The sequence below is a fragment of the Phycodurus eques genome, chromosome 19, assembly GCF_024500275.1.
Source record: "Phycodurus eques isolate BA_2022a chromosome 19, UOR_Pequ_1.1, whole genome shotgun sequence".
Lineage (NCBI taxonomy): Eukaryota > Metazoa > Chordata > Actinopteri > Syngnathiformes > Syngnathidae > Phycodurus > Phycodurus eques.
Window position 1 is genome coordinate 5,384,627 of NC_084543.1, and position 121,896 is coordinate 5,506,522.

At 41.2% G+C, this 121,896-nt stretch overlaps 8 protein-coding genes across 16 annotated transcripts; 4 read left to right on the forward strand and 4 right to left on the reverse strand.

Moving 5' to 3' along the window:
- The first annotated feature begins 5,191 nt into the window (after positions 1 to 5,191).
- LOC133395252 (gap junction gamma-1 protein-like) lies at positions 5,192 to 8,135 on the forward strand. Its single transcript, XM_061664012.1, has 2 exons — positions 5,192 to 5,242; positions 6,819 to 8,135. The coding sequence occupies exon 2, from the start codon at positions 6,831 to 6,833 to the stop codon at positions 8,133 to 8,135; it is 1,305 nt and encodes a 434-aa protein (XP_061519996.1). The 5' UTR covers positions 5,192 to 5,242; positions 6,819 to 6,830.
- Positions 8,136 to 11,470: 3,335 nt separating this feature from the next.
- On the forward strand, positions 11,471 to 17,171 carry dbf4b (DBF4B-CDC7 kinase regulatory subunit). Of its 2 annotated transcripts, XR_009770413.1 has the most exons (13): positions 11,471 to 11,561; positions 12,724 to 12,889; positions 12,981 to 13,157; positions 13,434 to 13,484; positions 13,560 to 13,629; positions 13,840 to 13,904; positions 14,108 to 14,147; positions 14,241 to 14,286; positions 15,060 to 15,188; positions 15,277 to 15,400; positions 15,477 to 15,610; positions 15,719 to 16,944; positions 17,018 to 17,171. XR_009770413.1 is itself a non-coding variant. In XM_061706331.1 (12 exons), the coding sequence occupies exons 2-12, from the start codon at positions 12,731 to 12,733 to the stop codon at positions 16,281 to 16,283; spliced, it is 1,560 nt and encodes a 519-aa protein (XP_061562315.1). In that variant the 5' UTR covers positions 11,471 to 11,561; positions 12,724 to 12,730; the 3' UTR covers positions 16,284 to 17,171. The 2 variants fall into 2 exon arrangements, 1 of the variants encoding a protein (XP_061562315.1); XM_061706331.1 differs by having other exon boundaries at positions 15,719 to 17,171.
- A 1,932-nt stretch (positions 17,172 to 19,103) lies between these two features.
- On the forward strand, positions 19,104 to 34,211 carry LOC133417806 (disintegrin and metalloproteinase domain-containing protein 11-like). 2 transcript variants are annotated; one of them, XM_061705928.1, is made up of 26 exons: positions 19,104 to 19,161; positions 19,596 to 19,732; positions 20,672 to 20,748; positions 20,912 to 20,978; positions 23,214 to 23,296; positions 23,451 to 23,508; positions 24,039 to 24,090; positions 24,780 to 24,922; positions 25,284 to 25,358; positions 25,478 to 25,549; positions 26,261 to 26,427; positions 26,532 to 26,616; positions 26,695 to 26,785; positions 27,934 to 27,985; positions 28,069 to 28,168; positions 29,055 to 29,126; positions 29,211 to 29,303; positions 29,375 to 29,455; positions 30,571 to 30,621; positions 30,690 to 30,753; positions 30,866 to 30,971; positions 31,142 to 31,261; positions 32,075 to 32,243; positions 32,338 to 32,452; positions 33,104 to 33,194; positions 34,144 to 34,211. In XM_061705928.1, the coding sequence occupies exons 1-26, from the start codon at positions 19,104 to 19,106 to the stop codon at positions 34,184 to 34,186; spliced, it is 2,322 nt and encodes a 773-aa protein (XP_061561912.1). In that variant the 3' UTR covers positions 34,187 to 34,211. The 2 variants fall into 2 exon arrangements, with proteins under 2 accessions (XP_061561912.1, XP_061561913.1); XM_061705929.1 differs by lacking the exon at positions 24,780 to 24,922 and having other exon boundaries at positions 23,451 to 23,514; positions 24,039 to 24,100; positions 25,187 to 25,358.
- A 3,133-nt stretch (positions 34,212 to 37,344) lies between these two features.
- Positions 37,345 to 44,808, forward strand: fkbp10b (FKBP prolyl isomerase 10b). Its single transcript, XM_061706547.1, has 10 exons — positions 37,345 to 37,749; positions 37,962 to 38,107; positions 38,762 to 38,951; positions 39,129 to 39,274; positions 40,291 to 40,480; positions 40,620 to 40,765; positions 41,924 to 42,113; positions 42,697 to 42,839; positions 43,195 to 43,358; positions 44,098 to 44,808. The coding sequence occupies exons 1-10, from the start codon at positions 37,559 to 37,561 to the stop codon at positions 44,284 to 44,286; spliced, it is 1,695 nt and encodes a 564-aa protein (XP_061562531.1). The 5' UTR covers positions 37,345 to 37,558; the 3' UTR covers positions 44,287 to 44,808.
- Positions 44,453 to 49,538, reverse strand: LOC133418139 (7-methylguanosine phosphate-specific 5'-nucleotidase-like). Its single transcript, XM_061706548.1, has 10 exons — positions 49,351 to 49,538; positions 49,137 to 49,211; positions 48,658 to 48,759; positions 48,503 to 48,572; positions 48,343 to 48,389; positions 47,547 to 47,632; positions 47,356 to 47,454; positions 47,099 to 47,261; positions 46,251 to 46,451; positions 44,453 to 46,042 (listed from the first exon to the last, which is right to left on the reverse strand). The coding sequence occupies exons 1-10, from the start codon at positions 49,408 to 49,410 to the stop codon at positions 45,914 to 45,916; spliced, it is 1,032 nt and encodes a 343-aa protein (XP_061562532.1). The 5' UTR covers positions 49,411 to 49,538; the 3' UTR covers positions 44,453 to 45,913.
- A 377-nt stretch (positions 49,539 to 49,915) lies between these two features.
- LOC133418099 (ATP-citrate synthase-like) lies at positions 49,916 to 67,817 on the reverse strand. 2 transcript variants are annotated; one of them, XM_061706465.1, is made up of 29 exons: positions 67,676 to 67,817; positions 64,142 to 64,323; positions 63,867 to 63,989; positions 63,049 to 63,111; positions 62,512 to 62,702; positions 62,326 to 62,405; positions 62,037 to 62,167; positions 61,432 to 61,550; positions 60,727 to 60,863; positions 60,563 to 60,624; positions 60,283 to 60,400; positions 58,956 to 59,110; positions 58,766 to 58,859; positions 58,116 to 58,145; positions 56,839 to 56,980; positions 56,589 to 56,757; positions 56,410 to 56,514; positions 55,887 to 56,083; positions 55,711 to 55,792; positions 55,406 to 55,516; positions 54,721 to 54,848; positions 54,147 to 54,240; positions 53,935 to 54,089; positions 52,540 to 52,690; positions 52,322 to 52,465; positions 52,031 to 52,144; positions 51,629 to 51,711; positions 51,420 to 51,496; positions 49,916 to 50,774 (listed from the first exon to the last, which is right to left on the reverse strand). In XM_061706465.1, the coding sequence occupies exons 2-29, from the start codon at positions 64,298 to 64,300 to the stop codon at positions 50,680 to 50,682; spliced, it is 3,309 nt and encodes a 1,102-aa protein (XP_061562449.1). In that variant the 5' UTR covers positions 64,301 to 64,323; positions 67,676 to 67,817; the 3' UTR covers positions 49,916 to 50,679. The 2 variants fall into 2 exon arrangements, with proteins under 2 accessions (XP_061562449.1, XP_061562450.1); XM_061706466.1 differs by lacking the exon at positions 58,116 to 58,145.
- A 2,689-nt stretch (positions 67,818 to 70,506) lies between these two features.
- On the reverse strand, positions 70,507 to 78,534 carry LOC133395155 (dnaJ homolog subfamily C member 7-like). The gene is made up of 14 exons (XM_061663856.1): positions 78,446 to 78,534; positions 76,954 to 77,042; positions 76,074 to 76,195; positions 75,872 to 75,985; positions 75,714 to 75,788; positions 75,354 to 75,472; positions 75,121 to 75,274; positions 74,470 to 74,634; positions 73,509 to 73,600; positions 72,817 to 72,890; positions 72,599 to 72,745; positions 72,282 to 72,437; positions 71,836 to 71,910; positions 70,507 to 71,039 (listed from the first exon to the last, which is right to left on the reverse strand). The coding sequence occupies exons 1-14, from the start codon at positions 78,514 to 78,516 to the stop codon at positions 71,002 to 71,004; spliced, it is 1,491 nt and encodes a 496-aa protein (XP_061519840.1). The 5' UTR covers positions 78,517 to 78,534; the 3' UTR covers positions 70,507 to 71,001.
- A 1,514-nt stretch (positions 78,535 to 80,048) lies between these two features.
- On the reverse strand, positions 80,049 to 117,549 carry LOC133395202 (zinc finger protein 385C-like). Of its 6 annotated transcripts, none has more exons than XM_061663947.1 (9): positions 117,489 to 117,549; positions 103,617 to 103,853; positions 90,691 to 90,842; positions 89,868 to 89,975; positions 86,341 to 86,509; positions 84,324 to 84,650; positions 83,290 to 83,498; positions 82,878 to 82,982; positions 80,049 to 82,131 (listed from the first exon to the last, which is right to left on the reverse strand). In XM_061663947.1, exons 1-9 carry the CDS (start codon positions 117,529 to 117,531, stop codon positions 81,901 to 81,903), a joined length of 1,581 nt encoding a protein of 526 aa, XP_061519931.1. In that variant the 5' UTR covers positions 117,532 to 117,549; the 3' UTR covers positions 80,049 to 81,900. The 6 variants fall into 6 exon arrangements, with proteins under 6 accessions (XP_061519931.1, XP_061519932.1, XP_061519934.1 ...); XM_061663948.1 differs by lacking the exon at positions 117,489 to 117,549 and adding an exon at positions 105,570 to 105,609; XM_061663950.1 differs by lacking the exon at positions 89,868 to 89,975.
- Between the last annotated feature and the right edge of the window lie 4,347 nt (positions 117,550 to 121,896).

A 121,896-nucleotide genomic window follows, 5' to 3' on the forward strand; every position in this document is an offset into this window, starting at 1 on the left:
CAACTTACTACTGACGTTTTTCCACTATTGCCTTGTACTACTGAATTGCTGCCCACTAGTAAGACAACTTTGGCATACTAGCAGTGCAAAACTGCAATAATTGACATCTACTACTCGTGAAGCAGTACATAGCTTTACCTCACCTTAGTTGTAGGGCGCCACTAGTAGAATGTATTTTCCACTCCTGTAACAAATTTCTGTCCACTAGTAAACACATTTAGCACACTAGCAGGAGAACGACATCATGTTACCATTGAGGCAAAACTACTAGTGTGGATTTTCAGGCTACTAGTGCATGACACATGCCTACGATTGGACCTAATAGTGTCACTAGCGCAGCACAGTCAGGTTTAATTGCGCACTAGTAGCGCAAAACTCGTAAATGCTCCAACGGCTTGCCATAGACGTGTAACGTCGCGGGGTCACGCGGGGCAGACGCGGCGTATCGGGCGGCTCCGGTGATAAAGAGGCGATACCTCATATGGGCCTCGGCGATACGGCGGCTGTAATCTCCACCGGCATGTAAACAACACCGCCTGCCGTGTGTGCACTCTGGCCCCGCAATGCAACATTCACATAAACACATTCTTGGTCAGTTTCCAAAGTGAGAGTCGGGGGACGAAGCGGTGCAATAACTCCGTCACACATGTCTTACCATACAGTGATTACATGTATTCTTATTGAGTGTCCGTTTTGGTATGCACATTGCATATTTCAACGCACTTTTAGAGGACTAGTGCAGTATTTGTAATTATTTCATCAGTTTTCCCCAACACATATTTTATTGACATTAGATTAGATGGAATAGGCTCAATTCGCGGCACATTAGCCGGGAGTCACTTATTTATTATATCACTCACGTGAGCCAGCGCACGACACGCTAATTGCATTCTTGTCATTCACACAAGTGACGTGGTACATTAGTGTCGTTTGCGGGGTGTGCCTAATAATTTGCACCAGTCGTAGTTTTCACTGCAGTGCTAGCACCTTTTATCATATTGCACTTTAAACAAACAAATCTGACAGTGTTCAACAAAATCCTTGTATTTGTTGTGAATGCGGAATACATAGGAGAGTCCGAATGAATAATAAACCAGCAAACATGTTTTAAATTATTTCGTTATACTGTACTGAAAACTGTAAGCCGCTATTGTCCGTTTCAGAAGCTTCTCAGGTGGAAGAGTATATTTGTTGCTCTATAGGAAGAATGTTTTAAAGATTACAATGAAGTCATCAAAATGGCATCACTCATTTACATAAGTCTTGACGTACAGTGTTTTTATATGTGTGTGTGTAATTTAAAAAATGTGCAATAATAAAACACTTGATACTGCAATATGATCTAACAGAGGTATGGATACATAAGGGAAACGTCAGATTTTTCACTACTTTTACTTTGATTCAGGAGCATGTGTCCCAGCTCGACTTTTCCTTTTATTTGACATGCTGTATTTGTGATACAAAAACGTATGTAACGCGCGACATTGTAACGGGAATATAAAGCCATCGTGTCATCAGTCACTCCTTCTTGAGTGGTTATTCCAATTGCATTCCCAACAAACCACTGTAATTCACGTGTGTATATACAAGTGATACACACACACACACACACACGTGTATATATATATATATATATATATATATATATGTAATAGAATTGTTTTGTTTGAAAATCACATTTTTCACAAAGGTTCATGTCTGTGTTTACGTCATACATTTCTGTGTTTAAGCACCTTCACTTAATATTTGTCCAACATAAAAATACTAAAAGAATAAACTTTTTTTGTTCAACAAAATAGGCAAATTAATTTCACTTCATATTTTTACTATAACACAAAAATATTGATTGCATTTTTTTTAATGTTATATTTTTAAAAAAGCACATTCAGATTTTTGTGCACTAACCTAACATTGTTGTGTTTAATTTTAACACAATAGGCAAATTAACTTAGTTAAACGCAAAAATATGAAATGCATCAAACTAATATTTTTGTGTAAAATTGTTTTTGTTTAATTCACAAGAAATAATACATGAACTCAATCTTATTAATGCGCAAAAATATGAAAACCATTAAGCTAATATTTTTGTTGGACTTTTTTTTTTTTTCTTTTTCTTATTTTGTCAATTTTTCTCTGGTCGTGGGGTTTGTTTGTATTGTCCAAATGTCCACATATGAGCACGAAAAACGTTAATGCTCCATAATGACTGTGGGAGATGCGAACAAAAGCGCGAAAAATAGCGTCTTAAAAAAAAGGACACGTGGATGAGAAGATCCTCAAGGTCAAGGAAGGACAGTTGGACAGTGTTGTGATGAAGTGGACGGGACAACCGATGACTCTTTTAGTCTTCAAAGTCGATGACATGTTGCCTCAGTTGCCCCAGATGGAAAGAGAATACGAAAAGAGGGGTGGATGACAGAAAGAAGGGAGCAGGGAGGAGTCTTTACTGTGTGTTTTTATAAAATACATTATAGAGTACATCTTTTTTTGAATCAAAAGCATGGCATGTCAATCAATTTCAATGGGGAAAGATGATTTGAGGTTTGTGCGAGTGTTTTGAGTCGCGAGCATGGACATTCAACTCGTATCTCAAGGCACCGCTGTGAGGTGCAAGAAGTTGCGCGTAAATGCTGGAGAGCTGATGCCAATCGGAAATGCTGTCAAATGAAATTGAAAAGTCAGAACTGGAGAGTGTGAGACAAAAAATATATAGGAAAAAAAAAGAAAACATTAATTTGGGATTTTGTTTTCACCGAAAATGATGACTTTTTAAAATTCTGAACATGTTGACGTTGAAAATTATCAATTAGATGTAATTAAACAAAAAAAAAAATAATATCTCCATTTATTTTTTTAAAACAAATTCTTGTGGAATTATTATGAATTATTGTTTGAATGTGAAAATCAGTTGCCCGGGTGGATATTCCTAACAAGAGGATTTTGACTTTGTAATGGTCGAATCGAATCTTGTAATATTTCAAAAATATTTTCAAACGAAGGCGTTTTCCCCTCCAGGCAGCACAAATCCTCTCCGTGATGGCAATCACATATATTGAATATATGACTGAAGTCTCAATTTTAAAAGACAGCAAAGGCTTTAGGCTGCGCTATTGTTGTCTTTGCTGACGTCAGAGTTTGAATCAGTCACTTTCGTCATGCGTAACAAGGTTTGAAATGCTTAAGTCAGCCAAAAAGTGTTCCTGTTGACGTGTGCACATCTGTTAACCACAACATCACAGTCGCTCTCGTGTGCATTTAACACTTCATTTCAAGAGGGGAAGGAAAAATAAACAAGTCGAATAATGCGGTTGCACAAGTATGCACACCCTCTTATAACTGGGATATGGCTGTGCGCCGAATGAACCCATCTCATAGTCAGCACACACCTGCCACCATTAATTGAAAGTGCTTTTGATGAACCCAAAATATAGTTCACATGTTCAAGTAGGCTTTTCTTGGCATTTATGGCGAATCATGGCCAAAAGGTTCAACCTCGGTTTAATTGGACCATACCAAAATCTCCCAATCACACATGGGAAAATGTGTTGTGGTCGGTCGGGGACTGTTTTCCTTCCGCCTTAGATATAGTGGTAGGAATTTTGAGCAGTTCAAAAGAGCAGTTGGTGTTAGCGTAAAACCTTCAGGCTTCTGCTGGAAAGCAAAAAAAAAAAAAAAAAAAAAAAAAAAATCCTAATAATATTTGGAGGTGTTGCGGCTTGTATAAATGGGACTCATGACTTCTCTTCATTCCGCCCCTCTGATGAACTCGGTCGCATCGTCCTTGTCAGTAACCAGAAGCTGAGTGAGCAAAACAAGGAACGCGTCACCCTCCCCTCACTTCCGTTGCTCTTTAGCGGCATGTCGCTCATATTAGAGGGAGCAGAAGCAACACAAAATGAAAAGTATTGATCCTTTCATTTGGTCACATTGACCGGTGCTGTGTGTATTAGGGCTAAATAGGCTCAAGATAGAACAATTGTCAGCGACCTCCAGCGGGAAGTGAATGCAGAGGAGATCCGATGAAACCGATCAATCCAATTTGACTCGCTTTCATTCAATTTCCGCCTTGAAAGGTGAACGATAACTCACTTGCAGGATTTGAGCCCTGTAGGGGGTCACGCTGAGTTGTAAGGAGCCAAAACGCCATCAGGCTGATGACTTTGTTTGTGGCCATCTTGCGATATCATCTCACGTGTGCACAAATAGCCGCTGGGCTTCTTTCTGTTAGCGATTCTCAAAATGTTGCATATGTTTTCCACTAGTGGGACGCTCGCTCCCTCTCGTGATATGTGAAAGAATCACTGCCTAAAAGTACAGTTCAGTTGTATTTAACTTTTTTTAAGTGCACTACATTTCATCTAGAAATAGAGAACTACTTACTTTTGAAACTTTTACTCGGGTAACAGTACTTCTACTGCTACTAGTTCAACGACTACTACTACATAAAATATATATTTGTGCAGTGTTCAAGCTGTTGTTAGTGTTACAGTGGCTTACAATAATATTACATTTACTTACAACACTTACCACTTAGGTCTACTATGCTACTGTATTTTCAAGTGGGTCATTATGGAAGTACTTGGAGAGTATTTTTTTTTAGGTGGTAAAAAAAAAAAAATCAAACCACATCACTCCCTTTCTGTCGACCTTGCACTTAAGGTTCAGATACAACCTTAAAAAAAAAAAAAAATACAAAGGTGTTACAGCCTTGCAGTCCCCCAAATTGTTGAATTCACTTTCTTTTAAACAAAGCCACCGCTTCGGGCACCATTTTTTTAAAAAGGCAGTTCAAAACAAATTTGTTTCTGCAGGCCTGCCAATACAAGCACGACTGTATTATGTCAAGCAATTTGCGTGAGTCCTCTCTAGGGAAATTGCCATACAAACAAAGTGCTTACTAGTGACAATGTGGAATTTGTCCTCTCTCTCTCTCTCTCTCTCTCTCTCTCTCTCTCTCCCTCTCTCTCTTTCTCCCTCTCTCTCTCTCTCTCTCTCTCTCTCTGGATGCTAATTGAAGTCTCTTTCACCACTGCCATTTGCTTCCTTGACGACTGCTCTTTGCTGCTCTCTCTTCGCTTCAGCTCACTCGCCACCGTTTCCAACCCTTACAATTAACCAGGCCTTATTATTAGAATAATTTTTTTGATACTTTTGTTTTTGTGTGTGCGTGAAGCTGTTCAACGTGTGAAGTCCCAACTTCAGCCCAAATGTGGGCTATTTAGAGGAGGACTGGGCAACAAATGTAAGTTGGTCTTCTATAAAAAAATTAATAAAAATACGTTAAGCGTAAAACCAAATGCGAAATTTTTGAAAGTGTTGTGTTTGCAAGACGACCTTTAACTTGTGATTTAAAGTTGAATAAGGGCGAAGTCTGCCCCAAAGCTATCGAGCTAGGTTTGCTAATTGGCTAATAGCTACATGTGTAAAATTTGCAAGCATGTTTTTTTTTTTTTTTTTTGCCCGATTGTAAATGCTCATTTCTTTATTTTTTTCCCCCCTCATTTGAAATAATGTTTGTATAAACTTAAAACATATAGTATCTTGTATAGGTTTAATTATTGGTAATGACATCATTGTATAACTTAACCCACATTACAATTAGAAAAGTGCTATATAAGTGTAATGCATTATTATTTAAAACAATGAATTACAAATTTAATGTACATACACATCGTCGCTATCGGATGACCAATTTCATTTTTTTTCCACAAATCAATACTAATGGTCAGTCACCATGTGGTCAGTTATTATTATTGTTATTATTACTTTACAAATTATTAACCAATCTAATGTCAAAAAAAATAGCTTGAGAGAAAATCTATTGACTCCCTTGGACGCTGCGGGAGCCTCGCAGCATGATGTCACCTCAAGATTGAAAGTCTTTATGTTCTTAATTATCCGGTTCTTTTATTGATAACATTTGTGGAAGGTGTCAATAATCCAACCAGTAAACCAGACCAGAATTACAGTAAAAAAGAATATACATACAGCAAGTGAAGTGGACGGTCTACCGTCCAGCAGAATGAGCTGCAAACGTCCTTATTCAGTCCTACGAAGAGTTTTGATGAGATGTCAAACTTGAATTAAATAATAAATGCAAATTCATGAGACGCTGAGTGGATTAATATTCCACCTGAAACATGTCAACACAGAACGCGGAATTGCTGGTGGATACAGCGTAGACAGGTTCCACTCGTCTATCGGCAATGGCCAGGACAGGAATTTCCATTTTCTGAGCCGCTTCTCCTCACTAGGGTCGCGGGCGTGCTGGCGTGCTGGAGCCCATCCCAGCTGTCATCGGGCAGGAGGCGGGGTACACCCTGAACTGGTTGCCAGCCAATCGCAGGGCACATACAAACAGACGACCATTCGCACTCACATGCACACCTACGGGCAATTTAGAGTCTCCAATTGATGCATGTTTTTTGGGATGTGCGAGGAAACCGGAGTGCCCGGAGAAAACCCACGCAGGCACGGGGAGAACATGCAAACTCCACACAGTCGGGGCCGGGGATTGAACCCGGGTCCTCAGAACTGTGAGGCTGACGCTCTAACCAGTCTCCACCGTGCCGCCCATGCCGCCCATGCCGCAACAAGAAGGGAAATTACAACTTCTGAAGCAGTTTTTGCGGGTGCTTATCAGTCAGGATTTGTGTGTGTTTGCTGACTGATTGAGAGAATGAAGAATGAAGAGGCCTTCATTCTCCATAAAGGCAGACTGATTATGTGTAGGAAAAAGTGATCAACTTTGGCGCCCGTTTTTTTTATGTCAATGCTGCTAACAGAACTCCAGCTAAGCAATGCTTCTCTCCCCACAGGACCGTGTAACAATGAGCTGGAGTTTCCTGACTCGGCTGCTGGATGAAATCTATAACCATTCCACGTTTGTGGGCAAGCTGTGGCTCACCGTCCTCATCATTTTCCGCATCGTCCTGACCGCCGTCGGGGGAGAGTCCATCTACTACGACGAGCAGAGCAAGTTCGTTTGCAACACGGGTCAGCCGGGCTGCGAGAACATCTGTTACGACGCCTTTGCGCCGCTCTCGCACGTGCGCTTCTGGGTCTTCCAAATCATTTTGGTGGCCACGCCCTCTGTCATGTACCTGGGCTACGCCCTCAACAGGATCGACCTTGTGGAGGAGCGGGCGGACTGCGGGGGAGCGAGCGGTTTGTCCCGCAAGACAGCCAAAAAGCGCTATCTCGCCGATAGGAAGCAGCGCAGCGCAGTGCAAGTGCCGCAGGACGATGAAGAAGCTGAGGCTAGGATCTATGAGAAGGCAAAATCGGAGGGCAAGGGCGGCGGCGCGACCAAAGGAGGCGTCGGACAAGCGGACGTCAAGGCGCGCCACGATGGGAGGCAGCGCATCAAACAGGATGGTCTGATGCGTATGTATGTCTTTCAGCTGCTAGCGCGCACCATCCTGGAGGTGACCTTCTTGGCCTTACAGTACTACCTGTATGGCTTCACCATGCCCGCCACCTACGTGTGCTCAAAAAAGCCCTGCCCCCACAAAGTGGACTGCTTCGTGTCGCGGCCCACGGAGAAGACCATCTTCCTCCTCATCATGTACAGCATCTCCTTTCTCTGTCTGGCCCTCAACATTTGGGAGATGCTCCATCTTGGCGTCGGTACCATCTATGACATTCTAAGAACCCGTGACTGGCGCCTCTCAGACGAAGATCCCCTCGGTGTGTCAAGGGGGTCGGAGAGCGAGGAATACGACAGCTACCCCTCCCCTTGGAACACGCCATCCGCCCCACCGGAGTACAACATCGCCGTCAAGCCCCTCATGGTGTACACGCGATCCCCCGGCCAGACACTCCCTGCCCTCGAGTTGGCCAAAATTAAAACGGCGGGCCAGCAGAACCGCGCCAACGCAGCCCACGAGGACCGCCAGCGTTACGCCGATGGTAAAAACAACCTAAAGGTCGCTGCCCCTCACGATACCCACGAAAAGGAGTCTTTGCCCCAGCCCCAAAAGGAGGCTGACACTCAGCAGAACCTCCGGAGCAACAAGCGCAAAGCCCCCCGTGAGCATACACACGCCAAGCAGACCTGCAGCAAGGCAAACCATGGCAGCAGCAGCAGCAGAAGCGTCAAATACGGAGAGATAAAGGATTCTGATTGGATCTGAAAATGCATAGAATGTGGAAAATCTATTAATTAGCATTTAAATACCAATGCGGTGACCTGAAGTGCCTTGTTTTCAAAGAGGAGTGACGGTACATTTTTTTGGAGTCAATCTAATGCCACCAACACCAGGATACGCATTAAGAAGCTGCTGTTTTTTTTTCCTTTTTTCCTCTCCTTTTACATTCACAATTTTCTCCGGGTACTCTGGCTTTCTCCCACATTCCAAAAACATGCATGTTAGGTTAATTGAACACTCTAATTTGTCGACTGTTGTGAATGTGATTGTGAATGGTCTATATGACAAATGGAAATAAGCAGGGAGAAATTGAAAGGTCATAAGGGTTGACAGCTTTCCGTTAAAACACAAAACACACAAGAGGAAAATCCATCGGGATACTCGACCCCCGAACCTACGACCGAGTCAATGTGGTGGAAGAAGAAGTGGTCTGTCGCGGATTGGTGGAGATGGCCGCAACGTCCGACACTACTGCCCAAGACGAGGCCGAATGCGCTGACCTAAAAGTGAATTCAGGAACCAAACAGGTAATGAAATTTGACCGTTCATGAGCGGCGTCAACACTGATTGAAAATACAGATCCTTTCTTTAGTTCATATTGACAGACGCTGGTTCTATTACAACTAAATAGGCTCAATATCAAACAATTGTCAGTGACCTCCAGCAGGAAGACAATGGAGAGGAAATCCAATTAGCATCAATGTAGAACAATGACAAAATTGGGAATTCCCCTCCCAATTCCGAAACAGATTTGCAATGTTTTCTTGTTGTTGTTTTTTTTAACCTTGTACGTGAATACTGCTGTTTGATAAGATACAATACTGTATCCGCAAATTTTAACAGATCTGATGATTAAAAAGAGTACTTTACAAATAGTCCTTATTGGTCTTTATGTAGGTTGATTATTGACGACAATGACTTCTTGTAGTTCCCCCAAACCTCAGCACAGTATTTTAACTACGGTAGAACTAGGGAGCAGTACATACATTCATGCTAACATGCTTCAAGTTATTAGTGCTGAGAAATCAAAGCGATCAAATATCTATGACATGAAATGTATCCTCTTTGAAAACTACAGTGCATGAAAGCTAAATATTTGTATGGCTTCATATTTTTTTTAGGCTCACTTGATGCGCAAACTAAGGCAGTGACCACAGAGGTAAATATGTTTAACTTTATCACACTATCAGTAAATATAGTCACTGAATATGTGCCTTTACAAAGATAATAATGCTGAGTTTGGTTGACGCTGTCACCTTTTTATTTTACTAATGTGGCTGTAATGTTTTTAATATTTTGTTTACCACATTTCGCTCCAGGAAAGAGGCAATCATTATTAATCATGGTCAAAACTGAATTTTTGATGTCACTTGTATTGCCTCTTACTGTGCAGCTGCAGCTCATGAATAACCTGGGTGTCTTCCATGGTAGTGTTTTATTTATTTATTTATTTTTAAATCGCTAGCTAAACTTTTGATGTCCTTAATTAAAAAAAAAAATAAATCAAAATCAAAATCAAAACCACTGTGGCGTGAGCATACTTCATGCCTTCAAGTTGAAAGTCGTGGCACGTTTGATGCTTTGGAATTCAAGACAAAAGACAAAAAAATGTTTTGTAACAGGATTGTTTTCGTAATTCATCACGCCCGTCAGTGAGGTGTTTAGCTCGTAGCAAGTCGCTTTAGAACAAGGCCGGCAGACATGTCCCTGCCTGTCGCCCACGAAGGCAAAACAGATCCAGACTGATGCGTCTTGCTTCTTCACGAGGATGTCTGCAAGAGCGCGAGGGTTTGCAGCCACTTCTGTCTTTAGTGCGTCATTTATTTATAATACTGTTTTCAGTCATTTGTATATCGGCCAGCAGCTGGCTGGGCGGACAGGAACTGGTCGTCGCGGCCTTGGTCTATTAGGATGTCCAGTTGCGGGCCCGAGTACCCCGACGCCATTGTTGCGGCGTCGTACGCCTCTCAGGTGGTACCCCAAAAATCCTGATTGTGTAAAGCCTCAGTGCTGCTAACAAACCTCAGGTTCATCAATGCGTCTCTTTCCACAGGTGACAAAAAGCTGTTCCTCGGCTGTGGAACAATGAGCTGGAGTTTAATGGATGAACTATACAATCATTCGATGTTTGTGGGCAAGTTGTGGCTCACCGCCCTCATCATTCTCCGCATCACGCTGACCGCTCTCGTCGGAGTGCCGTCTACTACGAGCGAAGCATTTTGGATGCCTACAATGCCTTTGCGCCGCTTTCGCATGTGTGCTTGTGGGTCTTGCGGATCATTTTGGTGGCCATTCCCTCAAACATTTACCTGGGCTATGTCCTCAACAGTTCAGGTTCAATAGCCTTTATTGTCATTATGAGAACATAACGAGCTGGGCGACAATAAGACGGCGTGCCAGTGACCCATCTATTTTATTTGTAAATATTACCTTATACAATCTGAATGTCATCTGTTTGAATTTAATGACATACTATAACCTTTAAGTGTTTCCAAATACAATGTAAGTTTCGAGACTGCTGTTTCACTATTACACCAACAGGGGATAATCAACATTTGTTAGTCCTGGCACGCACTCTGGGCGGCACGGGTGGACGACTGGTTAGAGCGTCTGCCTCACAGTTCTGAGGACTGGGGTTCAATCCCTGGCCCTGCCTGTGTGGAGTTTGCATGTTCTCCCCATGCCTGCGTGGGTTTTCTCCGGGCACTCCGGTTTCCTCCCACATCCCAAAAACACGCATGAATTGGATAGTCTAAATTGCCCGTAGGTGTGAATGTGAGTACGAATGGTTGTTTGTTTGTATGTGCCCTGCAATTGGCTGGCAACCAGTTCTGGGTGTACCCCGGCTCCTTCCCGACGATAGCTGGGATAGGCTCCAGCATGCCCGCGACCCAAGTGAGGAGAAGCGGCTTAAAAAATGGATGGATGGATGGCACGCACTCTGAGTAGAAAAATAAATCCTATTGCTGTGTTGTAACAAATAAAGAAAAACAGCTTTTTTGTTTGTTTAATGCATAACTGTAACAATAAACATTGCATACCTGTAACAATAATAAAAAATTAAAAAAACAATAAACATTCATTTAGACACACACACGTTAATATACTGTTATTCATTAACTTCCAAAACCAAACCAGTTGTTTTTTTTGTTTTGTTTTTTGGTCCGTCTCGGTCTGTCCAAGCGACGCACACTGTAAACCAAAGCAGTAATCATTACCGACCACTTGGTGGCGGTAACTGACTACCATAATTTGCAAACCGCCGTTACACATAACGAAGAAGACGACTAATGTCCCGGATGTGTCTTTTGCTGTTTTTTAAAAAATCGGCGGTAGCTACTAGCTTGCCTGTCCGTCATCCTTTTGGAGTCCTTATTAAATTAGAAACCATCAAATACAAACTTCACGCAGGTAAGTAGCATGGATTCGATTTCTTCTGTAGGCTTGGGAGATATCTGAGTTCCAAAGCGACCGTTTCCACCGAGCAAACGTGACGGACGCGGGTTGTTTAGTTGAAGGACAGCTAACAAGCTTATCCGCTCTGTGAGCTCGCAGTTGGCTGGCTTTGTTGCTTGCCATTGCCTATATTTGTAGCGTTATTTAAAAAAAATATATATTACATGGACAGTTTTGAGATCCCGTATCAGATTGCAGTAATGTACAATACGCGAATATATATACATAATTTATTTTTAAAAAACGAGTTTAAAATGATAACAATCATATTGTTGCTCTTGGATCTCTTTGGTTTGCGTGTGCTTAATATAATATTCACCGGGTGTGCTCTACTGTATGTTAACCCTAATTTTATTACTTTTTTTATGGGTAACAAATGTTCATATTAGTGTTTTTTTCCCTTCTAAAAATAGTCTTTTATACTCAATGTTTCCCATTTGCCAAAAATGAAATGAGAAATTAAATCATCATACGTCAGTATTTTTCTGCTTTTCTTCACTAACACAACTTCAGACTTGCTCGAAATCCCAAACTTTTCAAATTGTAAACCCTTTTAAATGTCAGTTTTATTATCCATACACATACCACCCATACAATCTAAATTATTTTCCATATAATAAGTAGTATGGTGCAGCGGTGATTACAGTTTTGGATATGTCAAAGACTGTGAAACTGATATGACTAAATAAGTACATTATATGTACAGTAGTTCCAAATATTCCCCCTTTCGTTCCCAAATGCCTCATTGGCTTCCATTAAAAGCACCATTTTAATCTTTGTCTTTGCAGAATGAAACCATGCATTCAGTCAGGTCAGCATTTCATGTAGAAGATCAATGATATTTGACATTTTTAGTGTATTTTGTTTTTGTTGGCTGACTCGTAAAATTATTTATTTTTTTGTTAGAAATTGAATCCTAAAAATGGTTGACTATTTGATCAAAATGATGTTAATTCAAGATGAAAAAGATTGCTTTTTTATAGCAGTTTATATTTGTATGTCTAAATTTTTGCTGTGCAGACATTCAAAGGATAATAAATGTGAGGAGGGCACAAGGGTTCAGAAGCGGCCCTACGGGACATGTTTAATGCTTTCTAACTTGACCTTGCTGTACCAGGAATATCATGCTGCGACAGCAGCAGCAGCAGTGTGAAGAGGAGCCAGGACTTTTAGGAAAACTTTGTCCTGGGGAGAAGAAGCTACAGGGGAAGACCTTCTATTTGGACAATGTAAAGAAACGTGCTACAGCCCTGCTTTTGGAAGCCATATCTCTCCTCGGAGGGGTACGTCATACGTCTTATTTGCTATGTTAATAAACACACGAAGGACTCTGTACTCCAGAAACCAATAAACATTTTCTTCTGCTTTCCAAAGGGGGTGGAGAGCTTCCTCCACAGAGATGTGAGCTTTGTGGTTACGGGAAGTCAAGAGAGGCTGGAGGAGAAAAGGCCTGCAGGAAGCAAGAGTTGCGATGAGTCTCACCAGCCTTTGAAGCAGCGAGAAAGCGTCCCCGACAACAACAAACAGCGACCAGTCACTCCGCGCCCGGTGGTACTACACAGATTATTTATTCATGTGCCTGGCAGAAATGCAATAAATGAGTGATTCCCAACCATTGTGCTGCGGCATGTTAGCTTGCTATGAGAAATTATCAGGTGTGCCAGTGTAAATGATCCAATTTCACTTAACTGAAAGTTGGGGGGCCAAGGGAGTGAGCCTTGCCACAAATAGCAAAAAAATAAAAATGAAAGTGATAATCCCCCCCCAAAAAACAAAAATTATAATTGCGTATTACTACAACTTCTACAATCCAACTATCTTCTGCAGGCTTGTGGCAGCCGAGGAAAAGCCCTGCTCGAAAAAGCGATTCGGAACAATGTAAGTCGCTTGTCTGCAGCATTTGCGACACCTTTTGCTGTTTGTTCTGAACAGAAATGGATTTTTATTTCGTAGGAGCGGTTGCAGGGGAGCAACGTGTTGGCAAATGCCCGTTCGTGGGGAGTGAGCATTGTGCATGCGGATGGTATCCTTTGCACTAGTCCAAATCGGTGTCTGCAATTTTCAGTTAAACCTGACTTGTGTGCGCTGACATCCGTGGTGCAGTGAACCTTTGCCGACAGCAGGTGGCGCCATGCGAGTGCGCCTCTTCCAGGTTGAGACCTCAAAGTAGACTCTGATTCATCTTTGAAATGTTTGTCTTTTAACGTTGTAGTGCTCCTTAATGTTGCCACAGATGTTCTTTTATACTTGAAGGAGCTGAGCAGTGAGCGGGTTGTTGCGAAACCCAGCAGGCATGAGGTAAGAGAACAATACCGTAAGAAAAGAAACAGTGAAAAAATACAGCGCAACCTCCAAAAGTTGAAGTATTTGGAATTCAAGCAACATTTCATCCATCCATTCCACTTTGCAGGTTCCCCTGTAGTTAAACGTAAATAAGAAACATGTAAGCCTTTCATTGTTAAGAAGTGTTATGTAATTAAGTGGAGCTGTCTCTTTCACAGAGGACTTCCACCAAGCAGCCGTCTTGTCATGTTGTCAAAGGTTAGTGAAGTTGACATAAATCGTCTAATACTGTAATGCCTTCGCTGACGAACGGGATCCTAATCTCGTAATTATGTTCTTTATATTTGACAGCTGCGCCTCTGAGATCTCCTTTTCTCAAAATTGAGGACATCAGCAGGTGAGTGTGACGCGAGTGTACAATGAGTGCATCGAAAAACTCGACTCACACTGTGGTCTCATTTTATTTATGTCACAAAAGCATTTGAACAGTATAAGTAAATTTATATCCACCGGTGCATGTCTGAATCCAAATGCCATCCAAAGAACATGTTTAAGTCAGCGTCGATGCAGCCAGCGTGACAATTTTTGATTAAGGTAGCTTGTGGTTTTTAGCTTTCGTACCCTCATATCCTATTGTGAAATTATACCTCACATGGCTGTAGTGGAGAGGTTTTGACTTTCCTAATCGCAGCCCGTTAACAAATGGCACCCTGTAACATGACGAGCTTGCGTCCCCCCCCCCCAGGGAGCCCCGAACTCGGACGGATAGCGTTTCTAGTTGTGCTCCTGCAGGGAACGTGTACACGAACAACTCTTTTCATTTCTCCTCTCATTTGTGCTAATTGAAGTATTTTGCCGAATGCTTGCATTACATTACTGAAGCAAATGGAGGAAATTGTTAAGCATTTTTGCTGGTGTTGGTTTGAAATAAGAGGAAGAAATGGAATGTTGTTGTCGTAGTTGTTTCCAGCATCGTTATAAATATTTCGGTATTTTTCATTTATTTGAATTGACACTATACCGCTGTATTTAACTGTGGTTATTTTCGTAGCTGCGGTTTTCTATTGTGTGTAGTTGCACTGCGCGTTTTGAGAGGGATTTCTCCATTTTTCGTTCGCCTGGCAAGTGTCACAATATGAAAGTCTACTGGTAATTGTTTGATGTAACCAGGAAGTACAAGCCCTTGCACGTGCAGTCCATGAGCTTCCCCTCGCTGTGCTACGTCGGCCGATTCAGTCCCTTCGAGTCTCCTCCTCCTCCTCGCTTTGAGAAGACTGCGCAAAGAGAAAATAAATCCAGGTTGGTCCAGCGAATGACTTCATGATTTCACGATTTCACTGTGAATATTTCATGATAATTGTGTTTTCGATTGTTGTGTCCTGATCAGGGCGAAGAGCAAAGTTCAAAGCCGCAATAGGGACAAATCTCAAACCCTGTCACCTTGGCCGCCGCGCAAGAAGGGCATCTCTTACTGCGAATGTTGCCTTCAATCCTTCACTAACCTAGACGAGGTGAGAATCTTTTCCTCGACTCTTTGTGGCTTCTTCTGAGCCGAGTGTTTGATTTGTGTTTATTTGCCTATTGCAGCACTGGCAGTCTGATCAACATCGGGCCTTTGCGCTGGAGACCTCAAATTATAGCGCCTTGGAGTGTCTTGTGGTCAAAATGGTTCCCAGCTTCAACCTCCATCCTTCGGGAGAAGGTGAAGAAGTCCTAAATAGGTGAGCTATGGTCACTTGTGTTGGCCCAACATCCCAAACGTACGTATTCTTACTCCTGAAGCTTGTTATGAAATGAGTTACTAAACTGTCCAAATGTTTTGTTTGTAGACTGCCCATCCCAGACATCTGTGAACTGGAGCCTCTGACTGATGCCGAGATCGAACATGAAGTTCAGGCCTTGCGAGGACAATCCTCCTGCCGCAAACCTGCGCTGGATCTTCCAGAATCACCAGAAGAACCGGATCATGTCCCATCTCCGGCCACAATATCAAGTGACATGCAGTGCCCCGAACCTGACAGCCTCCCCTACACTTCGACTGCGCCCTTGCGTATATTGGACAATTTGCCGCAAGTCCATTTTCCAGCCAGCCTGCAGCCTCCACCGCTCACCCTCCGCCCCACTACACAAGATGTATCTTCTGACCTATACGCCCTGCCTCCAGTCCTCAGCCCGAAAGTCTTCATTCCCGATGACATGGAGGCCCTTAGTCTGTACTCAGAACCTCCTGTCCTCAGTCCACAGAACTACATCACTGAGGATTATGATTATGACATGGAAACTAGAGCAAGTGTGTCAGAAGCTCTTCCCCTCTCTTTTCTCACTTCGTCCTTCCATGGCTGTGTCCAATGCGGAAGAAGAGAAGGTCCCCCGCCCAGAGGTAGTTTCAAGTGAGGCCTCGATTCCTATTAAGCAAGCTCGCCCGGCAACTCCAAACCTCAAAAAACGCCGTCGCCATTCCGGCTGCGAGCACAACCGCGAGAAAAGGAAAAGGACAGCACCCGACGACCTTGCAGAATCAGAAAGTCGCATTATTACAACGGATGAGTGTTGTTGTATTTCGGGGAGAACCTCTATTCAAATAGTGCAATCTAAAGAAAATAGCTCTCGAATAGACAGAATGTGTCCTCCTGCGGGAGATAGACTAGACTTTTCTCCATTTAACAGGTTGGCTCATTTTGTTGAAACAACATGGTCGCCTGCCTCAAAGTTCCCTTCACATCAGTGTCACGGCCTCTCCAGCCAAGACTCCCAACAATCCGCCTCGTTGTGCATCGACCCGGCGCTGATCCCGGACGTAGCCCGGCTCTCCCCGTCCTCGTCCGACTCTGACTGGGACCGCGAACTGCTGTCTCGCCTGGGTCCCGCGCGGACCGGGTCGGCGTCGGGCCCGGGCGACGCGGCGTCGGGCGAGCTGGACAAGGAGTTCCTCCGCAGGCCGTGCGCGTGGATGAGCGACACCAGCTACGAGTCGCGGCTGCACACCGCCCTGCAGCCGTCCACCGCCGCCGGGGAGCCCTCGGCTTTCTCCAGGACGGTGGTACAAATTGTTGAGGTACTTCACTGACTGCACTTTTTCCGGACTATCATTGTGAGGAACTCACTCGACCCTGTGCATTCTCTTGTAGAAAGTGTTTACAGCTTTGCATCTCCTCTCAATAGACAGACTTCCAAACAGGCAAGTGGGAACAAATAGTGGTGCCAACTTTTTATTTTGTCTGAGCTGCCAACTCATAAAAAGCCAGTGGGCTGTAAGATTGCTCGGCCTGCTAAAAACAAACGCTCCTCCCAAAAAATGAACCCACAAATTAGTGTAAGACTGATTGATAGTCGATATTTCTTTAATACCTGACAGTGTCACTTAAAACTAAGCATTATCTTTGTTAATGTATTATTTTTATGTTCAGCTAAATGTTGCCAATGTTGTGGCAGGTAATTATAAAGGCTGGCCCGAAAAATGCTTATTTTCAAGAAATGATGTTTTCAACATTTTGTTAAATTGGTATATTAACAAATAACATCAATTTGTTTTCCAACATTTGTGGTGAAAATTTTGCTGTACTTTGCAACATTCGTGTGAACTCGATGCAGTAACTCCACATTGTTGTCATAACCTGTGTCCCTTTTTCTTTTTTCATCCATTAAACTGCTGCCAGTGTTGTTGTGCTGACATCAGTCTTTCAGCAGCTGTCTGGAAATACACACTGGGACTTTAATGAGGTTTTTCTGAAAGGCGCATTATTGAATTACTGTAAGTGCTGTGGTGCAGATGCCAATTCTGCTCATGTTGATGATCCCACATGCAAAGCGCTTGGAAAAGTGGAGCCCTCGCACTTCTCGGATAGAATCGGTATGAAAAAAAAAAAAATGACATTTTGGAGGTGGACCCATATGTTCCGACTGAATGTGAAATTCTATATTGTTTTTAAATAAATATTTTTAAACTAAATATCTCCCTGCTGCTTGTAGAATCAATGACTGCTCAGCATAGAAATTATTTCCCTGCATTCTTATAAAGGCTGATTAAGTTTGAGAGTTAATGGAAGCCTACAATGGTGGGGGCAAGGTGTGCATGAGTAGGTCAGCTGATGTAAACATTCCTTAATGATCACTTCTAAATACTGCATTTAACCTTTATATCTGATACAGTGGTTGGGAAAGTACACTATGGGATTCAAGTGTCGATTTTAAGCTGGGGGGTTTTGCAAAATATGGGGTTTTAGCATTGACTTTGGGACAGAGGCAGCGTACAGCCTTGAATGGTCAGCAGCTGATTGGAGGGCAAATATAGACCAATTCACAGTCACACCAATCGAAACCTGCGACCTTCTGACAATAATTAGGGAGACGCATGAACGACTCAATCAGTGTTCTGCCAACCTTTTTGAAACAAGGCACATATTAGCCAAATCTCACAGCACACCACCAAAGAAAAATGTCACAAAATGTATGTAGGTTACAGTTAACTAAAATACTCATCTCATCTCAATTTAATTAATTAGAAATTAACTTCATCTGCAAAATGGGCCGGTTTAGTTCAACACAAAACAACACGTGGAAAGGTGAATTGTATATTCTGCCATCTAGTGGAAGATTATTTAATTGTTCTGCTTGTCACTATACATCAATGGCATAGATCGGTGGTTCTCAAAATCATTTTCAGACCAATTAAGTGTTAAGAACGCATAAATATTTTGAATGGGAATCACGGCAGCGGACCACCATGTCTTTTTATTTTTTTCTAATTAAAAAAAAAACATTCACCACCATGTCTTTTTATTTTTTTTATAATAATAAAAAAAAATTCCTCGACATTAAACAGTAAGGATTAAAAAAAAAAAAAAGCAAATCTGATATCGCATCAATGTGCCAAGTCGCGTTAGACTCACTACCGCCCCCGTGAGGCGGGAGTACTGAAACGCAGCGATCGCTCTTGCGGGGGCACCAAACGCACACCCGGTCCAAGGAACTTCCTCCGCTCACGTTGTCCCTCCTAAGCACGACAACAGACATGGACGAAGACGAAATAAACGTTTGAATCTAATTGCCCCCACCCTCCCCTGACTCCACGAGTCTCGACGCTCCAAACGGTATCCACGGGGGACCGCGTCGGTTCATTCAGGCTCGCCGGCGTCCACTGCGCTCCGGCCGCCCGCCTACCGCTCTCTTCTCTTCGCTTGACGGCGCTTGCACCGGCGGGACTATGTGAGCACCATGCGGGCCGTGGGGTGCCTGCTGTTCGCCGCAGTGTTCGCGAGGTGCTCCGTGACGGGTGAGCGTGGCTTGGAAATCGCATTTTTTGCAAACCGTGTGCTCGTTGCATTGCATGGGCATTTTATATTAGCACGCAATATTTGCATTTACACATGGTGGGTGCCCAGTTCTTACGCTGGTTGTTACATAATACTCCACTTATTTTTTGGACTAGTTAGAACGTTTTCCATTGCCCCAATTTTTTTTATTTGTTATTATTATTTGGGTTTTTTTTGGTGCCCATTTAAGGTTAGAGAAAAAGTTTTTGAACAGAGACAGGAGCCAAGTGAGAATCAGCGGTATAGAAAATGGATGGATGACTTTGAGCATTTGTGAGGTTTTTGAGGGAGATTTTTTCGTTTGTTTTATTTTCAGAATTGCACTGGTCCCTGGGCTGCTGTTTGTCCATTTTCCCCCATTGAACAAATGAAGTATACACTAATGTGCTTGCAGGTCTGAGGGAGGGCTGGCATCCCCCCACTGTGGATCTCGTGCAGCCCAAGAGGCTCCTGCAGCAGATCCACTCCCGGGACGAGCTGCTCCACGGCCGCCTGGACACCCGCATCCACAACTCCTCGACGGGGGCCCAGGTGGGTGCCCTTTAAAATTCTCCTCACGCAGCGCAATGGAACATATCATCATCTGTCTCAGCTTCTACTTGCCGTGATGTGACGGTCCTCTGTAGGAGCGATCACGTAACTGATCTTTAAAGATCAATATTATGAGGGGAGACAACAGTCACCGAGGACACCGTGTTGTTAGGACACAGTGACTTTCCTGCAATACTACACCACGAGGTGACCCTCATTATTCACTCTTCTCCCTTCAACATCCGTCAGTGCTGAAAATCCTCGGACATTGTTTTACCTTTATCCAGTCCGGATTCGAGTTTTTCAAAGGCTTCAACCGGAAATCTGTACGCATATAGCTTTCACACGCTGTGAAACATCTGCGGAATTGAGCTTTTTGTTAATGCTGAGTTCCAAGTGCAGCCCTCACGATAGACTTTGCGCGAATGCCTGCTCTAAGAGTTCGGTTTTCACCTTGGTTGTAGAAGCAGCCTTTCCGCTGCATGGTTTTTTTTCTCTCCAAGAACAGATCCTTTTACAAGAAAATGGCCATGCTTAGTGTTAATTGTACAACACGTTGGTGCAGTTTGACAGGCGTAAATCTTCTCAAACTGGCGCTGAACTGCAGTCATGGGACAGAAAAACGAGCCATGGGCAAGGGGACGATATGCCTCCAAAAACGGCAAAGCCTAAGCTGTCGAATGCTGACGGCCTCACGTCTGTCCAAATGATACCTGAAATGAAAATTAAATGTATAGTGACTTTTTTGCGACCTCCTATATTTTCCATGGCTTCCCAATTCAAACATTTGCAGACCGACAAAGAAATATCCACTCCTTACAATATAATACAGTATGTATCTATTCATTTTCTTTTATAATGCATTTATTCAATTGAGAGATTTTATTAACAGCCTGTATTTTATTGCTGCTTACCTTCTTTCTCTCGCTTTCCCATCAGCCCGTGCATCTGGCCCATAGCAGCTTCCTGGTGGAGGCCTTCGGCCGCTCGTTTATCCTCGACCTGGAACTCAACCAGTAAGTAAACCCACTCCACCGACTCTACAGCGTGCGCCACTGTGTGAACATTATTAAACATTATTTTGCACAGAGGCTAAGACTGTGTCAAGTGACACTCGATAATCAAATGAAACAGCCCCTCATTTATTTTTATTTTTTTCCGTCCTTCTCTCATCTTCAGTCACCTCCTGTCGACAGACTATGTGGAAAGACACTTTGAAGAGGACGGGCATCCGTCACAGATTAAGGTAACGCCGACAAGAACGAGAACATTAAGACGCATGTGCTAAATGTCCCCCAAAAAAAAAACACAGATTCCTAGTCGTATTCTGGAGGAGAAATAAACAATAGCGGCGTGCGGGAAGACGCTATCGCATGCAATCAGTGCACGGTTGTCATGGTAATCATCAGCAGTGAGCAACAGTGGGTCGACTTTGTGGTGGTGTGAGGGGAATTCAAATAGCTTCCATTTTCCGTAGCTAAACCAAATCTTACAGCACCTCTGGAGCTGTGGGGTTTATAAAAAAGCATTCAAATTAGTATAATGACAATGAAGAAAGATGAGTACATAAAATGAATATAACGTGGGAAGAGGATGGGAGGGGAAGTCTCAGATATTTTTATTTAAGAATTTTCATCCCCCCCCCAAAAGAACAGACTGCACACACATATACTGTACAGTGCTGTTGTATTCTGCATTCCATTTTATCTGTATTTTTTTAAATGTTATGCCTTGTCAAAGACCAGTTAGCACATCTGCCTCACAGTTCTGCGGACCCGGGCTCAAATCCGGCCTCCCCTGTGTAGAGTTTGCATGTTCTCCCCGTGCCAGCGTGGGTTTTTTCCGGGTACTCCGGTTTCCTCCCACATCCCAAAAACATGTATGCTCGGTTAATTGAAGGCTCTAAATTGCCCGTAGGTGTGAATGTGAGTCCAAATGGTTCATTTTTTTTTTTTATAAGTGCCCTGCGATTGGCTGGCGTCCTGTTCAGGGTGTACCCAGCTTCTCCCCCAAAGAGAGCTGGGATAGGCTCCAGCAGGCCCGCGACCCGAGTGAGAACAAGCGGTACGGAAAATGGATGGATAGATGGATGTCTTGTCACTTAATGTATCATATTCAAGTTTATTAATGATTTAACCAATCAGTGAAAGGATTTTTAAAATCATATGGTATATCAAGATCAGGTTCTAATATGTAAATAATCATTGCTCTAGAACAGATCTCTGTGGAACGCCATGTTGATTTGCAAACTGGCACCATGTAAGAATGGCGGCCCTTATTGTATCACGAATTGAGGTCTGATGTCACATTTGTCGACGTTTACCTTTGCAGAGCCCACATTTCACGTAGTACAAATACAATATACTGTACAACACAATGCAATGTGCAAACTCACTGACATTTCCGGCAACGTTAAGTATGCAAGCTTTTCTCTTTCCTGCCATCACCAGCTTGATTTACGTCATCTTAAATGACCTCCCAATGAAATTCCTCCTGGCTTAATGTTCTTTATTGATCCCCGCGGACCGCCACCATTCCATTGAGCTGGTGACCAACTCTCGCTCTCCCATTGAATCGCCGTGACACCCAAGTGAAAGTAATTGAATAAGGAGCGAGGGTTTGTCTTGGGTTGATTAAATGTGTCAATGTCAGGTTGAAGACACTTTGGCAAATCACAGCATCACAGATAGCTCTTACATCTGGGAAACAATGAAGGACATATTCCAGATTGGATACAAGCACGGTCACATTGCTTTGCTCTTTGCGCTAGAGGCTAATGCACTTGTAATAAATGTCCTCTCCGCTGGCAATGTCTTCTGACTGATTCATGAGGGCTTACTGTACATCCCAATGGAATGTTTTTCTAGCCTGGCCAGGGTCCGTTATATGAGGCACGTGCATCTCCTCCTCCATGTTCAACGAGAAGTGCTGCGTCAGGCAATTTGCCGACCTCCTTTTAAGCCTTGTAATCCCACCTTTTTATTTATTAGCCCTCTCCGGCTAAGTGCTGCAGGCGGTCGCTTCCGTCCCACCCCCACCCCCAACCCCTTTGCCCCCATTTTCACTCTGTGTGATGAAAATCATTTTTGTCCTCAACAAACGGAACAGGCAGGGAATCTAAATGAGAAAAAATAGGATTGAATCAATTTTTTAAATTTGTTTTATTTATTTTTAATTTTTGTTGGTAAATTAATAAATTAGGCGTTAGTCTGTTAATCTAAGCCTCTATTTTATATTATGGCATTGAGGAAATTATTATTTATGACTGTTATCGTTTTACCTTATGTTAAAAGTTTACAAAGAGTTGTGTTCTTCGTCTGGTTATATAAATATTTATGGCCTTCTTCATGCAAATCAGTTCACTCAAGCCGGTCCGTACATTTTTTTTAATGTGATGGCCAAAATTCAACTTCCCAAAAAACGGAAACTTCATAGACGTCCCATTTATATTTTTCTCCGATTTTGTTGCTTCTTTGCCCAGGGAGGAGAGCACTGTTACTACCACGGACACGTGCGAGGGCTGCCACTATCCTGGGTGGCTGTGTCCACCTGCCACGGCCTCTGGTGAGAGAACTGGTGAAAACTTTATCGCTTGCACAGTTCTCCAAATAGGAGGCGAAGTGTGCTTGCATAAGAGAGCCCGCTCTCTTCTCACTGTACCTAATGTTGCGACGCCCTCCTACAAGCTGCTGTGTTGTTTGGCTTTGAATGATTTCAGGGGGATGTTCTCCGACGGGAACGTCTCGTACGGGATCCAACCTGCGGGCAGTGGCGTGGTGAGTGTCGGTTGAATTAGCATTGAATCCCTTTCAGGCGGCGCAGATGTCTTTCAGTCTTTCAAAGCCGTATAAATGGTTGTTGGAATTTCCACTGGAAATGGGCCGGTGGGTTTTTAAGGTGCTTTTCAGTACTTTGGCAAGGTGCGATTGATTGCGCACTAGTGAAAAGTGGAAGAAAGCGGTGGGAGAGAGTGGAAGAGCTCATGTTCCGTTCGTAATGGAGCTCAATTACATAGACGAGGGAGGCGGATCGATAGCGGCGCCTTTCTTCACAATCACCCCCCACTAATTGTTGTGTCCTTGGCTTTATATGTCAGATTTTCATAAAGTATTCATCCCCAGCTCCAGTGTGCGAGTGTCGGCCATTACGACCGCCCGCTGAGTGATTGATTGATAAATTATGCATCAGCTGAGCTCTCATCACAGAAAAAAAAAAAATCTTTTGAAAGACTCGTTGTTATATAGCATCTTTAATATTTCCATAAAACCCAATCTAACGCTTGCTTTTGTCGTATTTTGTGGGGCAGGTGGACCACGTTGTGTATCGAATGCCTCACATCGACCTCCTCCCGCCTTCGTGTCCAGGTAGGCCTACTACTTCCAATTGTGGATGTAAATTACTCCCCTTGATTAGGGATTAGCGTTTTGTTTATTTATCAACCATGGGTAAAATTAGCCATGCCGGTGTTATATTGAACAGAATAATGCTGCCTGGAGGAGTTGCTACAGCGGCGATGCCGACAGCTGTTGCGCTGCTTCAAGAGAATTACGCTTTGTGTCTATAAAGCAACCACGTAGCCTCCGCTCCCTGAATGCTAACATCCAATGGGAAACTCTATAGGCACACTGCTAACAATTAGCATCTTTGTGGCAGTGTTGTTACCCTTGAAGCAATGGATATGTGAACACCATCAGTGCTGCAACACACGTAGACAGACCAAATAACAAAACTCAAAGGCATACTGTATATTCTTTATCCTCTAAGAAGAACGACTAAGTTGTGCCTCCAGTACAGTATATCCGTATGTCGGTCTTATAATACCCACAGATGGCCAAGACGCTCACATAGAATTGATCATCCAGATATGTCCTCACATTCCCTTTGTGTTACCCCGCCCACCCCCCCACCTCCACTAGATTTATCTTCGTCCACGGCCCATGTGCTATTGATTTCTCCAGAAGATGAGAGCACCAAAAATACACGGCTGATGATGACTAAGCCCGCTCTTTTTTTCTCCCTCTCCCGCCGTCCCGTCTGCGTTTCCCAGCATGCAGCGTGAACGGCACCCGGCCTGAAGCACAGTTGGGCGGCGGGGCCAAAGGAGACGGGAAGAGGCGGGATGGAGACGACTGGTCTGCGCAGAAGGCCAAGGAGAGGCTCCCCAACAGCTTGAGACGATCAAAAAGACAAGTCAGTCAGTCATAAATACTCCATCCTGAGTTTTCTCTTTTCATACATATGCCAAATTTCTTTTGGGTCCAGTGCAACAAATTCAAACCTGATCTGATGAAATTCTCAGGGATTTTCCATGGTTAGTTTTTATTTTCATCTATTCCAATAGATAAAATAGGTCACATCATCTGTAAAAAGACAGAAGTGGCGTGAAAATAAATGAACAAATAAACAACAAACCAAACATCACGATGGACGTAGTAAACTCCTTAAAATTATGAGCTACAATTCTAAAAAAAAATTTCTCATTGTATATGACTTTGGGGCCACTCACATGATTTGTTTGGTGCAGTTTTTATGCCATTTGTATCCCCTGCAGGTGCGTCAGGGTCAACGCACAGTGCAGACAGAGACCAAATACATCGAGCTGATGGTCGTAAATGACTACGAACTGGTGAGCTGAAAAAGCGTCTCATGTGAAGGATGACTCCTTTTTTTTTTTTTTTTTTTTTTTTAAAAACAAAGGACATTTAACAATTCAGCACTTTGTAAAGAGCAGTTTTTTCTCTCCAGTTTGCCCAACAGCGCCGGTTGACCTCTCAGACGAAGAACTTTGCCAAAGCGGTGGTGAACATGGCAGACGCGGTGAGTTGTCGTGCGTCTGCACTCACACTTATTCACACGCATGGAAAATGCTTCTTGTTTTAAAAATAGTATATCATAATAAAGATGGGATAAAGTCTTGTTGACAGCTGATGAAAGTTTGGTGATGCTAGCAGAAAATACCTTGGCAAGCTCATTGGATATTGACAGACAATACAACATTACTCACAGGCAAATATTATTTATTCTCTACGAAGAACAGCTAATATTACTGCAGCTTGCCGAGAAGTGACAGTCTCCATATTCGCGTGTCTGTATTATAGTATACCGCCCCCATGTGGCCAATACGCGCACACCAGAAGGATCAGCACGATGTCCATTGAATTGAAGCAAAAAAAAAAATGTGGCATTAACTGTTTCAATCATTCAATTTGATTAAATTATGTCATGACTATATGTTTTTATAAAGTACAGTATTATAGAGTGCTAGTTTCCTTATTATAAAACATTTTCATTCATTTTTTTGGGAGGGTGGATCACTTGCATTTCCATTTATTTTAATGGGGAATGAATCCCCACTATTCCATTAAGGGCGCCCCTCGAAAAAAAAAATGTAATTGCCTGTATATGCCACCAGATGGCGGCAAAGCACGACTTATGTCCAAGTGAAACTCCTCAAGTCACTTCAATATACTTCTTTGACACCATGATGCCAAGTTGTTGCTTTGACGTGAGCACAAAAACGCTCTTCAGATCTACAAGGAGCAGCTCAACACGCGCATCGTCCTGGTCGCCATGGAAACCTGGTCATCGGACAACCGCATCTCCGTGGGCGACGACGCGCTGCTCACCCTGCGCGACTTCATGAAGTACCGGAAGGCGAACATCCGCGAGCGCTGCGACGCCGTGCACCTCCTCTCGTGGGTTCCCACGCTCCCGCCTCACCTCGGCCGCCGTTTTGCCCCTCCCCCGTCCCGTCCCGCCGCGTCCGCTCAAGCCCGGCTCTCCTCGTGTCTCTTTGCAGCGGTAGGACGTTCATGAGCAGCCGCAGCGAGGCCGCCTACATCGGCGGAGTCTGCTCGCTTAACAGGGGCGGCGGCATCAATGAGGTGAGGCTCCCAAACGAGCCCTTCACAAATGTCTTTCTTTTTTCCACAGCAGCTAACTAACTTGCTTTGTGTGTTCAGTATGGCGCCGTTGGTCCGGTGGCCATCACGCTGTGCCAGAGCCTGGGCCAGAACATCGGAATGCTGAGGAAAAAGGACAGACCCGCTGCAGGTTGGCTAAGTGACCTTGCACGACATTTTGTGAGATTGCTTTTTTTTTTTTTCTCCCCCCCTTCCCAGAGCTGTTTTTATTAATCATTTTCTTCTTTTTCAAGGTGTTGCATGATTATCATTATAGTTGCTTTATGTGAACATTTTAGAAGGACTGACGAACAGAGTCGCGCTCATGTTATTATGACCCTTTAAGCAACAAATATTTGAACACAACAGATGTAGACAGACAATGTAGCAATACACACAAGCATATTCTTTATCCTGGACAAAAAAAAAAACGATTAATATTGCTGAAACTTTCTGACGAGTTGGGACAGAAACTTCCATCTCCATTTACAGGGCGATTGAAAAGTAACTCCATTATTTTAAAATACTTATAATTTATTCATATGTTGTAATATTTTTCACAGTTGTTTTTGTGTATGTTCCATGATGAAAGGAGCAAATCTAGTCTACCAAACCAACGACTTTGGGAGAACTTGAAGGGCGACTACGAGAAGTTATGTCTTCCATCCCACAAGTGTTCCTCGTGAAATCAGTTCAGAAATCAGAGAAACTGGTGGTTAATGCTGGCGCCCGTATCCAATTTGAAATAAAACTCCATGCAATACACTTTCTAATCATGTTCATTTCTTGTAAGAATTATAGTTCAGAAATAATTTTAAAATAGGGAGTTACTTTTCAATCACCCGGGAAATGCGAAAGTCTGTATTATACGGCCCCCAGTTGGCCATGGCGTGCACACCAGAAGGAGCCACACATACAAAAGCTGTTTAATTCTTTACATTCTATTTAATTGAATTATTACTATATTTGTATGAGTTAGCATAGTCACGGAACCAATTCAACTTGTATCTCAAAGCTCACTGTATTAGTTATTTCAATGTCTTGTTTTATATGCGCCTGAAAAAAGGAATTATTCTGATTGTTATTAGTCGTATTTAAATAATGAAATAAAATTGTGTTTAATATTAGTATTTTTTTATTTTGGATTGAATAGGTGATTTATATTATGCAGTATGTTCTTTTATGTATCTTTCCCCCCCGCTTTTTCCTGAATTACTCTGTAAATAATGCACGAATCTTGGAGGAGGTCTGACTCACTGCTCTGGTTTTAAGCAATGTGGCTTTGATTTCTGTGGCCAGGAGACTGCAGGTGTCCCGACCCGTGGTTGGGGTGCATCATGGAGGACACCGGGTAAGTACAAATGCAAAAGTAGTCTTTTTCTGACAGACAAATTTAACTGAGGCATTTCTTCTTTTTTTTTTTCGTCTTATCAGCTACTACCTGCCCAGGAAGTTCTCTCGCTGCAGTATCGACGAATATCTTCGTTTCCTGCAGCTGGGCGGTGGCAGCTGCTTGTTCAACAAGCCCAGCAAGGTGAGGGAGAGCGCTAATGAAAAGAATCCTAATAATTCTAATCAGTAGAGCGCAGAATAATCCTACAATCCTAAACATGTCATCTGGCTTGCTTGATTGGAAACAGTCCTGATGCGCTGGGGGGTGAGGTTCCACTCCAGTCCTGTAGGTGGTGCAATACACATTATAAAGTGGGTGCCAACTGCCATATACAGTATTTTCACAGCTCCAGCCGATGGTACATCGGTGCCACAATGTTGAAAAGTGGAAGAAAAATATCCTCATCCTGGTCTGCACTAACATTTAACTTTTGTGCTCAAGGGCCACATTTGATTTTTAAACCAGACAGGTGGGCATGGGTTTAAATGTATGCATGTAAAATTTGCTTCACCATAGTTGCTTGGCACTATGATGCCACAAGATGGCGCCAAAGCAATGGTTTTATATTAGACAAGGCTTTTGGCGTGAGCACAAAAATGGTGAATAGGAGTTTTTCTTTTTTTGCTTTTTGCAAATAATGGAGGATAAGTTCCAAAACAAATCCATGAGTATGTGAGTATGCAAATAAGCAGGTAACACTTTTTTTAAATTATTATTTTATGAAATAATCAAATGAAATTTTTACTTAAAATTGCTTATTTTACTAATATTTTCCCATTATTATTTACAAAAGGAATTATTTAATGCGATAAATGGTTTTAGGAGGGAAAAAAACAGAAAAGACTCAGTAGGCCGGATTAAAGAAGGAAGTGTGCCGTATGGGGCCCCAAAGCTGTAATAATCTACTGAGCATTATTATATAAGTAAAGGACTTTTTTTTTTTTTTTTTTTTACAGTTCTTATATTGGCTTTCATTCGATTGAGCAGGGTGTACCTAATGGAAAGTCTTTTAAATGACATGCTGTAGCTGCTGGACCCGCCCGAGTGCGGCAACGGCTACGCGGAGCTGGGAGAGGAGTGCGACTGCGGCACACTCGTGGTAACCACTCGTTCGTTCGTTCCCCATTCGCGTGGACGGCTGTGTTCGTGATCACACGGTAAAGTTCCCTCTCCGGTCTGGTAGGAGTGCGCCCGCAGCGGAGCCAACTGCTGCAAGAAGTGCACGCTTACCCACAATGCAATGTGCAGCAACGGCCTCTGCTGCAGGGACTGCAAGGTATTATACGTGAGTAGCTTACGTGTGCTGTTTGTTTCGTTTACCCGCTACGTTGTCCAATGCGGTCGCAGTATGAGCTGAGAGGCGTGACGTGTCGAGAGGCCGTCAATGACTGTGACGTTCCGGAAACCTGCGCGGGGGACTCCAGCCAGGTATGACAACATCCCACCACATCTATAGTAGGATCCAAGCATCCATTTTATATGCATTATTATTAGTATTATGATTTTGGGCAAGCCAGTCTGCAGGACACACAGGGATGAACAACCATACACACTCACGTTAACACCTATGGAAACTTTTGTCCTCAATAAAGCTATCATGCATCCTTTTGGAATGTAATCGAGAAAAAGAAAAAAAAAGCACGGGAGAACGTAAACAAACACAGGAAGGCTGGAGATGACATTTGAACCCTGAACCTCAGAAATGTGAGACAGACCACCACTCAGCTACCGGACTGACTAGTTATGATTGATTTGATTATAGTTAATCAAATATTTAATAAAGGAAATCACAAAAATGATAAATGTATACAGACATTTGTATGTATTTACTCCTTTTTTTTTTAATTTACAATAAATCAATCCGCTAATTATTTAATTAGATAAATGAATAAAAAAAATATATGAATAATAAAAATAAACTTAAAAAATGCACAAGGTGAGGCAGACCTCCCATTTGTCAAACACAGGCAATTGAAAATAGAAATTTGCAGGGGCACCCAAACATCTCATAAAAACAGATTCATCTTTTTCTTCGATTTAAAGCAATTATTGTTTTAGTCTTAATTCACGTGCTTAAAAACTAATCAAAAGGTTTCATCCATCACAACTGTTTTGAGCGCTCCCCCTCCCTTCATATGCAATGGACTATTCCATCTTCTTACAGCACACGCGAAGACTTGATTCAGGAAACAAACTTATTGTTACGGTTTTAAGGAAAATTGAAGTGGTAGCTGCAATCTGTGCACTCTAAAAATGTGCTCCAAATAAAAGCCCAAGATGGAAAATATTATATCTAACCTTCAAAATTTCTCTAAACTGAACGACCAATAGAAGTGGGAGCTAACTGATAATGGAAGCGTCAACACCGCTTAAAGATCTACTTCAAACACCACTTGAGAAAATACCCGTTTTTAATGTCAGGCTGCAAAATATATTGGCAAATACATCACTTTTATTTGGCTCGTAAATGTGTAAAACGGACGCTGACGTCACATTGGCAACGGACGAACTGACATATTCCGCTTACGCTCTCTGTCCCGCAGTGTCCTCACAACGTCCACAAACTGGACGGCTACACGTGTGAGGCCGGCCAGGTAAGGTCGCCTCCGCTCAATGGGCGTGCCCTTTCCTCCACCGTGACCCTTAACCTCTCACTCCTCAGGGTCGCTGCTACGGAGGCCGCTGCAAGACCAGAGACGGCCAGTGCAGGAGCCTGTGGGGCCACAGTAAGGATGGGACAGGAAATGCACAACATTCAGCTTTGCAAGAGACATTTTTCAGCAATCTTTTTTTTTTTTTTTTTTTTTTTTTTTTTTTTTTTTTTTTTCCCCCTCTCAGACTCCGCTGACAGGTTCTGCTATGAAAAGCTCAATTCCGAGGGCACGGAGAAAGGAAACTGTGGCCCCGAGCCCGGCGGCCAGGGATGGATGCATTGTAACAAGCAGTGAGTGAGACTGTGACCAATTATTGGAGGAACTCGTGTGTAGAATTGGGGAAAAATGCATTCCATCAATTTTGGAATAAGGCTGTAACAGAACAAAATGTGGAACAAGTGAAGCGCTGGAAATAATTTACACATCCCGCCCTCCAGTGTTCTTTTATTTTTTTGTGCAGGGATGTTCTGTGTGGTCTGCTGCTGTGCACCAACGTGAGTGACAAGCCGAGCTTTGGCGAGCTGCAGGGTAAACTCACCAGTCTGACCGTCTATCATCACAACAGATACCTGGACTGCAGGTGAGCATTACAATCACATATGCACACACAACATTTCAATCCCCATTTACCCTGCCTGTAAAAGTCAGCAGGTTCTGGGAAAAACAGCACCATTTTCTGGTCTTGTTGCTAGGCAGACTTTGTGGAGCTTTTGAAAAAACAGGCAAAAACATTACGTTTGAAGATAATTGCAGAAAACATGCGAAGACTGAGAACCCATGTACTAGTCGCTTGGTGAGATGCTGTATAGCGTTAAACTGTTTCTCACCATTTCTCTCGTGCGAGTTGGAATTACTTGGTTATTACTAGGCCGATTCCTACCACTGCAGCACGCAGTTAGCTAGCTAGCTAGCTGGCGATGGCTACACACTGAAATGCATCTTCCTTTGCCGAAACAATTTATAGAACAGCTCAGTTTTGTTATTTAAATCGCTACCGAGGAGGGAGTGCCTCGGAGTAGCCCAACGCCCGTCCGCCGTCTGAGACGAGCACCGCTAGCCTGTGAGCTCGCAAGCTAGCTGGTGACTCGGGCCGCTGGCATTTATTCCAGCCACCGGAGGCTTTTCGCAGATATAGTTTAGTCGCTCAAACAAGGCATAAGAAAGATGCTAGAGGACGTAGCATCCTTTTTTCAGCGGGCTGTGGTTTCACACATTCAGCGGACATGCCCATAGCATTTGAAAGCAGAGACAACGGTTGGATTTTTTCACAATTTTGCAGCCTCATTTTAATACTTGGTAATTTGTTTTAATCATTCAAATTTGGCAGACACTCTTCTGTGTGGTGTGACAAAAAAAAAATGTAATGACTTTATTTTGAAAATAAAAATAACAGGGGTGGTCACGCAGTGCTGGACGACGGCTTGGACCTGGGCTACGTGGAGGACGGAACGCCGTGCGGGCCCAACATGATGTGCCTGGAACGCCGCTGCCTCCCGGTCACCACCTTCAACCTCAGCATGTGCCCCGGCTCGTCTATCGCGCGCATCTGCTCCCATCACGGCGTGAGACTGACGCGCCCTCCAAAGTCCTTTCCTGTGTTGTTTTATTTTACTTTGTAGCCGCCAGTGATGCCGTTTGACCTTTGAACGCCTCCAGACGTGCAGCAACGAGGTGAAGTGTATCTGCGATCCGGACTACACCGGGAAGGACTGCAGCGTGTTTGACCCCATTCCCATTCCAACGCCGCCGGAGGGCCCCGAGAAGTACAAAGGTAACTAATCCGTTAAAAGAAATAGCAAAGTATAAACTGATTCATTGGAGGGCAACGTGATATGACTGTAATAAAATCCTCAATTTTTTCACAAAAACTATTTCAATCGATTTTCCCCCTTCGCTTATAGAAATTCCAAATGTCATACTGTACTGTCTTTTTTTTTTTTTTTTTTTTTTTTGTGCGCCTTGTGGGATTTACTTTATTTCTCCTGATAGCAAGCAAGCTTTGAAATATTATTTTCCATGATAAAATGGATTCATCTCCCAGCCTTAATTTACTATTATATATAAACTAACAACAATAAGTACCTTTCCCCCAAATGACTATAAATGAAAAGAGCACATTTTGTATGTTTGTTTTTTAAAAAATGTATATATATATATTTTTTTTTATCTGGCAATGAGATTTGTCATCTCTTGAAATGGAAATGTAAAAAAATGTTGTCTTTTTGACTTGGTGAAGCAGCATGTGCCTCATTACCCAAGATCGTTCGCATTCGTTCCAAGTAACTCTCCGTATCACAATAATATAGCATTTTCCACAAGATGGCAACAACTATAACAAAGGCTGCAGGGAATTGTATTTCTACAAAAATGTAATTGAAGTGTCACGGCAGTGTGTACATATTTGTATTGATGATATCTGCAGGTCCGAGCGGTACCAACATCATAATTGGCTCGGTGGCCGGCGCCATCCTGCTAGGGGCCATCGTCCTGGGAGGCACCGGATGGGGATTCAAGTAAGTACACGCCTGGCGCCATCTCGTGAATGCTAACAGTCATCAAAATGTTCTTTCCGAGCGAAAGCTTGCAAATGCTGGAATACTTTTTCTTGCCATTGATACTGTTAGAACGGAGTCTGAAAACAGTCATCCCCCGCATATTCGTGGTTCGCTAGTCTTTCTTTTCTGTGGGACCTACAAGCTTCGTACAGTATGTCGGGGAGGAGCTAAGTTTAGCATGGGTTGTTACAGAGAGACTTTGCCACATGTACACACTTCCGGTGCGTTATTATTATGAAGGGTAATGTAAGATGTGTTTGAAATGATATTAAACTGTTTTGCGATCATAGTTTATGGTATACAGAGAACCCTCACATTTTTTAATGAATTTTTTTCCCCATGTGTTTGGTGTTTTTTTTCTCCCTTGGGGGGAACCAACCTTGAAAACGTTTATTGATGGTTTATCCCCACTTATTCAAGAATTTTAGGGGTTTAAAAAAGAAATAAAATCAGCGATTTTTGGCTATTCACAGTCCAACCCGGTCCTGATCCCTCGCGAATAGTGGGGGCCGCTGTATTTACGGCTTAATATGAATAGCAAAAATGCTACTTTTCCATTAGACAGGGCTTTGGCATCATCTTGTGGGATCTTAGGGCATTTCAGGAAGAGCACTATGATAGGGAATAGGTGAGTTTCTCAGCGAATAATGGAGAATTTAAAAATTCAAACTCGGGGGAAACCTTATACTTCTATTGTTGTTGAGGCAGCCCTCAATGCTAACCTTTTACGCTATGCTAAGCTTCTTGAGATTTTTGAGGCTGTCCAAAAGATGCTTGAGGCGTGTTTCGGTTCCACGGCACGATCGCGCCTCTCGGTCAAGACGTCATCCAATTGTTTTGGGCCTCACCGCTGACCCGTTTGTGTGTCTGTCTCTCCCTCTTGTTGCCTTCCGCCTTGCTCATCCAGAAACATCCGGAGAGGAAGGTACGACCCTGCCTTTGAGTCCTGAACTTCCAAATAACTCAATATTCCAGCTCTCTTTGTGGTCATTTTTGTTACTTACATCAGTTTACACCACCCCCCCCCCCCCCCACCCCATCGCTATTCAGTTTTTTTTTTAGAGACCTCATTAATAACTCTATGAAAAATATGATGCAAGAAATGTTTATCATACAGTGGATGTAAAAAGTCTACAAACCCCTTTTCAAATGACAGGTATTTGTAAAAAGCCTACTAGAACATCTGAACTTTATTTGGGGTTAATCAGAGGCACTTGAAATGGTGGCAGATGTGCGCTGACTCCCATTTAACATGAGTTTGAATGAGATCGGTTATTTTTTTTAACGTCCCCAGTTGTCAGAGGGTGTGCACACTTGTGCAAACACATTATTTCAGTTGCTTATATTTTATTTTTCCTCTGGAAATGATTTTTAGAAATGCAATTGAGTTAGACAGGGAACAAGTCACGTTAATAGTGGAAAAAGTTTTGAAATGATTCATCTTGTCATTTTTTTTTTTTATCCCACAAAAATTTGGTATTTGACCAGGCGTGTGTAAGCAAAGCAAAGCCCATTTATTTATATAGCACATTTCATACACAAGGTAACTCAATGTGCTTTACATGATTAAAAGCATTTAAAAACAAAGGGGAAAAAACAGCTTATAAACATTTAAAACAAAATAAAAGTACAATTAAAACAGCGTACAGTGGAAGAAATATCATTTAAAAGTGGAAATACTAATAAAAGAAAAATGTTTAACTCGGACTTAAAAACATGCACACTTGGGGCAGACGTCCCTTCTGTAGACTTTTTATATCCACTGTAAGAAAGTATATGTTGAGCCTTTGTGGGTTGAAATGTTTTGGGGTTTAAAAAAAACCAAAAAAAAAAAACGGATAAAATGCAAGGTTGCCCATGTTTGTACTTCTGCCATTTTGTGGATATCGTAAGAAAAAATAATAAAGCACCTCTTTTCTCGTTTGAGTTTTTGTTTGTTGTTGATGATCACTTCTCCTCCTTCCCCTTGTCTCCCTTCTTGCCCTCATCTTCTTTCTCCGTCACCTCCCGCTCTCTTCCTCCTCTGCTCCTCAGATCTTCCGGAGTTTGACCCTCATCCCCAGCGACGACGTCTTTCCCTCTGCATGCCGAATATTTCGAGGCGCCTTCCCGCCTTTCGGGGGCGCGTGGGAGCTTTCGCCTTTCACCATCTTCCCCCCCTTTTTTCCCTTTTCCTTTCTTCTTTCTCTGACGGCCTTACCAGCCTCTTCTGCTCCCGTACGTAATATGCATCGATGTATGAATGTATCGTTTGGCGTCAGTATGTAACCGTATGTAACACTACAATCATGACTGGGGAGAGATTTTCTTTTTCTTCCAAGAACCCCCCCCTCATAATCATAATGCCAATTAAACATTGGAAAACTGGAAAATGACTCAAAAGCTCCAAACTGTGCATTCAGCTGTATGTTTTTTTTTTTTAACCTAATAGGTGTTCCTAATGAAGTGTCCAGTGAGTTTTAAGATGGTGCAATAGCTGACTGCATATTTAAAGCCACGTCCATATTTAAAGCCATCACAGATGAATGACATTTCTCCGTCCAAATCGTATTCGCAGAGTGGTTTCGACTAAACGCATGTATATTTGTGACCATAATCTTCATTGACCTGTTTATTCAGCAAAATAAAATACACTGAATGGCAGACTTTAACATCCGGTATCCCAAAAATGATGTGTGACTCGAACACAAAGGTAGCAATAGAGTTTGTTTTCATTGTAAATATTCGCAGAAGTGCATATGGAACCATTACCGTTATTATCATTAAAACTATTCAGACATATCTAATTACACTTTATTCTTAAAAGGCTCCTTTTTGATTGAACGCATGCTGATTGTCTTCATTTTTATTTTATATCGCTAGACCAGTGATTCCCACCTACTGTAAAATGAATATTTATTTACGACCAACAATGTATCTTTGTTAATCTATCTATGCTGCTGCTTATAGTGACAGTCTGAACAATTAAAGGCTCTTTCCGCCAGATAGCGAGAAGGTTTAAATTAGGTGCTTTGGCTCAGTAAAGCTTGTGAAATCCTGCAGTAGAAAATTACCTTTAAAGGACTCCATCAAGTTGTTAACGACAGTGGTGCAAAAAAAGAGCATCAACTGACATTTGCAGGTCTTGGTTTTTTTTTTGTGTGTGTGAAAAGTTGTCGCTCGTTTTCACGCGGTGAGAGATGCGATTTTCAAAATAAAAGTCGATCCTCTTCATACGAGTGAGGCCGCTTGCTCGAAAGTCCATTTGGCCCACATCGAAAATAATCACTCAATGAGGTGTGCTGCGTATTCGCCACTGGTGGAAAGTAATCAAGTACAAATACTTTGTCAGTGTATTCAAGTAGATTTTTTTTTTCCAGGTATCTGTACTTTAGTATAAGGTTTTCTGATGACTTGACTTTCACGCAAGATATTCCCCATCCGGAGAGTAGTTTAATGTTGTCGGAAACACTTTTTTTTGTTTTGTTTTGTCCCCCCCCCCCCCCCCCCCCCCCCCCTGATAGAATAGCAGAAAAAACAAAATACGTCATAAATGTGTTTTTTTCCCCCTCTTCTTCTCAGTATGAGCACTATGCAAGTTGATAAAAGAGGGAAACTATTTTGTGTTCAAAGATGTTGCCCCCCCCCCCCCACCCTTCCCGTATTGTGCCATGTTATCAAAATGGATATTTATACAGCAGCAGCTTGATGAATGCGTTTCATTCAAATAATTTGTTTTCACTAAAAGAATTTGTTTGGTCCAACAACCTGCGGCGGTGCTGCAGGAGTTTGCTTTTATAGAAAATATATTTCAATTAGAAAAGAATGTTTTTTACGTTATCGTATTTGTTTTTTTTTATGAATATATATACTTTTTTTTAATGTTCGATCTTTATTATGTACAGCACTTTATTACAGTTGCCAGGTTTTTTTTGAAGTGTTCAGTGAATAAAGTTGAGTATATCTCAAATCAAGCTTTTTTTTTTTTCTAGTTTCAATGAGTCTGTGACGTTTTTTTTTTTTTTATTTTAAATTTTTTTTTTGCCGTGTACTTCACACTCCAGCACTTTATCGTGATGCCGGAAGTTGTATACCGGAAGCGCGGTGCGTTCCCCGCGGCGGGCGCCCCCGCCCCCCCACTCTCCCCAAAAGTGCGACATTCCTCCCTTCCTTCTTCCCTCGGAGCAGCTGCGGGCTTCCGAGTCAACCGGAGCGCGTCCACGTTTGCAGCTCACACATCCGTGCGCCGATCCGAGCTGCGAGGCCTCCATTTTCAATTAACAGCCCGATTATTATTATTCTAATTATTGTCTTCAAGTGTTGCTGCTGTTGTTGTAAGAAGAATGTTTTCCTGTTGCATCGTGCCCGTGCTGCTGCTGGTGCGTTGGGCGGGTTGCAACCCGAGCCCGCTCGGAGATGTAGTCGTGGTCAGACACTTTCTCCCCCCGACGTGCACGCGGCGAGCCCAAGACGGAGATCAGGTTCGCTATCACTACAACGCCACTTTCGTCGACGGCAAAACTTTCGATTCCAGGTAAAAGAGCCTCTGTAACATTTTGATTTCAGGAATAGTGTTTATTCCTTGAAATGAGTTGGTCTTAAAGTTCCAACTTTGTGCTGTAGATGGCGTCGTTGCTTGCAATTTTCTGCAGGGACTTGACACGTATGATGGTTTTTTTTCCCTTTTTTTTTCCTTCTCTCTCGCTCTCTCTCTTTTTTTTTTTTTCTTCCACTCCTGCTTTTTAGCCACCAGCGAGGGGCCGCCAAGGTGGGCCTCCTCGGGGAGGGTCGCCTGATCGCCGGCATCGAGAAAGGTTTGCTGGGCATGTGCGTGAACGAGCGCCGCACCGTCACCGTCCCGCCGCACCTGGCCTACGGCAGCAGCGGGGCAGGTAACTTTGCCAAAGTCACGCACACTAAATCATCATAGACAATAAATTAAAATGGAACGTGTGTATACGGTTGCATAGCAATAAATGAGAATACAAAGGTCATTTATTGCAGTTGTGCAATTCTAAAAGTGGCACTTATTACACTATTCCAGATTCATCAAACAGGTTGGAAAATACTTTTCTGAAAGTCCTGTGATTAAAAATCATTTTTGATTCCTTATATAATGAATTAATTTATATTTGATTTAGATTTATGTTTGACAATTTTTTTATTTTTTTTTTAAATAAATGATTGTACCATAGAACCAAATTCCTTATTGGGTTTGTTCCTGTTCCAGTTCCTAATCTGGGATTTGCGTTAGCTGTGAGCCACAATCAGCCAAATAATTTTTTTTTTAAAAATCTGAAAATATTTCACCATGTGTCTTTCTATTTGTCCATCAGTCTTGTCTGTCCGTCTACTAGACCAATTGCCAGTTGTCTACAGTATCTATAGTGTATCTAATAATCTACATGATCTATTTACTGCATCTAAATCTGCATCTGTCCATCGATCCACAGATATCGACAGTATTTCTGTTATGTTATGATCGCGACTATGCGGGGGTTCACTGTGTATAGCATTACAAGAAAACCCAAAAAAAATGATTGCAGGTGACGTCATCCCTCCGGACGCCACGCTGGTCTTCGACGTCCTTCTGCTGGATTTGTGGAACAAAGCGGACCTGGTGGTCACCAACACCATCAGCACCCCCAAAGACTGCAAGCGCTCGGTGATGCGCGGCGACTTCGTGCGTTACCACTACAACGGCAGCCTGCTGGACGGCGCCGCCTTTGATTCCAGGTGAAGCCGCCGGGCAGGTGGGGGCGGGGGGCCGACACGCCGTGTTGTCACGCGTACGCCGCAGTTGGGAATGACGTTGCTGTTCTTTTGTGTGTGTGTGTGCTGTCTGTACTCTGTCACGCAGGGGTGTTGTCTGTTCTGTGTTTGACTTTTTTGGCTTGTATGAGCCCCACGCAGCTACGTGCGGAAGCAGACGCGCGACTCCTTGGTGGGCGAGGGCTGGCTGGTCAAGGGCATGGATGAGGGCCTGCTGGGCATGTGCGTGGGGGAAATCCGGAATATCGTCATCCCGCCATTTAAAGGCTACGGCGAAAAAGGCTCAGGTAGACGATGAAGATGATGGTGATGATTGTAGTGTATAGACCAGCTACGCGCTCTGTGAAAACATCTGTGAAACCAAAACCTCATCATATTATTACATGTACACAACAAAATGATGGATAACTTGTTTTGAAATCAGAGGTCAGGGATAATATTTGTTCAACTGCTGTTCAAGTTACCATAAAAGGTGTTTGGTAACAAAAAGCGTTTGCAATATCTCAATGTTATTATTTATTAAATATGACAATAAAAAATGTTGGTCCAGATTTGAGCAAGAATCATGGAAGTTGACTCCCATGATTTGCTTTCGCGGGCCACATAAAATGATGTGGCGGGCCAGATCTGACCCCCGGGCCTTGAGTTTCACACATCTGGTCTGCCCCTGCTCAGGAAGCCGTTATGACTGGAACATTAAAAAAAAAAAGATCATATCCTAAGCATATTATTACATACACGTGAATCAAATTGTTGGCACCCCTCTGTTTAATGAATGAAAAGCCCACAGTGGTCACAGAAATGACTGGAAAGTAATAATAAAGAAAAATGGAATGAAAATGAACCAGTGAAAATCAGACATTGCTTTTCAAATGTGGCTCAACAGAATTATTTATTTAAAAAAACTAATCATGAAAGTGTATACACAACAAATTGATGAATAAATTGTTTTTAAATTTGAAGTCAAGGAAAGGAGTTAGTTCAAATTGGTAAATTAAGTTTGGGGGTGGGGTGGGGGGGGGGGGGGTGTGTTTAGCGACACACCCAAAAAAATAAAAAAGCAATATCTCAACGTTATCAAAAGTGAAGACAATTTGCAATTTTGTTACAGATTTATGCAAGAACCATGAAGTGGGTGTGCATAATTTGCCTCATCAGGCCAGATCTGCCTTGAGTTTGACTTGAATAGATTTTTAGGTGGTACTTGTTGCAAAAAGTTTGAGAACCATTGTTCGATACACAACAGTAACGATAAAGGAAGGAATGTTTCACTCGGGTATGTTTTTTTTTCCTCCCCCACCAGGCGTGGAGGTCCCCCCCCACGCCACTCTGGTGTTCGATGTCCTGTTGGTGGACGTCCACAACCCCAAAGACAACATCACCGTTGAGGAGCAGGTAGTGCCCGAGTCGTGCAGTCGCAAGTCCGTGGCGGGAGATTACGTCCGCTACCACTACAACGGAACCTTCCTGAACGGCGTCACCTTCGACACCAGGTCAGCTCGCGTTTACCATCTTCCACTGCCCCCACCTTTAGTGAGCCAGCTCCGTTTACTCTGTAGGGAACCACTGTTCTCCTGATTGTGATTTTTTTGTTTTTTTTGTTTGTGTTATTGAATTCATGCGTGCGGACAGTTACCAGAGGAACAGCACGTACAACACTTACATCGGGATGGGCTACGTGATCGCAGGGATGGACCAGGCCCTGCTGGGGGTCTGCATGGGCGAGCGAAGGAGGGTCATCATCCCGCCGCATCTGGCGTACGGACAAGGCGGAGCAGGTACGGTTACCTGGGATTGGCGAGCGGGTCAAATTGGTCCGGTTCTCGATTTAAAAAAAAAAAAAAAAAAAAAAAAAAAAGTACGATAATCCTTGTAAAATGGGGGTGAGGAAACCAAAATTGGACCTCAGCGAGCTCAGCCTGCTTATTGGTGCAACATAAACAACTATGAGCTTTCCGGACATAGTCAAAAATGTTTATGATAAATAATCAATAATACTGACAGGAGGACAGACTTGCCTTAAAAGTAAATCCATCTTTTTAATGTTATTTTAAAAAAAATGAATTTAAAATAATTGAATGCATCCAAAATATATATTCAAAAATATATGATAAATGCACTATGTACTGAATAAAAACTTAATGTAAAAATGGATGAAAAATGTAATTAAAAAAAAAATGCTTAAATAAAATAGCAGTTTCCATCCATCCATTTTCTGAGCCGCTTCTCCTCACTAGGGTCGCGGGCGTGCTGGAGCCTATCCCAGCTGTCATCGGGCAGGAGGCGGGGTACACCCTCAACTGGTTGGCAGCCAATCGCAGGGCACAAACAAACAAACAACCATTCGCACTCACAGGCACACCTACGGGCAATTTAGAGTCTCCAATGAATGCATGTTGTTTGGGATGTGGGAGGAAACCGGAGTGCCCGGAGAAAACCCACGCAGGCACGGGGAGAACATGCAAACTCCACCCAGGCGGGGCTGGGATTTGAACCCCGGGGTCCTCAGAACTGTGAAGCAGACACTCTCACCAGTCCTGCCGCCTATTTGCACTATATGTAAAAAAGGAATAAAATCGCATCAGAAAATACACTTTAAAAAATAAAGAAAGGCGTGAAATGTTTAAAATAATTAAATATGAAAATATAATAATACATGTATGTAAATGCACTGTATATTAAATACCAATGTTTAAAAAACCCTAGTAAAACTAAATCTTAACAGAAGTAAAACTATTGGAAAAAAATCTATCAAAATGAATGAATTTGTCAAACATAATCAATACTAACATAGAATATAGTAATAAAAATGTCCATGTCTAAATGGATATTATATCTAATCAATTTATTTACAATACTAACAAAAGAACCAAATAAATGATATATTTTAAAATCAGAATGGAAAAGTAAACAATCGCGACCCATCTTTTCCTCAGGCAACGTGATCCCGCCGTCCGCCGTGCTCGTCTTTGACATCCACGTCATCGACTTCCACAACCCGAGCGACAAAGTGGACGTACAGATCCTCCACCGGCCGCAAGCGTGCAACGAGACCACCGAGGAGGACGATCTGGTCCACTACCACTACAACTGCACCCTGGTGGACGGGACGCGCCTCTTCTCCTCGTGAGTCGCCGCCAAATACCAGATTTTTTCCCTGTTTACCTCTGCCAAGGAGAATGCGAGTTGTGTTTATTGATGCAAGTGGATAACGGTAAAGATGTTTGCACAAAAAAAAAACATTAAAAATTCCAATTTAGCAATTTTATTTTTTTATGCTGCATTGGTTTTATATGGGTAAATGTTTCTAATCCTCAAACAGCCAAGCTTTAAGTCCTATTTTCAAGAAGTTATTGATTTAAATTTTTAGGTATTCAGAGTAAAAACGACAGCAAACGGTGGTGGAGCATTGAAAATACACTTCTTACGTCACGGTTAAAACAAAGAGCTTCATAAAAATTGCGTGAGTCATTATTGATCAAATGATATTAAAAAAAAGATCCATACGCAGCAAGGATTTTGAGTAAAACTTTTTAGTAAACTACTCTGGATAGTGTACCATATAAAAATCCCTACAGTGATTAGTTGTGTGAAAAAAGAAACCCACAGAAATAAAAAGCTCAAGAAAAAGCAAAATCACTGCACTTTGTAGGTTACAACGGCGATTAAATCTAAAATGATTTTTTTGGGGGTGCTTTATGCGCGACAGACACGACTACGAGAACCTCCAGGACGCGGTGCTGGGCTCGGACAAGGTGATCGACGGGCTGGACCGGGCCTTGCGGGGCATGTGCGAGGGCGAGATGCGGCTGGTCACCATACCGCCTCACTTGGGTCACGGAGAAAAAGGAGGTGAGCGCTCACCGCCCCAATAGCCGAGTGACAAAAACACCACATCAGACTCAACCGTAGGTGGTAAAAGTACTCGCACTCTAAGTAAATGTACAGATACTTGTGTTAAAAAAAAGACTGGTACAAGTCCTTAAAAAGAACAAAAGTAAATGCTCTGGAATGTAATAGTACAAAAAGTAATATGGAAAACTGTCAAATATATATTTACGCGTTTACCCATTTTGAGAATGTGGCACAGTGGGGAAAAAAATGGCTTCCCTGCACACAAAGCTTTCCCTCTCGTACTGAGAAGAAGGGAAGGGGGGAAATAAAGAAATCACTCGACTGACGTGCCTTCTTTTTTTGCACGTTTGAGCCCCGGGCGTGCCGAGCAGCGCCGTGCTGGTGTTCGACATCGAGATGGTGCGCTTGCAAAAGGGCGTGCCGCCGGGTTACCTGTTCGTGTGGCTGCAGGACACGCCCGAAGATCTGTTCCAGGCCATGGACGTCAACAAGGACGCGGTCGTGCCCGAGGAAGAGGTAACCAGACCTTCACTACTACTTTTTGGTTAATAATTAATAATTATAATAGAACAGTGGTGGGTAGGACGCAATACATTTACTCTGTTACATTAAGTAACATTTTGGATGAATTTTACTTGTCAAAGAAGTTTTAATGCAACGTACTTATTATTACTTGTGTATTTTTTGTTAAGAAATGCTCCTTTTACAGTTACATTGCGCTACATTCTTTTCATACAATTTCTTGAGGCTGAATTTGTCTACATTTTTGTAATTTTATAAAGATTTAATTGTTTTAGTTAAATCGTTTTTTTTTTTTTTTTTTACTTAAGCAATTGTTTGGTACATTACTCAAACTTTTTAAAAAAACAATGTTTTATTTTTGGATCCTCTGCCCACCAATTCGACACCTTTCATATTCATATCTCCGTCTGTCACCCTGCATTTGGTATAGAATAGAATAATGTTTTCCAACCTTTTATTGAGCCAAGGCAAGTTTTATATTCGAAAAGAATTTCACCGCACGGCACCAAATGAAAATGTCACAAATGTTATACACTGAAAAATGGATCTTGTCTCAACTTACAAATTTACTTACTGAGTGTGAAATCTGGTCCATACAAAGATTCTATTCTGTTGTATGAACGGCAACAGATGGATAAACAGGTTAATTGTACCGACTGCGGCGGTACAATTAACTTTAAAATTCACAGTTCTGAGGGCCGGGGTTCAAATCCTCATTGTGATATTTCCGCAGTTCGCCGACTTTATCAAGCTTCAGGTGTCTGAGGGCAAAGGTCGCCTGAGGCCCGGGACGGCCGCGGATCAGGTGATCGCCGACATGTTCGCCAACCAGGACCGCAACAAGGACGGACGCATCACGGCCGAAGAGCTCAAGCTGAAGGTGGACGAGGACAAGGAGCGGGCGGAGCACGACGAGCTGTGATCGATCGGTCGGTCGGCCGCCGTCGTCGCCTTTCCTGTTGTTGTTGTCTCAGGGACAAACGTCAACACTTTAAGGACACATTCACAATAGACTGTTTTTTCTTGTTTTTGTAATGTTTGTCTTATTCTGTGTTTGTACGGCTTCTTTTTTTGGGGGGCGGAAGGGGGACGAGACAAACAAGCACCCTGAAAGTCACGTGATTTGAAATGTCATTTTACAGCCACACTTTAAACTTCAAATAATACTGCAATGTCTCATTGGTATTAAACATAACACACACAAAAAAGTGTCCATCTCAATGTGGCATTACAATCAATAAGGTTGCACTGACCAAAGCAACACGCTTTTGTTTTTGTGTTAGAAGTGTTTAAAAATATATATATAGATATATATATATTTTTTTTTAGATGCATAGTTTTAAATTATGAACATGAGACTACAAGACTCCTTAGTGCTCTGTTTTCCATAGTTGTTTTTTTTAAAATACAAATGAAATTCAAGTTTGCAATAAATGGCAACTGTTAAACAGATGGAGTGGCGTGTAATGTAGCATTTACCACTTTATTAGGTACACTCACACTGTAATGGCAATTTGTCATTTGGCAGTCAAGATTTGTTAATCTTCAATTTGTGTTATTGCGCTTGTGAATTCATAATGATTCAACTTTGATTTCATTCTTACTCGGTACAGATCAAATTGATTCGATTCAATTTTCCATTCTTGACACCCGCCTCCATTTCTGATTCAATTTCCCATTTTATTCAACTTTCAATTGCAACTGTGTTTGATTCTCATTTGTAGAACAGATCAATTCGATTCAATTCAACTCTATATAATCATTTACTTATATGTAGTTTTAGTATTGGAGATAAGTAACAGTGCAAGTGTACCTAATCTAGTGTGTCCAGTGCTCGAATCGAAACACAATGAGTAAGAAATTGAAAACTGCCAGTCAGGAGGCGTCGACAACACAACAGCATTGAAGATTCTACATAAACATAACACAAATAAAAACATTTAGCACCGGTTGATGCTTGTACATTAACATTGATATACAACTAATGTAGGACTTTCAGAAGCAAAATTGTACTTTAGTCTGACATATTTTACTGTCTACTTATTACAGGGGTGGCCAATAATTAAAGAAATATGAAACCGGCCTACAGTGCATGCCGAAAGTATTCACCACGCTTCTCTTTTTCCACATTTTGTTATGTTACAGCCTTCATCCAAAACGGATTGAATGGATGTTTTTCCTCAAAATTCTACACAGACACAAGGCAGCTCTGGGGCACTTATGTTGCCCCCCGACAGAGTCGAATGAAGAATCGGCGTCCCGTCCTTCTGCGTTGTCTCATGACCATCTGGCTACCAGGAACGTAGTTTTTTTTTAATTTTGAAGCTACATTTACTCTTAAGAAATCGCATTCCCAGCCTTTGTCATGGAGCTCAGCAGAAGGCTGTAACGTAACTAAATGTGGGAAAAGTGAAGCGCTGTGAATGGTTTGCAAATGCACTGTATATTTATGAAAAACTCCCTGTCAGCCATGCTGATGAAGGAATTCCATAAAAAGATCCAATGGGTCATCATTGAGTTTGAGGAAATATTGCAATAAAGCGTCCGTCTCAGTTCCCGTTGTTGTCTCCCGATGACATCACAAACCTGAGGATGGCGTTGGGCACGTCCATCGTGTCGTCCTGCGCCAGCACGACGATGTCAAAAGAGTTGACGTACGACTCTCTCCTTGCGTCCACCTGACGGAAACACACGCACACCGATAAGTCGACATCAGGGGTGGGCAAAATATGATCTACGGGTCACAGGCGGCCCGCTCCATTCTTGTACCCGGCTCACCCATAATCGAGAGTCCTGTAACAACTAAAACAAGCCATTTTATTTCCTTAAAATAGGTTTTGCTTATTGATGCCACAAGGGTGGAGCAAAGTACCACTCTGTTCGGACCTGGTCGTTGAGGAAGCCCACAGTGAGGAGGCGGCGAGGCTCGGGCACGCCGGCCGCCATGTTGAGGTCACCGAGAGAGTCTCCCAGCAGCAGCACGCTGCGTCGAGCCTGGAGTTCGGGGAAGCGGGCGACGTGCGACAGAGCGCCCTTGCGCTTGTTGAACGTGTGGATCAGGTCCCCCTTGAAGGCCCGCAGGACGCCCTGGAGGAGGTATCGTGTTGAAATTGTCTTCATCATTGGGCCAAATTAGCAACACAATTAGCAGGGATTCATGGACGACATGGAGACGCGAATCCAACTCCATAAATCCCTGATAATTGTACACCTCGAAAACAATTTATGAAATTACCAAATCCTAATTTCATACGATTTGTAGTAAAATAGAAAGCTGTAATAAAACAATTTCTTTTCCCTTACAACGCCCAAGGGCTTGACTATGAAGAGTCATTCCAAACCCAAAACCTTCAAAGGGAATGTAAACTCTATTGAATACTCCAGTAAATAGATTTTCAAGTTTGACAATGTTAAATAGCAACCACAGGTATGACAATAAAATCTGTTTGTATTATTACAATTTGAAACCAGAACCCTATTTTGAAACCCTACTTTCAAAAAAAAGTTGAAAGTTTGTTTGTTTTGTCCATTGTCGTCCATAGAGAAATCATGCCAATCGGATTTACTTTTTTGTACGCAAGTACATTTATAAGTGTGTACTTTTGTACTTTGTACTCAGGCCCTACATTTGATTTTTACTTGAGTCCTATTATTGTAAAGTAACGGTACTGTTACTCGAGTACAATTGGTGGCTACTCTACCCACCTCAACTGTTACAGAAGGTGACAACTCACAGCGTGGTCAAAGTCCATGTAGTTGGCGATGACGTGAACGCTGGGACGAAAGACGCCGTGCTGTCGGATCACTTCCTCCAGCACGTCTCCGACGCCACCAGAGAAGATGAGAAGAGGAACGTCACGCTGGGCCAGATGGTCGAAGAACACCCTGTAGCCATCCCTGGGCACACGTGTGTATGACAAGGGCTGACCGATATGCGTGACATCCTCATCAGCGATTCGAAAAGCGCCTCGGGTATATCCTCGCCTTCTACCTGAGCATGGAGGTGGCAGCGTTGGACTCCCTGACAGCCGGAGCCAGAAGATCCTTCCGGATCTTCTGCTCCACCAGCAGATGGTGAACCTTTGTCCACCTACACAAACACAAACAAAGTCTTTCTTGACCCTTGGAAGAAGACATTATCATTATTAATTATGGATGTTTTAAATGCCGTTTGCTTCGTACCACTCCACCATGAATGGCAGCTTCTCTTCAACAGTCCGGCTAGCATCTATCTCGATGGGATAGTACGTATTCAGCAGCTCTCTCATCTGAAAGCAAATGATAGTACATCAATGACTGTTTTATTTTTAATAAATTTGGGTTTTCAAGGCTATTGGTCAATGCACATCCAGGGATTTAGATTTTTTACATTTTTTATACATCCACAAATTTGTACAGTATATTTTTTTGTTCTGAATGAAAGACAAAATACTTTCATGTTCATGTTTTAAATACTGAAACAAAAAAGTAACTCCAATAAATAAAAGTATTTTTATGTTTATTTTTCAATGACTGTCATGTATTTAAGATAGAGGTGCAACAATTAATCGACAACTGATCGATAACCAAATTAATCAACAACTATCTTGATAACCGATTAATCGTTTAGAGACATTCTTTCTCTTAAAATGATCCAAATCCAAGGAATTTCAGGAATTCCAATAGTAACTTTTCCCAGCCATCTGTAGTCCTTTGTGAAAGCAGACTGATTAGATTTGCTTCATCAAAATACGACATTTGCAAACATCTCCTTTTAACTTTGGAAAACAGTGAACGACATTTTTGCCCATTTTATGACATGTTACAGACCAAACCGTAATGAAACGAATCTACTTTTTCTTTAATATATAAAGGAATATAATCTAAAAATCATTTATGATAAAAAATAGAATAATTAAAAATAATAGATGTATATGTTTTATGCTAAAGACCCACAAAAAGAAAAACTACTACTACACCTGCAAACTACAACGAGTACCTTTTTGCCACACTCTTCATCAACCAACAACCTGCTATCCAGAATGTCTGCAGGAGTAAAATAACAACAACAATACTGTCACGAAAGACAAACTATCATGCAGAATGTCATATTAATACAGTATTGTGTTCAACACAATCGATTAGCCAGTAAGTCTTACTGTGAGTTGTCGGAACTCTTTTGCCATTGTGGGCGAATCTGGTCAGCGTCATGTCAAAGTCAGAAATTACCTGAAGGAACACAACCAGTGTTTTGTTTTTTTTTGCTCACCCTCAACTCTAGTGAAATATCGTTACACTGAAGGACTTTACGTACATGCAGGCTCGCGGCGCCCGCTTGTTGCATGGCATCCAACGTTTCCTCCACTCTGTCGCGCTGTCTCATCAGCACCGAGCTCCTACTCAGTACTGACATCACCTGAATCAAAGAAAACACAACTGTACATCTTTTTGTTTTTTCAGAATATTATTCATTATATTATATATATATTTTTAATATGTCATTATAAAAGATGCAACACAGAAAGTCATCTTTTAAATGAATGTTATTTGATACAAAGTCCACCCTGGTTTTGCGACGTGGGACTGATGGATGTTAAAAACAACCACAATTGCCTTATAATGACAAGACTTTTTCAATTTTCCTTTTTCCATCAGCCTTTTTCTGCAATGCATTAGAATTATTTCCCTACCCCCTTCAAATCTATACACACAACATCGTGAAAATCTTTCAATAAAAATAAAAGTGAATTTTAAAAAGCTCTATTTAAAATCCAATTGTATCCAAATCCTCACCTCTGGTTTTGCGAGCTGGGGCCATACATCCACTAGAGTTCGCAAAGCTGTATATATCCAAGGAATTTTATACACCTGCAAGGACATTTCCTATTGAATTTCACGAAGTGTCAAAGCTCGTGACGTCTTTTGTGGCACATATAAAAGGATGAATGATAAATGATAAATATTTGAATGACAGCTTAACACACAAACTAGCACAGACGTTACTTACCAGTTTTAAAAGCAGCACAGAGCTGTCGACGGCGTGTTTACTACTTTTTAGTCCGAACATCGCGTTGACATAGTTTACAAACGACCTTTGTGCATTTAGACGTATCACAAAAAATAAATAAAATTAAAATTATATACGATGAATTCGTTTACGTTCACCGAGTGTAACTCTCTTTGGTTCCCGACTGATGTGCGTGCGGTACATTAATAGTTCCGGCTTACAATTGTTCCGGTATCACGTGGTCTTAATGTCCCTGGTTGGTCGTCCGGCCGCCGATATATTTGCGAAATTCAGTTTCCGAATAAAAGAAAGTTAAATTAAGAGAAAGAATTCAACGAATAAATGTTTTTTTTTTTAGATAAACAGTTTGGTTTATCTTAAAAACTTACATTGATAAAAATACATCATTGTAAATGACATTGGTAGAGAGGTATTAATATGTATCAAGAGCTGTTAATACTTTGTTACCTACAATAAGCATTATCGTCAATAATAGTATTATATCATTTGGAAGCCTATGAAACATTAGCTAAATCTGATTAATAATACAACACAGTAGCCCAAATGAAAATTAAAACAAGGTCTTTATTAAACTAAAATAACCGCTTCTTACAAAAAAAAGAGCATATTTTCACAGTTTAATAAAAGCAACACAAGGATCAAACAAAGCATTGTCGTGAGTGGGGAAATGATAAAATCTCCAGGTTATGTCAAGTTTATAAAGTAATTGATGGAAATTTAGTTCAGAAATCATTTCCCAACATTGCACTTCATGGGTTTTCTTCATTTTTGAGTGATTACAGTGCAGATTCTACTCCGTCTTGACTGGGCTACGCAACGGTTTTCGTCAACCGACTTTCTTCATCACAAACTGACGAGGGAGTGAAACTCAAGGCATTTTGAAGAGTTTGGATGAACCCGAACTTAAATAAAAAGGTAGAAAACATATAGGCGTACCATAAAGGTAGAAAACACGGAGGCGTATCTTCTGACTGAAGGCCTAAACCTTGACTAGAATAAATAAGGAGTCATGATAAATATAAACCAGACAAGGTATTGCATTTCACCTGATTCCATGCGGTCCAAATACAGAAGCAATCCAAATCCCTTTTCTTTGTGCTCTGGCCACAAAGTCACTGATTTACTGTTGCTGTCAAAAACTAAATCTAAAAATATACTTCCCCTTTTCATCCATTAAAAAATAGATTGAATGCTTCTACTGAGAACTGTCAACCAGGATATACTGGTACTACTTCTTCTGTCGACATTTTCCAAGGCAGAGGGGCGAGACAGAGCGTAAACGTTAGGCGGGCGAGAGGTGGTAACGCGTCACATGGACATGTGTTCAGGAAGCACGTAGGAGATGTCATCCCAGGGGTGACGGTACAAACCCTGCTTGAGTCTCTTCTGGTCCAGGTAGTGGCCTGGAAGTGTGACAACAGAATGAGAGAGGTGAGGCTTTATATAAATACAGTGGTACCTTGACTTAGGAGTGGCGCAACTTACAACTTTTTCAAGTTACAACCCATCGCTTGGTTGATTTTTTTTGCTGTGTTGCGTGCCAAAATGTCATCTATGAGCAAGTTTTAGGTACGTCGCCACTAGAGTGTAGATTAGTGTAAAGAACACATGCCTGTCATGGGTATTTGTCTGTCTACATGTGTTGCTGCACCATTTGTTTACATATCCATTGTTTCAAGGTCTATCACATTATTTGTTAGCCCGTCTATGGCGTTTTGCCTTGCGCATTGGCATTAAGCTAGCAGACTTTCTAAGGCAGTTATGTGGTCGTTTTAAATAAACGTGAAATCATCTTATTTTTATTTAGTTTAACAGTAAAGCCCAACTGGGAGTGGCAATAAACAAGTTGAAGTCTCTTTTGGGAAACAAATTCTTTATCTGCCAAACTGCTGCTTGTTGTGCAGTGAATGAAATTGAGGTCACTCCCAGCATCTGGCGGTCATTTCTTAAAATTCTAGCTCGCAAGCCAAAGCGGTGGAATCTCAGGAAAACAAGCAAGTAATCCATAAAAAGGTACCACTGTATTACACTCCTGTATTCTTACTCACCGATGAAACCCATACTCCGGCCGAGGACAAAGATGCCATTCAGCGCGCCGATCTCCACAAACTCGTCAGCCTCGTCGCTGGAGGTCACACACCAAACAATACTTGATAGTGTGCATACAATGCTCCCATTTGGCGTGAACGTTACAATTCCTCCACCATCACTTCACATTCATTCCAGTGTTGCTTTCCCTTCTCCAATCTGTTCTTACCGTGTGAAGCCACCACACGTCCTGAGCAGGTCCACGAAGGCGACGCCGATAAAACCATCTACGTTGAGGATGAGATTGGGTTTCTACGATGGTGGGGGGGGGGAAGGATTAAGGATTGTGAAGTAGCTTTCATCACTGTTTGCTTATTAACATCACAGCACGTAAAGGGTCCTCTGTTTATAATGGTCCCAACAGTTTTTCGTTTGTTTTATACTTATGGCCTAGATGTGTTTTTCATACAAACATTTACTGAAATGAACACTTTACAACTGCATTAGGGTCAGTTAGCAATAGACTACGGCACGTCCCGACTTGTGTATAAATTCGGGTTACATTGGAAATGTCAACTGTCAGAAACCGATGACCACCTGTAACTAATTACTTAGTGGCAGCCGGTCGTACCTTGGAGGTGGTGATCTTCTCTACATCTAAGGCGTAGTCGAGGAGCTGAGTGGAAGGAAAATGCTGCTTCACAAAGTCCTTCAGAATCTGCACCCGCATGTCCGGGTTGTTGATCTGGAACGACAGGCAAACTTTGATGAATGCTACTTCTCATTCATCCTGCTTTCATGTTGGGATTTTATTTTAATATTGACCTTTTCATTTAATCTTGTCCTTAATCAGTATAGTTTTGAAATGATTCATCTTGGTCTCATTTTTTAAAAGTCGCTTTTTTAGATCCACTGTACTTACTGATTTGACACGGTGTCCGATGCCCATAATGAGCTTGCCGTCCTTCTTCATCTTGTTGACAAACTCCATGGGCAGCATGCCGCTGTCGAAGGCTTTGCTGAACTGCTTGGCGGCTGCGTCGAGGGCGCCGCCAAAACGGTCCCCCTGGAACGCACGAGTAACGCCTTCAAACGGCAGCTTCCATCTATTGACAAAGGAGACGCACGACAGGTACTGACGATGGTGAGAAGGCCCGACGTGAGGCTGGAGATGAGGTCTTTGCCGGCTCGCGCGCAGACGATGGTGTTGTGCGCGCCGGAGACAGCGGGCCCGTGGTCGGCCGTCACCATCAGGCACATCTCAATGAACTGGCAGGCGTAGCGAGGCAACCTGAAGGCAAACAAAACAACACATAAGATGCTATCCTTCACAAGTGTCAAGTCAAGGTCTGCGTACCAGATTCGCCCCTCCGTGTCATTTCACGCGAACCGTGAAAGCTTGCTACAATCTTTCTATTAGCCGTAAAAATCATAATAAGTAGGGGTGTAATGATTCGTTTTAACAACAATTTGACTCGCATCACGACTCGTGGTTGCCGATTAGAATCGAGGACCATATTGGAATATATTTAGAACGACACGAAACTATTTAGTGGCTTCAAATCAATTCAGCAACTTTTTAGCCAAAAATCCAACCAATGTGACTGTGAAATAAATACCGATACTGGACAGTGCAGTTGTTTCTTGTAAAAGAATCAAGTAAATATTTATTATAGCTATAATTATTTTTTTTTTCCCCCCTCAAGTAGCAAAATGAACCTCCAGTAGACATTTAAACAGCCGACTAAGCCAGCATAATTATTCACACTGTACTGTACACTGTATACTTAATATACCCAAAAGACAAACTATTGTTGATACTTTCCGAAAATGAAAATATTGTACCCGTTGGTTGATGTTTCGTTTTAAATGTCATTGAATCTGTTCCTGTTTACACAAAACACATGAAGTTTGTTTTGCATTGTGTTAACTTATTGTAACCAATGTGAGCCAAAGTGTAAACTTAAAACAAAGGTACTGCACATACCACTGTGATTTTGGGCGTACCGCTTCACCCCTTATCACAGAGGTCACCAACTTTTTTTTTTTAAACTAAGAGCTACTTCTTGGGTCGTGATTAATGTGAAGGGCTACCAGTTTGATACACACCTCTGAAATAACAAATTTGCTCAAAATTACCTTGAATATGTTATTACAATTAATGATATTCATTTATGTGAAAACCCAGATCATGTTAATGACTTCTCAATAACTATCATTGATTGAACAAGGTATGAAACAGATAAATATCAATATGCAACACTTTTTCTATAAAGCTCTGCAAATGTTTACATTTTAAAATGTTCCCTTCTACAACATTCCTAGGAAACCTCAACGTCCCATCACTGGGACATGGCCTATTTTTATTTCCCTGGTGTCTGCAGGCACCCTGTTAGTGACCCCTACATTAGCGGTTATACATTTAAATAGCTTCACTTTTAAAGCAGGCATCCATGGACTCCGATATGGCCAGCTACGGAAACATATTTGATACCCTGTTCGTGATCTTTCAACGTCAACAAAACATTGACAAACCTGCGTTGGAACCAGAGAAGGCCCAGCACTCCTCCTAAGCCCATCTCCTCTTTGAAGACCTCGGTGATGGGCATGCCGGCGTAGATGAGCTCCTGGCCTCGCTCGTCGCAGATGCTGGTCATGAAGGAGGCCGGTTTACGGATCAGGCCCAACTCCTGGAGAAATCGGCTTCAGATCTCAAACTAGGTCACAATATAAGATTAAGTTCTTACCCTGGCCCACGAGTAATCCATCGGTACTGTTGGGGGTGGCACCTCTTGAGCAGGAACAATGGTACCACTGGCCACCAGTTCATCATAAACCGTTCTATTTTACAGGAACAGAGGGGGGAAATTCCAATTACTCACTGATAAGATCTCTAGATCAGTGTTTCCCAACCATTACTAAGCCAAGGCACATATTTTAAATGAGAAAATTCTCACAATGCACAAAACAAAGTATATGTACCTAAATAATGACAATCTTCTCGAAATTTACTCACAAATGTACTCAAGTGTGAAATCTGTGCTTGTTTAGTCGAACACAAAGCTATTCTGTTTTATGTATGGAAACATGTTGATACAGATACATAGGTTAATTGTACCTTCTGCCATCTAGTGATGATAGATAAAAAAAAAGGCAGAATTGTAAGGGGGGGGGGGGGGGGAAACGACGACGACCATCTTTAGGGGATCAACTCAGTGAAATTGAATAATTTCCCGCAGCACACCTAACGTTCTCTCACAACACACTAATGTGCCCCCGGCACAGTGGTTGGAATCACTGCTGTGGAGAGGACCTTCTCACCTGATGACCTCACCCAGCTCATCAAAGCTCTTGGGTACATACGCTCCGGCGTCCCTCAGGGCTTGGTTCTTGGCCACCGCCGTCTCAGACGCCTGATTGGCACATGCCCCGGCATGGCCGAACTGGACCTAATAAGGAAGCGCAAAGGCCGACTGATCTTAAAAAACAGGATATAGAATAGGAAGGCAGATTTTAATTACGATGAGACTGAGGGAAACAAGATAACTGAGCATTGCAGCAAAGTGGAGAATGATAATGCTACATAAAGAACAAAGACACAGTTAATGGATGTTCTGTCACCATGTCATCGGCACGCTTGGACCAGGTGTAAGGTTTTGTCGCTGGAAAAGTGTCGATAGCAAATACCGTCTTGTGGAAGGGGGTATAAATTCGGACCAAGTAAAACCAAGGAAGCCTTAAGCCCTGCTTAAATAGGCTATAAAAGTTTTTTTTCCGCATTTTCCATTTGTTGCTATTCTGCATAAAGGTGGAATGGGTGGGATTAGGTCGACCCACCAGTTTTATGCCTTCAAAGGGAGTATCAGAGATGACAAGCAGCTTGTGTATGAATAAATTCCAGGTGCGACGTTTAACATGCACTTCTCCTACCCTGTTGTGTTGAAAGCAATTGTCCGAAAAATACTTCTGTGAACTAAGCCTTTGTTTACAAATAAAGTCAACAGACCTCTGATGCAAACATGGTGGCGCAGGTTCCGATACACCAGCACACAACCGGTTTGGTGATCCTGCCCTCCTTGATGCCCTGACAGATGTTGTACTCCTCTGTGCCACCAATCTGAATGAAGACAGGAAACAGTTAAACCAATTTATACATGCACAGTAATCTGTAAGCAATTCACAAATTCTTTAGATGGGCTTTGCATTTTTCGACCTTCACGTCAGTGCCCAAAGCAGAGAACATAACACACTATTCGCAGGGGATGATTCTAATCACACAACACATAGAGCAAATTTGAACATTCCTCCCACCTCTCCCAGCACCACAATCATTTGAATGCCTGGAGTGTCCTGGTACCGAAGGACATGGTCAATAAAGGTGGAGCCAGGGTATCTAGACGTAGAAGACATCGTATTAAGGAGCTGTACATCTGGGGGGTGCGAGTACGAAAAAAGTTCGACGGTGCCAAGCACGTTGCCGGCCGGACCTGTCTCCTCCGATGGCCACGCCCTCGTAGACGCCGTCGGTTGTGCGGGAGATGATATTGTTGAGCTCGTTGGACATGCCCCCTGAACGCGACACGTACGCCACGCTGCCGGGGCGATAGAGCTTGGAGGCTAGGATGTTGTCCAGCATGCCACCAGTGTTGCCGATCTTGAAACAGCCCGGCTTGATGCCGCCGACCTGGAGGTGAGAGATTAAAATGTTTAAGTCATTCTTGACTTCGTAGTGGGCGATAGGGACTCATCTCTCTTAATTTTTTTCCCCTCACAAAAATAAACTTGATCGTAATCGCTTTTTTCCCCTGTTTGCTTATTTAAATTTTTTTTTTTTTTTACAAAAACATTATTAAAACAAGTCCAAGTCTTAGCAATGTTCAGCCCGCATGACTCCCAAGATTGCCTTCTCCCGGGCTCATTTCTTATCATACAGAAAATTATTCAACACGTTGTCTGTTGCCCACCGCTGGCCTAGCGTTAGTCAATCTGCGGACGACGGAAGTTGATTACCGTGGCGGGCCCGATGATGGTGACACCATTCTCATCCGCTGTCTTGATCAGCCTCCTGGTCTGAGCTTCGGGGATGCCCTCTGCGATGATGGCAATGGTGTGGATCTGATCACAGCAAACGGGAAACAGATTTGACGCGCGTCCCCTGACGGAGGCGGCCGTCAAACAAACATCTCTACCTGCGGGTGCTGCATGGTCTCCATTGTGCTGTCGAAGGCCGAGCGTAGTGATGCAAAGCTGATCAGCACGTCCACCTCAGGGTGCTTCTTCATAGCGTCGGCCATGCTCTTGTAGACCGGCAACAGGATCTCCTTGTGGCCCCAGTAGAACTTTTGCATGTGATCGCCACTATCCAGTCAATAACCACTCATTTTAGTCAAACTGGACAGGTGGCATTAACAACTTACAAAATCAGTGTGAGAAACCTACGTGAAGGGGTAAACCATGGCGGCCACTGAAGGTTCGTCCCGGGAGCACACGTAGTCAAAGTCCAGCATCCCTTGCACGGCTCGCGTCTGCATGCCCCACACCACGGCCTTGGTGTGCCTGCTGAACAGTGTGGTGGCTTTGGCTGAAAGGCACACAAGTTGTTTTTCTACAGTCAGTAAAAGAAAGGATTTGATAAGAGGGGAGCTAGTTAGAAGCCAACACAGCACAGAGGAAAGGAACTCTGCACACACTTTTGAGACACAGGAGGCAGACAAAATAATTCATCACAAGAGCAAAACAGAGCAGATGTAAGAAGGGGCTTATTATGTACATTACATGAATGTCTGCAAAAAAAAACAACAACCTCAAACTTACTCAGAGATTTCATTATTTTGTCCACCCCCTTTTATTGCACTCTGTTAGAAATGAGATTTCATTATTTTGTCCACCCCCTTTTATTGCACTCTGTTAGAAATGATTAATACAGACTCTTACTGCGTTACAGTTTGGTATACAAATCACTTTGTACTGCACTGTGGTGTAAAATAAACACACTTCCCTCACGTTATCTGTGCAGCAACATTTTGCCTTCCGTGCAATACCATGGACATTTTAACACTGCACGTAAGAGGAAGAACCACCAGATGGCAGACACTTCTTCTCACGTGTCAGACCATCTATCAGGAGGTACAGCAGTTTTAACTTGATCCACTTGTGAATGAAGTATTTCAAAAATATAAATAGCAGTAACTCACTTAGTTTTCACAATTTTCTCAAAATGCAAATGTATTGCAATGAATTTGATTTTTGTATTTGTATAACCAACTACAAATTGCAAAACAAGTCTGCAGCGATCTGCACACATACATTTAATAATCAGCGTATCTGATGAGCATGATGTAGTTTATGAACAGTTTTTTATGTCTTTGTCCTGTTATTTGAATAATATTGATTGTTGATTGATTGAACTGCTCCTGATAATGTACGTGGCACAATTGCGGGCTGTTATATTGCGTTTCAGAATAATAATGTTGATTTCTCAAGTTGCAACTTAATAGTGGTGGTATTAAGAGGTGAATTAAGTTTCCCACTCAAGGCCCAGGAACCAAATGCAGCGCCCACCACTGGCTAAAAGAAACACTGGTGCACCACATTAGTAATACAAAGCAACAACGTCAGAAGCCACAAGGGGAGCAGACTGTGGACAAAAAAATGAGACAAGGCAGACTGGGAGAAAGCGCAAAGAATATAAAAAGGAGTGTCAGACCCTTTCATACCTCCGCTGCAGCCTGACGAGGCCTGCACTTCTGCGAGCCCACAGGACCCGACAATAAGACCGAGCACAAAACAAGGAAACAAACAATGAGTGCCATCTTTCTCAGACTTGCTAGAATACTTCCTCAATGTTTGACAACAAGAGGCGCGGCAGAGGTGAGCGCATGCAAAGCTCAGCGTGGCTGGGCTGAGAGTAACCCTTCATATTTTCCTTCCGAAACGAGCAGTTTTAAATGGGGCCAGAGACAACTAGTAGAGCCTTAAAAACACATCATTATTAAATGTAATTCAAATATTGAGGCGCTGCGGTGATGCAAGCACACACTCCTTTCTAGCGAGTTATGCTGGGTAAAGTGGCTCAAGTGTGCAGCGCAGCGGGCACACCCAGAACTTACCTTTCCGATCACCTGTGACCACATTCTTCAGAGGCCACAGTAATGAATGAAGAGGGTCTTAGAGAAACAAGCACGGGGAAAAAAAGATGAGGGTGTGTGAGTGGACCGTTTGTGCAGCAAAAAAAAGGGGGATGGGAGGGGAAAAAAAAAAAAAAAAAAAAAGAAAAATGAAAAGTGGAAGAAATGAATCGGGAGAAAGCAAGAAGGTAAGCAGACATGAGAGCTAGAGGAGATGTGCGCACTCTGTGTCAAGTTACCTGCTGGTAGACCCGCTTTGGACTTTTTGGCAGGAGCGACGTCATTGGACCGCCTGGGTTCGGAGAAGGAGGCTGTCCTTGTGGTTGCTGGTGTCTGGCACACCACACAAACACAAAGACACGTTGCCGCTTGTGACACAAATAATTGCCGCTGACCCCTCTACTTCCGCTCCTCGTGTGTTAAAAATACCATCACATTATTGCTTGAATTCAGCAGGAAGTTAGCAGTATGAGCGTCCATCGGTGGCTGGTTGGGGATGGGTTTGTGTCCGAGCGCCATGCCCACAATTGCTGTCATGTGTGTCTCAGTACCAAATACGTGAATAGGAATACCTGTGGTCTTCCCTGAAAGAAAGAGGAAAAAAAAAAAATTAATAAAAAAAACAAGACAACCAGTGAGACCAGCCCGTATTAGCTTTTAGTTAGCATGACCCACTATTTTTGGACATGATTTATTTTAGAACCATTTAACCACTTATTACACCCACTTGATTTAGCAGAGTGTGGGATATGCCAAATTAAGTACACCCAATGAAAAGAAATGGTATAAAACGAATGAAACATTTTAAGAGAATTATCATTGTACTGTTAGGTGTGCAAATGTTTGCCCACTACAGTTTATTTATTCTGCGACATTTTCATGATTACCGAGTAATTCTGATAAGGACACCGAAGTCACTTTTATAGTGGCATTGACCCATAGAGGCCTTGAGATTTATACAGATGTAATTCAAGTGCAGCCATCATACGTCAATTTCCAGGGGCTCAAAAGTGTTTGGACATTTGCCATCATTGTAAACTACTGGGCGGCACGGTGGCCGACTGGTTAGAGCGTCAGCCTCACAGTTCTGAGGACCCGGGTTCAATCCCCAGCCCTGACTGTGTGGAGTTTGCATGTTCTCCCCGTGCCTGCGTGGGTTTTCTCCGGGCACTCCGGTTTCCTCCCACATCCCAAAAACATGCATAAATTGGAGACTCTAAATTGCCCGTAGGTGTGCATGGGAGTGTGAATGGTTGTCTGTTTGTATGTGCCCTGCAATTGGCTGGCAACCAGTTCAGGGTGTACCCCGCCTCCTGCCCGATGACAGCTGGGATAGGCTCCAGCACGCCTGCGACCCTAGTGAGGAGAAGCGGCTCAGAAAATGGATGGATGTAAACTACTGTATATTCTTAATGTTTGGATGAAAATACTTGGTAGTTAGTGACATCTAGAGCACATCCTCCAAATTCTGAGTGTCCTCCCTAGAGATGCTTTGCCAGTCCTTCACGTCACAAGCCGAGTTTGTGGTGGTGTGTAAGAGCAAAAAAGCAAAAAAATAAAAAAACAACAACATAAAAACTTGTCATTGTCAATACAGTGAATATTCATTTATCGCAACGGACACGTTCGAGACACACCCGTAAATGAAAAGTGAAAAATAGCAATACAGGGAAACAAAATAATTTTGTTTTGTTTTGTGTTATCCTTAACACAAACCTGAAACACATTCTAACTTAAAATATTTCTTTCCACTCACCCACTTCCCCCATTACCCTGAGCCCCTCCTGGTAGTTGGGCCCACCCCGTCGAACAAAGATGGTGACCTCATTCTCCTTCAGAGGACCCTGGTAGTCTTTGATGGCCCTGACAATACCCTGAAGATGCAGAAATCAGAAGCTCAGAAACCGTTAAGTGGGAATCTTAGTTATGTGCGTGTGTGTAATTAGAGTTGTCATCTGGATTTTGGATATTAGCTTTTGTGTTCATAAGATTGTGCACAAGTTCCTAATGTTGTGACCAGTGTGCACACTATTCACCTTGAATGTGGCTGCTACATTAGTGAAGTTGGCAATACTTCCTCCGATGATCAGCACCTTTCCTGTACGACACAAAGGGGAGCTGGTGACTTGAAATGTGACACCAGAGTCACATACCTCGCTAACAACCATGACTGAGTCTATTACTGGATCCATAGATGTACCTTGAGTGTGCTTTTCACGGGTCATGAGCGAGAGGATGGTTTTGGCATAGTCATACGTCTGCTGCTCGCTGGGCGCGCCAGAGTACTCGCCGTAGTTTGCCAGCTCGTCCACGCCGCCCAGGTCGCAGATGGTGTCACTACACGGACACAGATCATCACTTTTTTTTTACTACTAGTCGATATTCATTTATAAAACTGTTTCCGGGAGACAGTCCAATACTGTTATAAATATTACATATGTACAATCAACATTTTGCATATTAACGCACTGTATACGTACATAGGGTGTATTGTAATTCATTAATACTGTATGTCATTATACACCACTCACCAAAAAGTATATATAGATATTTCGCTTTGCCGTGTATTCGTAGATTTAGTCAAATTAAGTTTGCTTGAAAAGGTTATAGTGCATTTTTTATTCATCCTGAAATTTCACCCGAAAGCCCAATATCCCTAACTTTTTGTTCAGTGCATATCAGTGTCAATTATATTTCCCACTTCGCACTAGACTACATTCACTTCTTCCCAAATACAAAGGCCATGCTAATCCCTTGTTTAGATTAAAATGTTTTTTTTCTTCTTTTAAATGCTGCTTTGTTTGTACTTAGTTGGTTGACATTTAATTTCCCACCAGAGGATGAATTAAGTATCTATCCATCTATAATAAATCGCTAAATAACATCGATTTATCGCAGAGTGTACCTGTATACTACGGAAGCACCGCCCCCTGCTACCATTGTCCAAATCCTGCCACGAGGATTCAGTATCGTCAGCTTCAAACTGGCACCGCTCTTTGCATCCAGATCGGCTATGTAGGCTTCCTACAAGAGGAAGATTACACGTGCTGTTCAAAATCAAACGATGTATCACACACAGTCTGTACCATGATACTGCCATGTATAGCTCAATTAGACCTGTTGAGCTGAAAAGTGTGCTAACAACCAGGAATGTAACTAAAAAACACACTTTGTTTTAATATTGAGCGAATGCACTAGTTTGAGTGGAGCTCTAATACACGGAATACATTTGAGTTTGGATGCAAGATTAAAGTATAAAATTAAAATGTCTACGCCTCTGTTCAGTTCGTACAGTAGGACTGAGACACGGGCTGAGGTTACTTCAGGTCACTTGAGAGCTAAGCTATAAAGTCCTGTGTTTTTAGGCATGATAACTTGAGGCAAACATCCTTTATAAGACATTAAAATTGTACTCTTCAGAAATTCTCTCTTTAATTGAATGCAGAAACCCCACAACAGTCAAAATATAGTCATGAAAAAAAAAAATAGTATCGTCTTTCATATTCTCACCTCCGGATAAGCTTCCCTGCCAAAAGGCGGCGGGAATTCCACATCACCCCACTTGGCCTGGCAGATGTAATCGGCCGTGGCATCTATCTTGGCCGCCATGTCCAGGATGTAAACGCCATTTTGGGTGACGACTGGTGCGGAAGGTCATGCAATGAACTCACGTGAGACTCACATGAGTCAAATAAACAGCAAGCTCTCAAATGGCTCAATCCTTTTAAGAACTGTTTTTTCTATTAATAAAAACAATGGTTTAATGGTATTACTACTAATACTATACTTGGGTGAATACCTAAAGGGTTGATCTCCAGGTAGGTGAAATACAGATCCTCATAGAGGTTGAAGAGACTCACTATAAAGTTGGCCAGAATTCTACAAGGAGAAAATCAATCTAATTAAAAGTCAGCTGAGTCACACGGAGAAAAGTGAATTACAGAGCTCAGAATGTTTCTTTGTCAAAGCGGAGGTCAATACGCACGCTTTCTTCTCATCGTGGACGTGTGCGAGCAGCTGCTTGGCGACGTGATCCTCGGTGAGTTTGTCGTCCACGGCGACCAACAGCCGCTGGGCTTTGGAATCCACGTCGCCCACCTCCACGCCGCCCTCGTGGTGGAAGAGCACGTGGTCGCCCTCGCGCATGGCGTACACGCACACGTAAAACTCCTCCTCCTGGGCAAACAAAGAGGACGCAGAGGCGGCTTCGTAAGCCGGAATAGAAGTACAGTGGATGGCATAGAGGAAAGTGTATAGCATTTCCACGCTGTATCGCGGTTTATCGATTGCGTTCTCCTTACTATATGTCATTTTTTTAAGCAATCGTTTTGTTTACAGTATACTCTCATGTAGGAAAGGAGAGCGACAGTTGCAGGTGTAATTTTTTCAACTATTTATTGAATGCTGGGAGAACAGTAAAACAAACACTCACTCATCCAGGAGCTGCGGTCAGCCACAGCTCACACCCAGACACTCACACGTTTTAAATGGTTTAAACATAAAATGCAAGTGATTAAATTACCTGTTTGTGTGGAACAAACGGCTCGATGAGAAATTTCTTCAACACGCCCTTTGCCTTGCCCACCTATTGAAAACAAACACTTCGTATCACCAACCAGCGCGTTAGTTTAATCTTTGTGTGTGACCAAACAACGCCACAACCTCCAATGTCAATGTGTCAAGAACAGAGACACTTTCCCCTTTGCTGCTCCAATGCAGCGTAGCATGTTCGCATGTATAGTGGACCAGAATAGCCCACCTTCCTCCACTCACATTACATAACATGCGACCTCGTATATGCACACTCATGCCTGGGGTGGAAATTTAGTGCTCCATGCACTACATGGACAAGAGGCTACAGCCCACATTAAGTGTTTTTTAGTTTAAACTTTGGAAGTCTTCAGCCTATTTTAAACTGGTAAATATTGTTTCAGGACATTGATGCAAAGTGAGTGCATTCATTTCAGAGGGAGTAACACTGTATTCCAAGTTTGAAGGGAAAGGTGATGACTAACTTACAATGACTTTAATGCCACTTTTTCCTGATCGTTCTAGATTTTCTTTAAAACACAGTAAAGTCACCTGGCTCAGACATACTAAGGAAGGCAAGCCTAGTGATATTATGCAAGAGGCATTGCGGCTCAAAGTAGTAGTTACTTGCTGCTGTTCTTGAAAGACAGCCGACCACAAACTACTGACTGGACAAATTAAAGCATCACGAGACCAAGTGAGCAGTAGAAAAAGAAAAATGCATTAAAAGTACCACAGCTGCCTCACTTTGAGCTCCTGTTTTCAACTGAAAAGCTTGGCGGGAAGTAAGAAAGTCTGCAATCTACTCACGGTGGTTTCTCTCATGAGGTGGCTTTTAAGCCACTCCTGAACACCTGACAGGTCCAAATTGAGGCCCACCAGTCCCAGCTTCCCCCGTCGTTTGATCAGCTGATCCGGCTTCACCACCAGTCTCTGTGCAGAGAAAGATGATGACAAACAATTAAAAACAACATAGGGTGAATCCGATAAGTATTCAAAGGACGTCACTATTTCCGTATGTTGCTATGTTACAGCCATATTCCAAAATAGAATAATGTGAGTAGTGTATATCTGACATTACGAACCTCTGTTAGCAGCCAAGGGTGCTCTTGTGTCAGACTAGCCCAGTCGGTCTCGGCGGTAACGCTGGCATAACGGAAGCGGTTCTGCACGGCCACTGAAGTGTAGATGTGCTTGAACAAGAACTCCTTGCCCGTCTGTTCCGAGATGGCCTTCGCCGACATGGCAGCGCTGGATTGCACGAGACCTTTTGGGAGACGACAGTATGTCCTTCAAATCACGAAGCACGTTCTATTCCACACCGCTGGTTCCCTCCAATTTCAAAACAATCTCGTCGATAGGAACAAATGTGTGAAACTGTCAAATAAAATCTCAATGCGCACACACACATCTAAACTTTCCAATAGCCTTCATTCAAACACAGCCACCTGACTGACTTTATTTGGATTGTTTCCCAATCGTTATTGAGCCAAGGTACAAATATGACATTAGAAAAATGTCACACCACACCACCAAACAAAAACATCAACAAAACTACATGTATATTGTACGCTGAAATAATGATCTTGTCATAATGTACTAACTCGGTGTCAAGTCTGGACCTGTTGCGTTTATAATAATTCTTATTCAAAATTATTCTGTTGCCATTCGATGTAGGTTTATTGAACCTTCTATCATCTCGTGGAAGAGTATTTAATTGTTTTGCCTTTCACTATACATCACTGGCATAGATAGATGAACAAGTTAATAAATATATTTTGGACCAATTAAGTGAAACTGGACAATTTCCCTGTGGCACAGAATCAGTCATTTTTCAACGGATGGAAGGAACAACGTGAAGCTACTATTACTACCACTACTGGGCTGATAATCCAGTTTTCAGCACATCCAACCGCATGCAGTCAGACCTGCTCAACCCCTGGCCAACTTCCTTCAAGTGTTTGAACTCTCGTTGGGAGGAAGCGCAACAGGCTGACGGCCGGAGAAACTCGTCTGCGCAACCCAACTGGTCTCAGACCAAATTTTACAAGCGTGAAGAAACACAGATAAACACAGCCTGATAATACTAATCTAAACATTTAACTACAGATAAGATTTTAGCTACTAAATACAATCAGCTCAGGGAAAATCTAAAAGATTAACTCCACAAGCGGTAGACGTTTTCTTTGGCACCAGCGGTAGTAAAAAGGAAAAGTGGAAATTGAACTTTCTGTGACATAAGAACCGGTCTGACTGCTCAGTACAACAAATCAATATCAAAATATTCATCACATACACACATTTTACCATTAGCTACAAAACCCCACTAGGTTACATGTTTTCTGTTCCTTCGTTTTTGTGTGTCTGTCAAGCATCTTGAAATGGTGATTGGTTTTATTTACAATAAATAAAACATAATATGCAAAATTAAACTAACTGATTAACACAATATTTTTCTATGGTCGCCTTGGAAGTTCCACTGTATGTCAACTTGGGCATTTAGGAGGACTTTACAGGCAGATGTCACATAACGTGGCAAGTCGAGCCCATTGTTCGGGGTTATTAAGGCGTAAAATGCTGTGTATGAACAAGCCTTGATGAAAAGGAAGCAAGCACAAGGAAGGGGGCGGTGGCATTAAAATGGCCTTCATATTGTAAACTACCACCATCAGCAGACTAATAAGATGGTAGGTAAGTAAGGAACTACTTCCTGGACAGGCGAACAAGCGGACCGAGGTTCCCCAAAAGTGTTCAGGATAAGACACAAACATACTGTTATTAAAATATAACCGAACTCACAACTTTTCGCTGAAAAACACTCACTTATGCTTATCAGTGTATTTTTGCGCTCTTTCCGTAACACCCCAAGATGGTGGCCAAAGGCCCTGCTCCTTCTATGGCATTATGTTAGCGCAGGAGTAGCTAGCATTAGCCATCAGCTGATAGCTGGCCAGCTTGACAGCAAACAAAAGCGTGACGGAAGAGACCTATAGTGGTTCCCGTGGGGTTGACGCCCAAGAAAGCGAGGTAGTACACTTCTCAACGAGATATGTGATTTTTAAAAATATGAGAGTATTTATTTATGACTAACCTAATAGGAAAGTAAAAGTAATAGTAAAGTAGTAATTAGTATTTTTTTATAGGTTGTAAAGTAGCACCAGTGCACATCCGGTGCATTTAAAAAATAATAATTTTAATAAATCCAATACAGTGGTAGCTTGTCTTACAAGCGTACCAACTTATGAGGTTTCCAAATAATGAGCCATTGCTCCGTAAATTTTTTTTTGCTTTGCGTTGCAAGCCAAAATCTGAGGTAACAGCGAGCTTCAAATATGATGAAGTGATAAACGCCACGAGTATCTGGCCAGCATCCTGCGGCATGCTTACAATTGGAGATACAAAGAACCTGAGTGTTTAGAGTGGGTTCACTTTCCATAATAGACTCATGACACACAGTAAAATTAGACTTTACACCGATTTTATCGGCCTGAGCGGTATTGGTCGATAATTAGCATTTTATGGTGATCGGCTTTAATGTCATAATTCGCCGATCCGATCTATCCGCAAAAGACATTTACTCCGCGTCGCCATCGTGCACAGTATATTTGAATCCAAAAGCGAATTTATTTTTAGCCTTGTTGCGTGTTTTTTTTAAACTCGCTGTTCGGTCCCAAAAATCCTGATCGTGTAAAGCCTAAGTAAAATATTTCATGATTTGACATTTTATAATTGTAAAAGAGAGCGCTTACATTAACCAATGTGACAAGATTTGCCAAAAATGAAAGTCTGTCAAAATGCTGAGTTAGGTTAGAAGGGCCACTTGGACCCAAGTTCAAAGCACCAAGAATTTTGAAAATCAGATAATGGGTTGCACACAAACACTATGGTGAGCAATTTATTTTTAAGGGCAATGTAGCAATCTCAATATATCCAATTTTTAGGGGGGGGTTGTCCATTCTTCGCAAATTTTTGCCATTTGCATCAAGGCTTGGTCCCAAATACTGCAAGTTCACTGCATCATATCGGCTCACGACACAGAAAGCAAACTATTTCATGATTTTAACTTTTTGCAACTTTAAGGATTATGGTTTACAACTAACAAAAGCCCCAAATTCACAATTACGAAATTTGATTACATGGGGAGCAATCCAAACTATATTTTTTAAATGGAAATTTGGTAGGATTCGTCAATAAGACTTTCTCTTTTTAATTTTCGGAACCACATAAATAAACAATCAAAATTATGGAAATGCACCTGCATTTTTTATCACAATATGCAATAAACTAATGATGAAGGACGCTGTCAAACTGTGAGCCCGACCCAATTATGAATTCACTCTGGGAACTATTTTAGCTCGGGTCCTTCATTTTGGGAACCTCTGCAGCGGACGTGCAGTGAGCGCGTTTCTGCCACAAGTTCAACCTCAGGAAAACCCCATTAAGATGTTTTAAAAGAAATCTTTTAGTAGCTGCAGTAAGACGACGCGATTCACAAAGAGCATCCCTCACGTCACGCGCCCGCTAACCTCGAGCTGTTACGAAAAGCTAACTAGCTACCGCCCAGCGGCTACACTAACCAATTACGGGTGTCGCCGAACACTCGGCGCACACGCACGTACCTCGACGACAACGTAGGCAGCTTTGCCGGGTTAAGAACCAGAAGAACCGTTCTGGTGGGCCGACGACAAGGTTGTAACGAGGCGACTTCTTGTGCTAGTTGCCAGCCAGCCAGCAGCCGCCAAACTCGCACGTCGTCGCACCATAATCTGGCCAGTTGAGTTGGGCGTCAACGCGGCCTCCTGATTGGCTCCGCTAGGGTCACGTGATGTTGTCGGCCACGCCCACACATGTGTCACCGGACGTGCTGAAATGTAAGTATGACGTCAGAAAATACAATTCATCGTGGATATTTACTGTGCAATACTGTACAGAGCTGATTTATCTTTGATAAAATCTTCTGTAACTTTTGAGTTTACTTTTGCAAAATGTACTTTTTCGCATTGTAATTTGTGACATCTCAGTTGAAACAGAATACTATCTAATCAATCTCATTATCTTTCTTGCAAAGTTTTATATTCAGAAAATGTACATTTCCTAAGGTCATATTTTCTGTGTTCTTATGAAAGACCTGGAACTGTATTTAATGGTAATATCTGCTGCAAAAAGGCAAAAACAACAAAGCTATCAAAACCTTGAGATTATGCTGTCATTTAATTTAATGCCTTTAATCGTTAATTTTTGATTTGGGTGACACCTGGCATGTTTCTACTTTGTTTCTGTTTATTTGTTCTTTATTTTTCATGTTTATGTAATGTTTACTCATTTGTTACATGTACATTGCAATACTGTTATGCTTAGGCATATTGTTAAATAAAGATTGGGGGGAAAATAGTATTTCTGAAATACTATCGCAAATCCATTGAAGAGAAATTACACACCATTGCCAATCTTTATATCTTTATTAGGAAAATGTCACATCCATAAGTGGAAATTTAAAAAATCATCTCCACTCCTGAAACGGTTTTTAATTGACGTACAAACGCCAACAATTCCAATGAGGTTTGGACGTTGTGTAAAACGTAAATAAAAACAGAATACAATGATTTGTAAATTCTTTTCAACCTATGTTCAACTGAATAACATACAAAGACAATATATTTAGTGTTCAAACTGATGAACATCATTGTTGTTGTTTTTTTTTTTTACACATTTTTTCATTTTGAATTTGACTCCCAAACAGTCGCAATGGGGCGACAAAAAGAATGGGAAGGTTAACGAGAAGTCAAGTGAACAGGTTAACTGGAAACAGGTGAGTGTCATGATTTGGTATAAAAGGAGCATTCCTGAAAGGATCAGTTGGTCACAAGCTAAGATGTAGTGAGGTTCACCACTTTGTTTCTTGACAAACACAATTGCAAGAAATTTGAGGATTTCATCTGTGGTTCATAATATCTTCAAAAGATTCCAAAAATCTGGACAAATTGCTGCAAGGCTGAAAATTAACACTGAATGCCCGTGACCTTCAATCCCTCAGGGGGCACTGCATTAAAATCCGGCATCATTGTGTATAGGATATTGCCACGTGGGCTTGAGAACACTTCTTAAAACTATTGTCATTTAACACAGATCGTCGCGACATCCAAAAATGCAAGTTAAAACTCCACCATGCAAAGCAAAAGCCATATATCAACAACACTCAGAAACACAGCCGGCTTTTCTGGGCCCAAACTCATCTGAGATGGACTGATGCAAAGTGGAAAAGTGTGCTGTGGTCTGACGAGTCCACATTTCAAATTGTTTTTGTAATTAATGGATGTTGTGTCCTCCGGGCCAAAGACGAAAAAGGACTATCTGGAATTTTATCAGCGCAAGGTTCAAAAGCCAGCATCTGTAAGGGTATGGGGGTGTGTTAGTGACATGGGTAACTTGCACATTTGTGAAGGCACCATTAATACTGAAACGTGCATACAGGTTTCCGAGCGACATATGCTGCCATCCAAGCAACATCCTTTTTTAAGGGATGTCCCTGCTTATTTCAGCAAGACAATGCCAAGCCCCATTTTGCATGTGTTACAATAGCGTGGCTTCTTAGTAAAAGTGTGAGTACTACACTGGCCTGCCAACAGTCCAGACCTGTCTCCTATTGATAATTTGTGGCACATTATGAAGTGCAAAATATCAAGAAAGAATTGCAAAGAATTTCACCAACAAAGCTTCAACAAGTAGTGTCCTCAGTTCCCAAATGCTTATTGAGTGATGCTAGCTTTTTTGGATCGTGTTGCTGGCATCAAATTCAAGGTAAGTTCCAGAAAAAAATGGATGGATGGATGTACAATATGAAGAGCCATAACAATGTCGTCAAAAAACAATTTACAAGTCCAGCATGACAATAAAAGACGAGTCTTTATTTATAACAAAAACATCATTACTCTTGGCCATGTTCTAAGAAAAAAGTGTGCGTCTCTCTCTCTCTCTATATATATATATATATATATATACACAAGCGCACACAAACGGCAATTAAGCAAGAGGTTTTCCACGTATAGTTTTAGTGGGCCTTTAAACAGGTGGAACAAGAAAGAGGTGTCAGTCAGGAAGGGTTGTCTTTTTTTCCTGCCATGTGATTTATCGAGTATATTTGATCATTGCATCGCTGTTTGATAATTTAGTGTGACCCTATGGTTAGAAGTTATATGAAAAAAGTTCATACTAGAAGAGTTCACTTGCAACTGACTGTTAGCCAATACGGTCGCATCACTTCCTTCTGGTTAGGTTCACTGTCGGGGAGTGGTGGACTGTCAAATTACTTCCAAAAGAGGACCATCATGAAACACATTTGCCCCCAAATTCTTGGCTGAAAATATACCAAGAGATGCAAATTAAAGTATTTTAACACTAATACTTATAAAGAGCAATAAATATAAATAGATCACAAGGAGGACTTACAGGAGAGGGGGGAAGAAACATTTATGGACTTTACATTCATGTGAAATATACATTGCAGCATGATAGAGAATGAGAGGAACGAAGAAGCCTGGACAGACTTGCACGAGACCTTTTGTTAGGATGTCCTGAGGTCTTGTATTGATAACTCATTCTGTGAGAATCTCCCCCCCCCCCCCCCAAAAAAAAAATAAAAAATCTACAACAAATATAACCACTTAATATCTAAAACTAATCAAATATGATGCTTCCATTTCCACCTTACCAAGAACACAACATAGGAATCAGTTGTTTTCATTTTGGCAATAGCAGCATGTTCCGATGGTGCTCGTTTCACTTCCTGAACTGCATTGTTGTTTTTTTTTTGTTTTGTTTTAGATATCAATTTGGGATTTTATCCAAAAGTCTTGAGAACAGCAGTTGAGGTTTCAGGTGACTGTGGCTCCATCTTGATGCTGTACACTCAAGAGCTGCATTTGAAATCCTGAATGCCTTCGTCTCTTTAGCCAAACTGGAAGAACAGATTCCCAGGTCCAGACTCTGGAGGAACAGAAAGAAAAGATTTGTTTACAGCGTGCGCTTAAATGTTGAAGCATACAAAGGAGTGTTTTTGGCCATAGAAAAAAAATGCTTTATATTTTTTATAAAATAAAAAAAAAGAAACTTCATGCAATAAAGTCACATTTTTCTAATCAAAAAGTCTGCCAAATGACAATGAGTCAGTTTTTCTCATGCTACAAAATAACGCCATATTTTTTGTAACAAAACTCAGAATGAACTCAGAACACGTATATTTTTCAATTACAGTTTTTGACTTCACAAGAATACAAATGTATTTTTCAAAAAAATACGTCTATATTCATATTTATGTCAAAAGAATATAGTTGTATTTCTAATAAATGAAGATATAAAGAAAGAATAAAGTTATATATTTATATTTTGGGCACAGTCTTAGTGCTGCGAGAATTGTATTTTTCAAGAAAAAAAGTAATAATTTTCTTTCCTGACTAGAAAAAACTTAATCGTACGAGAATGTTTTTTTCCCTTTCATAAAGCAAGCTGTAAGACGAGAATAAAGTCTATCAAAAACGGACAAAATAATTACAACAAAGTCAAATTTTTTAGGAAAAGAGTAATTTGTGTTACGTGAAGTCACATTTAGTAAAAATGTCATGTTTACGAGAATAGTAAAGAAAAATGTAAAATATTACGAGACTAAAGTAATTTTTTTTAAATAAAAAAAGAATCATTTAAGAATATAGAGTCAATTTCTTTGAAGAATGTCACCGTTGTACTTTTTTTGTTCTTTTTGACAAAATAAAAAAAAAATACTTGCCTGCGCTGGAATCAAAAGTAAATCCTCCACCATGGCCACCGAAGAAAGCTCTGAAGATGTTGTTTGCATCGACATCTAAACAGAAAAACAAAATGAAGAAAAGAAAAAAAAAGTATATTGTATTATCAGCATTTAAACTGGGAAAAGATCAGTGACAACACAATAGAGAGCTGTATCAAACATATTGCCTTGACATATACAACACTGTAAGATAGGTAGTCATTCAACAGTATTACGTATATTATAGAGTAAATACAAAAAAGGGCTGTCATTTGAATGAGCATGTGCAGCCAATGGTGTTACAAAAAGACTACATTGCAAAAAATCCAAGGGAGGAAAAGGACATAAATGTCAACTTGTGGCGCCATCTTGTGACTAACTTTCACAAGCATAACCAGTTAGGATCCAAACTGACAATAAATGAACACACAGCGCATTTACTGTACCTCCGCCGTCGAAGTTGCCATCGTCACCGAGGTCGTGCCCGTTGTCGTAGCGAATCTTCTTTTTGGGGTCAGACAGAACGGTGAAGGCCTCGCCTACTTCCTTGAATTTCTTCTCCTCTTCCTTTTGCACCTCGGGGGTGGCCGCACTGTGGCGGTCTGCCATATGCACACAGAAAGAAGACAAGTTAGACAATGTACAGTGAAGCCCTGTTTGTTGTGGGGGATACCGCTCCAGACCCAGCTGCGATTGGTGAAAATCTGCGATATATATACGTGTGTGTGTGTGTGTGTGTGTGTGTGTAGTCCAAGACCCGTACCTGGGTGGTGCATCAGGGCCCGTTTGCGGTAGGCTTTTTTGATCTCGTCGTCCGAGGCGTTCTTGCCGACTCCCAGCACCTTGTAGTAATCTTTCCTCTTGCTCTTTTTCAGCTCCAACTTGGCCGTCTTCAGCAGATGTTTGTGGTCTGGACACGGACATGAAGTTTTAACAACTGGCCCAGCCGGTCAAATCGCTCGGGGACCCACAGAGGCTTACCTGACGTTTTTTCAGTCTGGTACACTTTCTCGTAGTCCCGGACAGCCTCTTCATACTGCTCGGTTTCCATGAAACTGTAGCCAGGCAAAGAGTATGTAATAAAAAATAAAAAAACATGCATATTATATTATAAATATGCATTATTAGCCTCTTGTTGATTGTAAAAAAAAAAAAAAATAAAAAAAAAAATTCATTTTTGGGCAGAAAAAACTTGTAATGTCACAAGAATAAAGTCATTTAAAAAAATTATTAAGACATTTGGAATTTAAGAGAATAAAGTTGTATTTTTTCGACGACAAAAAAAACAAAACATAATGTTATGAGAATAAGCATACTTTTTAATGAAAAAAGTACAAATGTTTCGAGAATAAAGTTTGATTTTTTTTCAAGAAAGGCGGGGGTTGGGGGCACCCAAAAATTTACCGCATTCAGAGCTGTAAGGTTAAACATCCGACACTCACTTCTCCCACCCTGTTGTGTTGCAATAAAAAAGAAATTGTCACCCTCCGCAGTATTTTATGACACCAGACTGTACGCAGATGCTTTCTAATCATCTGATTGTGGGATACTGTGTGCAATATGCCAACTTTGCTGGGTTCTGTGCAAAAAGGCAAAGGAGGATGAATGCCCAGTTTCTCTTACAGCAATTTTGCGGGATCTGTTTAACAGAGATGACGATCGATCACACATACCACTGCGCTCTTCTCAAGTAGGCCTTGATGTAGGTGTCGTCGAGCTTGATGGCACTGGTGCAGTCGTCAATAGCCTGATTGGGTTTATTCATCTACGGTGAAGCAAGAAGTAAAGGAGGAGGTCAATAGTCATAACAACATATTATATGTAGTATTATTCATTCATAGAGAAATGCAGTGGTACCTTGCCTTACAAGTTAATTTTGTTTCAATCTTTTAACTTTTACATTCCTGTTTGAACTAACATTTGCACCTGTCTGTACTAAAAATTACTATTTCTTTCTGTGCCTGCTGTTTTTTTTTTTTTGTTTTTTTTTAAAATGTGTGTCAAGGATCTGGGATTCAAGTATAATCAAACGTTGAGGTTTATCCTCAAGGTTGACGTCGAACTGAAGGACTGATTAGGTCACAATGTGAAATAAAAAAAAGAGACAAGCCCCAGGTGTGTGCGCAGCAATTAAACCTTATCAACACATGTGGTTGAGAAAGGCATTCAATACAGAATCCTACACATAACCAAAGACAGGAAGAGTTGCTTGGACGCAGTTAAAATCTTATCAGCACACGTGGTGGGAACACCAGCGAACGACAAAACCAGACGCAAGTCATTATCACGACATCAGCCCTTCCAGGACTGACCAAGCAGAGAAGAGGGTATTGTCCTAAGTGACCCCATATTGCGTGCAGTAGAACATGTTTGCGTATTGTTCATTCGTCTCTAACTGCAATTGAATGTGTCCTCAGCCAAGGAGAATAAATGTTTTGTGATCGGCACCTGCTCGATCTGGAGCCTCTGTGTCGAGCAGCCGCATATATGACGCTTGCTCGTACCTCAATTTTGGCTCACAACACAAATTATATTTTTGAAATCACCCAACCAACAGCATGTAACTCAAAGAAAAACTTGTACATTGGCGCACTCGTAATTCCAGGCACCACTGTAGTGAGGTTCTAGTATTACCTTGGCTCCTGCTGCGGCTCTGTTGCAGTAGAGTTTGGCGTTGGTCTTGATGTTGTTGGGGTCAATCCCGAGGGCTTCGCTATACAGCTGATAGGCGGCTTCGTAGCTGTTGTTCTTAAATGTCAGATTTCCTTCCTCTTTCTTGGCTTTTAAGGCTTTGGCATTCTGAAACACATATTCGTTTTAAATCTGACATCGAAATCTTAAACGTATACCAACTAGGGCTGAAACTAAGTCATTCAAAAAAACAATCGGTTGAATATTTTTTCGATTACTCAATGAATCGGATTAAAAAATTTAACTTCCATCTATTGATTCAAAAACAGGACATTATTTCAAATGGACAGTGCAGAAAATGCACAAACATTAATTGATTATGATTCAGTTCCTGGTTTGGACTAAAACATGTCAGAGAATGGGCAAAAATATAAATGATTATTCCGAAATAAAAGATGATGTTTCCAAATGTCTTATTTTGATAAAACACAAAGACAATCAGTCTGCTTTTTTTTATTATTACAATATGTATAATTACTAATGTTTACTGTTGAGATGCTGAAATCAGAGCATTTGGACAATTTTAAGTAAAACAAGGTCTCTAAACAATTAATTGATTATCAAAAGTAGTCAAAAAAAGAAAGAAAAACCCACCCTGCAGGCAAGCCGGGCCTTTTCGTGGTCCGGTGCCATGCGCAGAGCCTGCATGAAGAACTGCACGGCCTTATCGATGCAGTCTTCGTAGTAAAGACACAAGCCTCGCACGTAAAGCGCGTCTGCGTTTGTGGAATCCATCCTCAAGATATCACTGGGGAAAAGGAAACGCAATGTCTCGCAATTGTATCAAATGTAGGAAATCTCCCAACATAACGGCTGGCGTTGCCTACCTGGCAACAGACTGAGCTTCGGGATAGCGTCCAAGGAGAGCAAGACACTCGGCCTTGAGGATTTTGAAGCGGTGGCAGGCAGATGCCAGAGCCAAGGCCCGGTCCATACAATACACCACCTGGTTCAAGACGACACAAATTGTACTTTTGAGTATATTTATGAGGTGGAACAATGCAAAGCATTTGTGAGGAAACAATTTCAATCAAGACGTGGTAGGTAAGTCACAAAGAGTCAAGTTAAGGACATAGATTCCACACATTTAAATAAATAATGACATAAAGGTACCAGAGGGTATAATCTGTTCCCCCCCCCCCTAACCTAAAAATAGTACAGCAAAAAACAGGTTTAGTGAAAATGACCTTTCTGAAGTCTCGCTTTTCAAAGCCAAAATCCGCTAGTCGCTCAAACTCCAGAAGAGTTTCTGCATTCTTGTTCTGGAATTAGAGATGAAACACGTATTGAGCCGCGTCGGACAAAACGCAGCCGACGCGATCAAAAAAGGCGGGTGCGGTCCCACCTCTTGCTGCGCCTCTCTGTTGCTAGGCTCCAAATCCAGAACCCTCTGAAAGCAGCAAGCGGCGGCCATGGCGTTCCCCAGAGACAGGTGGCACTTGCCCTCGCGTAAATGACCCTTGTGGGAGGAAAGAAGGGACGCCACCTCATAAAATCACGCACACGGTTGAGATTGGGAGTCAGGAGGGGGATTTGTTGAGACTCACCTTCATGAAGCAGTCGTCCAGTCGCACGGCCTGCTGGGAATCTTCCAGGGCTTCCCGGAAGCGACACAGCATCATGAGGGTGGCTGCCCTGTTGCCATAATAGCTGGCATTGGGACATGCATCTTGAATGGGAGGAGAAATCAGAAACAGTCAAAGATCCCAAAAGATAAGAATGTGTCTCCAAACTTTTGGTGTGAACACACGTGTATGTTCTGCATAAGTCTGATGAGCTGTCCACTGTCGGTGAACATAGAAAATCGCAAAGCATTCCCTCCTCTTGTGATTTTTTTTTTCAATTATAATACTGTATTGAAAAAATATCAATCACGTCATCAGCGACTAGTCGACGTCGACTTCTATTACATTACTGTTGGCTTGAAAAATTTCATCCTCTGTATGCAGTAACGGATGAAAATATTTTCTTGAATATTTAAACCGCCTTAGAGAGTCGCTGACATCATAAGTCATCTTATTCGATTCAATTGAAATTACGTTTACTTCAAATCTTTAGAAAAAAAATGTGTATCCTCAGTTTAAAGCATAAAATATCACCTCAAGGTCTACACATCTTATGACAATGTCTTAATAAACAAGGTAAAATAGTAAGAGTAGTAAGCAGTAAGTAATAGTAAGTAAGCCGAAACAAGCATAAATGCTTCAATGTAAAATTTCACTAAGAGATAAACCGTCATAAAAAACAACGGCATATTATGACCAACACTTCCACAAAGAACATTTTATCATGTGGTGATGAGGAATATACTTATGCTTTTTGGCCCATCAAATGTGGTACCGTTATGAACACAATAAGGCTGGATTTTCACTGCAGGTCCTCGCGCCTAAATTTGAAGGTGATCTGTGACAGGTGAAGTCTACTTACCAATGGCCTTGGTGTAGTAATTGAAGGCCTCCGAGTAGTCTTTCTTGCCGTAGAACTCATTTCCCTGCTCTTTGAAACCTTCGGCCTGACTGAAAAGGGAAACCAGAAGCACAAAGTCAAGGAGGGGGAAGTTACAGTTACGTAACGACAAGAATATTGATCACAAATTTAAGAGCAGTCAACGCCCGCTCTCTAAAATTAGAGAGGCTGACACTGATTTCCTGTAATCCTGTCAGGCGAGCCAAGTGTTAAGTGGCAACAATGTGGACTGATACCATGCAGGAGCAACCCGCTACGCAGCTCCCTAAAATATCACGTTACAGCAAGCCCTAACGACTCTTTATGCTTCACTATAGTATACGTCTACGCAGTCGATGACATGCACAACTCGCTCACATTGTTCTGTGATTTCGAGCTTTAATTCAACGGACATCATCTGCTTCTTCTTATCAGCACTCGCTTTCCTAGAACTCAAGGTTAGGGAAAAGAGATTTGGCAAAATACCTGCACAGGGAAAAAAAGGAAAACACGAGCACAGACTACAATCGATATCTGTACTTTCCCTGCGAGGTAACCCTGTAAACTGACGATGACTGGATGTTGTGAAATTGGCTGCCAATTACACGCGTCTTCATAGCAACAACATAACTTTGTGTCACGAAAGTTCGCTAAATGCAAAACACTAAAGGCGGCTCAACGTCACGGTAGTTATAACCACTCAAGCAATGGATGTTTGAAGACAAACGGTGCAGCAACACAAGTAGACAGACAATAAAACCATACTCACGGGCATATATATTTTATTTAGCCCCTATACGAAAAACAACTAACAGTTGACCATCTTATTTACAGCAATCTTATTCGTGTTATACCATCAGACCTAAGTGTATTCTATTATGGCTGTATTATATTGCCCACTGGTGGAAAAGGCATATACACACCAGAGGGAGGTCCATTGAATAACTTATTACAAATTATGTTTTACAGTATGTTTGTATACAGTTCATCATGCATTTGTAGATGAGCGGCCATTATAAATTTGAGAAATATGTCACCGCAACTGTATAAATGTTGATTATTATGCATAATGAGCAGTTGTAGGTGAAATGATTTGGGTGAATAAGCATTTCGCGGTCGTTTTACCATTTCTCTACCGTTCGTTTCATTTTAAAACATGGACTGTAAGGTACTGAACTACGAGTGAGCGTGATGTTATCGCTTCTGCGCATGATGAAACAAACACACATTCACAAAACTTCCTCTTTCGAGTTTATAGTTAAAGTCGTTGCTATAGCACATTAATGAAATGAGTCTGTTGGTGAATAAAAATCCGTCGCGGTGAACACGTTATTTGTTTCGGTCGCATGCTAGCTTGGTTAGCTTCGAAGATAGCGCTATTGTGCAACGAGCCAATCTTTCCAACTCAGATTCTTCTCAATGCCTTTTGATTTTCTGGGAAGCGCAGTTAAAGCCAAATCATTTCCCATTTTACCGTTCCAGTTCGCCCGCATTGTAAAGCTGAGCCTCGGCATCCACCGGCACGTCGATGTCAACAGCTGCCATTTTTTTTTCGAGAAAGGACGAATGTGATGTGACGTCATTTCCGAGTGACTTTTTTTTTTTTTTTTTAATTTGGATTTTTTTTTAGGTCATGAAAAATGTGGGCCACCGTAGATGCGTCACTGCTTGGCTTCCTCGAGCCACTTGAAAAAATATTCGTATATTGATTATTAAAAGGATTCAATCGTAAATGTATGTTGTATTTTGTTTTAGCTAAATATACAAAACGAGCACACAATTATTGTCATATTTATTTGGTCATTACAGAATAGAAACAAATATTTTTTTTTGTTACATTTTCCAATAAAAACAGGTAAGCAACCATCATATACTTTTTATGTATTTTATTTGTCAAATCATGTATTTTGCTGTGGTCGGCGCAAATCTGTTATAGACACTCAGGCACCTGAAAAACTTCCATCCATCCATTTTCTGAGCCGCTTATCCTCACTAGGGCGTGCTGGAGCCTATCCCAGCTGTCATCGGGCAGGAGGCGGGGTACACCCTGAACTGGTTGCCAGCCAATCGCAGGGCACAAACAAACAAACAACCATTCGCACTCACAGGCACACCTACGGGCAATTTAGAGTCAATTTAGAGTCTCCAATTAATGCATGGATGTGGGAGGAAACCGGAGTGCCCGGAGAAAACCCACGCAGGCACGGGGAGAACATGCAAACTCCACACAGGTGGGGCCGGGGATGGAACCCGGGTCCTCAGAATCGTGAGGCTGACGCTCTAACCAGTCGGCCACCGTTCCGCCTGAAAGACATTTATTACTAAAATATTGCTTAATAACTCATTTACAATTAAAGTAAATTTTCATGTGAATAGTAATTTAATTTTGTAATACTCTAATTACAGTAACGGGGTTGCAAATCAATGCTTTTTTGTGCAAGTGTGCATGCTAGCTGTGTTAGCTGCTAAGCTAAATGGACAGAACAAACTTGACAAGCTATATAATTAAAAACAAAACAACTTTGCTAATATCTTTTTTTCTGGTAATATGAGTAACAGGAGCATTGATTTGAGTGACACCCTCCTTTGAGAAAACATGAAAAATAGAAGCGAGAATTTACCTGAAGTCTACCTATGGTCAGATTAATTAATTTGACGTCATTTCTGCTGAGTCATGTAACTCACTGTTTTTTGGTTCTCTTCCTTTAGATGCCTCACAAGGTTTGACTCAGCGGGATATTTAAAATATATATATATAGAATAATTATTACTGCAGCTAGTTACCGGTATAATTTGTCTCATGACAACTATAATTTACACATTTCTGTATTCTGTCCAAGGATAATTTGAAATTTCCCTGACTCTCTTCCTAATAAGAACAAGCAGTATGGAAAATAGATGTTGCATTCAGATTAATTGGATATGATTATTTAGCACAAAATGGTCAAATACAGTATATAATGAATACTAATTTTAGCAAATCATTCAGCCCGGCCCATACTTTGTCTGGCCCAGAGTTGGTGAACAACTTTATTATAGGGGCCAGTTCACAAAGTTAATGTTAAATATTATGAGCATTTGTGGAATAAATGTTTTATTCAACAGTTTCTATGAGGTTTTAGAATTACATTGCTGACCGGATCAAATGCTTCCCAAAATACTCACAGGTGCCCACTTCTAAATTCTTACAGCACATGAAATTTAGCGATTGTTTCAATGCAGGAGAAATAAACACAACCACAACTGTGTAAAAATAGCACGACATACAAATGAATGCAGAATACATTATACACACATGAACAAATATTCATAACATTTCAGTCCACATTATTGCACTTAATGAAGAGTTACGCTAGTTTTAGTTAACCACATTTAAAAACATAAACCTATTGCTTAGAATGGAATAAAAGCTATAAAAATATTTTTAAGACAGGTATAATGATTCATGAAATTTGATTTTTAACATCTTGAGCAAAAAGCGTCTCAAAGTACATAACAGTAAAGTATTTGGAGAATTTGGAAAAAAGATTTCCCACCCCTGCTTTAATGGCTCATGTCAAATATAGTTTCTACTGGAAAAAACATTAAATAAAATAAAAAAATAATTCACCAAGTGTGGTGAATGCTCTTGGCTTTGTTTATGGCACAGGTCAGAAAAAGACAGAAAGACAAACAGAACAACGTTCATTATGTATTTGATGACAACGACCATACAATGCAAAGTGACTCTCTGCTGATTTTTTTTTTATACTTTGTGCTGAATAAGACAAGTGATTTATGTATGGAAACTAATTCAGGAATGATATAGTTTTCCCAGAGTACAACTAGAAAGCTCTCAAATTTGGCAACATTAGCGTAACCTTTACACTCTTGTGTAATGGCAGATTATTCTTATAAATAAAACAAAAACATGAATTATTATGGCTTCCAATGGGGTTCAGACCCCAGGAAACATGCACTCAAATAGTTGAGTGATGGTCCTTAAACAGTGGTACCTTGACTTTATAAAGAGAGGGGTGGTGGGGGAAGAGTGAGGCTACAGGGAGAAGAGATAGCAAGAGAGGAGGACTTGAAATACTTGGGGTCAACCGTCCAGAGCAATGGTGAGTGTGGTCAGGAAGTGAAGAAACGGGTCCAAGCAGGTTGGAACGGGTGGAGGAAGGTGTCAGGTGTGTTATGTGACAGAAGAGCTTCTGCTAGGATGAAGGACAAAGTTTACAAAACAGTGGTGAGGCCAGCCATCATGTTTGGATTAGAGACAGTGGCACTGAAGAGACAACAGGAAGCAGAGCTGGAGGTGGCGGAAATGAAGATGTTGAGGTTCGCTCTCGGCGTGACCAGGTTGGATAAAATTAGAAATGAGCTCATCAGAGGGACAGCCGAGGGTCGATGTTTTGGAGACAAAGTTAGAGAGAGCAGACTTCGATGGTTTGGACACGTCCAGAGGAGAAATAGTGAGTGTATTGGTAGAAGGGTGATGAGGATGGAGCTGCCAGGCAAGAGATCTAGAGGAAGACCAAAGAGAAGGTTGATGGATGTCGTGAGGGAAGACATGAGGGCAGTTGGTGTTTCGAGAGGAGGATGCAGGAGAGAGGCTTACATGGAAAAGGATGACGCGCTGTGGCGACCCCTAAAGGGGCAAGCCCAAAGGAAAAAAAGAAGATTTGTATGTTTGGTTGGTTGTCTTGTTAAATAAATGACTAAAAGTGCATTGGTCAGTATGGCTCTTTTTTTTCCCCTTCCCCCCACTTCATTCAAGCAGTGGCATAGCTCAAGTTTTGGTCAAATCTTTGCTCGCAACAAGCGACGACTCGTAACTTTAACGTCGTGTAGGTTGGGGCACTCGGAAGTCAAAGCACCACTGTATTTTTTGGGTGAATGTGCATACTTTACTGATGATGTGTCAAATGTGACATTTTGTCCTCATTGTCAATAAGGAGAGAAAATAATGGGCGGGTGCGTGGCCCTCAGCGGTCCCGGGGCAGGTCTGAAGAGGGCGGGGCTTATCAGGGGACTGTGGATGATGGCCGTGGGACCCTGTGGCAGTCGTAGTGCCAGCGGTGCTGATGCCAAAGTGCAAAAAGCAGCTGGATTGAGGGCGCTGGTGTGGAACCCTGCCGGCAGGGCCTTGGACAACTGCTTCTGCAAGGCCAGTTTAGTCTGCAACACAAGGGACATCCTTCAAAATGTACAGCAGAAAGCAGTGGTTCTCAAACTTGTTTATAAGTACCACCTCCCCAAAAATACTTAGCTCTTTATATCAATTTGCGCTCATATCTCAGATCATCTCTCCCCATTGTAATTAATAGAAATGGCATTGATCTGTTCCAGCCTCCCAAAAAATAACAAAAATGTGCCTTTTAACAAGAAAAATAGCACTATAATATTGTACCTCATAAAAACTTACAGCAATGACATAATTAAATAGAATGTATTGAATTAAAACGTTTGTGCATTATAATCTAATGTTCCTATTCAATTTATTGTGCTGCTCCTTCTGGTGTGCTCGCCTTGGCTACCAGGTGGCAGTATAATAGGTATACAGACCCAAAAGAGTAAGCGTCACCAGTACTCTTAGGGATTCAAGTCAGCTGCAATATTACTGTAGTTTTTTCCCCCACAGAGGATAAAGAATATATGACATATACATATCGCATATGGTGATACTGTCTGTCTTCATGCATTGCTCCACCATTTGTGTTCATATACCAGTAGCTTAAAGCGTTATAACACAACTACGTGACTACGATGTTATCCGTTAGCCCGCCAACGCCATTTTTTCATTATGTGTTAGCAATACGCTAGCGGGGGCGTTCTTAAAGTTGTTTGGTTGGTTTTAGTAAGAAATGGAAAACTTACGAATGTGTGTGTGTGTGTGCGTGTGTGTGTGCGCATACAATTCTTACCGCTAACGCAGTGCTGGGCTGCAGTTTATTATAAGGGGTGAATTTAGCCTTCACCTTGACAGGCTTCCCGGCCAAATGCTCTTTATGTCTCCTGCTGTTCATGTGCTGTGAAACACATATTGATGACATTATTAAAAAAAAATGCTCTAATTTATGATGGGTGAAAATGACAGTTGTCTGTTATTTATTATTGTACACTATTCACGAAAAGTTAGTGATATTGGACTTGCGGGTGAAATTACAGGTTGAACCCAAAATGCACTATAACCTTTGTAGGTAACCTTAATTTGACCTTCTCTGTGGAACTGTTCCATGTTTCAGTACTTTTTGTACAACTTGCTGTTCTCAAAAAGTATCCCTTTTTTTGTGAGTGGTGTATATTTTAAACAAGAAAATTCTCATTGCCGTTTACCTGTTTGAGCTGTTTCTCCGAGTTGACGGCCACCTGGCACAGTTGACAATGAAAACGCTGGCCTCTGACGCCCACTGCCGCCCTGGTCTTGTTGGTGCCCATCCGTTGCTTAATTATTCGGGAGGGGCGTCTCGCCGAGGACGTCCTCTTCGCCCTGCGGTGCGACTGACTGCTGTTGGGACTGTGCAGCATCTGCTTGTGTTTAGAGCCTGGTGAGGAGTGACATGAGTGCATGCGGTAACAGTGTCATGTGTGCTATAATGCTTCTAATAAAACAATTTCATTTAATGGGCCCAAAAATGATTATTTACCAGAAATAATACATCTTGTTTTATCCATCTATATTAGTGACACATGCTGACAGGCAGAACAATTAAACACTTTCACTAGATGGCAGAAGGTACGATTAACTTGTGTGTCCACTTGTTGCCATTCATCACAAAGGATAAAGAATATATGCCAGGGAGTATTGTTATATTGTCTGTCTACATGTGTCGCTCCACCATTTGTGTTAAAATATCTGTTGCACTAATGCACATTTTTAGCCCCAATATGGAGTATTAAATTGTTATTAGGATTAAGCCAAACAGACTTTCCAAAGGCAAAGCTATGTCCTGGTTTTAAATAAAAAAATGTGTAAGTTCTCATTGTTTGATGTTTAGTTTGACAGTAAATTTCAACTGGGAGCAAAGCAAAAAATAAATAAAAAAAGTCAAAGGACAGCTCGTAGCTTTAAAACGTGTAAGTCAGATAACTCAAGGCAGCACTGTAGATATTTTTTTCTGACATTTTTATTTGTGCTGTGAGATTTTTCTTAAGTAAAATATGTGCCTTGGCTCAATAAATATAGGGAAAAACTACACTATAGAAAGCCAAGTCGGGAACCTTGACAACATACAGTTTGTGAACATTTAACCTGCTCATATTTTTCATTAAATTTTTTGTTACTTAAAAAAAATACTGAAATGGCCCCTGATAGGATAAAGGTTTTGCAACCTTGTGCTGCAAAAATACAGTCCAGTCGTAAAACTCACCACTACAGTGAGCTTCTAGTTGAGAGCTGGAGTTCACAGTCACTTTGCACGTAGGACAGTGGAGCTCTTTTTTGTTGGCCTCCTTATCCTCCACCTTCACCTCATCATCTTCTTTTTCCCCGACAGCAGGGGGCCCGTGAGGGGGTTGCGGTGCTGGAGGCGGGCCTTCGATAGGCGCCCCCGCCAATGTTAAATGGGGAAGCGGAGGGCTGTGAGGAAATTGCTGGGACAGCTGAGGAGCGTGGCTTGTGGAGGAAACTATAGCGGGGGCAGCGGGGGGTAGGGAGCTCCCAAGGCCCTTTTCCGGTTGCGACGATATGCCTGAATCTGAACACACAAAAGCATGACAAGCATGACTGTCCACCACTAGTATTTTCTATATGGTAAACGCCATAACTGACTGATGTGATTCTTCCAAAAATGCAAGCTTTTTCCCATCAATCAATTATATTGCTGCATATATGAGTCTTGATTCTTTTTCTGAGATTTAATGTTTTGAAATTTTTCTTATTTAACTGTAGGTTTTTCCATGGATATGTTTGAAATGAACTGTTTTTTCAATGGTTATCAAAATACATTTTAAATGTATATTTAATTCAAATACTGTATTTAAAGAATATTATTTTCTTGCTTCTTTATTTATTTCTTTATTTTTTTGATCACTTGTTTAATTGATTTAAATTAGGTGGTCACATGGACATGACTCATGAGCCAATACAAGGTTTATTATATATAATAATATATTATATATATTAAAAATATATATTAAAGAAATCTCAATTAATATTTCATATTTCTTTTTCTATGTATTTATTTACAGTATAAGTAGGTGTTTACACAAATATTCAAAATAAAAAGAGCAATAAATCAACAGTCACCAGCACACCCTTAAAACATAAAGTAATTAGAAAAGGAGGTGTTCTGATGATGAATAATGAAAAAAGGCATTGCTTTTCAGGTGCTATTTGCATGCTCTAATGCCTCTTTGCAGGGCGTCTGCGCTCGATGGGAGTAATTAGCCGTGCGACAAAGGCCATGATTGCAGGACAGGTAATAGCTGATAATCAGTCAACAGAGTGGCAGCTAGCAGACTTAGCACCTTCTAGTCGGCTGCCTCAATTACTACTCATCACCAAGAGGAGGGAGAGTGGAGTGTTCGTGAAAATATGGATATTAACTTGCCCAGGTGCACCTAATGCGCTTCATCGTTCACACCTTCACTATATCTGGGATTTTTGAGAAGTCATTTATTTATTTATTAATGGGGTTTTCCAGCATACAGTACCGGCAAGTCTGAATTTACATTTGCACGCCTTCAGTGTAGTGTCACGTTCTGTTGCAATATGCCGGGCAGCTGTGACGTCTACTGGAAGAGATGCAGCGTGATGAACAGCAAGAAGAAGATGCAGCGAATGTCCCCAGTAACGGTAATATAGTAATTGTTCTCACAGAGCAGAGAGAATACTGTATATGCCTTTGAGTTCTGTTTTATACTCTGTTTGAGGTGTTGCTGCGTCGTATGTATTTAGGGGGCAGTTGTTTGAAGGTTTATAATTAAACTAACATCAAACTGCTAAGAGGGTTAGCCTGTCTATGGCGTTTCACATTATATGTTATCATTACACAAGCAAAATTATACAGTATGGTGTGGTTGAACATTTTTGTATCTTTTTATACAATGTTTAATTCTCTTTTTTACATGTCAATTTTACAGTAAACACGAAGTGACAAACAGCTTGACGCAAAAACGTTCTGCCTCTTATTTGGAAAACTGTGTGAGACATAAAGTTAGAACAGGAACTAAGGAATCATTCAAAAGTGTGTTTGAATAAGTGAAAGTGGTATCGACATCCCTACATAAAACTACACTATATATTAAAAAAAAAAGAAAAAAAAAGCATTTTTAAAATTCTTTTTTTTAAACAATGTATGGTTTCTATTTTTTGCAGATTTTCAATGATTGCGGGTCTGGAATGCAATTCCCCAGATAAACGCTCTACGTGTATATTTTTAATACCTGTTCTGTCTGAATTCAAGTCTATTTGTGGTCCACTTTCTCCCGCCGTCTCCTTCTCTTTCTCCGCTGTGGGAGGGCCGTGCTTGTTCTTTTGCCGGTTCCTCTGGTTCTCCAAGGCCTTCATCTTGCGAGTGTGTTTGTGACCCTTGTAGTGGGCCTCAGCCTGGTTCTGGTCATGACATACATACACACCAACATGCACATATACATTTAAGAGGTTGCAAAAGTAATCACACTCTGTACTTGAGTATAAGTAAGATGCTGGTGTAAAAAAAGACTCAGGTAAAAGTACTAATTCGACTCCTTTATGTAAAAAACACAGACTATGAAATGTATTTAAGTACAAAAGGAAAAAATATATATATTTTTGTTGTCCATTATTTTTTTGATTTTACTGTATATATTTTTATTACGTAGTGTTTGCGAAGGCTTTTATATGATCAAAACATGCTCCCATAGCTATACTAACATTGTGAATTGACCAAGAAAAACTAAATACATTAGCCAATAATACACACTGGGGGAAAAAAACTTATGTGTTTATATATGCTGTCCCTGCTTTTTCCGCCTTATCAGTTTACATCTTTTTTTTTTTACGTATTGTCATCATCCACGGAGGTTGAAAAAAAAAAAGAATAAAAACTACCCCATATTTATAGTATGTATGGACTAGAAAGTAAAGCTAGCTATGTTAAAATGTAGGGAGTAAAAGCAAAAAGTCACCAGAAAAATAAGTAATCAAGTAAAGTACAGACACCTGATAATCTACTGAAGTAGAGTAACAAAGTATTTATACGTTGTTACATCCCACCACTGATACTTACACACAAGTGTAGAACAAGCGTATACTGGGGTGATTTAATTAGTGAGGGGCAGCATGAAATCAGTTCAGCGTAATCGCTCCATCTGCTCCATCTTTTCGGCTTCGCATGCAAGCATGGAGCTGGGAGATAAATGATAATAGTCAGCGTTTGACTGCGGGGAAGCCCCCACATGGCCGCCGCATTCATCGATGTCCTCACAAATGAGCGCCCCGTTCGGAGTCGCGCCATCTCATGACCATCCTCCTGAGCTCATTTGCTCATCTCGCCACTGATTCAGTGTGACACAAATTGCCCCCATGTCTGTGAACGCTCACATGACCTCTGAGCTCATCTCTGCGATTGCATGCAGACTCCGCACAGACTGGAGAGAGAGCACAAGAATCTGTTTCCAGCACACACGAAAGCACCGGAACACATTGGGACGAAATGCCGGACAACGGACACACGCTGAATGTCCGTCAACATGAACCATTCAGGGTGATGTTATGGGGTCAGAGGCCAGTGTACTATGACTTTACTATGTTCCACAAGGGCTGGGCGATATGGCCTTAATATAAAGTCTCAAATTTTGTATTTCTTAAACAAAAATCAGATTTAAATTGAATATCTTTCCCCCTTCGCTTATAGAAAAAGCAAAAACCACTGACATTATTTCCTGATAAAAACAACAGCTTTGAAAAAACAAAAAATACCTTCAAGTTTGTGACCAAATCATTGTAGTAAAATGACTCTAGTGATTCAGCACAGTCAAAATAAAAAACTGTCATCCTTATCCCTAAAACACAGTGAAAACGAACAGGGTGGTCACTTAACAGAATACTAACCTAACCTAAACAAAACACACACAAAACTACTACTACTACTATCGGGAATCAACAACTATGTAAACAATAAACACGTAATTTCTGACAGTACACACAAAAGCCCGCTAGGCATGCGAGGAATCCCTTGTTCCTTGCAATGTGTGACAAGGTCTTTGTGAATGCGACATTGACTGTTGGTTGCTCAATAAAAAAAGTCTCTTCCTCAAGCAATCCTGAGGCATTTTTGCTCATTGCGAGTTCCATCTTGAAATTGGTAATAATCTCTCATGTACTGTAGAGCTAATAAGGCATCAAGGAACTAATTAAATGCTCTACAAAAGCAATTACGCTGTGAAGTAATTTTTTGCAATAAGGTTCCCTTTAAAAAACATTTATTTGTGCAATGCTGCATACTTTTTTTTCCATAATTCTGTTTACTGTATGTTTTTCATTGGTGTGCCCATGCCTCGGGATCAAAAGGTTTCAACCTTTTGATGCCCCATTTATACGTGGCGTATAAATGGGCAACACATCTTTGGCAATGTTGAGTGAGATTGACTCTGCGATTGCCTTCCACCGCCTCCAAAACAATGTGAAAATGATTCTGCTCATGGTGCTAAAGGGAAAGTTGCTAAATTTAGGTAAATTATCACTAAGTTGGCAAAACTGACTCCTCTCTGTTCGAAGCCATGTTGTGACTATAACAGTGCACGCCAGTGGGGACATGCTATGGAAAATGCAGAAAAACAAAACCAAAAACCAAAATATCAATAATCGCCCAGCCCTATGTTCTACCATAGTAACGATAACAATAACAATAACAATAACGTGAGAAAACGTGTCCCATGTAGGACAAAGTGTTGCCAACCCATCTGTTGGGACCTGATACCTGCCTGCGACCGGACATCCACCACCTGCAGTCAAGCGCCACGCATGTCAGCTTCAGCTGGCAAGGAGGGAGGAGAGTGCCTATTAGCTAGGTGCCCCAAACCTTCGACCAACGACTGCAACATTTGGTGGATTTGCGGCAGTCTTACTTCAATCAGTGCTTCTGGTCATTCACGTTAATAAATGAAAAACTTTCAAAGTCAATGAAAAACGTTTTAAAGTCGTTAAAATTTAACTTGAAAAATAAACCCATAAATGTATGCACACTGGAAATACACAGACCAATCACGTGCATTGTAACATCTTCTGCACGACACCAGTCAGCCAATCAAATGGTTAGTTTTGAGTCGCTTGACGAGTGGAGAAAGTGGGTGTGCGCAAGGCAGGCAAGCGGTGAGGAGGGAAGGAAGAAAGGGATGTTTATTGCAAACAATGTTTTAAAGATTAAAGATGTTTGGGTGTTGACATTAGTTGAGATTGTTTATATCCAAAATATGTTTTGGAAAAAGCAAGAGCGAATGCAGCAACTCAAAGTGCTCCTTTAATATTTAGTATATTTGATATAATATTGTAGATATTCCATTTTCAGGTACCTTTGGATACCTTGTGAATATTATTTAACATAAATTCAAGGAATGTTTTATTTGTCCTTCCATTTCCTTATGAAAACCAACAATAAATATGAAGGATATATTTGGACTTTACGTTCGCTAGGGGGAAAAAAAGGCAGACGAGGACATAATTGCAAATGTGCTCCCCTCAACTTGCAGAGTGGCCTTTATTCACACAGCTAACAATATAAATGCAAATATGTATAAAAATGAACTGTATAAGGAAAAGGTAGCTAAATTAATATGAATAGGAATGTGTGATAAGGACAGGGAGGCCGCACACGCTGATTGGTTTCCTCTCAGAAGCCAAAAAAATGGAAGAAAGATAAGAAAAGGCTACCTCGGCGATATTTTAGTGTGCAGAACCTACGAAACGTGTGAAGTATGCGCATGGCACTTACAGTGGAGTTGAAGCGGAGGTGACAAATATTACAGGTGATAGTTGTTCTTCTCTTAGGCGGGGCGATGCCGAATGTGTGGTTGATCACAGCCTTCTGCACCGGATCCATCTGTGTAAGCACATGGATTTTGGTCCATGACCCAAAAACATGAGCCATACTCAAGTGAGTGACATTATAGTTACCGGATTTTATCAAATAGTGCCCAGATGTTTTTTTTTTTTTCCCCCAAGTGGACAACTAACTGAAACACAATGATGGTAATGGTCTTTAGTTTGACAGTAAACAACTGGGAGTGGCAATAAACAGATTTATTTATTTTATTTACTGGAATAAAACATACAATTTAGATAAAATGGGTTTCAGTCTAGAGTCAATAATTGGAATTTTTTTGTTTTCTACCAGATTACGTAAATTATAAATTTTTTAACAAGGTTCCAAAAGAGCCGTTCAAAGGCTTACTGCACTCCAATAGAGTAAATGAAAGATGCAATTTTGATTTTAAGAAGTGTAAGCTCCCTCTGCTAACTGTACACAGACTGTGATATTAGCAGTATATTAAAAAAAAAGGTGGCACTGAGAATATACAAAAATGTCATTCTTTTTAGGTTATTTTACATCATGCGCATTGTGCAAACGAACTTTATTTGAAGGGTTAAATATATTAAAATGAATGTATATTTACTAATGACCATAACTGATGTTATTTAAAAATATGCAGTAAAAAAATTGTCTCAAAGAAGCTATAAAAGTAGTAAAATTGAACAAGGCCTGAGGGTTAAATAAAATATTTTCTTATTCTTATTTTGATCCCAAGGAATCTCACCGTGTTGAAATTTGGGAAAAGGCTGAGGGGCAAGGAGGGTCTGATCCTGAGTGGCAGGAAGTGCTCCAGGTGGTTGTGTGACTGGAGGCTAGCTCGGCCTGACAGAGGCAGGGAACCCAGGAGAGGGTGGACCTGGTTGTGGGACAGCGCACCTGGAGTGGGGAACAACACACGCAAAGAAACACATCAGTCAGTGTGGTCCAACCGTTGCCATTTCAGTCCAAGGCGACACATGCCAATGAGTTGCAATGATTGTATGAAATAAATTTTTAAAAAATAGCAGCAAATGATGAGTCACTCCGCGTGACTATCTCGTCACACTTGGCTGGCCCGCACACTGTCAGATTGCTCAGAATTTACACGCGGCGTGACCTTTGTCTTAACCCCAGGCGAACATTAGAGCGCTGACATTTACACGCACAGCGTGATACAAAGGTGTGGGGGTCGGGTAAACAGTTAAGAAGCTAGTCATCAATGACGCAAAAAAAAAAGCGTAATTGTATTCTATTTGTTCTAAAAGTGTTCATTCATTGCGGCCAAAGGGAGAGCACTAGTTGGGTGCAGCCAGCAGAGGCGCCACTGATCTAGTCTCAACTAGTTTGCCGCCTAAAGAAGCACAACATGGCAGCTAAGGCGTAAATCAGTGTTTCCCCAATTATTGTTCAGCCAGATTTAGCATTCAGGCTAACAAAGTTAGTAACACAGGCTAAAAAGGTTATAAATTTAGGCTACAGACTAGTGAAGTTAGGAAACAGGCTGGTGAAGTTATTACACAGGTTAGCGAGGTTTGCTCGCAGGTTAGCAAATTTAGCATACAGGCTTGCAAAGTTATCACGCAGGCTAACAAAATCAGCACAGAGGCTGGCCGAAGTTAGGTCACAGGCTGGTGAAGTTAATACACAGCCAAGTGAGGTTTGATCACAGGTTGGCAAATTACAGGCTAGCGAAGGTTGCATGCAGGCTAGCAAAAGTCACAGCACAGGCTAGCGAAAGCAACTCTTCCGGGTCAGAGTTCACGACATTAAGTGAGAAGTTCCGCCATCTCAAAATGAAAAAAAAAAAAGTAAAAAAATATATATATATCAATCAATTATTCATGGTTTATTTTCCCTGTAGTCGTAGGAACTTCAGTCAAATCCCTTGTAAACGGCTAGAGTGCATCAAAAGGAACACATTTTCTGTTCAAATGTGACTTTAGGGATATTAAGAAGGTTTGTAAACTCAAGGATTAGCATCAGCGTGTCAGTTAACCTAGTTTTATTCTCCACATTTTTTTTTTAGTGTGTTTAAAACCAAAGTCTGTCAAACAGCTTAAAACTGCTAATGAACACACATTAATAAGAAGGCTTCAGACATAAGAGTTTTCACTCTGGTCAGATGGATCCACTTGTGCTTATCTCCTCGTCAATGTGATGTTGGGTGGGGAGGTTGACAATGATTCCCACTCAAGCACAAATCTGCAACAGATCTCGTCTTTGACATAGCAAAGTAGTGTGAAGCGTTTGATTCATGGAATTTTGCAACCATCTGTGGTTGTTTGCAACTCTTTTCAACTCAACTCTTTCGACGAGACGGCGTCCATTAACTTTCACGATAGCACCATTGCAGTTTGTTTGGAACACTCGCTGAAGCCACTTATACTGGGTATGTATTACACCAGCGGTCCTTGAGGGCGTTTTATACAGTGTTGTAAATAGTAACTTGTCGTCGTAGGACTTAACGAGGGGCTCTTAACTTACAATAAAAAGGTTGAGTGGGATTTAGTCAATCATCTAGCTAGAAAAGAGCCACAAGGAAGGAAATAAACACCAGTAGCTACCAAGAATGGAAGAGAATTTTGTAGTATTTTTTACGAAACGTAATTTACGGTAACTTGTGAAACACGGACAGACTGTGGAAGTTCTAAGGTGCAACTCAATTTGCTCTGAGATGACCTTGGATTTGATCACATTTTTAAGCATTTTTATCAAATCCATATAAATATACCAAACTGATCCTTTTTACTAATCTGCATTTGTCCCCTTTTTCTATCGAGGAAGGCGCTTCTTCACAGAGTGTAGGTCACAGCAGCCAGCTTTCTCATTTCCAGTGGGTATAAAAGATTATGAGGAAAATAAAGTACTGTGGAAAAAATATAAATAAATAAATAAACAGTGAGAAAGGCTTAATCTCTTTTATTTCCAAGATTAGTCTTTGGGTGACTCAACACCACAGAGGGAGAGCTGGAGGAAATGAGAAGCTTTAATTGCAACATAGTGGCATCATAGGAAAAGCTTTGGTTCTTTTCACAGTGATCATCTGTCTGAGTCTGGTTCCCTGTCAGTACTCGCTCGGTGGCTCTCATTCTTTCATCGTTTTTTTGTGAGTTTCTTTTAAATGTGTAGAGAATTTAAGAAAATAAATAGACTTGTATGTGATGTAGTGGTGGGAAGTATCCAAGTACAAACACTTTTTGTTACTGTACTTCAGTGGATTTTTCAGGTATCAGGCTCTGGACTTTAATTGAGCATTTATTTTCCGGACGACATTTTGACCAGTACAACAGCGTTTGAGAGCAACAACACTAAATTTAACACACTTTCCTCTCATTCACACTTGAGACCTTGGCAAATGACATTGGGTTAGGGAAAATAGCTAATTGGCCCTAAAAAAGTTTGACATTTTCACAAAGGGGTGTACTCACCTTTGTTGCCAGCGGTTACAACATTTCTGGCTGTGTGTTGAGCTATTTTGAGGGGACAGTAAATTTACACTTATTATTATACTAGCTCTACACTGACTACTTTTCTGTGGTAGTGTGTCGTGTCATTTCTTCAGTGTTGTACAATGAAAGATATGTAAAAATATTTTTTAAAAAAAAGACGTAATGTATAAGAGGACAAAACGGGGATGAAAAATATTAGTTTATACGCTTCTATGAAGACAATTTTCACATGAAATTGCATTAGTACTGATGACATGTTACGGTTCAATGGTTTTATGTATGTCAGATGAAGCAATGTTTATGTTCCATTTTTAATATTGTGGTTGGAGGAGTACACAGAGAGGTGTTTTATAACAGAATGTGCAGTACCTTAATTTCGAAAACTAAGGAATTACATAAGGATCTTTTGGCAGACAGGAATATGTAAACTCCATCCAACCATTTTCTGAGCCGCTTCTCCACACTAGGGTCGCGGGCGTGCTGGAGCCTATCCCAGCTGTCATCGGGCAGGAGGCGGGGTACACCCTGAACTGGTTGCCAGCCAATCGGAGGGCACATACAAACAAACAACCATTTGCACTCACAGTCACACCTATGGGCAATTTGGAGTCTCCAAGTAATGCATGTTTTTGGGATGTGGGAGGAAACCGGAGTGCCCGGAGAAAACCCACGCAGGCACGGGGAGAACATGCAAACTCCACACAGGTGGGGCCGGGGATTGAACCTGGGTCCTCAGAACTGTGAGGCTGATGCTCTAACCAGTCGTCCACCGTGCCGCCAGAATATGAAACTGAAACACTAAATTAAGCTTCCTCTCCTGAATGGTTTCTGTGTTAAAACATTCTTCCATGTAATTATATGTTTTGCACTCTATAATAGAATGAGGCTTAGTTTTTGTCAAACAGAAAAGCCGCTGATGCCATTCAGAGCCGGTATAGCGGCCAGCGAACAATGCAGGCATCCTAAGAGGATCTGCAGCATTCATTAAAACTTCCAATGACGGCTCTTCTCAGCTCTCCACTGGATGGAAACAAGGACCAAAAAAAAGTTTAAAAGGGACGATGCCTAATTTCCGTGATGGTTAAGAACAGCTCTTGTGCCTTCATCTGCTGCGGAGTCTTGAAATAAATTAGCTTCATTGTGACAGAGGACTTTGCGTGCCAAGATTGTGTGGCAAAATTATCCCGCTTGCGGTCACTGTCCGTTTAATCCCACACTGCAGCAGCAGCAGCAGCAAACGCTTGAAGGGAGTTCTACCTGCGGGGCACCAGGCAGCGCAGATCAGGCCCCCAGTGGTAATCTGGCCTACTTCAGGGAGCTATTTTCACCCCAGGGGTCCGTAAACTGTTATGGAATTTGTTCAAGGTGTCCTCTGACCAAAAGAGCCCCCAAAAAGATTCTGTATGAGTACACTGGTTCAAGACAAGAAGCCTGCCTAAAGAAGCATATACTGTACATAAGATATACTTTTCATTTTCTCAAGATGCAGGTAAATAAAAAAAAATAAAATAAAATAAAAAAGCAGGTTTGTAGACAACCACTATTATCCCATTCTTTGTTGAGGTAAAATACAGAATACAATGCTGAACACATTTATTACTGTTTACAGACCGTGGTGAAACCCCCCCCCCCGATATACACGTTTCTCGCAGAAATGAAATAAAGCCACACACGGAGGTCTTTTTGGACCAATAAATTAGATCATTTTCCAAAACATCTGTGATGTGGCACTGTGGCAGGGAATCTAGAGACCATCTATTATTGTTGTCATTTAACCAAGGTCTCGACGTTTGACCATTTTGAGTAGAAATTAGTAATTTCAGAGTGAAATTTTTTTTCCACCCGAATTTGAGCACAATTTCGGTGCTGGCCTAATGCATTTGATAAGCACTGTATAGGGATCATTAAAGTTGTTCCAATGTCTTGTTGTTCCAAGGTCACAAGCATTGAAATAGTCGAAGAAAAAAAATAATTGAAGTACTCTAAATCTAACCTGAAAAAATGTAAGTGGCAACCATGAAAACAATGTTCCTAGTTAATCGTCAGTTTACAGTATACAGGAAGGTATACTACTAACGGCAAGAAAAAAAAACATTTGTCTGCAGCAGTTGTTCATGGCATTTCTTTACACAATATTTTGGGGACAAAAAAAGCAACAAAATTTAGAAAACAAGTCTCAGAAGTGAAGGTTAATTAAAATGATACCATCGTGCAGCAGTTCTTGTCTGAGCGCTCAGATGCCTGTTTTGCAAAAACAGCCATTCTAAACAATAATGGCGGACGGCACAAGATGATGAGATAATGAGCTTTATAACACTTGAGCAAAATATTTTTAGTATTTTCTGTGGCCAACTGGCTGTTTTAGTTAAGGCCGTCTCTTATGAAAGCAGACAAACAGTGTTAATCATCTGTGGTGATATAAAGATAATTACATTTTGAACATTTTTCATCCACATAGGATAAACGAAAAGCAACTATGCTGTGAAATGAGCATGAATGCACTATCAGGGCTGATCAGATGGAGTTCGTGCCCTTTCAAGAACGCTTAAAATCAACTGCCGCCATCTGTTTTAATTGAGATAAGCCGGCCCAATCAAACATGCTGAATGACAGCCCACAGATGTGCGCCACACATTTTTGCGAGACTTCAAGTCTGCTGGGAAAGCGTTATCCTGCCTGTAAACTGGCTAATTAGCTGCTTTCTGAGCTTGACGCTCTTTTCCCATAGTCTAAAGGAGAATCACAGCCTCTCTGCGTACTGCTCAAGATGTTTATCAGAGCAGAATCGTCACCCAGGTCATTCTATTGTTCTTTCTCCTCAACCAATAGCAGTCTGTTCTTCACTTAAGATGAATTTGAATTCATGCCATCTTAAGAATACGGCGACCTGTACAAAAGAAAAGGTTGTTTTCTGAATTATACGCTCATTTCCTACTCCCTGATCACTATCACTAAAGAATTACTATACAATGTATGGTAAGTTATTCACAGTTGGGCATTTGCGGATTTACCGACCTTCCGTTATTCGCTGAAAAATATTGCTTTGGTGCCAAGCAACTATGTTGAACTGATTGGAGGAATTTATTTAGTCAGACGGTAGCCTTGTCGAAAAGAAAAAAAGTGCTTTAATGCCATCTTGTGACATCAATAGGCAATTACAAACTTTTTGGGGTGGGCATCAATTACTCAAGGATTTTCGCTTTTTGGGGCAGCTCACGCAAGTGGACGATAAGGTACAGTAATTAGTCAAATGAAAATTAGTTTTGGAATAATTATGTTATGACTGTTGCATCATTAAAACATACTGGATCAAGACCAGCTGGTGACCTTCCATAATGAATATTTAGCAAATAAATAAGTTATGATAACATTATGGTGTTTTACGCTGAGTGTATTTTACAAAATTAATACAACTAAGCACTTTGTGTCCATCTGTGCTGTGATATATTTGTCAGTTTCTGCCTGCCATGTTTCCATTTTCCTTTTTTTATTTCGGCGCAATGAATCACAAGACACTATAATATTGCTTGCCTAGTGACCATTGGTTGTTCACTATATAGTGACTAGGTAGTGATTCCGAACATAGCCATTGTAAATCAAGCTAACATTCTCATAGTGTGTTTGTGAGTGTGAACTCCTACCGTTGCTATCAGTCTGCCAAATCAAAGTCACGCTGTCAACACTCTGCATCACTAGGCTTTCAGGCCATTTAGAAAGTTGGAACCTGCATCCAAGCTTGAACAGCAGAAAGATCAGGTGCAAAAAAAAAACTAAAACTAATAATAATATTTATATGCAAATGGTATTCAAATGAGCTTGTGTAATCTGATTGCGTGTTTATACACTGAGCTGCGCAAATTAGAGTTCATGTATGGATGGGGCTAGCGTTGTTTACTCTTGCTTTCGATGAGTGTTTTAATCAAAGGAGAAACATGTCACTGTTATTATTTTAACACATAATGACTTCTGAAATTAGTGTTCTATCAAACTAAAGGAAAGTCAGTGAGTCAATGTACTATGGGCTTTGACAAAAAAAGATGTCATTCACTGAAGACGCCTCCCTTCTCCCAAGTGGAGAAAAATCTAATCAAAATCAAATGATCATTAAGCTGCTGAGCCCATTTGAACCCTGTTGCTAACCAAAACAGTAGCACCTACCGAGGCACGTACACAGTTTTGGACTCAAAACTGATCTGAGGTTACGCGGCGATTGCGTGTTTCACGACGATTTGCCTTCACTCATGAACACTCCGCAATTTTTTGGCGTCCATGTTTCTGTTCCGTGGAGCCACGCCCATTCTGATGAGCCTAGCCTTGTCTGCCACGGTTCTTGCCGTTTCTGAGACATTCTCCATAATAGTACTTCATTTTAACCATGTAAATGCTAAAACTCTATTTTTAATGTACAGTAGTTCAATATTAATCTAAAGCACAGGTGTCAAATCTATGTGGCCCACCAATGCAAATAAAGTATATCGACTTCATGTTTCTGGTTAAATGCCATCCATCCATTTTCTATACCGCATATCCTCATTAGGGTCGTAGGTATGCTGGAGTCACAGCTGACTTTGGGGTACGTCCTCGATTGGACGCCAGCCAAGCACAGAGAGAGCAAGCAAACTTCACACAGGAAGGAAGGAGCCCGGATTCAAACCCACGACCTCTGAACTGTGAGGTGGTCGTGCAAACCAGTCGTCCACCGTGCCGCCTTTTTGCTACTTGGATTTGTTCTTTTCCTTTTGGCAGAAAATCTGCACCGAAATTTCACAGTTTTTCATCACTTTAATGGGTTTTACAAATGCCTATTTTTTACCAAATCCCTTCGTAACATAAACTGGATAGGCAGTATTTTCCATGACTTCTGATTTCAAATTTAAATTTTTGTTAACAAAATAGGGCAGTTGTGTATATGTAATTATATGATGAGGAGATAATACGTTTATATGGTCATAACGGTCCTCTGACACCAACCATAACCATAAATGCAATATGCCACGTGACCAAAATGAGTTTGACACCCCTGACTAAAGAAAGCATATTCGCTGCAATTTAGATAATCCGAATCCATGCATGGAAATTAAACTTGCAGGGTGAACTATGCCGTTTAAAGTTAAGTTTGCCAAAGTAATCCAGTTCTGTGTATAAAGAGTCAAAACATAATCAGCATTCCATTCCAATTGCTGGAAAAACGTACACATTAATGACCAAAAAAATCCCCATGCAGGCTGCTTTTTATCTTGAGCAGGCTTCAATTATGCGAGCTAATCCGGGCATATTTCCTCGGGGAGGCATTGACATAATTGGCAGCAATCTGCTGTGACATTGACGCTTTTCTTGCTTTAAAATGACTCGACACAACTGAGGAACGGCGGGGCGGTACTGTGGGGTCAGCGCACCCCCTCCCCCACACACACACAAACTTGGCCCCCATAAGAGGGGCCAATTAGCCCAACAAATAGGGCTCTCTGGTGCAGGAATGGTACAAGAGAGCGAGGAAAGCTGCGGACGAGATAAGCGAATTGAGCAAATTTCCAAAGAAGTTGTTCCATTCCTGACAACGCCGTGCCGCCGCATCAGACTACGCTTACCTAAGAGCATCTCCACTTTGTTTTGGGATTCTTCCGCTTGTCACTCAACTTCTTCGGTCAGTTTATCTCCCATCAGGTTAAGTTAAAATCCCAAACCTCCTTTCCTCCTCTGTGGACCGTCGCGGGCGAAATGGCAGTCCTGTTTTCAGCGACACATTGTGGCTTCCATCCAGAGTGGCGGACTGTACACATCGCAATTAAAAAGCGCCATGCTCTGCTGGTCCCGATGCTCTTTTTTTCCCCCCGAGACGGCGGAGGGAAAGTGGGATGCTGAGTGTGCGTGAAGAGCAAGTGTGGACTCTTTTGTGTGCGTGAGCATGGAAGAGAGAGCGAGTAAGTGAGAAAGGGGGGGGGGGGGCAGAGAGAGAGAGCGAGAGAGCGAGAGAACGAGGTTGGCTATTAACACCATGAGCATTTTTCATCTCCCTCCTCTTCCTCCTCCCAGCGCAGATTTCTATTCAGGATTCCCACCTGCACATCCCCCCACCCCTCTCACCCCCTGAGGACACTCAACTATAATGCCTTTCCTTCCTGGAATTATTTGAAAACAATGACAATGAATTACTTGTCTGCCCTTTTTTTCAAGATGTAGCCATGCTACATGGCAAAAAAGGAAGGGCTTTTAAATGTTAAAAGGAAAAATGAGTCATTCGCCTGACAGATGTGTTATTGTTGAGGTCCATACAGCTGATTGGGATGTAATTCATTAGTATTGAATATATCCGCACTCCTAATAAACAGATCCAATAGGTTGATCGCGTGCGGGTTCAAATCAAAACTCCCAACTCAGTCATGCACATGAATGTTTTGAGGAAACAGGGTAAATGGTTCAATAAAGATTTTAACCTTATAGTTGGAATGTGTGAAGTGACAGTCAAAAAGAAGATGCCACCTGAGGTAAAAAGTGCTTGGAAGGGCCGTGATTTACTTTTCAACAGGTAAGTTGATTCCAAAATACACGTGGTGATTGTTCAAACAGTTAAACATGATCATTCAGGGACTGGCTCATTCATTTACTTTCTGTAAACACCCCAGTAAAATCTTTAATATCGTTCAAAAATGCACTTGTTCAACGAGCCAAAATATTTGCGGAACTATGATTTACATACAATTTTGTTAAAGTCTGAACAAATCGAGAGTCGGAGCAGGTGCGAAATGCACAATTTTTGACTGGACATGATGGGACATGACTCGAAAGCCATGTTAAAAAAAAAAAAGAGAGGAGAGAATATCTCCTTTGTGGCCGCGGAGATTAGCGAGGGGTGTAAGCGGATGGAAAGTGGTTTGCTCCATTCCTGTTTCGAAAGGGGCCCCACACAGAACAGCCCTATTAAACGTCATTTCATTCGCACAGTTGCTCCATGCAGCTAAATAAAAAGGCAATGTTAGTTCAGCTGCAGCAAGGGAATGCGTAGTATTAGCGTGCCTTAATCACAGAACAAGCGGAATTATGGTAAATGTTCACCTTAATTGACGTGGCTTGTCCTCGTTTTGTCTCGAGCAAACAGAGAAAAAAAATCTTGCAGAATTAATTGTGTCCGATATTTTAGGGTGTATAGATGTATTGAGCAGATTATATATCACCTAACGAAAAACTGGAGCTTTTATAGAGTAGAGACTCAGCTTTAGCTAAGAATTAAAAAAGGTATTTAATGTTATTTTCTACTCGCTTTTTAGGTGTGACAAAATTAGGGTTCCAAAGCAGCCCAAAGTTGACTTCTGGAAGTTGGGCTGAGGAACTGTGTAAATAATTTTAAAAATTCTCTAAGACTTTGTGGGAATTAACTACACATTTGGGATCATCTAGACAAAATGTATGGCTAAGGTACTGTATGTAAAAAATCTAATAAGGAAAATGTTTTTAACATCAGCAGGCCAATCATGCAGGCCAACTAAAAGAAATGATAAAAATGACATTTTAGGATTTCTTTGTGAATAGTACGTCAATTAATTACAATGAATGTTATATGCAATAAATATCTCATAATAGACTTCATGCCCCAATTAGTTTACTGGTAATGTTAGTTTAAGGACCTCTCTAATGCTGTGAACATTGGCACTTATTCCATAGTTCTGGACTTAAAATAAATCCCCCCCCCCCGAAGACTCAGTAGTAATTTTAACCTTGTTTTCGGATTAAATATTTGCTTTTCGGCCAGAATTTAGCCCACCCACATTTTGGTCTCGTCAGGAGGCGATTCAATTTATTCATTGAACTACTACTTATTCTGCAGTGCAATGTTCGCCAAAATTGAAAGTCTGGAAGTTTTGTTTTTTTAAGACAATAACAAGTCAAAATAGTGAGAATTAAACATTTTTGTAGGCTTGTTTATTTATTTATTTATTTAAATCGATTAATCGTCCCGCGATCCTAGTGAGGATAAACTGTAAGGAAATTGGATGGATGGATTGATCGTATCGATCGTTCCTCAACCTTTGAGAATAAATTCTTTGTGAACAGAACTGCTTGGACTCCAGCCTCTTTTTCCTGTTGGACTTCGACAACTTTTCAGCCCCAAAGGGCCTAAGAAATTTTTGGTATTGGAAAATGATCTAAATTTTCACAAAGTCAAAGAAGTTGTATGTCTTTGGAAAAACCCAACAACAAACTTGTAAAATAAACAACAATGACCAACCAGCACAAGCTGTGTGACCGTTCCTACAGGGTCATTGGCAAACTTTTAAGTATGAGTGACCATGGCTAGAGGCAATTATCTGACACACGCAAAATGCCAATATGGTTGTGATGATGACAAAACGAAGTTGCAACAAGCAAGACATTAAACACTGGCGACAGCATTAATTTAATATTATTAGGAGCGGCTAAATACGTGCGTTGAGCTCATGGAATGAGACAGCCTCGTACATCAACATTAGACGTGGCCATTGTATTGGCTGGCGTTAGCTCATTACAGGTTTTTCTTTGGAGTAACGGCAGCGAATGAGGGTGATGAATGGCCTCTTGTCAAAACAGGTGTGCAGGAAAAAAAATAAGTCAGAAGCATCTCTTCTGGAATAGTAAATATATGCTGAATGAATATGACCTATAATCTAAACACATGGGAGATCAAATATGAGGTGTATGTTAAATAAGTTTTGTAATATTTTAAATAAGTAAGAGCCGTTTGACTGTTCTTTGCGTTAACATGATTATGACTGCCTGTCTCTGAACAAAAACCTCCAAATAAAAATAAATGAGATTGTAAATTGGGTAATCTAATCAAATTTCATACAAAAACTACATTATCATATTTCCACAAATAGTGGATGGGGACATTTATTTACTTATCTACCGATGGGCGGGTATCTATTTGGTGGAATGCATGTTTGTAATTGGAATAATATACCATGTTACCAACATATTAGCATTTTTGTCAAGCGAAATTTACGTTTAAAATTTGGTAGGTGCAAGTTAAGTATTTAATGTCTGTCAGTGTACAATAGCATCTATGAATTAAAATAGAGCACAGTCGCTACCGATTTTTTTTTTTTCTGGTGGGAAAAGGGAGGCGTCTATTTGAGTTCCTTGTTAACACTAGCGGTGAATCTTTTGAATATTTTTAGAATCAAGGATTTTAACAATTAGCTTATCGATCAATCGCATACAAATTGATTTTGCATTATTAAACAGAATAAGGCGGCACGGTGGACGACTGGTTAGAGCGGCAGCCTCACAGTTCTGAGGTGCGGGGTTCAATCCCCATCCCCGCTTGTGTGGAGTTTGCATGTTCTCCCCGTGCCTGCGTGGGTTTTCTCCGGGCACTCCGGTTTCCTCCCACATCCCAAAAACATGCATTAATTGGAGACTCTAAATTGCCCGTAGGCATGACTGAGAGTGCGAATGGTTGTTTGTTTCTATGTGCCCTGCGATTGGCTGGCAACCAGTTCAGGGTGTACCCCGCCTCCTGCCCGATGACAGCTGGGATAGGCTCCAGCACCCCCGCGACCCTAGTGAGGAGAAGCGGCTCAGAAAATGGATGGATGGATAAACAGAATAACATGCATGTATGGTGCAGCTAGTAGTGTCTGTGACTTTGAGTGTATGGCTTTAAAAGGTGGGACCTAGACTGTTAAGTGACGTGGAAGTCAGCGAATGAAAATGTACAGTTGGCTGGCTGTTAACTGGCTAACTTGTTAGCCAGCCTGCTGGTTGAGTAACTTTGCATGAGTGGCAGCTTGTGTTTGTTTTCTTACCATTTGCTCAATTGAGTGATCGAAAGTGCATCGAGATGTTGCGTCAACATTTTATTGTTTACTTCATTTATTATTTATTCAATTAACCATTGCAGCCCTAGCTAATGTATTTAATGTCTGTGGGTCAATAGCATAGAATAGCATGTATGATTGTTTTGATTTTTTATATGATTACAGTCATTAACTTGCCTGGTGGGAAAGGGAATCATCTGTTCCGGGGAAGTGTTCATTTGTCAAAAGTAGAAGATGCCCCCACTATTTAAGGAACTATGGTAACTAATATTATTCATTTATATTTGTATGATTCAGTAGTGGTGACTAAAATTAAACCAAGCCACTGCCATTCTAAAATATTTTCATCAGGAAATGGTTAGCTCAGTGAGTTTCATTTAGCTTACCACAAAAAAAAGGACAAATTAAATGTAACAAATGAGCACTACCTGTCCCGACAACCTTCGCCAGTCTGCGTAGCCTCCTCTGGTGCGTCTTGCCCTTATAGTGGATCTGGGCCTGGGCTCCAGAGTTGAGTCGGATGCTGCACACCTGGCACACGGTGGCACTGGTGCTCCCTTGACGCCGCTCCCGCTTGGCCCTTGGCGACACTTTCTTCTTGTCTTCATTTTCCTCCTCTTCCTTCCCCTCCTGACTCTTGGCAGGAAGGCAGGGACACTTCATATCTGTGGTGGGGAAAAGTTGAATTGTTATGAAGGAAATAAAATTGTGTGTGTTCCTCAAAAGTCGAATTGAGGCAACTGAACTCTTCGTGGTTGTTGAAGATGTTTTAACTCTTATCCAAAAGGCATTGTGTATTAATATATTTCTGGACAAAGAGGAAGAGGACCACTGGATGGATCGATAGATAGATAGATTTGTTTAGGTGGTATTTGGTGTAAAATTTTTTGAGAAGAACTAACAGAAATTTGAAAGAGGTGTGAAAGAAACCATCAAGAAAGGCTCTTTCGAAAACAGAATCGTCTGCTTCCAACAATGTGCTGACACCTCGCCGCAAAAGATGGCCTCACTTCACGGCTCAAGTGGCCACTAACAAGCCATTTCGCCACCAGCCAGGTGAACGACCAGTCGTAACGGATAACGGCCATCCACCGCCCACACCGGACGACAACAACAAACCCCAAATCACCCAGATGTGACCACGCCCCCGGGCACAGCCATCAATTTTCCACACCTAAGATTTAGAACTGAGAAACCTTTTGGATTATTGTTGACACATCTTCAGCAACCAAGAGGAGTCCAGATGCCTGAGCAGGATCGACACAGACATTGTGTGTGTGGTATGTCACTAAAGTCTCCACAGGGGGGCAACATGACTCCACAGGAGGTAAAATACAATGGCGCCATTACCATGATGGAGAATGCTCATGGTGACCATTTGTTTCCCAAACAAAGATATCACACAAGAGTGATTGCTTAAGACTTAGATTTATCCGCTAATAATCTGTGGTCTGCGCCACCGTGTGAGCAATACAGCCAGTAGAGTGAGCTGGACATTAACTGCTAATAAAAGGCCTATACAGTATCTCTGCCACGTGTCAGGGCAATATATCATGGACGTACGCAGTCAGCTACAGTGTGAGTCCAGCACTCCAGCCGCTCGAGCTTGTGAAGTTTGGAGTTTAGAGAAAAAAGCTAGTGAGCTGTCATATGCTTGTCACTTGTATTATATTGTGTATTGTGTGTTGTATATTATTATATTGTGTGGCAGCTAATGCTAAAGAACAGGAAATTTTGAGGTGCATGAGCGCCCCTCCTCACTTGTCATTAAAACATTTTAACACAAAAAATGCCTGTAAAGTAAATAAAGCTTTATGACAATATTCCAAATGTGATTGATCTCAATGGAGATTTTTTTGTTTTCACTGTTGACACATTAAGAGTGAAATGTTTCTTTGCGAGCGAGCCCCCCATGTCCATCATGGCTTGATGGATTCAAGCTTCAGCATCCACTGACAATGTGCCAGTATTGGCCCAAGTGGAATTCAATTATTTGTTTTAAAAATTTTCATGTGACAATAGCTACAATTAACCCCCCCCCCCCCTGCTTATTTGATATTTCTTGCCACGCCTTAATTAAAACATCTCCCTTGATTTGCAAAAAAAAAAATAAAAATCAGTCTGTGGAAATTTCAATTTGGCCGCCGGAGACATGAAAGCGGAATGGAAATCTGTTTCCACTGGAATTTATCTGCCTCCGAGCAGCGACGCGAACTTCAAAAGCCAGCAATCCGTCACCAGGATTAATTTGAGGGATGCTGCGGACTGCCATCAAGCAGGCTGCTGCACAAAGATGGTGACGGAGTAAAAGTTGGCAGTTTGAGGCAAGCAGCTGTTCATTTAGACCTCAGACACCTTAGCTATGCAGTCAAACATGATACCTTTTTTCTTTGTGTGCCATCCATTTGCCACGTATGCTCTCTAGGGTCGCGGGTGAGCTGGAACCTATCCCAGCTGACTTTGGACTGGACTGTTCACCAGCCAGGGTACATATTGAAAGAAAATCATTTGCATGACAATTTGGAGTCTTCACTGAACCGATCATGCGTGTTTTTGGAATGTGGGCGGAAGCTGTAATACCCCGAGAAAACCCACACAATCACAGGGAGAAACATGTACAGTATATGATTATTTGGGTGGGCGTGTATATGATGCGTACATGCATTGTTTTGGTCTTTGTGCGTAAAAATGTATGTATGTATGTATGAATTTCCTTGTTGATAAACTCAAGACCAGGCCAATTTGAGCGGTATCTTACCTTTTTTAGTTTGTTTCTCTTTTGCACTTTGTGACATTGACATTATGTTAAAAGGGGAAACAATACAAGCCTTAGCTTTAGCCTACACCTTTTGGTCTTTTGAGTTATGTAAAATTTTGTATTGAATACCCATTGGTGGAATGACCACATATATTACACTACTGCAAACTAAAATAAGAGTATTGGGGAGGTTAATGGGAGGGTGGTGAAGATGAATAAGTATCTAGGGAGGCTCATACAGCTTTAAAATAGAAACATTCAAAGAAATGTGGTCGCTGCTTCATAGATTTCAAACATCTTAAAGCAAGCGCTTGAACTCTTTTTGCTCACAAGTCAAAGCACAAAATTTGTTTTTTTTTTTTTAAATCTGTCATATCTCAAAAAATGGGTCCCTCATACGTTGAGGTACTACTGTATTTGTTTTTACGAGTTTTAAGGCATTCGACCTTTGAGGTTCCGCATTGCACATGCATGCACTGGCTTCCTGCTGGCATTATCATGTCTCTAAATACCAGATGAAAGCCAATTGCATAAAGCTGAGGTCATAAAGGCTCATTTATTTCTCTATCTGCCATTAGTGAGTGTGACCTGATAGCCAGCATACAAGCAGAAGTCACAACCACAACACGATGCGCCATGCAGTGACCATGGAGAAAAAGTATTGTGGTGGTTGCACAGAATTTTTTGCAACCTAGCTGAGTGACGCCAAGAATAGAGTATACACACACACATACAGGACTTACTTCAACAAAATACAGCTGTCTTCTCAAACCCGACAGTCAGAATGAATACTGAGAAACCTGATTAACGCAGAATGACAGGTGGACTATAATTAAAGCTGTCGCTAGGCAACCGTTTGGCTTTTTGTGAAGAGCACGAGTTTGAAACCTCCGTCACACACAAATGGCAGCTCAATTATGCTGTAATTTGAGCACAAAAGGCCAAGAAATGGGACAGTTTCTAGTGAATGTGACTCGCAAATACAGCATTCACTAGCTGCTGTCAATATGAGATTGTCTGCAATGCTGGAAAATGAAAAGCCCTCAGTTAGATGCACAGGCACTATACATCCATCCATCCATCCATCTATCTCAGTGGATATAAAAACTCTACACACCCCTGTACAAATGTTCGGTTTTTTTGTGCTCTAAAAATATGAGACAATACCTTTTCCACCATTAATGTGACCTTTAACGTGTACAATTCAATTTTAAAAAGTACCTCTTGATTAACTCCAAATAAAGTTCAGATGTTCTAGTTGGCTTTTCCTGACATTTATTTGTTTGCTTTCTAGCAGAAGCCTGAAGATTTTGTGCTAACACTGACTGGTATTCAAACCGTAGGTCAGTGGATGTAAATTTTGCAGTGAGGATAAGCGGAACGGAAGATGAATGAAATGAATGAATGCACTGTACTTATTTTTACACCTGTATGAAGAACGTAAATATGTGACTTCAACATTGCCTGTGTAGTTAACAGTTTTTATGACGGCGACAAGTGGTCCTTGTGTCAAGGTCATTTACAAACTCAAATACAGCAGTGATTCACACTGTTAGATAAGTGAGTGGGCGCTGTTAAGTGTGTGCATATTTTTAGTCACTGTTTCCACCGGGGCTCTCAACACTGTGCCAAATAAGTTGTTTATTTGTACACAACGCAACCGTTTGTATTTACTCGCATAAGATGGGACACACATTTTAAAGACGCGACACTCGACTGTATCATGTACGCGCTGGCCCACCGGTGGTGTCCCACCGCACGCATCTGTCCCGGCTTGACATCCATCTGGTGGACACCTCACAGTAGTAATCAGCAGATAACACACAGCACTGTGTAGCTGGAGATTAGCTGCAGTGTTAAACAAAGAGGCTGAGCAGGTTTGTGACATGCCAGCTCTTTAATTAGACCCCTGCTATCTGACAACACACACACACACACACATTTGCTTTAATTTAAACAGTATAAAATATCTAAACCCGGTGGAGTAGTGAGAATATTTTTGATGCAAAACGATTGCGGTATTGTGTCTGTTCAATCAGGTGTCACTATTTTAGGATATGAGGTATACAACATTTTGCTCCTCTTTTACTCCAAAATACAACATGATTGATTGAATAATAGTATTGTTTAAAAAAAAAAGTTTCTATAAAAACTAATGTTGACTTATGCATTAGTAAGTAAATAACATAAATAATGAAGCAGAGTATATTGGATGTTTAGGATTTGAAATGACAACCATTTAGATTTATTCCGCTGAAATGAAAAGGTAAATATTTTTGAATGTACAGTGGTGTTGTTTAATTAGAAAAACAACACTATAATATTTTACAGTATAAAATAAAAAGTAATTACATTTTTCTTTTGACACTTGTTTGCTGTAATTCAATGGAAATTGTGCTGCTCCTTCTGGTGTGCCTGCTATGGCCTCCTGGGCCGTTCTTCGCAGAGGATGAAGAATATATGCCTGTGAGGATTGTTAAATTATCTGTCTACGTGTGTTGTTCCAACGTTTGTGTTCAATATCCCTTTCCTAAGACAAAGCTATGTGTTTGTTTTAAATACAGGTATAATTCTCTTCCTTTTATGTTTAATTTGACAGTAAACTTCAACTGGGAGTGGCAATAAAGAACATTTTTCACACGGCTACTTGTATAGTGAAGTGAACAATACAGCGCTTGTATATCAAGTTAAAAAAAAAAAAGAAAAGACGCAAGTCGGGTCACTCGTATGTCAAGGCTCCACTGTATTTTGTAATTATTTTTGTATTTTCCCCCCCCCCCCATTTTATTTATGCTGAGGAGTCCAGATTATGTGGTCATATCAGACAGGGTTAAATAGCAAGAGAAGAGTTCCTGCTGTGCTGGCTAGCCAGTAACAGGACACACAGCAGGGGATACGCGGGTGGAAACCTCACGGTGGCGAAAACCCTTGGCTTGTGCCCAGCAGTGTAAAGGACGTGGAATTGAGCCAAGGACGAGAGCGGCGCGGCGGGAGCCAGGAGATAAGAGGTTAGCGAGGCAAAGACAACCGACACGAAGAGGAGAATGTGTTTGTCTTGTGATAAACACCCAGGGGAAAATATTCAGACAAGATGATTTATATTGGAATGCAAATATTGCGTATAGCAGTCAAGACACACAATGGCTGATGGTTCAGACAATTTGAGCAAAAACCGGGTAAGGAAAAAGTGCAAGAAAAAGTGTAACATCGGAGGGGAACTTTTTTTTTTTTTTTTTTTTTTTTTTTAACTGCAGGGCGGGACTGCACTCTAACCAAGGACAACAGCAATTGTGGGCATCTGTCACAGACCATCTGGGTGGACCCTAAGGCTGCTCAAGGGATGTGACCTCTGTTTAAAGTGGGACACACAGTCCTTAAACTCTCACTGGCCACAACATTAGGAACACCAATACAAGATCTGAATCAAAAATTGACAATTGAAATTGAAAATTGACAAAAGATAATTTACAATGGCTGTTTATCATTTACAATCATTCCCCATTACCTACTCGTTACATAGGGATTTTCATATAGTGGACTACAGTGAACCCTTGCAATATTTGCGGTTCGGCATTTATTAATTTTGTAAATAGTCGCTGAAAGATTTATCTATTCGCTGTTTTTGTGCTCGGGCCAAAGGAATACAAATATTATTTTGGCACCATCTTGTGGAGTTTCGGTGTTGTTTTTGTTAGTTTTAACTCTTTGATAGTGTTTTTCCATCTGCATTTGACATGTCCTATTGCGCTTGTGGTGATTGAATGCACCTCGCGTACAGTCAAAAGTGTAACTGAAAGTATGTTTCTGCTTTTCTTTGCCGTTACAATTTGCCTGTATTCCCTAACATTTATTATTGTGGGTAAATGCAAAAAAGTGAGTTGAATAACTTGCTGTATACCGTTTGTGTAAAGTGCTAGTGCGCATATTTGTTTGTCCCTGTGTGATGTCATGTCATTTGGTGTTCGTGTGTTATTTAGGCTAATATGTTAGCTCATACTTTCGATGACCCCCATGTGAAGCTGGTTTACTTCTGTTGAATAATTTAACTACTTAGTACATTTGTGTATGTAACATGAGTTCATAATTGTGTACATGTTAGACGCATAGTGTTGATGCTTTATCATCATCTACATTTTTCATCAATTTTTGACAAATAAACCCCTCCCTCAAATATTTTGGTTCATAAACAAAATATACATAACACAATATAAGTAGTAATATAAATAGAATGTGGGGGGAAAAAGAACTTTGACCGTAATTGAATTTGAAATCAGAAGTCATGGAAAATTGTGGCATGCACCCATTGTTCAATTTATGTTAATAAGGAATTTGGTGATGGTTATAAGGTGTGTTAAAAGTGAAGAAATGTTCCAATTTCAGTACAGGTACATGAAATAGACACACTTTATTTGCTTTAGAGGGCCACATAAAGTGTTCCAGTGGTTAGGATCTGGGTCCCGCGCCTTGAGTTTGAGCTCTGCTGTCTATACCGAGGCGAGACAAATGACCCGGAAGACCACCCTGAACACACTTTTATGAGTCATCGTCATTAGTCATCCCTGCCTCCATGTTTGCTTCCACTCACCACCTATCGCTCCACATGGAAAGCATAAGGTCCGCTTGGCCTGCCATCCGTTAGTATTTGTTACAAGTTTTAGGCGGCGAGGAAATGCCTCGGAGCTGAATCTAAGCATCCACTTATTGAGTGGGATGGAAACAGTCAGTCATATTCCGATAAAAGCCTGGCATCCCTCGCAGAGACGGGACATGTCATATGTCCACGCTCGACGCATCCATTATCAGCGTGGCACCGTTGCCGTTCCGGGAGCTATCAAGGAGCGTAGACGGGGCAGGAAGTGTCATAACCCTGCTATGCTCTGAGATTGTTTCCAAATGTAAACGCGCGTTCACACCCTTGTATCCCTGGAAACACTTGAATAGGTCTTGGCTGAAATTCCACGCATGGCTTTTTATAGCCAACTCTCTCTGGGATTTACATATTCAGAGCTAATAATGGAGCCGGTGTATTTATTGCTCAGTATTGACATTTAGCAGTGTGATGTTTGGAGCGTTAATGTGTCTACGATTAATAATAGGATATGCGGTCACCTTTCACATCAGGCACACCTGCTCAAGCTAATAATATACAAATATACAGAATGAAGGACTACATTAACAATCAATTGGTTACTATATTTAGTTACATAATGTCGCTCTCCAACAACAAGCACATATTTCTAAATTTGGTGAGGGTTTTTTCATATCTCAATCCCAAAAATATCCCACATTTTTTTATGATGATTATTTTTTTTAATCACAAATTTCGAATTTTTTTCAATCCGAAAAACAACCCCCCCCCCCCCCCCCAAAAATGTTTTGATTTCGGACATACTGTATGAAATAGAAAATTTAAAAAAACACACACACAAGCATGTATCGGAAAATTTTGTAGTTTTAAAATTGTTCATTCCCCCTTAAATATCTTAACAATTTTGATTCATGCTTTTTGTTGGAAAGTGACAGTAAATGGGGCCAAATGAAAGGGAGTGATGCTGTGCACACCTATTCCACTGCAAATGTGAAAAATAAATATACAAATACATGAATAGAAAATAATGTATAACAATAAAATACATAATAAAAATAACAGTTGTGAAGGCAGAATTTTTGATGAATCTTTTTTAGTCATTTATAACATCCAAGGGTACCTATTGGTCTGGCCTGAGAGCGTATATCATAGTGTAAGCGAATTTTGGAACACTATGTGAAAAGGTCCTTTCTACTCAAAGACGAGAAAATACATATTGTCACAAATCCATTTGTCTTGTTTCCCTGTCAGATTTGGACAGTGTGCTACGCTTCCATGCTTGCAAGAATTTGCAACAGTAACCACGTACCATATAAATTCATACACTGTCAGACATCACTGAGCCAAACTGATTTTTCCTGTAAGCCTCCTTTTTTGTTGAAGCCATCCGAAACCATTATGAGGAAATGTGGGTCACCTCTTTATTTTCAGTGTAGAAGGAAGGGAAGAAGGAAGGAAGAGGCGGATGGAATCTGACTGGATGACGATTTCCTTGAGCAACACACAAACAACAAGCGCTTTGGACTAATTCCACTGTATGGCAAATGAGCACTATCTAACATGCGTTATGGTCCTTGACACGTCTATTAACATTAGATGCACCTGTCCTCCACAATATAATAAGATCAATTACAAGGGTTGTATGAAAAAAACAACTATTAATTAGCAATGTTATAATGAACGATTGTGGTTGTTGTTATTATATCTTCAGTTGGGCACTTACTGTACCTTACATTGAGGAGCTAGCCGTTAGCATCTGCTCAGCCACTAACTTACAACACTGCCAATAACGACCCAGGCCTTATCGGCATCATCTTGAGAAGTTTACCACACTACTTCCTGAGGCGTGAACCCCGCAAAAAGCTTTGACTGCCTGTTTCAACCGCTTCTGGAATCTTCCATCACGCCGCTGTTCACCGGCAAGCTAACCGGCTAGCAGCTGGTGGCCAACGCCAGCTACTACTCAGCTAACGTGGCGTTACGGAAGAGCAGAAAAATATGTCATGTTGTTCCAATCCATCCATTAGTTATTATCCAGAAGATCAAATCTTCATATCCTTCAATCATACCCTTCAGTAAAAAGATCATCACCAAGGTGAAGAAATCCAATAAAGTATTTTTATTTTCTGGACCAAATCATCCCAACGCTAGATAAGATTACTCACACTCACAGAAAGCCATCCATCCTGCAAATGTCTTATCAATGCAGACTCCTTTTGGGGACCTGACAGGCTAAATTGAATAGATTTTTTTAATTAGGTTCACTCGATGGGTAAATGGGCTTAATTGCCTGAATTTTCGCACTGGCTCCTTCAGGTGGCTCGGGTTAAGCACAATATGCATTGCTGCTCCCGTACACAAAGCAGTCACATCGAATCACATTCTTATCAGGAATGAGCAGATTATTGTAATTAAAAGGCAAGGTAGGTATTATGCTCATATTGAGATCGGATCCACAGCATGACTGGTAGGTTTTATTTGTGTACAAATAACTGCAAGGAAAGACTTAATAAAAATAAGTGTGAGGAAATAAACAGAATTAAAGCATACCAGCATGGTGCAATTACAATACTTCTGTTTTTCAATTTAGCGTTACCCAACTGTGTAGTATGAAAAATATTTTTATTTTCTGGGTGTAGGCATAGCTGGCTAGCTAACTGCACGCTGCAGTGGGAGAAATGGGACTAGTTATAATAAATAAGTAACTTGCAATTGTGCCGTATAACCACTAATGCGAACAAAGGCGTTCTCAAGTTCTTATATAGTGGGGGAGGAGCAACTTATGCCAGACACCTAAGCGCGTCAATGGGTGGCTTTTTAGCCCCGCCCCCAAAATCAGGTAAATCAATTTAACGTGATATCGTCACATTTTAGTTTAGTTACAGTACAATGTATTTAGAAACAAATATATGAATTCTGAATGTATTTACTGTTTACTTTCACGTCACTACTCGATGTAAAGAATTGCAAAGTGTCAACATGCCCTTTTTTTAAAAAAAATTTTTAACATTGTTGTTGCTATCGGATACACATATAAAATCAATTTCTATATAAAATCAAATTTATAGGCATTAATAGGAATTAGGCACTTCGACCTACAATGTAAATCTAGCCAGATGAAAGATGATCATAAGAGGTCATTTAACAAAAATAGTCTACCTTGCTACCTTAGTGTGATTCAGTCATGAGTGGGGGCAGAGGGGGAAAAAAAAAAAAAAAAAAAAAAGCATCACAAAAATCAGCAGAGCAGTGAATGCAATAATGGCTCCGTAATTTAACGGCCATTAAATTTGGTCTGCAGGGCGAGTCTTTTGTGTTGGGCAGGAATGGTTTTCAAAAAGGCAATAGAACTCGCCGTTTAATTGCAAAATTAGTTGAATAGAGGGCACCTGTCAATTTCTCGAGCAACGCTGCACGCCTACTTTTATCGGAATGTTTTTTTGTAATTGTTTTTTTTTTTTTTTGTCTTAACGACAAATAATAATGTTGCAAATTTCATCTGTACGAAATAAGGAAAAAAGGCACCCACAATTCCCATTCGTCGCACCTCATTTTTCCACCCTGGGCTTCAGTCAGCAGCAGAGGTTTATTTGCCCCCCCCCCCACCGCCCCCACCTCCATCTTTGCTTGTGAGCAGCAGAATAAAGATGACAGTTATCAGTGCTCAGGCAGGCTGTCGTGTGACTTGTAATGACACAGCCCAAAGACGAGCCATTACAATCTCTGAAGGGAGCCTCAACACAAAAATCCATTTTGGCCGTGTCTGAGGTGGGGGCGCGAGTCTGTCTGCGATAAGCCGACGCGCCGTCTCTGTTTGCAATTTCGCGAGTCGCACACTCCATTTGAAATGTAGTTTTGGAGATAACAAAGACAAAAGTGGATTTTTTTTTCATGTTAATTTGAGTAATTGTCCTTTTTTATTTGGTATCCTACCATCAAGACATCTAGGGAGGGGGGGGGGATTTTGCAACGATGGCCGGCAGCGAGGCACACGCCATGACAGAAAATGGCGGCTAGAGGCACACGGGTGGACGCACAATTCCATCTTCGTGTTTCTCCCACACATATTTATACGAGCCAATCCTTTGTTTGCGTCATTTAAAATTAAACGCCCAATGCAGGTAAGAATCCACGTCAACAAACATAATGTGATCAGCATGGGCGGTGACTGTATATACGTGGCGAAGGGGGTTGGCGGGGCGGAGTGTAAGGGGGGGGACACTGCGGCTCAAGCTGCTCCCTTCGCAATCCTGTTCCACTTGGTTAGTCTCAATTTCACAGATGATGTTCTTCACCGAGACCGAGGCTCGAAGTCAAACGCGAAAGCACAGACGAGGCGCAGAGAAAAATTCAACTTCATCACGACTGCGTGGCTCAGAGGTCCTCGGAGAATGTCACTTTTTGGTCGGGGCCGGGCGGCGAGGAATGCGGAGCTCCACGGCGAGCCCCGAGCAACGAGACGACGGGACACGTACACACGACTAACGGTTACGTAATTAACCTTTTTTGGAAAATCTAAAATACAGCCTTCTAAAAGAAAAAAAGAAAAATACTACTATAAAAATTTATGTGTACAATTAAAGTCTTACTAAAGAGCATTTAGTAAACACCTTACCCCTAATAGATGCATGGCACTCTGCAGTTCATATTTACATATATTTTAATATATAGTATTTAAATTTACGTATCCTTATCTATTTATGGAAAATATATTTTGTCAATGTAGATTAAAAATTCTCCAAAAGACTTACTGAAGAAAATAGTGTATTTCTTCAAATAATGGTCTCCGCTCTTAAAATAAACGGGCGCCGCACCTCAAACAGATACCTCCCCTTCTCGAAAGACCCTTTATAATTCTGACATGTGCAACTTTCAGAGCATACGTGGCATCTGTAAAGCTGCAGTTTACAGTGGACTTTAAAGCGAAAGTGTACTACACATATATATATATATATATAAAACAGTCAATTATATTCAATCAGCAGCCCAAATACTCACTCAACACCAAAATCATCAAACATTCTTCAACATTATAATTGTTTTTTTTCAAATCCTTGAAACCACTTTAAATAAACAGACCCAGACTAAATTTCACGTTTCATAACGATTGCGATTCAACACAATCTCCAACACACACACACACACACAAAATATAATTAGCAGCGTGAATTTCACACACACATTTTGACACAAATGAGCTGGAAAAAGCCCTGCAGCAGGACTCTCAGATATATTTATGATTTCTGAGCAAAGGTATTAAATCCACACTGAAGGATTCATTTGTGAATAAACTCTCAGCGCTAAGCTAAAGCTAAAATGGTCGCGATAAAACAGAAAGATATTCTGTGCTTTGAGAACAAATATGTATATGTGTCATCTTCAAGTGCTGGAGAACGAGGCCCTTATGTGTGCACACCTACGCCTCAAAAGACGAGCGGCAGGCAGGTGAAGCAGCTGGTGAAAATGACAACATCGCTCCGAGGAGTGGGCAGCGGGAGGCGCGGGATTTGATGAATCAAGGACCTTTTGTTCACTGGGGGGAAAAAGGAAAAAAAAAAAAAAAAAAAGACTGCTTGGCGAACACAGCCAGGCGTCGTTTGGAGCCATTTAGCCAACGCGGAGGAGGACGGGGGACGGGAAGGTCATTTAAAAGAGGATGATGATGTGGCTGGAGTGGGGCGTTTAAGTAGACCTTCTCCGCTTGATTGAACTGCGAGCTCTTGTGCTGTTTACACTACATGTAGGGGAAAATATGATTGAGCAAATGTTTATTGTTGAATATTATTAGTATTTGTGGGTTCAATGTTAGGTGCCTTTCAAAATGCTCTCACAGTGGCCCACGAGGCTTAGGTTGCCCACCGCTGCTCTGCCTAATGCTTTGATGAAGGAATGCATTATTTTCCATGTAAAATATTTATTTGGTTTGGTTTCAACATGTCAGAAAAAAAAGGCTAACATTTTCAGTGTTTTCCAAAATAAAAGTAGATGTTTGCAAATGTCAGATTTTGACAAAACACAAAGATAATCAGTCTGCTTTTCAATGGCAGAAATTGGATTTGTAAAATTTTAAGTTAAACAACGTCTCTAAACCATTCTTTGATCATCACAATAGTTGATTAATTTGATAATCGACTAGATGTCTTGTCAATTAATCGATTAAATTGTTGCACCTCTAATAAATTACGTGGACATTTTGCTCGAGATTTTCTGGTAGCCGTTTTATGAAATTTAATGGCAAAAAGGTAACAAAAACAACCCTGCCACAAAATGGATACACTCCTTCAACAAACTCACAATTAGGGCCCTACGTCTGAGAAAAAGGCCAACAAAACCTGCAAAGACAGTTGTTTGTTTGTTTGTTTGTTTGTTTTGTGTGAAGAAAATACATAGCAGACATCTCACTAAACTAATATTTTACACTTCGTAGTAATTCAGATCTGCTAAAATATTCGCAATAAAATCGAAGCAATACATCTCCATTTAATCCAATGCACGTCGATACACAACACGACTGCAAAATAAAACCATATTGTTGCACGATAGTCAATCAAAACGGAAATTTCTACTAATTGTAAACATTAGCCAAAAAAAATTAGCATCGTTTTTAAGAAAAACCAAAAACACGAATGGCTTTAAAGGTAATCCTGTTAATGTAGTAAGCAAGTCACCAGAGAGCTGTTATGTGCATATAAACCCCATTTAAAATGTATTAAAATAGTTCTGTATTAAGTCATCAAAAAAAAAAAAAAAAAAAAAAAGGTTGTCTTGATTACTTTGTGTCAGTCCCATCAGTCTGTTTTCCGTGACATTTTGTGATAGTTTTGAGAACATATATTTCAGTTCAAAATAACCAACTACCTACTACTTAATGACATTATTTAAAATTAAAAATAAATAAATAAAAATAAAATACACAGAGTAACAAAGTATAAATGGCGGAAAAGTGTGTCGTACCTGCGGGAGGTGGCCCCTCGGCTTCCCCGCTGCTGATGTCCATTTCCTGGCTCTCGAGCTGACTGAGCCCGCGCTCAACTGCCTCCGCCTCACTCTCTCCCTCTCTCTCTCTCTCTCTCTCTCTCTCTCTCTCTCTCTCTGTCTGTCTCTCTCTCTCTCGCTCGCGCTCGCTCTCTGGCCACTTCCAATATGGCAGCGACGTCGACGTACGATTAAGCGCTCAAGGTGCTCATCCGTAGATATCACATTCTCATAATAGATAATACCTTGAGCAAGTGGGTCTGTAGCTGCGATACGTCAGCACGTCCGCCATATTGGATGTGCCGGATAAGTCAATGGACTGAACAATTCCCCCCCCCCCCCCCCACACACAGTCATAGGAACCAGATAGGCACCATAAACAACATATACCACTTTTAATCTGATGATTACACATTTTTTTACACCTTATAGACCATTTCATAATGTTTGTACACAAAAGGCGCCAGGATACCTCTGGGTGGCATAAAAGTGCAGTCCTGAACTCAAACGATAACAAAAACTTGCCAGAAATACCCCAATTAGGTTGATTTTTTTTCAATTTCCTTAAAATTTGTCAAAATTCATACAGGAGAACATGGATAAAGAGAATACATCGAGTGGATAAATAGTTGTACAGAGAAGATCGCAAGACGGTCTGGTTCATATGTTTAGGATATACTGTAGGGAAGCACCAAACCAACGTATAACTATATTTCTTATGTTTTCATTAATCTAGCCTCATCAGCTAGCAACGCAGACTGCGATCATGATCACCATAGATTCTGCTTATTAAATGTATTAATGTGTGCAGATTGCTACAGATGTGTTTTGCTTGTTGATATTGGCTTGAACAAGTTTTGCTCTGACCAACGGACAACAGGACGGACAAATGCTGACGTCACCGAGGGCCAAGCGCGTTGGTGCTGTGAGGAAGAATTTGAAATCTGATTGGTTAAAGAAACAGTTGCATTGCTAATACTGTGGGGTAGCGTTTAATTTACATGAGCCAACACACGTGATTCTGAAGGCCGTGGGCAGATTTGATTGACATGGTAACACAGAGGCTGAAATCTGATTGGATTAAAATAGTAATAATAATAATAATATTCACATATATGTACTGGAAGCAGTGGAGCCAGGCGAAACAAAATAAGGATAATAGAATGTTGGGAACAAATTAATGCAATTTAATGTAACAAATATGAGAATTTAGGTTGTAAATGTATGTCAGTGCTTCTGATAGAGCCAACCATGACCGCTCACCACATTGACAGGTATGTTAACTTCCATCCAACAATGCTATTACAGCTCTGACTTAGGAGCAATTAGTTGCACGGCCAAAGGCGAAAGTCTCGCGATACCGACACGTCAAATCCTCCTCAGCTGTCTGCCGAGGGAAGGCCTGCCACCGGCCGTCCTTTGCCTGATCCCGCCCACTTGAACCCCCTCACCTCCCTTTACTAACATTGCTGGGCTGGGTTCAAAAAGCACATGCCCGCAGATGAATTCAGCAGTTAGCCTGCTTCGGTGCGTTGCGGCTCAGCTGTCAGCCGTTTGGCGATAGATGAACAGTGGAAACATACTTGGTGTTTGAGCATTATGTCCTTCGCATTGAAGTCAGCACATGACCCCAGCGTAAGGCAGCTTACCCTAAAAATAAAGGCCAACACGTGCTTGTCCGGGCGTACACACACAGACAAGGGTCTCTGTTTGGATATAAAATATGACATATGTATGTATAATGTTAAAACCAGCCTCCTATTGAGGTGCATTAAAGCGCGGTTGGTGCATTTCCAGGAAGCCCGATCAGCACGCTTTTAGCATCGTATCTAGCAGCAGCAGTTGGCTCCAACATTAGCATAAGTGTTCTTATTAAAGTACATTTTTTGTTCTTCACGTTCCACACGAGTGGCATGCCCACGACACATTTCAATTAAGCCCGTCGCTATAGCAACATTTGCCTCCGCTCCAGAAGACGTCGTGCCTGGTGTACATAAAAAATATAATTATAGACGCCTCACTTCGAATGAAAGCCTTCATTTCTCCACTAGATAAAAACACAAATATTTACAATTTTCAATGGTAGTGGTTCTTAAACTATTGACACCAAGTACCACCTAAAATACATATTTAGCTCTCAAATTACCACCATAATGACCAACGTTACAGTTGTTTTAATTAAAAAAAAGTCTTATTTATAATATTGTAAGTCATTGTAACATTGACACCACTTAAATATAACAAAAAATGATACAACTCTACTTAAATAATCATTCAATTAAAATGTATTGCACATGAAAGTTAAATACAAATTGTACCCAAATAAAAGTTCTCGTGAAGTTTAAATGCAAATATATTGTACTAAAGATACAACTGAGCTATACTTAAGCAGTGATTATTTCGCGTGCCACTAGAGAGAGCTTTCGGTTGAAATTCCAGGGTGAACCTAAAATGGATTTTAACCTCTACAGGTGAACTTTGACCTTCTCTAAACTTTACAACGCACATGTCCAAAAGCTCAGTGTTTAGTACTTTTTGCACAACTTGCTCTTCTCTAAGAAGGAGATGAACAGCAAAATTCATAAAAGGGCTTCTATGCCTTTCTGTGACTCTTCCAGTCTCTCTGTTGCAACCTGATGATGACTTTTTTTGTGAGTCGTGCATTTTTAATTGACTTAATTTTAATTGACTTGTAGAAAAAAAAAGCTTTTAAAAAGAATACTATTATAACATGCTATTGTACAAATAAAGTCATCTTGCCAGGTACTTTCTGCAAGTAAATAAGTAAATAGTGAGTAAGTAAATAGGTTGCTAGTGGCAAGATGACCATGCGATCGTTTGTGTTTTTAGTGCATTTTAACATTGTAAGCGTCCCCTTTTGACACTCACGCAGGCCTTTTGGTGGCAACACAGTGCGATTTTTCATTATAGATAAGAGACAATTATGATGATGGGATTGTTATCTGCACACACCTCAGAGCGAGGCACAAACTGTGCAATCCAACTGCTGCTGCGTCCTCATGCCCTTACTACTCGGTGACAATTCTTCCAGCCCTCAAAAGATAAACAGAATGCATTCGAAGGGGCCTTTCTCTAGTTTTTTTGTATTCAAGATTTTTTATTGTATTATTATTTTTTAATGCATTTACTGCACTAAAAGCTTTGTTGTTATGGCAACCATTATGGCCACTTTTCTGCTTTCATTTGTTGTGCAAATTGGACGCAATCATCACCGGCGGCGTACGTAACGAGGTAAAAGGGGTGCGAGGGGTTTCTTCCCGGGTCTTCCGCCGCTGCCATTCACGCAGGCCGAGCATGAAATGAGTTCCTCTTCATGACACATCTTGATTGACAGCTCCACAAATGAGAAATTATTTACTGTGAACAGAGCGGGCCGCCTGCTCTTTGGCAGAGATGCTGCATATCTTGGAGGCGAGTGTGCGAGCGGAAGGTCTGATGATGATGGTGGTACATCATCACAACCACTGCAGCACAGGGGATGGTGGGTGGTGGTGGGGGGCCATTATGATTCCCATGGAGACATGACTTGATTTTGTTGCTGGATCCATTATACAGTGGACATTTGAAGCATTTTCAGACATATTATGAAACTGGTACACAATGTATTGGGACAACAAGCAATTTCTGGTAGTCGGTCATGCATTTTGCAGGTATAAAAGATATGAAAATCTATCCTGTAGAATCTAAGTGGCCATCAGATACTACTGTTCCTATGGTCAAGTTCACACTTAAGTGTTAAAATAAGACAATCCTATATTTGCACTACAGTATTATTAACTTCATGTTAAGGTAATTTAAAGAAGGGGTAGAAAGAGAAGGGAGAAGGAGAAAAAAAGAGAAAAAAACTCTTTAACCTACTAAATCATGTTAACATTTTAATAAAATAATTACATTAAAGATTAGCACACCATTGCTTAGATTAAACACATACATTCAAAAACATATTTCTATCAAAGGAGTTTTATTCATCCAAGCAATATTTTCAACCTGAGCAATATGTAAATTTTAAATTAGATTTTAATTAAATGTAAAATGAAAAACCTGTTCACTTTAATATTTTTTTAAATACAATTTAAAAAATAACTTTTTTAAAATTATAGTTAAAACATTTATTTCTGGTTTGACTTGATTTTTACATTCAGTTAAAATAAAAAACATTTCAAAAATATTAATTTTAGGTTTAAATGGGAATTTAAATAGAACAAAATATTGCTCAGATTATCAAAGCACTCATTTTTGCTGAATATTTTTTAATAGTAAAGCCAATTATTTATTATTATTATCACTCGTTAGGCTGAACTACACAACCTCCCGGATTTTAGTGAGCTGCTGCTACCTAGTGGTCAAATATGTTTTCTACTATAGT

Coding starts and splice junctions, on each gene's coding strand:
- LOC133395252 (XM_061664012.1), top strand. CDS start 6,831: ATGAGCTGGAGTTTCCTGACTCGGCTGCTGGATGAAATCTATAACCAT.
- dbf4b (XM_061706331.1), top strand. CDS start 12,731: ATGCTGCGACAGCAGCAGCAGCAGTGTGAAGAGGAGCCAGGACTTTTA. Junction 14,148..14,240: donor GTCTTGTCATGTTGTCAAAG/GTTAGTGAAGTT, acceptor TATATTTGACAG/CTGCGCCTCTGAGATCTCCT. Junction 15,401..15,476: donor CCTTCACTAACCTAGACGAG/GTGAGAATCTTT, acceptor TGCCTATTGCAG/CACTGGCAGTCTGATCAACA.
- LOC133417806 (XM_061705928.1), top strand. CDS start 19,104: ATGCGGGCCGTGGGGTGCCTGCTGTTCGCCGCAGTGTTCGCGAGGTGC. Junction 24,923..25,283: donor TGAGACGATCAAAAAGACAA/GTCAGTCAGTCA, acceptor TATCCCCTGCAG/GTGCGTCAGGGTCAACGCAC. Junction 29,304..29,374: donor TCTGCTGCAGGGACTGCAAG/GTATTATACGTG, acceptor ATGCGGTCGCAG/TATGAGCTGAGAGGCGTGAC.
- fkbp10b (XM_061706547.1), top strand. CDS start 37,559: ATGTTTTCCTGTTGCATCGTGCCCGTGCTGCTGCTGGTGCGTTGGGCG. Junction 37,750..37,961: donor GGCAAAACTTTCGATTCCAG/GTAAAAGAGCCT, acceptor CCTGCTTTTTAG/CCACCAGCGAGGGGCCGCCA. Junction 39,275..40,290: donor CTACGGCGAAAAAGGCTCAG/GTAGACGATGAA, acceptor CTCCCCCACCAG/GCGTGGAGGTCCCCCCCCAC.
- LOC133418139 (XM_061706548.1), bottom strand. CDS start 49,410: ATGTTCGGACTAAAAAGTAGTAAACACGCCGTCGACAGCTCTGTGCTG. Junction 48,760..49,136: donor CCCAGCTCGCAAAACCAGAG/GTGAGGATTTGG, acceptor TCTTTGATTCAG/GTGATGTCAGTACTGAGTAG. Junction 48,573..48,657: donor CGGGCGCCGCGAGCCTGCAT/GTACGTAAAGTC, acceptor GTGTTCCTTCAG/GTAATTTCTGACTTTGACAT.
- LOC133418099 (XM_061706465.1), bottom strand. CDS start 64,300: ATGTCGGCGAAGGCCATCTCGGAACAGACGGGCAAGGAGTTCTTGTTC. Junction 63,112..63,866: donor ACCTCATGAGAGAAACCACC/GTGAGTAGATTG, acceptor TGTTTTCAATAG/GTGGGCAAGGCAAAGGGCGT. Junction 59,111..60,282: donor CAGGGTAATGGGGGAAGTGG/GTGAGTGGAAAG, acceptor TCTTTCTTTCAG/GGAAGACCACAGGTATTCCT.
- LOC133395155 (XM_061663856.1), bottom strand. CDS start 78,516: ATGGCAGCTGTTGACATCGACGTGCCGGTGGATGCCGAGGCTCAGCTT. Junction 76,196..76,953: donor TTACTACACCAAGGCCATTG/GTAAGTAGACTT, acceptor CTCCCATTCAAG/ATGCATGTCCCAATGCCAGC. Junction 72,891..73,508: donor TACTTGAGAAGAGCGCAGTG/GTATGTGTGATC, acceptor GCCTGGCTACAG/TTTCATGGAAACCGAGCAGT.
- LOC133395202 (XM_061663947.1), bottom strand. CDS start 117,531: ATGGACATCAGCAGCGGGGAAGCCGAGGGGCCACCTCCCGCAG. Junction 103,854..117,488: donor CGAGGGGCCACCTCCCGCAG/GTACGACACACT, acceptor TCCCCACCACAG/ATATGAAGTGTCCCTGCCTT. Junction 82,132..82,877: donor AGCCCAGCACTGCGTTAGCG/GTAAGAATTGTA, acceptor CTTGTGTTGCAG/ACTAAACTGGCCTTGCAGAA.